Below are 139,486 nucleotides of genomic sequence, written 5' to 3'. Positions count from 1 at the left end.
GTGAAAATGACCCTTCCGTGACCAGCCTCCTTGCTCAGGCCCTATTTTGAGGTTATCATTCTAACATCAAGATGTGTAGCCACAAAGACAGAGAATGTTTTATTTATAAAATCACCTTCACATAAAAAATTATATCTAGACATCTTATCATAAGAGAATATGCAAGAGCTACATGGCCACTCCGTTTAAAAGAAACACTTTTAAGAGCACCTGGGTAGCTCAGTCAGTTGAGTGTCTGACTCGATTTCTACTCAGGTCATGATCTTGGGATCATGGGATCTAGCCCTGCATTGGGCTCTGCGCTCAGCACAGAGTCTGCTTCAGATTCTCTCTTTCTCCTGCTGCTCCTCCTCACTCAAGTCCTCTCTCTCTCTCAAATGAATAAATAAAATCTTAAAAAAGAATCTACTCAAAATAAATTAAGCATCACGACTTAAATGTAAGACCTGAACAATAAAGCCATTAGTAGAAAACAGGGAAAAACTCCTTGACATGGGTCTGGGCAATGATCTTTCAGATAGGAAGGACCCCAAAAGCACAAAACAACAAAAGCAAAAATAGGCAAATGGGACTACACCAAACTAAAAAGTTTCTGTTCAGCAAAGGAAACCATCAACAACAGAGGGCAGAGAAAATTTATGGACTGGGAGAAAATATTTTCAAACCATACATCTGAATAAGGTTAATACCCAAACTTTATAAGGAACTCAAATAATTCAATTAGCAAGAAAACAAATAACTTGATTAAAAACAGGCAGAGGACGTGAATAGACATTTATCAGAAGACAAACAGATGGCCAACAGGCATATGAAAAGGCCTCAACACTTTTTAGCAGGGAAAGGCCTATCAAAACCACAATGAGATATCACCTCCAGCCGTTAGGTTGGCCACTATCAGAAGAAAAACAAAAGATAACAAGCGTTGGCAAGGACAAAAGGAAACGCTCGTGCTGGATTGGTAGGAATGTTAATTGGTGCAGCCACTGTGGAATGTATGTATGGAGGTTCCTCAAAAGAATTTTTAAAATATTTTATTTAAATTCAATTTGCCAACATATAGTCTAATACTCAGTGTTCATCCCATCAAGTACCCTCAAAAAATTAAAAACAAAACTACCATATGACCCAGCAACCCTGCTTCTGAGCATTTATCCAAAGAAAATGAAAACAGTATCTTGAAGAGATAGCCCCACTCCTGTTTATCGCAGAATTATTCACAATAGCCAAGAGTTAGAACCAACCAGGGTACCCATCAAGGGACGAATGGATAAGGAAGATGTGATACACACACACACACACACACGTATGTTATTCAATTATTAAAAAGAAGGAAATCTTGCATTCACTATATGGATGGACTTTGAGGACTTAGCATAATACTAAGTGAAACGGGGCAGACAGAGAAACACAAATCCTGTACAATCTCACGTGCACATGGATCCTAAAACAACAGTGAACTCATTAATATGGAGAACAGATTGGTGGTTGTCAGAAGCAGGAGTGAGGAGAATGAAATGGATGAAAGTGGTCAAAAGCCACAAAATTCCAGTTATAAAATAAATAAGCCGTGCGGATGTAGTGCACAGCATGGCGACCACAGTTAATGACACCGTATCGTGTGTTGGAAAGTTGCTAAGCATCGATCTTAAAAGTTCTAATCACAAGACAAAAAATCGTAATTCTTTTATGGTGATGGATATTAACTAGACTTCTGGTGAGCATTTCACAACATAGACCAATTTGAAATCATTAGGTTGTATGCTGGAAACTAATAGAATATTGTATGTCGATTATAGCTCAATAAAGAAATTAACAAAAAAATTCTGTCAAATTGTGAACTCAAAAGCCTACAACTATAAAACTCTTAGAAGAAAGCATAGTCACAAAACTTCTTGATCTTGGATTAGGTGATGGTTTCTTAGATAAGACACCAAAAGCACACACAACAAAAATAGGGAGAGAAAAAAAGATGGATTGCACTTTAAAATCTTAAAATTCTGTGCTTCAGAAAACACTGTCAGTAAAGTGAAAGACAACCCATATAATGGGAAAAAATATTTATCTGATAAGGGACTTGTATCCAAATAGGTCTAGAACTCTTATAAGTCAATAATAAGATGAATAATCCAATCAAAAATAGGTAACGATCTGAATGGTCATTTTCCAAAGAGATATGCAAATGGCCAATAGGTATACATGAAAAGATGCTCAATATCATAGTCATTAGGGAAATGCAAATTGAAACTCAATTATTTCATGTCCGTTATGATTCTTAATATCAAAAAGAAAGAAAATCACAGGTATTGGCAAGTTGTGGAGAAATTGGACTCCTACATTGTATATGAAATGAGACAGTCACTTTGGGAAACAGTCTGGCAATTCTTCAAAAACTTCAAATATGCAGTTACTATAGGACTCGGCAGTTTTACTTCTATGTATTTACCCAAGACAATTAGAAACACAGACTCTTGCACAGTTGTTCATAGTAGCACCGTTCATGAAAGTAAAAGCCAAAAATTGGAAATAACCCAAGTGTGGTTACAATACAATAAATTACATACAACAAAATATTATTCAGCCATAAAAAGGCACTAAATGTTGATACATTCTACAACATGGATAAGCTTTTCAAATATGCAAAGCGAAGGAAATCAGTCCACATATTACATGATTCCATTTTTATGCAATGTCCTGAATATGGAAATATATAGAAGAAGAAATTAGATTAATGGCTGCCACAGGGTGAGAAGAAGGGAAGACTATGAAGTGTGCCTTTTGGGGGGTGAGTAAAATACCCTGGAATTACATAATGGAGATGGCTGCACTTTTTTATTTTTTAAAGGGATCTTAACCCCAACCTAGGACTCAAATCCACAATCCTGAGATCAAGCATTGCATGCTCTATGGACTGAGCCAGCCAGGTGCCCCACAGCTTTCTGAATATACTATAACCACTATATTGTACACATAAAAATTTTTAAATAAATTAGTCTTTCCTATTCCATGACCACTAGTTAAACTAAATGCTACAGGCTTGCTTTTAGTTTTCAATACTAACTAAAGAAATCATAGGCTCTGCCCTATAAATGGAAAATCTTCATAATAAATAAAAATAAACCTGTGAAAGAAATGGAGCCACCAAGAGAGATCCTTTGTATCATAAAACTCATTCAAAAAAATCCGAGTGGACATGATATCAAACCAAAATACTCCTAAGAATATCAACACTGGGTTTTGTATATTATGGAAACTAGAGACTTTCCTATTTATTAACCCAGTTGTTCCATAAATACCCTTTTGGAAGGATAACTTCAAAGGGGTGTGAGGCCCTGAAAACTTTAAAAGTGGTTTTCGTGCCCTGGGAAAATGACTTTCAAAAGAAAATAGCTCTGATTGGTTGTTTCACTTGTTGGTTTATTGTCCCTCTGTCTGCATCTCCTGTTTAGTGGTATCAGCTTTGTAAAGTCAGGCTATTAATCCTTTAGGCTTTGTAATTTTCACCCCCTCTCTCCTTATACTCATAATAAAGTCATGCTTTGAAATTCAGGAAATGAAGATAAAGGTCGAAGAAATTACAAACATGCAAACCACCACACAGAAGTTGCATTAGTGAGATTCCTGGATGTGAAGTAGTATATTGAAGGAAATTAGAATTTTTTATATACAACCCAAGCACACCTACAAGCGGATAGCTGACTTACTCTGCATTTACTTTACCCATGCCTCCGTTTCTTTCGAGCTCCTGTTGTAAAACCACTGCCTGTTAAATGCAGAGTCCACGTTTTTTTTGTTTGTTTGTTTGTTTGTTTGTTTGTTTTTTACCTTCCACCAAAGGTCAGTGTTGAGTAGTCCCAAAGTTGCTCTCAGAACACCCGGGTTGGTTCTCTGGCTTTCCGGTTTCCTGGTCCTACCTCCACAGCCCCCTGGCCTTGGCTTCACTCTAGTTACCTAACCACACATAAAAAAAAGAAAGATACAAGAGGTTTTGCCACCAAGTTCTACAGAACATCCACAGATCAAAAAACTCCAATTTTACCCAAACTTCTCCAAAACATGACTAGGAGTATATTAGAAAGGGTGATTATAGATCAAACTCATTCAGGGACATCGATGTAAAACTCATAAACAAGGCCAGGCAAATCTCCCTCTGACCACCCGTGCCCTGCTCCTCCCCTCCTCTGAACTCCCCTGGTGCTCTCCATCTCCGCCCCACTGTATCGTCCCCGTCTCTCATCGCCTCCTTCTCCAGAGGAAGAGTGTGAATCCCAACTGGTCAATATCTAACTCTCCTCTGTTGGACGGCTGCATAACCTCGGGTCAACCGTTAGCCCTTTCAGCCTCAGTTAATCTGAAAACTGGGGACCGTGTCTTCTTTACAATGTTTCTAGATTTTAGGAGATATAAGGACAAAAGTAGACTTATGAGTACTTGAAGAGCCCCAATAATAAATATATCAACACATTCCCCCCAAAAAGGCCATGCCTTCTTCAAGGCAATTGATGGGTCTCATTGGTCTTTCTGTTCTAAAAGTACCAAACTCAAGGGTTATAAAAATGAAGAGGTTCTCCATCTTTGACCTTGACTGCACCTATCTTGTACTGGGTCACTGCAAGTTAGGATCTGGGGGTTAGTTAATGATTTCAAATGGTCAAGTTCTTAGTCCTTTCTGAATCCCTCAATCAGTGGCAAGGTAATAAAACTCATAACCCTTCTCAGTTACGTTGCTTATAGAACAGCCAATTCCCAGAGATACTTCAGCAGAATGTGAAAAGTGATCTTGACCAAGCAGATCTGGTTCCACCACAGCTTAGTAGTTAAAGGAAGCATATCCTACCAACACTGATCAAAAACCCAACAAGGAAAGATTCAGATAGAAATTTTTGTCCTACAGGACACTCAGAAATTTGAACATAACGTCTTATAAATAAATAAACAAACACACACCCACATGCACACACACCAGAATGTCCTTGAGAGATGCGATGAGATCATTCATATGAAGTCCTACAGTTGTGAGTGAAAAATTAACATCAGGCCAGGTTCCTGTAGGCCCACCTAGGGATACAGCATTCCCTTACAACTGCCGAGTAAAGCTAAATGTGGGGCGTGGTCTCTGCTTTGCTCCATGTGTGGGATGCCCCCCGGGTTGGGGAGCCTCGAGCTGGTGCACGCCCTTGGGTCTGCATGACCAGGCCAATGGAAATAATCAGCAGAACACAGAAGCTGCAGCTTCTCAGCAGCCTCTGGCCCTCCTCCACAGCAGCCAAACACACCTTTCGTGGGTGAAGGGACAAAGGAAACCACGTATTTGAGCAGCTGTTGGATCTGCCAAGGGCATGAAGGACGTACCGGCCATGTCTCCTGCCCTGTGTCCTCCCTCAAAGCAAAATGAAGAAGTCTTAGATTAAAGCCCGTATGTGTCCAGTGCGTCTGTCAACCCCATTCATTGTCCACATAGTGGCGTCCCATGGATGCTATTACCAGGATGAGATCCTAAAGAAGTGTTTAGACAGTCAAGTCATGCAAAGATTGGCCCTGCAGATAGAGCTACCCATCACTAGATTCTCATGAGGAAAACCTAGAAATAACAAAGCGCTGTTTACTTTCTATATTATATCCAGTGACTTTTTGGGTGAGGAAAAATATAAAGAGCTTGGGTGAGAATAAATTGATGCAAAATAAGCCACCAGTAGGACACATGGCCAAGGCAAATAAAACAACAGATGTTTAAAGATAACTTTATGACTTGGGAAAAATAAGAAGTGAGAAGAGAGAAAGTGAAGGGCTTTGTTTTTCAGAACCTGATGGAGAGCTAACACATGGTCACTTAGGGCGGGGTAAAGACAACTGGAGAGGGTGCCTGGGTTAGGAGGAGATCAGGAGACAAGGGTGGCACATGTCAGAGCAATCCTGATTTTCCCCTCACAGGGTGGATGGGGATGGGGTGAGTGCCACAATGGGAAGTACCTACACCTAGGCGGAGGGATAAAAACTAGCTCTTTCCCAAGCATAAGGATAAACTAGATAATCACTTGCTGTGGAGGGAGGAGGAAGGCAAGAGGGAGAAAGCAATATCATGACAGAAGTCAGAAAAATAAGATGGCAACTCACTTCTACTCAGAAATAGCAAACCATAAAAGGCCCAGCAACCTCTGAGAAACGACATCTCCAAACGACAAAGCATGAGGGCCACACCTGGACCCTGCTCAGAAACAGCTAAAATCATGCACAGAAGTAGAAATAATTGTAGCCTCACAAGTTCCTTCATGATGTCAGCCTCCAAGCAGTGACCAACACACAGGATACGAGAGGCACCTGGCCTCATGCTACAGGTCATCTTAGAGCCAGTATCAGCCAAGAGCACATAAAAATCACTGTGCTGGTTGATTTTATTTTTCAAGAATACATGTATTGTGTTCTCATGGACCCACACTGCTTAATATTTGGAGAATATGGAAAGCACAAAGGACAAAAATAAAAATTATTTATAAAAGCCACTATTTTAGGGTGCCCCAGGTGGCTCAGTCGGTTGGGTGTCCAACTCCTGATCTCAGCCTGGATCTTGATCTCAGGGTTGTGAGTTCAGGCTCCAAACTGGGCTCGATGCTGAGTATGGAAAAGAAGATGATGAAGAAGAAGAGGAAGAAAGAAGAAGAAGAAGAAGAAGAAAAGAAGAAGAAGAGTAGAAGAAGAAGAAGAAGAGGAGGAGGAAGAGGAGGAGAAGAGAAGGAGAAGGAGAAGGAGAAGAGAAGGAGAAGGAGAAGGAGAAGGAGAGCCACTATTTTTATATTCAAAGAAAAACTACTTTCTACCTAAACCTTGCATTCCCTCTCCAGTACTGAAATCAGGGGTGCAAATAAAGTACGATCACCAAATCTTCGGGAACTATGACTTCTCCAGGCCCTCTGAAATTCCTGGGAGGACAAAATGTTTACGGAGTGTCAATAGGTGTTTATAGAATTATTGGGGAATGGCATTTAGGGTGTTTTGCAAACTTTAGACGCACCAGACCTTTCAGAATCACCCACAGGGCTTGCTGAACTACAGATTGCTTAACTGTGCTCCAGAAGACTCTTCTTCAGATTCTTATGGGGCCTGAGAATTTGCATTTCCAAAAATTCTCAGGTGACGCTGATGCTCCTGGTCCCAGAACTTCACTTGGGGGACCACCAACTCAGTTAATATCACCTTAGGGAGCACCTCCTTTAACGGCTCCCAAATTTTATCAAACTTATCTGAAATGCTGTTTTAAAAAAAGTTATCTTTCCCCCACTGCACTCAGATGTTCACTGACAGATGAGTGTATAAAGAAGATGGGGTATATATGTCACATATTGTATCGTGTGTGATTCTATTGTATATGCACACACACAGTGGAATATTGCTCAGCCATCAAAAAAATGAAATCTTGCCATTTACGACGATGTGGGTGGAAGTAGAGGATATTGTGTTGAGTGAAATAAGTCAACCAGAGAAAGACGATTATCCTATGATCTCACTCATATATGGAATTTAAGAAACAAAACAGAGGATCATAGGGGAAGAGAGGGAAAAAAATAAAACAAGATGAAATCAGAGAGGGAGGCAAACCATGAGAAACTCTTAATCATAGGAAACGAGCTGGGGGGAGGGGGTCCTGGGTGAGGACATTAAGGAGGGCACTGACATAATGAGCACTGGCTGTTACATAAGACTGATGGTCACTGGCCTCTACCTCCGAAACCAATAATACGTTGCATGTTAATTAATTGAATTTAAGCAAAAATTTTTTTGAATTATCTGAAATGCTATTTACAAATACAGATGTCCTAACCCCCCTGCAGTCTCATGAGATCAGTCATAGCTGGAAGCTTCAGAACACATATGAGTTACTGCAGGTTTTTGCCAGAAAGGTAAATTCCCAAAATCTATCCCAACTTAACAAGTGCCGCCAGTGGATTCATAGAAACCCACACTTTGGAAAACCTTAAAACAGGTCCTCGGGACGCTGATGAGGAGGGAGTGAAGCAAGCGTCTAGTTTTCCTTCAGTTAGCTTCACCTCAACTGTTTTACCTTAGAGCCTTTCCTTTAAAATTACCAATATTATGAATCCTCTGTGCCCTTTGATCTCAAGTGTAAGTCATGATTCTAAATAAGAAATCCGATGTGCATAGGAGCCACCCATTAAATGTCATCCTTGACATTTCAATGTCCTTGACAAATCACTGAGGAATACAAAAATGAATCCAAATCCTGCTTCTCTTCGTATAATCTCCTGCTATTTCCAGCGTCTGTATAATATAAGCATCTGAAAACATTTATGTTCTTTGTGCTGGTAGCTTGGTCTTTTGAGGCTCAGGAATGACCTAAAAGAAAACGGAGAGAGCACTCCACCTAGCGTGGCATTGGGCCAGGTTCCAGGATCAGCAGGCCCAACAAAGCCTTTCCAAACGAGTGGGGAGAAAACCTTCACCCGACGTAGCGTTTCACCCTTCTCTGTCAGCTTTAGCTCCTTCTAGACGTCATAGTACAACAGGAGAAAAGAGACGAGATAAATTTGTTCGCCACCATGGCATTTTGAGTCCTCCCAGATCTGCCAAGAGAGACTTCTCTTCAGGGAACAGCCTCATTCCAGGTTTCTCCATTGTTGCCTCTCACTGGGGGCATAAGATGTGTGGGACCAAGGGGACAAGCCCCCAAGAACCCAAGCCCCCAGAATTATCTGCCCAAATGGCACCGAGCTCCCATCCAAGCCCTTCCGGAGTCTACACTCCCACGTGTATTTACCACTGGGCCCCGTGCGTGGTGGCCCGGTTGGGTACTGGGAATACGGATAGAGCTTGGACATGTCATCCGTAGCACCCACATGCATGCACTCCATGAGTGGGGGGTCCCTGATGATGCAGGTCAGAGTGGGGCTGGAAAAAGAGGAGAAACAGGCCACGGGCCTCAGGAAGGAGCATGGAGGAGTGTTGGCTGGCGGCCCATACCCTCGCTGGAGCTCTGAGGGCTGAGGGTGCTAATCAAATCCATCCTTCTATCTCGAATGAAAGCCGGCTTATCAAAAGAGGAGGGCAGGGCCTATCCTAATTAAGCTTCTTCAGTTGATTTATAACTTCTGCAGATATGGCCGATATGCCTCCACCTGTCCTCTTGCTCCAGTTCCAAACACACGAGGGAGAATCAGACCCGCAGCCCTTGGGGCTCAGCTCAGAGGGGCTCGTGCTGCACATCCTCTGATCCCCCTGGGAGCTCTCAGGACCTTGTCTTGTTCTGCAGCTAAGCCTTGAAGGAACTGGGTCTTACGAGCCATCGTGGTTCTTGGCTCACCCCTCAAGGTTCACCTTCACTAAGTCAAGCAAATAGCCAGACTTGTATAACTGTTGCTTGTCAGCTCAGAGAGCAGTGGAACAAAAGAAGTCGAGATCATCTCCAGGGGGTCTGCCTGGATAGAGCAAGAAAGGCTAAACAGACAACTCTAGCACAGTTCACCTCTGCGTGACCTTGACTCCAATCCCAGATGCTTAAATCCCAAATTCACTCTCAATCCTGATGGAAGCCACACCAACCGTTTACTTTTATTTTCCAGTTTTCTCCTGTGTAAACGTCTAATATTTATTCGGAGATTATCTATTAACACGTGTTACTAATTTATCATTTGCCTTAAGGATCTTGGGTGGCTCCTTTCAGCAAATATTTGACGACCTCGGGATACAGCAGGAAATACAACAGTGAACAAGAAAGGCTTATCTTTACCTTTGAGAAACTCACAGGCTGGCAGGGACAAGCACATCGAACAGGCACACGTAAGGAATTCCGCAAGTCATTGATTGCAATTCTCACAGGTGTTTCAGAAGAAAGTATGGGAGCCCAAAGGGGCGCTAAGAGGGGACAGATCGAGCGTCCCTGAGGCCATGGGACTTAAGCCGAGGGACATGAAGCAGCACCAGCCAAAGGCAAGCCTTCGAGAGGAAAACCCTGGGCCTCGAGGAGGGAAGGAACCCGGCACAGTGGAGGAACAGCAATGATCACAAGATAAGGAGGCAGCGGGGCACACACAGGCCGGGCCAGGAGGCGCAGGCTCCTCAGAGCGCAATGGAAGTCTTCACGGGTTTTGACCAGGAAGCAAATAATCAGAAGCATCTTTCCGAAGCTCACTGTAGGCATGAAACTGAGTACTCAGAGCCCAAAGGGTCACAGACACGCCTTCGATTCTATGAAGATTTCAATAATTTTCTAAAAACATTACGAGTGGGACAGCTGGGTGGCTCAGTGGTTGGGCATCTGTCTGCCTGCGGCTCAGGGCTCATCCCCGGGCCCTGGGATTAAGTTCTGCATCGGGTCCCCCGTAGGGAGCCTGCTTCTCCCTCGGCCTGGGTCCCTGCCTCTCTCTCTCTCTCTGGGTCTCTCATGAATATAAATAAATAAATAAATAAATAAATAAATAAATAAATAAATAAATAAATAAAATCTTTAAAAAATAAAAAACATTACCAGGATCACAGCAAAATATCTCTTCTGCAAGGAAAATACAAATACATTTTCATTGATTAAAAGTCCTAGGCCCGTCTTAGGGTAGTCAAACTCCGTTTCTTGAGAATTCCTTTCCTTTGAATACTGATTAGGTATTCATCAAGTTTGAGAAATGCTGCTGTAGGAGTTGCATGGAGAATGGCTTGGAGGACGTCCAAGCAGCTAAGAAAAAAATTTGGAAGTTATGGTGGGGGTGGGGGTGCAGAGCTCTTGGGAACCTAGACCAGTAGTAGCAGTGGGGGCTGGGGAGGGGACAGACTGATTCCAGAAGGTAGAAGGCTTGACCCCGGTCATTGATTAGATCAATGATGGAGGGAGACGGAGGTGCCACACTTGACCAGCGGACTCCAGGAGGATATAACTGGATTGATGATTGTTAGTGAGGTAATAAGAGTTAACAATTACGTCCTACCTACTATGGACTACGTACTGTTCTAAGCAATCTCATGGTGGCTCCTCAAACTCTCATGACTCCGGATAACGATTATTAACATCTACATTTTACTGATAAACTGAGATTTGGAGAAGTTAAGCGACTAACTTAAGGTCACACAGCTATTAAATAGCAAAGAATCACCAACGAAAAAGCACGTTAGGAATAGAAGAAAAAATTTTGAATTCCGGATATGCTAGTTTTGAGATTCCAATGAGACTTCCAAGTAGAAACATAGAGAAAGCCTTTTGCCATAATTTGGGACTTAGAAGGGAATCCAAGATAGAAATGAAAACATGGGAAATGTTAGTATAGTTGTAGGCTCCAGACTGGATGTGAAAGTGCCTGGAGTGTGTGGCATGAAAACAACAATTGATTGATTGATTGATTTTAACAATGATTTAATACAGAGTCCTGAAGACATAGAACATTCAAAGTTTTATTAAAAAAACAATATTGGTAGTTAGTGCAAAGGAGCAGTCAAAAAAGCTGGGGACACAAGCAGGAGGTGGAGTTTGATGCTACTTTCACAGAAGGAAAAATGCGTCTCAAATTAGACCTGCTGTCGGTGCTCTTAAGAGTTCAGAGAGAAAAGACAACCCACAGAATAGAGGAGATATTCGCAAATCACATATCTGCTAAGTAAGGGATTTGTCCCCAGAATATAAAAGAACTCTTACAACTCAATAATAAAAGAGAAATGGCCCAGTTTAAAAACAGGCAAAAGAACTTTCTGGAGTGATGAAAATGTGCCGAAACTGATGATGGTTGCACGTGTCTGCGAATGCTCTGACCTGCGGACACGCAGAAGCCACTGAAACAAAGACCACGGAAACCGCCTTATGTGGCTGACTATATGGGATGTGAATTGTATCTCACAAAAGCTGTTTCTTCAAAAGTGAAGGTGAAAACTGGAAGCGCTCCATGGACCCAGCTGAAGGCTGAGCTCAGCACAACGGTGCAGGCAAAGAGCCAGAGGAGTTTGGAAGAGTCTTCCAGCCGTTTGACTCTTCCCTGCGCTTCCTCTGCTTGGCTCTGAAGCTGCTGCCCCAGACTCCTCTGCTAACTGGCTTCTTTTATGAGTAATTGAAGGGAGGTTGGGTGGTGGGGTTTTTTGTTTTGGTTTTTTTTTAAGATTTTATTTATTTATTTATTTATTTATTTATTTATTTATGAGAGACACATAGAGAGAGAAGCAGAGACACAGGCGGAGGGAGAAGCAGGCTCCCCGTGGGGATCCCGACGTGGGACTCGATCCCGGGACCCCAGGGTCATGCCCTGAGCCAAAGGCAGACGCTCAACCACTGAGCCACTCAGGTGCCCCTGGATAGTAGGGTTTTATAGCTGATTCCATGGCCTGTCATCTACCTTCCAGGAATGCCCAGGGATTTGACCCTCGGTTAACTCTCCTAACATCAACTCAGGGAATGGTTATGAACTTAACTAGGGCAGATGTGAAATGAACGACAACTTAGATGACTCTGTATTGTTTTGTCGCTGCCGTCCCAGGGGATGGAAGCTAGTCACGTGTACTTGAGGGGGGCTGCGTAACCAGGTAGGTATAAAAGGTGAAGCGACCCCAGCACTGGTGGTTTCCTTAAGCTAAGGTTGTCCCTATGCGCCCAGCCCCAACCCTCTTGGCCATGCCCATCTCAAGTGCGGGATGACTAGAGAAGCTGTGCCTGGGAGTCACAACATCTCCTCTGTGTTGATTCTGTGCGTGCTGAGGAGTTTCGTGCCATGGAGTCTTCTGTATGGCTAAGTAAACCCGATCCTGGGTGAAGCCTGTTGTGCTTCATGACTTTGATTGTCAACGTGCGTGCAACCTCACTGCCGCTGGAAGAGCAGAGGGGACATGGCAGAGGCATTGCCAGGAGACTGGAGGACAGGAAAAGAGAAAGAGGAGGGTCTAGGCTGTTTCTTCCCCTGAATCTCTTCTGAGACACCTCCAGTGGGCCTACATCCTGCCACACAGCCCTATTTTCCGTCACCTCCATCGGCCTCTCCAGGGCTGGGATGGTGTCCCTCTGCAATTGCTAAACTCTGATAGGAGTAAACTCCTATCTTCTATTTCTTCTCTCAGTTCCCACAAACCTCAGAAACTGAACCCTCATATTATTAAATCACTCGATCGAACTGCCTGGCTTGTTTTCCACTTTCCTAACTGGACCCTGACCAACGCAGTTCAAAGCAGGAGTGGTCTTACAAAATAGAGCCTTACGTTAGGATGTTGGCTTATTTACGCTGGTAGGAATGCAGTATCGTGTCACTGTCAGTAGAAAATGACTTATTAATTACATGTGGTTAGAAAAAAATAACACGGACACCTGGGTGGCTCAGTGGTTTAGAGCCGCCTTCAGCCCGGGGTGTGATCCTGAAGTCTCAGGATCGAGTCCCGCATCGGGCTCCCTGCATGGAGCCTGCTTCTCCCTCTGCCTGTGTCTCTGTCTCTGTCTCCGTCTCTCACTCTCTCTCTCTGTCTCTCATGAATAAATAATAAAATCTTAAAAAAAAACATGTGGTGTTACATGTGTAACATATTAATATATATTAATCACATCATTAACATATTAATAGCATATGGTAGCATTGCACTGGCTTCTCTGTCATCTATTATTTCTTAGCATGTTGGGCCAGTTGAGGGCAAGATTTTTGGAGATCAGTCGGCTTCTGTGGTTGGCTGTGATTGCAGGAATAATTAAGGGGACCATGTGGTGAGATGCTGCTTCTGACATCACAGGTCAGCTTACAGGAATAAAATTGCAAATTCAAGATCTTAATCTGTTCAACTTACAGTCAGAAAGACAGACAGCTTCTACTCAAGCCTGACCAGATGCAATTATTTCTTACACCCACAGGCCAGGGGACTTGGAGAATTGAAGCTACAATCTGACTGTGCAGCTTTACAGAATGGAAGTTTATTTTTTTTATTTTTTATTTTTTTTGAAGACAGAATGGAAGTTTAGTGTGTAGCCCACCAAAGCCTCCACAGCAAAGATTTGGTCATTGACTAGGAAGGACTCTGAGACCTAAGGTGAGTGCTTTGAAAATACTTTGAAGAATCTGGGATTCTTGAATCACCCAATCACTTTGAAACTTCCTTTTGCTTTTCCTATCCTGACTGAAAAGATTGGCTTTCCTTTGCTTGGAGACCCTATGATGATCTCATTTGATGCAGTTTTCTTGCAAGGACAGGCCTGTTCTCCTTAAAGCCTGTGCCTATGATCACGCGTTGTCTCGGGAACATCACTGTTACCCAAGAAGACAGCGGCAAACTTAGACCCAAGAGAAGATAGTTTAAACACAAAACTAAAATAAATAAATAAATAAATAAATAAATAAATAAATAAATAAATATTTAAAAAATTAAAAAAAAAAAAAAGAACACAAAACTAATTACGAAATCTCCCTAATTAACATTTGCAGAAACCTAAGAAGCATGTCTGGATTTGGATTCTTGGTGTGTTAGACCAGAGAAGACACAGTATAATGTTGGATGATGCCAAACTTATCAATATAGATGCAACCACCAGAGACTATGAAATGTGTGACCTTGAGCAACAGCAAGTGGCTCCACCATTTTTCTTGGTTGATAGTATAGAAGCTGGACTCAGTCGTGACCTACATGAGTAAGAATGTGATGCTCAAAATACACCATCAGAGGCTTAAGGACCTGGCAATACTGAAGAGGACTTTATGAAGGGGCAACCCATCCACCTTGACTCTTTCCTCCCCAGGGGAGAGTCCAGAGAATATTCTCTTCATGATGGCATTAAGGAATGAATTAACAAGAGGAAATGGTTGGGAATAATCGTGAGAGAGCTGGCCAAAGATCCCAACTGGTATAATGTCATCCTAAATTAGCCAGATTAGATGACAGCACTTCATCATCCAAGACAAGGTTGGAGCAATTGCCCTATTAGGCAACGCAACCAGAATAACAATAGGAATACTTTAACCTGCGGAGATCTCTGACATCAATTAATGAATCATGGAGTACCTAGGAATGAAATAGGGGATTAGCTTGCTAAAGTATTGCTTAAACTATATAACTGGAAAAAAAAAAATTCTAAATATCGCATGTCAGTTATCTACTGCTGCAAAACTCCCCACTCTGAAACCTGGTGGCTTAACACAGGCTTTTCTTTTTGTTTTTTTTTTTCTTTCTTTTTTTTTTTCTCACAAATCGATGGGTCAACAATTTGGGCCAGGTCTAGCTAGGTACTCTATTAATCTTGGCCAGGGTTATTCGTGTTATTTTATTCATCTGGTGGTTCAACCAATGCTAGACAATCTAAAATCTCCTCACACAGCCTCAGGCAGTGGCAGGCTGACAACTGGAATGCGGGAGTTCTCTGTGTGGAATTTCCAGCAGGCCAGCTCCTGCGCAGACACATGCACGAGGGTCTCAGGATCCAAACCACAGAATTTGATGCAAAAGCAATTTTCAAACTTCCTCTTACATCGTATTTGCTAACTTCCTATTGACCCAAGTAAATCACATGAGCAAGGGCAAGATCAGGTCGAAAATTAAAGATATGCCCTGTATGGCGATTTAATTTTAAGAGCATTAGCATGTAGGTTTCATTTAAAGCTTTGAGATTTGATGAGATTACTGAAGGAGAAAGAAGGGTTTTAGACATTGAACCTTAGAATATTACAACTTTTAGAAAATGTAAGTGCCTTAGGAGGAACCAGCAAGAGAACAGCAAAAACAGGCAGTCAGGACTGATCATAAGGATCAGAAAAGGATCAGTAGAAAGAGAAAACACTCCATAAAGGATAGAGTTCTAGCCAAGAAAAGTAAGTACGGAGAAAAGAGTAATCAGTCTCAGATGAGATAAATGAGAACTTTAAATCTTCATTGAAAGCAGCAGTGTGGACACGACTTGTGATCCTGAGATCAGTTTTAGTGGAGTGCTCCAATTTCAGGCTTACAACTCCTACTTCCATTTTTATGTATTTTAAGCCTCTGCCCCATCAAGCCTAATCTCTCAGGAGACATAAATAAAACATGACTATGATGCTGTACATTAGATCCCCAGAATTTGTTCACCCTACAGCTGAGAGCTCATACCCTTTGACCAACATCTCCCCAGATCCCCCAGCCCGTGGCCCCAATTCCTCCACCATCCTACCATCTCCTTCTATGAGTTTGACTTTTTCAAGATGCCATATATAAGTGATATAATACGCTCTTTCTTTGTCTGATTTATTTCATTTAGCATAATATCCTCGGGTTCCATCCATGTTGTTGCAAATAACAGGATTTCTTTCTTTCTCATGGGCGACTAATATTGCACTGAATATACATACCACATTTTCTTTATCTGTTCCTCATCGGACACTTAGATTGATTCCATATCTTGGCTCTCGTGAATAATGCTGCAAAGAACGTAAGAGCGTAACTATCCCTGTGGATATATGTGTAGGATTCCTGGATCATATGGTAGTTCCAGTTTTAATTTTTGAGGAACCTCCATACTGTTTTCCATAATAACTATATCAATTTACATTCCCACCAACAACATTGCACAAGGGTTTCTCCACACCCAAGCCAACACTTGTTATCGCTTTAATACCAGCCATTCCAACAGGTGGGAGGTGATATCTCACTGCGGTTTTGATACGCATTTGCCTGATGATTAGTGGTGTTGAGCACCTTTCCATGTACCCATTGGCCTTGGTGTGTCTTCTATGGAAAAATGTCTATTCAGGTCCTTTGCCCATTTTCCAATGGGATTATGGAGGGGATTGCTATCGAGTTGTAGAAGTTCCTTATATATTTTTGATATGAAAACCTTATTAGATACATGGGACCTAATATTTTTTTCTGTTCTATAGGTCTCCTCTTTATTCTGTTTATTGTTTCTTTGTTCTGCAAAAGCTTTCCAGTTTGAAGTAGTCCCACTTGCTAATTTTTGGTTTGTTGTTTGTGCTTTCATGTCAAATCAAAAAAAAAAAAAATTGCCAAGACCAATGTCAAGGAGTTTCTTTGCCTTGTTTTTTCCTATATGTCTGTTAAGTGTATTTATTAGTTTTCTTTAGTGGCGTCATGTTTGTCTGCTTTGTGCTCTGTCTGGACTTAACACTTGTGTCTATGTGTTTGGAGGAGCAAACACCTCTCCATCCTTACAGCCGGTTTTCAGCAGGTGAAGACCTTCTCCTGTCAGACTCCTGGGCTGCTGGGATTGCCTCTGGGATCACAGTCACTCAAGGTTGGAACTGGGTCACCTGGCTGCTGCTGGATCCTCAGCTGGGTCTGTAAACCGCAAGCCTATTATCAGGTGCATGATGGTCCTGGCTCCTGCTGGATCACTGGACAGGTCTTTGTATGAGCAGGACTGTCCCTGAACCATCTCTGAGTGGGGACAGAGGCAAGTCACAGGGTCACTTCAGGATCCATAGTTGGACCAAGCTCAGCCAGCCCGCCTCCTAGACACCGATGGGTGTGTCTGTCTCCCGCTAGGTCCCTGGATGGGCAAGACTGCTTCCAGACCACGGCTGACGTTGGAGCCAGGCCACGTCTGCTTCAGAGTCCATAGCTCTAACCAAGATCAGCAGGCCTATCATCCAAGGCTCAGGTGTGCATGATTCCTTCTGGGTCCCTTGGCTGATGGTGCTATTCTTAGGACCAGTGCCAAACAGGAATATAGCCAAGTCCACAAGGAGATGAAGCTGTTTTCTGGTCTGTATCCAGGACCATGGTCAGGAAGCCTGGCTCTTCAGGATGCAACAGGGAAAAAGGCAAGGAAGAAAACGTAGAGTTGGCAAATTCTGTGCTTTAGCTTTTGTGAATACAAGTCTTTTTCTTTGGTGTGCCTTTTCCATACAGCTCTCGGCTGAGGTTTTACAACCTCCTACCTGGAACACAAAGCCCCTACATAGAAACTGTTGTCAATGGATGGCTGCTAAGATGATTGGTGCTGGTGGGAGGGGATATGAGCAGGGGACCTCCTACTCTACCATCTTGCCAACCCATAGTGAACATCTCAAGGCCAGACTGTTAGTATTCTCTACAACACTTCTCACATAGAGCTTGTGACATCTTTCCTGGTGCAGCAAAAACCTGCATCCAGTGTACATGTCTGTGATTTTCCTCCTGGGTAATGAAACTCTCAGGGCACCTATCTTAGAAAAAAAAATCATGTAGAGCATCAAAAAACCACTATGCCCAAGACCCTCATGTGCCAGTCTCCTTCATCTTGCCTGGTTCAATTTCAGTCTCACAACTTCTACTTCCATGTTTATATGTTTTAAGCCTTTGCCCCATCAAATTTAATGTTTCAAGAGGCATAAATAAAAATACAGCCAAAGTGGAATAGAAAAGAGGGAAATATAATTTATTCTCATTGTGCTGAAGACAAGTAATGAATGTGAATCCTAAAGTTTGGGATACGAAACAAAGAAAATTATTTCCTCATCCTACTTGACCATATCTTTCAAGTCTTCTTCTTGGTTTATCACAATTCTTGGATAAATACATTTGACCACACCCCCTGACATTGCTCAATATTTGTTTAAGTGAAATAAGGTGAAGCAAGCTAAAGGAGGAGCTCTCATTACCTTCCGTCATCACCCAATAAATAGTCAGAACACTCAAATTCCCTCACCACTCCAGAACACTCTTGGAGAGATGATACCATCCCACCAGCTGCCCCTAGTGGGGCTCCTATTGTTTTCTCTTATTCCAAGGCAACAATGCGAGATCTGTGGTAAGTATGCTTTGAGCTAAAATCGCTCCTAGTGTGATAGTCTTCTAAAGTCTACTGGCAGGGGATTTGTGTAGAGGGGCCTGAGAAAAGATCCTATTCCAGTTATATATGTGGTTGGACTCCATGAGTCATGTAAAATGTGGTAGGGCATGGTGAGGAGAGCCCCAAAAATATGTGAAGAGGGGTCATAGATTCAATGCTAACTTGCCTAATGGTTCTTTCTATATTCAGATTTTCTCCACCGTAGCAACCCTACCAAGCAACTGTCTATTCTTCTTCATTTTCAATGATAGAATATTCATGATCCCAGAAGTTCTTCAAAATCATAGAAAGTTATTTTTTGAATTTGGGATGCAATCTTTCCTTCCAAATAATGAAGCCTTCTTTCCTGTCATCATTGAGTTTAGATGTTCCAAGCTATACATCTCCTTCCTTCCAAGTTTTCCCCACAGGACATGGGTACAAGCCCATCATCTCTCCTCTGGGCATAGGATCCCAAGATTCTGTGATTCTATTAAAAATTAAGAGAAAGAAAAACTGGTTCAGGTGTAGTATGACTCCTTACTAGCTGAATGATTCAATGTTTATGAATTTTTTTGGCTTCATCCATACATTGAGCATAATTGGGGAAAGGTGTTGAAGCAGGTGATCTCATGAAGTCTGGTATAGCTCTCAGGTGCATGATTCCTCTTTTGTATGTCTTCACCCTGGAACTGAGCTTAAACCCAGTCCAAGGATGACTACATGCTGCCATCTGTGGCCATCTTCCTGGTGCTCTGTAGCCTACAAGAAGAGGCGAACGGCCCAGCAGAAAGACCTGTGTTCACACAAGCTAAAGCACAAACTCTTCTGACTCTAATTTTCCTTCCTGGTCTGTCATTTCCTCTGTTGTATCTTAAGAACAGGGGGTCTCTGTGGAGTTTTCGAACTTGAATTCATTGTACAAAATAATTAACTTTTGTCTTTAGTGGTCAAGGAAACTGACGAGTTGCAGCCCAGGAACCAAAAAGTCTATTTCAGTGCCAGAAAATCTGCTGAACTGGATGCTTCCACAAAATCTCTGACATGACCCAACAATTGTCCGATTGTTCTGGTACCAAACCAGGACTTTCTACCACCACTGGTTCAGATCTCCCTGATTCTCTTTTAAAGAGAAGAAAGGTAGACTGGTGCCTGGCTGGTAGAGCATGTGACTCCTGATCTCAGAGTCATGATTCTGAACCCCATGCTGTGTGGAGAGAACACACACTTCCTTGATTCCCTAAGTAGAGTGATAGAGACTCCAGTTGAGCTAAAACTGATAATATGTGTTTATTTTACAGTATATTAAGTGACTTCTTGTCTAATATACATATAATTTTATTATGTATAGTATATATGTATACACATATACATATATACATATATACTATATACATATATATTATATAATAGATGTTAATACACACAATTTTAAACTAAGGGAAGGTCAGGAAAATGACATAAATCACTCAGAGTCCTAAGTATGAAGAATTCCACCAAGGTCCAGCTGACATAGGGCTTATGCTCTTCTCAGTATCCCACTAACCCAAGAGATAATCTGGAGATGGGTAGGATTTTTCTCGGAAGTGTGAACAAAGTACATTTTTAAACTTTTATTTATTTATTTATTTGAGAGAGAGAGAGAGAGTGAGAGTGAGAGTGTGACCATGAGCAGGGGAAGGGGCAGACTCCACACTGACCGTAGAGCCCAACGTTGGGTTTGATCCCACAACCCTGAAGTCATAACCTGAGCTGAAATCAAGAGTCAACCATTTAACCAACTGAACCAACCAGGTGCTCCTGAACAAAGTATATTTAAGAATGTTTTAACTGGTAATGAACTCTCCTAATTTGCCTCCAGTTCTTGGGGTCTCTGGACCCTCTTTTCACTTCCACAGTAGAATGTGACTCTCCTCATCCTTTCCCTTGAGATGTGGGCTACGATTAGAGGGTTTTCTGAAAGGTCCATGCTGCTAAATAACGATCTTGATGCCAGGCCGGTTGGGCAAGCAGACAATTCAGCTCTGGGGTCAGTCACCACCGTAACTTAAAGCTGCTGCCTTCTTTCTGTCGATATTAACCTGATGGAGTCAGAAGATGGAGAAGGGAAAGAACTGAATCTGGCAAGTAGAAAGGACTACAGACTGGGAGTCAGAAGACGTGTAGCCTAGTCTCCGTTAAGCCTTCAGTTACGGAGGTCTTAAGGACACCCACCAGGCCTCACCCTCCAAGTCAGGGAAGGATACTAAATCTCCCGGGAGGACTGGTACTCTGCCCGTACACAAAGGTCAGGCTGGAACAGCTGTTAGAACATGGAGACGCTTCCACGCTAGTTAGGGAAGGAGTAATAACCGTGACATAGCAGAGATCCAGACCCACCTGTGGATTGTTCCAGCAACATAGCCCGTGGCCGCGGGATCGCTCCGTGGGCACCGTATCTGTTACTAAATGTATTAACGCCACCTCTGTTCCTAGCGTTCCTGTTCCTTAATGTGTTCTCAGTGTGCATTTCTTATTTCCTCCTCTCCTGCCGCAGAGATAAGCAGAGAAAACTACACCGCTCTAAATCCTCTGATAAACACAATGATCAATTCAAAATATAGCAAAGGAATCCAGGCCGCCAATGTCCTACTGTCCCTCAGACTTGGTGGGATCCTGAACCAAACCCAAGAGCAAAAGCTGATGAGACAAATCGTTCGCTCCGTGGAAAATAAAGGTGAGTGCCTACGTTCCCTCGAAGGTGTGGGGCAAGACTGACCTATGACCTCCCGCCAGCTGTATTAGGCAGAACCGCAGAAGCCCTGCTGCACCTACCCTAGCTGTAGGACCTGAGGGGACAGCGGTGCCCCAAGCACCAATCCCCTGCCCAGTACTCCGTAGCTGGGCCCTACTTCTTTGGGTCCTGTAAAGCATTTTCCTTCAAAAGGTCACAAGGAAAAGCAAAAGAAACCATAGACTCTTACCCACGGAGAGTGTTATGCGAGCTGAGTTCACAACCAGACAGGGTAGGGCTCGTCAGGAAGCTGGCGGTAGCAAGAGAAGTGCGGAAAGACAGAGGAGGACTGGGTTGTCTCTGTTCCTGTTTGTGCTTAGGGAGGAGGGAGACGGAGACAGAGCCCCCTGCGCTTGGGACAGAGACCCCCACGGCTCCGCCCCACCACCCTGGGATCATGACCGGAGCCAAAATCAAGAGTCGGACACTTAACCAACTGAGCCAGGGGTTGAGGGCGGCTCCACCCTGAGTCCTTTGTGCCAATCCTGAGCCTTAGCTTCCTCACTGGGATAAGGGGGAGATGAAGCCCCCCTACCTACCTCACAGGATTATTGTCAGAGTTACAAGAGGTCTGAGAATGTTGATACCCTGTAAGGAAGAACATCCAAGTATTACTATCTTGGCAAGACAGCACCTATAAGAGAGTAAATCCCAAGGCATCATTATCTACTTTTTTTCTTTTAAAATTTTTATAAGGATCCCATGATTCCAAAAACCTCCTATGATTTCATGGGGAAGACTGTGAACTAGCTTGCATTTATACCACACTGCTAGAAGTCTCCGCTTTGGGAATAAGGAAGAGAACAATAAAATATTGGTAGAGAGTAGAAAAAAAGAAAGAACTGACAGGTAATGTTAGTCACAAGACAGACAGGAGGCCGAGAAAAATCACAAGCAGGTACCTCGTTAAACTTGAACATTTTTTTTTTCAGAGTCCTCTTTAACCTCGGGACAGCTTGCCTTGTCTATCCTGGCTTTGGGAGCATGTAAAAGGCCTGATGAAATGTTTAAAAATTACTCAGACCTGGTCAAACAACTAGAAAATAAATTCCAAGAAGAAATAAAAAATATGGGTGAGAATCAAATGTTCAGAGACCCTGGATGACCTAGTGTTTTCCTCCACTGGTTCAGAACTGAACAAAGTTTCCCCTCGGCCTTTCCTTCTCCTCTTCCTTCTATGCACCCCACGCATCTTTGCGGATCACTTGCCCTTCTTCCCTCTTTCAACGTGCATCTTGAGTTTTCAAACACATTCAAACGAGCACCGACTCTACATCCACCTTGCTTATGACGATGCACACGCACACACACAAGCTTATAGGAGACCGTTGTCTCGTTCTGCAGAAGCGTGGCTTTTAGACAAATAGTGAAATGCACCAGAAATAGCTGAGAACACAGACACTATGTCGTCAGTATGAAAGCACTCGATCCACACTCACAGGAGAGCTACCGAGGCCAGGAGCACTTCCCCGCCAGGAAAAACACGCTGACTGTGGTGGCTGCTCGCGACGTGCGTTGTTTTAATCCGAACGCCCACCCAGTATTTACCCTATTGATCATTAAGCCTCTACGAGCTCATCTCCTTTTGAGATGGCCTCTACTTCTGCTTCTACTTCTAGGTTGGACACGTTACCCTCGAAAGTGCAAGACGCTTAGCGGCAGGAAATCTGGGTTCTAGTCCTAGCTCTGTAACCACCTGAGTCTCAGGATGGTATTTTAATCTCTTTAGAGCCCAGTTTCCTCAGTTATAAAGTAAAAAGAGTTAAGTTGAATTTGAAGATCCTTAGCAGCCTTTACATTTCTCAGGTTTGCTGATTCTACAAATGACCTTCCTCCCTCTCTCACTCACCTCTCCTTAATTTCCAAAGAAATTCTAATACAGAACATAAAGACTCCTAATTCTGGGAAACGAACTAGGGGTGGTGGAAGGGGAGGAGGGCGGGGGTGGGGGTGAATGGGTTACGGGCACTGAGGGGGGCACTTGACGGGATGAGCACTGGGTGTTATTCTGTATGTTGGTAAATTGAACACGAATAAAAAATAAATTTATTATAAAAAAAAGAAAAAAAAAAGAAATTCTAATAAAGCAAGTAGGAATAGACTGAAATTTTATTATTCAAATATTGTTTCCATGAGTAAGGTATGTCTTTCCTCCCTGACAGAAGAACATGATGATAATCCACTGACTAACTACTACCAGCTCAGCCTGGACGTTTTGGCCTTGTGTCTGTTCAGTGGGAATTACTCAATCTCTATAGTTGCTACAAAATTCAATCCTGAAAATAAAAACTACTATTTTCATGGACAGTTCTCAGTAGGTGAGTCATTACACCCAATTCCCTCAGTGGAGAGGACATGGTCACCGGTAAGTCTTTTCCTTCAAGTTTTTCTACCAGTAAATACTTGGACGCTTTTTTACCCTCTTAACGCTAGTGATCAGGGAGGAGAATTCTCTTCTTGAAAGGAATGGATGTGGGGGGTGGGGGGAGGAGGCTTTAAGCATCTTTCTAGATGTGTAATACAGTAGAAAGATCCAGTTCCTAAGCTACCTCTTCTTTGAATTATATAACCAAGAGATGTTAACTTTTTTAAAAGATATATTTTTTACTTATTTATTTTTGAGAGAGAGAGAGTGTGTGTGCATGAGTTGGGGAAGGGGCAAAGGGAAAGGGAGAAGCAGACTCCCCACTGATGACAGAGCCAGACATGGGGCTCAGTCCCAGGACCCTGAGATCATGACCTGAGCCAACCATCAAACATTATCTGCCTGAGCCCCCCAGGTGCCCTATGGATGTTAACTCTTGGCCTTAATTTTCCCATCTGTAAAATAAGGATAGATGGTGAGAATCTTCGTATAAGACATTTTAGCAAGTGTAAGTATTAGAAAAAGGAAAACAGCGGAATTCACTAATCTTAACTTTGCCTCTTTCTCTAATTTACTGGGACCATTTATATGTGTGGGCTTACTTGGACAACACAACCTCTTCAGGGACAAGGCCCAATATATTGATCAATAACGTCTGTATCCCCAATAGAGAAGGACTGGAAATTTTCTCCTGGGTCAGCTCACACATCCAAAAAGAGGCTCCCTCTAGAGAGCTAGTTCTGTTGCTCAGCCCCTCTGGACCCAGATACACAAGCTCATCTTTCTCCAAGAAGCCCAAAGAAAATGGCCACTCGACGTCTCTGGATAATAGGGAGAATGTGAGATTTCTTTCTATGGGAGAGGGAAGGTACCACAGCTAAAGAATGCAGGGGGAACTAAGTAACAAACCAGAAAAAAGGCCTTATCCTCCCTTCTTCCAATCTCTTGCCTCATCCTCCCTCTTAAGAAGCTTTATTGGAAAACAGTTCTCTTAAGTGCTGTTGATCAGCCTAAGGGAAACATTGGAACGTTGCAAAGACATATTTTGATTTATCCTCCTGAGTTCTCTCGACTCTTTTGCCAATATGGCTGAGAGATGAAAACAATCGGAAGCCAAGATGTTGAAGGGAAAGACTATTCACGTGTATGCCCCTGCAAATCCATATGTGTCTCTATGACCAGCAGGTGAGTTATTGAGTACGAGGCCCAGGGTTACACAACATAAGGAAGGGATCTTGAAATATTTGAGTGGTTAATGCTGGAAGAACTGCTCTACTTCAAGTCCTTTTCTCCCATTATCAACTAGCATGGCCAGTCTTCTCAGTTTGCCCAGATCTGCCTCTTTTTCGGCAATGATAATCCTACACACCAGGAGATCCCTTGGTCCAAGGCAAACCGGAATGGTTGGTCACTCACCTTATCACTGATGTTTTATTTCCTGGCAGATACTGGTGCGATGGCTGTCCTGGCTCTGACCTGTGTGATGAGGGATAAAACAAATAGTCAGAACATAATGTATAAACAGGATTTAGAGATCATTGGTGGTCATATAGGGTCACTGATAAGGAAGATTCTGTCTCAGAAAAAGGAAGATGGCCTCATTGGAAACATATATAGTACAGGAGAAGCCATGCAGGTAAGTCAGAGACAGAGAAGGGAGTCACGAAGGAAAGAAATACTGAATCCTCTCTTCTTGTCCCCCTAAGACATTACTCATTCTGCTTCCTATACTAACTGATTTCATGTGATTCCTCTCCCCTGATGGAAATGTATTCTCCTCACCCCTGAACCTTATCTTTCCATGTCCAGTGCTTCTGTGAAGCTCTTCTAGACTACAGCTTTTTAAAGAAATTCTAGAGTCTGCTACAACCTACTATATTGTTTCATTAAATGCACTTAACACTTTGCTGTCCACCAGTGTTGGGTGCTTGCCTCCTACTTCCTAAATTAGATTATTGTTGTCCCAGTGACGAGAGGCAGTGCCAGCAATAGCATCTAGTATTTATTGCCGTGCCCACTGATGCACACAACCCAATGAGGAAAAAATTACTGCCTCCATTTCCCAGAATAAGAGCATGAGTCATGGAGTGTCGGTAACTTGCCTGACGTTACGAAGCCAAAAAGTGATTCAGACCTAAGCGGCTGGTTTCAGTACTCATACTCAGCACCTCCTCTGTCCTGCGTATGCCCCTTGAAGTGTGGGGCTTTATTCCTGCGTTCACTCACCGGTTTGCTCAACTCTAAGGGATAGGTACAAGAGGGGAAGGGAGATTTACAGAAAAAATATTTTGCTGAGTAGAAGTAGGGGCCCGGAGGTCAGGTCACCCCAGGAGGAGAGGGCTTCCCAAGGGAGAGAGGACAGCAGGAAAAAGGCCAGAGGCACAAAAGAACATCATGTATTTTAGGGAGATCAAGGTGTTCAATGTGGCCATTGCGGGGTTCCTGGGAAAAATTACAAGAAGGAGCTGGGGTGTCACAGGGGTCCAATCACAAAGGTGGTTTTCATTGTTGGTGCTGTTGAGGCTGCTGTCTGCCTTGCTGAGTTTGAACTTCACAAAACAGGGCTTGCCCGTTCTGACTGTACATTTGAATCCACTGGAGAAGGTTTTGGAAAACACTAATGTTCCAGCACCACACCAGCCAGCAAACATAGAAACTTAGAGGTAGAGCAAGAGCCTTGCTCTGGTTTTAAGACCCTACAAGAGATGTTAATTCACAGCCAGCTTGAGAGCTGCTTGCCTACAAAACAGTTTTTAAGATTTTGTTTATTTGTTTATTCATGAGAGACACACAGAGAGAGGCAGAGACACAGGCAGAGGGAGGAGAAGCAGGCTCTTTAATCCGGGATCAGGCCCTGAGACAAAGGCAGCTGCTCAACTGCTGAGCCACCCAGGCTGCCCTACAAAATAGTTAAGAGGAAATGAAATAGGATCCTTTTCTTTAAATATCCCACAAATGCTTGTTTGACTTCTTGGTTAACCTAAAGGGTCTTCAGGAGAAAATGAAAAGGGGAATTGTCCTTCCCTGAGAAACTACAGAGCGATGTCTACGGGTCCAGCCCATTTTAGGCCTTGTGTTACTCACTCTGACACCCTCCTAACTTTTCCTGCCCCATCATGCTGCCCCCCTCAATCCAGTTTACAACCGCTGCTTGGACAGTTTCTATTCAAGAGCCCATTGGACTCCCCATTGTTAAGCAAATAACGTCGCACACTTCACCCTGCAGCTGTAGGGTGCACCAACGCAGCCCCAACCTCGTCCTCCAGCCTGTTCTTCCACAGTCGCCCCAAGGCTCCCTGTACACCAGTCTTCCCAGGCCAGGAGGACTCCCTTAGGGATTTTGCTGAAACGGAGAGAATGTCATCATCACAGGCAGGCCATGCCCTGGCCTCACCTCCTATAGCACCCTTGACCCTGCCGTTCCCTCTGGGTACACACAGCAGTGCTCTCCTGTCCCCTACTGAAAGGCTGTCCTACCTCACATGCCGCCTTCTCCACCGAGCCTTCTTCAATGTCACGAAGTGTTATGGGCTCGTCTTATGGCCCTAGATGCGTCTCTTAAGCCATCCACCTTTAGGATTGTCTTTAGGATTGGACTTGAAAAGCATTTATCAGGCGTCTCCTATGCAACAGGTGTTGTTCCAGTGTCAAGGCTACAAGAGTGAACATGGTAGAGAAAGTCTGTTCTCCTTTTGCCATTATCAGTTGTGTTGTTGAGCAACTCCCCATCCCCTCCCCCAAAACTAGTTTATAAATTTCTTGGTGGCAGGAAAGGTATCCTAGCTATATCCAAGGTGCTGCCCCGTGGTCAACGGCCAGTAAATACTGACCGAACTAGTTAGATGTAGGCTCTCCCCTTGTTTGGTGTTTCTCTCACGCCTTCCCATTCTCTCTCTCTCACATTAGGCTCTCTTTGTCTCATCACACTATTACAAGAAAAGTCAATGGGATTGTCAAAAAACACGGAATAAAGTGCTTGAGGAAATCCCTAAAGGAGTATTCCGTATGCCAACTGCTGCAGCTCAGATCTTACCTGCCCTGCTGGGAAAGACCTACTTGGATGTTAACAAAGACTCTCCTTGTGTCTACAAATCAGGTTGAGCCCTAAAGAGCACGATCCCCGAAGCACGTGAGACTAAGGTGTCCTTAGGGACCACAAGTGACCAGATAAACCGCTAAAGCATAACCGTTCCCAGATAGAACTCAGTCCTCCATGTCTCAGCAGCGATCGTAACCACCTGAGGATTTGTTCTGAAGAGGGGAGTAGGTGTTTTTCTCGGGTCAGACCTTACTAAATGAGGCAGACTTAATTCGGTGATGTCTGTCTCCAAAGGGATGCTTTGTGATGGCCGGTTAGAGAGATGTTTGAGCATCATTCCCATTCTGAACAAAGTGAGGTGTCTCTGACTCTCCATTAAGCACAGTGAGTGAGCCCTCAGGGAGCTCAGAGGAAGATGGGAGGAATATGGCAGCAGGAGAAGAAAATGAGAGCGCGAGTCATTTATTCAAACAACTGATTTTTCAACAAACGATGAAAGAAGACTTGACTTTCATCTCTGTTCATTCTGGTTCGGCTATTTATAGGCTTAGGGACCTCACACAAAATGTTTCATCATATAAACGATATAAAAAAATGCAAGTGATAATAGTATCCAACGTGGGTTTTTGTAAGGACGGCGTAAGATAAGCCATGTAAAATCATTAGGGCAGCCCCTGGCACTTAATAGCTTTTCAATAAATGTTAAGAAATAGAAAGGCAACCAAAAAAACAGGATGGCATGATCGTATGCTGCACCAAAGCAAAAACAAAACAACAACAAAACCCCCCAAACTCAGGAGCCTCTGTGAGAAACAGGACACAGGGCAACTGCACTGCTTGAACGGCTGGACGTGGAGCCAAACGCGTGCATTCATGAGCTGGTGCGTTTCTGGTTCAGTCGCACAAGAGCTCGGCCCCTTGGTTGATGATTCTTGCTCCTTGTAGCAAATCCTCCTCCTCTGCGTGAAGGAAAGGGGGCCGGGGGAGGGGTTGGATGGGCTGTAAACTCAAGCATCAGTTTTTCTTATTCTGAATAGTAATTCTTCTCTGCCTCTCTGCCTCTGCCAGGTGCCTTCAACCTCTCCACCCAGGAGCCTACCTCAGGGCCACCTGCTGTGTCACACCCACAGATCCAAGTCAATTACTCCGTGGTAATCAATACAACATACAACATCGTGGTCTCTGTGGCAAACGGCTCTGTCTTCCTAGATGTGATGGAGAAAGCTCAGAAAGAAAATGCAACTCTATTTAGGTATGTCGGCAGGTAACCTACGCTGAAGGTGCTTGGCGATTCTGAAAGACTCGGTAAGAATACGGAAGCACCTGAATGCAAAGTGCATTTGAAACACTCCTTTATGGCAGGGATTTCAAAAAAAAAAAAAAAAAAGAGAGAGAGAGAGAGAGAGAGAGAGAGAGAGAGAGACTTTTCATCTTCTAGCACACAGTAGGTATTAAATTAATGTTCACTTAATGGGTGAATAAGTCCCAGGGATCTCTCTTCCGTTGGTTAAATTCTTTCGACAAATAGAAACTCTTAGGTCAGTTATTTGGTGTTTAGAACACGGGGTCATTGGTTTTGAATCATTGACCTCTTTGAAAATCAGATGCCCGTGCGTTGGATGCTGAGCCCAGACAGGTGAACGCTCACACGAAACTTGTCCTTTCGGTCAGAGGTTTCACAAATGCCCTGAAGTCTCCCTGCGCCTCCCCTTTTAGATTCATGGAACCCTAGATTAAGGTTGCCCGGCCCAAAGAGGTCAAATATCAAAATTTAGGTATTGACTTTGCCTCTGAAAGGTATGGTTCATTTGAAGCCATTACTTCGTCTAGTAACGTATGATACCACAGAGAAAATTATATATGTGGTATGTGATGTAGATATTATAAAGATTGCTTTCAAGGGCTTCCAGGAAGGCAGAGAAATGTGACCGAGGAATGTGAAACAGACATTGGCCATGTCACTTTTTAATCAAGACAACATGAAATTTTAAAATTTAAAATTTTTTAATTTTTAAAATTTTAAATTTTAATTTTTTTAATTTTTAATTTAATTTTTAAATTTAATTTTTTTAATTTTTTAAAGTTTTATATTTTTAATTTTTAATTTTTTTTAATTTTAAATTTTTTTAATTTTTATTTTTTAAAAGGTTTATTTATTTATTTATTTATTTATTTATTTATTTATTTATTATTTATTCAGAGAGAGCGAAAGAGAGGCAGAGACACAGGCAGAGAGAGAAGCAGGCTCCATGCAGGGAGCCCGACATGGGACTCGATCCCGGGTCTCCAGGATCAAACCCTGGGCTGCAGGCGGCACTAAACCTCTGCGCCACCGGGGCTGCCCAATTTTTTTAATTTTTAATTTTAAATTATTCTTTCCTGTTGTTCTTTCCTAAGAGAAAACATACTAAGTTATGATGCCTCTAGGACACGAGGCTAACATTTTCTTCTGCTGCTGTAGTATCTTCAACAGGTACTATCTTGGGGTAGAAGATTAGTAGTTACTGACTACAGAGTGTTTCCTATGAAGGGAAGTGGGTGCAGAAGTAGGCATCATTCCTCTAATTTAGAATAGATTGTGGAGTGTCTACATCAGAATCATGCAGATTCCTAGTCCCTGCTCAGACCCACAGAATCAAAGTACCTGAGGATTGGGCTGAGAAATCTGTTTTTTTTTTTTTTTTTAAATGACTTCAAATGATTCTTAGGTACACTGAAGCTTGAGAAGTGCCCACATAAGGTTGTCTTTGAAAATAATAAGTTCCTAAAAAAAATCATATATATATACACATATACATGAGTTCCGATAACCTATTTATTTCCCCCCAGTTTTACTGCAGAGGAAAGCTCTTGGGGCCCCTACATCACCACTGTTCAGGGCATAAAGGCCAACAGTAATGAAAGAACCTACTGGGCGCTCCTGAGCAATGGCAAACCACTGAGCCAAGGTAAGGGGGTGCCAAAAAGCCCCACAGACTAACAATGCCCCAAACATGCAGAGGTGAAGGTGTGAGCTTTGGTGGGGAACGTGCCAAGGCGTTGAGAAAGTGAGACCCATTATTTGGTGATTTCGTGGCTAAATAATTTGACCCATTGGGCGCCTGGGTGGCTCCGTTGGTTAAGCGTCAGACTCTTGGTTTCAGCTCAGGTCATGATCTCAGGGTTGTGTGATCAAGCCCCGTGTAAGACTCCAGGCTCAGCAGGGAATGTGCCTGAGAGTCTCTCCCTCTCCATCTGCCCCTCACCCTGTTCATGCTCTGTTTCTCTCTAAAATAAATCTTAAAATAAAAAAAAAAAATCATTCGACCCACTTCTCATTCTTCCTTTTCAGGAGCCGGTAGTTACGTTGTCCATGCGGGCGAGAATTTGGAGGTTCGCTGGAGCAAGTATTAAAATTCAAATCTCCCTCAGCTGCATGGAATCCTTTTGCAGTGGACTTGCAGGTGGAGACTGGCTCCATGACTTCCTTTTCACTCATCTCAATTTCAAGAGTGGGGTCACTAGCCTCCCCTTCTCTCCGAGTGTGTTCAATAAAAGATCAACGGCAATACAAAAAGAGCATGTTCTAATCGCTTCATTTTAAAGGGGATCAATGATGGAGGGAAGACCCCTGTGGGAAGAGGGAAGGGGAAAGGGATCAGACCACGTGTCTAAGCTGGGTTCTACTCAAGGTCCCACTGCTGACTGTGTGGGCGACCTCGGGCGGCGGGTGGGGATGCAGATAAGGTTCTAGATCTAGGGTTGAGGCAGCAGCCAATGAGATCAAGCAGGAAACCTGTAGGGAGACAGCTGTCCGAGGCCCAGGTGTGAGGGACGAACTGAGTGGGCATACAGACCCCAGAGAGGCAGTGGGCAGAGAGGAAAATGCTGCTCTGGAGACACAGGAACAGGGAGGCTTCGACATTAAAGGCCGGTCCATAAAGTCTCAGGAATAATATCGTCCCCTCCTCCAGCTATCTCCCTTGGAGCCCATTTGTTCTCCTCCCGCATGTATTTTCCTTTTACTTCCCCATAAAAATCACTCATATTCATATCATCATGTGCATAAAATGCACATGCAGAAAAAAAAATCAGCTTCAATGTTCGTTTCAGTAGAACTCATGTTTAAAAAAATATATTAAATCAGGGGCACCTGGGGGTGCCTCGGTGGCTCAGCCAGTTACCAGCTGACTCTTGGTTTTGGCTCAGGTCATTGATCTTCGGGTCCTGGGATCAATAGGGTTGGGCTCCTTGCTCAGAGGAGAGTCTGAAGATTCTCTCCATCACTCCCCGTCCCTCCCCCAGCTCACACTCTCTTTCCCTTTCTCTCTCAAATAAACACATAAATCTAAAAATGAAAAGTAAAAGTAAATTAGATGTGCCTGGGTGGCTCAGTTAAATGTTAAATATGAGATTGAGCCTCATGGAGGGCTCCCCACCGAGCACCGGGTCTGGATCTTTCCCCTTCTCCCTCTCCAGTCCCCTCCTTGCTCCTTACAACCTTTGCACACTCTCCCTCTCTAAAATCAATCAATCAATCAATCAATCAATCAATCAAATCCTTAAATAAAGCAACCTCTAAAAGGAAGATGCCTTCAGGCAGAATTAGTTAAATTATTTTATCAATGTCTGCCTCGTTGCTCCCGTGTTTCCTTGGTGGTCGTCTTAGCTTCCTCCCCTCCACGGACAACCCTGGTCCTGATCCTCAACCCTCAGGGTCGACTCCTCCCTATTCTTTATGAATCGGGTGTGACAGATGCCCTCACAGCTGGACAGCAATGGATCCTATCCCCTCGGGTGCGTCGTCTCTCATCCTGAAAGCTAAGTTAGAGGTGGGGGGATCTCTGGGGTGCGGTGCACATTGCGCAGCAGCCGGCAGACCTGGACAGACTCTACAAGTTACTCAAGGTCCCACTTGGGGGGAAACTGGGGGACAACGGCTTACGGTAATAAACATGCAAAATGTCATAACCGCCACTCCTGACTCTCACACAGTGCGACCCTAGAGCTCATCATCCAACAACCACCGCGCTGTGAAGAGTGAAAGCGAACTGTTGAAAATTACACTCAAAAAGATCAAATACTGGCAATATCCTGGAAAACAAACAAACAAACAAACAAACAAAAAAACAGTGCATATGGTTGGTTTTGTCCATCAGGAAAAATAGGGAAGCTCAAGCAAAAAAATGACAGAAAGGATTGAGCCCATTTTTGCAATGGACCAATGAGGTTGAATCTCAGAATAACCAAGTTGGAATAGTTCCCTTTGAGATTCCTGACTCCCTCGATGATTCCAGCTATTATTCTCTCAATAATAAGCAGTCGGCACCAGTCAAGTGCACAATTTGCGCTCGACCTGTTCTCCCAGACGTGGCGTAAGGCTGTTCTAACGGGCACACCGCCGTGGAACCAAAGGACGCGCAATCACAGCGTTGAGGAAGTCCTTTCCTCTGCCGTTCTCGTTCAGTCCCTCTCATTGGATCAGACGTAACAACTCCCCTTACGCCGTGTTTCTAACACGTCCCCGTAGCCCCTGGAGCCTCCGTCCTTAATAGACAGAGCCACGTTTCTCCCAACAGTGGCCCCACGGTAGAAAACAGTGACACTGCTCCCTGGTAGGGATGCATTTAATCTCAGAGACAGACCCGAGGGAAATGGAGCGACATTCCCTTAGGGTGCCACCGACACTGCCCAGGGGACCCTCGCTCCGGCCACCCCTGCCTTACGGGTCCTAAGGCCTAGCACTATGACAGAGCCAGGACTGAGTCCGGGGGAGAACGTCCCTCTGCTGCCATAGCAGAGCACAGTCAACACTGATAAACCTCTGAGAGGTTTATGCACTGAGAGTCTGGGTGCTTGGACATCGGAAAACCAGGCACGTGATAAAACAGGCAAATAAATTAATAAGTTTCAGGCAAGGGGCACCTCGGTGGCTCACTCGGTTCAACATCAGACTCTTGATTTTGGTCCAGATTGTGATCTCAGGGTCGTGAGATCAAGCCCGGCGTCCAGCTCTGCACTGAGCTTGGGGCCTGCTTAAGATTCTCGCTCTCTCCCACCCTCTCCCTTCCACTGCCCCCCACCACCACCCTCTTCTTTTGAAAAAAGGACAAGAAGAGGGCAGCCCGGGTGGCTCAGCGGTTTAGCGCCGCCTTCAGCCCGGGGCGTGACCCTGGAGTCCCAGGATCGAGTCCCACGTCGAGCTCCCTGCATGGAGCCTGCTTCTCCCTCTGCCTGTGTCTCTGCCTCTCTCTCTCTCTGTGTGTGTCTCTCATGAATGAATAAATATTAAAAAAAAAAAAAAAGGAGAAGAAGAAGTTCAGTCGATAGTTAGCCAAGGACTGTCAAAATATAGGAGTTAAGAAATGTGTGTCCTGTTCGGGAAGTTATTTGCTAAGCGGGACAATTGTATTATCTTGAGTCTTGCACCAACCATGGCTGTGAGCGGCATCTGCACGGAGGCGTGCGCTTGAAGAGCATCTTAGGCTGGTCACAGGCAGCTCCGGAACCCAAGGCCAGGACCACGCTGGGATCCTAATCCTGCGTTAGAGCCTCACGGCTGCTGTAACCGGTCACCACCGATTTCCTGGCTTTAGGCAAACGTATCCTTGTACAGCCCTGGAGGCTGGAGGCCGGAGACGGATCTCACGGGGATAAAATCAAGGGGTCCTTCAACACACCTTGATTTTGTCCCCGTGAGACCCTAGAAGGCGGAGTTCCTTCCGGGGGCTCTAGAGGGGAATCTGCTTCCTCGCCTTCTCCAGCTTCTAGGGGAGGGCGACGTGCCTCTACCTTCAGAGCCAGCGCTTGTGCCACCCCCACCTCCACTGCCATCCCCACATCTCCTCCTCGGACTTACTCTCCTTTCTCCCTCTTCCGCTTAAAGGGACCTCTGACTACGGTGGGTCCACCCCAATAATCCCCCAAATTGTCTATGTCAAAGTCAGCTCATTAGCGACCTTATTTCCGCCACGTGGGTTCCAGGGATTAGGGAGTGGACGTGGGGTGGGGAGGGAGTTATTGTGCCCTCGCTCCCTCATGGGGCGGCCGGAGCCCTCAACCATCTTTCTGGCCTCATCTCCTGCCAAACTCCACATGTAGTCAACAATGCAAGTCACCCCAAAACGTAAGGACTTAGAGCAGCAAGACACATGGTGTCTCAGCTTCTGTGGATCAAGGTCTCCCAGTGAGGCCACAATGGGGACGTCAGCTGAGGCTTCAGGCCAAAGCTCCCCGTGGGGCCATCCACGGGGGACATCCATGCCCAGGTCGTTGGCAGGCCCCTCGCTGCTGGGCTGTCGCCTGGAGCTGCTCCCAGGCCTTCGCCTCGTCAGCTGCCCGTGGGCACCTCACCTCGGAGCAAGGACATTAGCCAGCGGCAACAAGAGCCAACAAGACGGAGGGTGGCCGTCTCCTACCCTATCTCGTGACTTTTGCCGTATTATATTCACGAGAGGAGAGGCCAGCCACAGCCCGGAGCAGGGGACTCCAGGAGGCGACGACCGGACTGGGGGCCAGGGAGTACCCGCACAGTCACCCCACAGGGCCACCAACGCTCCCCCACGGAAGAAAGAAAAATGCTTTATAACCCAGGTCTTACACATGCTCGTTAATTTGTTCATCCAAAAAAGTATTTATTCTGTTCCTGCTGTGAACCAGGTGGTGGCCCAGGAGCTGGAGGTTAAACAGCGAAGGGGAGACAAAGGCCCTTCCCCCTGCGAGTGGGGGCGGAGCAGCTGGGGACACGGCCTGTCTCCCACGACAGAGATGGCCTGAGATGACCTCTCTGGAAGTGGCCTTCGAGCGGACACGAAGGAAGGGGGGGCCTCCCCGGGGGTCTGGGGGAGCAGCGGGGCGGCAAATGCAAGGGCAGGCGATGGGATCAGGGAGCAAGAGGCCAGGGCAGCTGGAAGAAGCAGGGGGAGCAAGGGAGCAAGGGAGGAAGCCCTCAGAGGCAGGTCTGGGGCCCAACCAGGAGCCACATCCTACGGGGCTTTGTCATTAAAAAGAAGCTGTGGTCTCTGTATACAGTGGGATATTCCTCAGCCATTGGAAATGACAAACACCCACCATTTGCTTTGAGGTGGAGGGACCTGGAGGGGATGATACTGAGTGAAGTAAGTCAGTTGGAGAAGGACAAACATTATATGTTCTCATTCATTTGGGGAATATAAAAAATAGTGACAGGGAATAAAGGGGAAAGGAGAGAAAATGAGTGGGAAATATCAGAAAGGGAGACAGAACATGAAGACTCCTGACTCTGGGAAAGGAACTAGGGGTGGTGGAAGGGGAGGAGAGCGGGGGGTGGGGGTGACTGGGTGACAGGCACTGAGGGGGGCCCTTGACGGGATGAGCACTGGGGGTTATTCTGTATGTTGGCAAATTGAACACCAATAAAAAATAAATTTAAATTTAAAAAAAAGGACTTGGAATTCTATTAAGGTGGGAGCCACTGAAAAACATCCCCCTAAAAGAATCCAGTGGTTTACAAAAAATATTACCCCGTCCCTTCATCACCTCATGACATTATTTCCAGCTGCACGTCATAAGGAGGCACACTTTGCTGCAATAGAGCTGCATTTCTGAAATCTATAAACACTTAAAAATAAAAATAATTTTTATTATTAAAAAAAATAATAATAATAATAATTTTTATTTTATTTTTTATTTTTTCAACACTTAATATTTAATAGAGTTCATTGATCCCACATTTTCTAATTATTTACTTTAAAAGATAATGCCTGAGAGCCCTGGGTGTTTGAAACGGCTTTGTCCCCAGATAAGGAGAGAGAAATCAAATAAAATAATCTCTGGGCGGGGTGGCTCCGGTCGGTTTAGCGTCGGACTCGATGGCGGCTCGGGTCTTGCTCTCAGGGTGGGGAGTTCCAGCCCTGCACTGGGCTCCCTGCTGGGCTTGGAGCCTAGTTTAAAAAAAAATTTACAATTTCTGGGAACCTCGGGTCCATTGCTTGCCTGAAGTCAAACCACCTTAAAGACCCGGGTCACAGTAAGTGAATTCATTGCCTAGAGGCCAACTTCACCTGGCGGATCCTCACCGGAGAGCGTGAGGTAGAGCGTAAGCTTCGGTGAAGTGGCTGCTCATAGAGACCAGGAGGTTATCTGTCACCGCGGCCCTCCCCGCATGCTCACCCCAAGTGAGACACCGCAGAGACTGTGCCACTAGAAGTCACCTTCACACACCTTGGAGGATCTATAGGAGGGAATCCAGATAAGCACATGGAAATTAGAGACGGAAAGAGAGGTCGGCGTAAGGGGCTGGGAGTGGCTGGAAGGGAAAGAAGGCAGACTGTTCTGCAAAAAGCGTATATAAGAGAGGAGAGGAAACACCCCACTTTCAAGCACAGGGATCAGCGCACGGGACCCTTGGACAGGACGAGAGAGGCAGATGGCCTGGTTCAGCCTCCACCTGCTGCACCTCCTGTGGGCGGCGGCGGGGACCAGCACCTGGGCCCGAAGCTCCTGCTGTGAGTACGGCGTTGCCTCCAGAGAGGTCACAGGAGCAGCTCCCGGGGGTCTGTTGTGGGAAAAGTGATGGGGAACAGCCATCCCTGTAGGGGTTCCAACGGCGTGAGTCGGGGTGAGTGTGTGCTTCATCCTTCCTGGCCAAACGGCAGGAGATTTTGGAGGCGGGTCTGCGTGTTTTCCCTTAAGAGGGATCGAAATACTGGTGCAGGATGATGGCTGGTGGCACCGAGACGCTCAGAGCTGCCCCGACCACGGGCCGCTGCGAGGGGGGATGGTGGTATCCACCGAGGACAGGTCAGACCCCGTTTTCTGTGTTTTTCAGGTAAGACGGAGGGGGGTGCCTGGCTGGCTCAGTTGGAAGAACATGCAACTCTTGATCTCAGGATTACGAGTTCCAGCCCCATGTAGGGTGTAGAGATTAATTAAAAATAAAATCTTTAAAAAAGAAAAAAAGGTGTGGGAAGGCACCTGGGGGGCTCAGTCCGCTGAGTGTCTGACTCTTGATTTTGGCTCAGGTCACGATCTCACGGTCGTGGGATCAAGCCCCATGTCGGGCTCTGTGTTCAGCAGGGACTCTGCTTGTCCCTCTCCTGCTCGTGCATGCACATGCATGCTCTCTCTCATAAATAAATAAATAAATAAATAAATAAATAAATAAATAAATAAATAAAATCCTAAAAAAGCAAAAAAAGAAATAACTTTATATGTTTTAAGATTAATTTATCTTCTAAGATATGGGGGCGGGGGACGGGGGACAGAGGGAGAGAGAAAACCCCAAGTCGACTCCGTGCTGAGCACAGAGCTGGACTCAGGGCTCCATCCCAGGGCCCCGAGATCAAGACCTGAGCCGAAACCAAGAGTCAGAGGCTTCACGGGTGACAGCAACCAGGCGCCCCAAAAAGAAATAACTTAAAAAAAAAAGAGTGAGAAAAAAATGCAAAGAAATCAGTGATTTCTAGGAATGTGCTAGGAGGAATATGTCCGTGAGCCACAGGGCTTGAACTTACTAAGTGAGAAATCATCCGTTGAAGATGAGGGTCATTTGCGAAGATGTGGAGTCTAATTGGCCTCAAAAGACCATCCCCACGTTTCCTGCACGTGTCCCTGATAGTCTCCCCGGCAGAGGGTGCCCCTGGGAACACCGTCCTCCGGCAGAGAGAAGCCCGAGAAGCGCGCTTCTGCGATGAGGGAGAGGACCCCGGTTTAGCTCGCGGCTTTTCTCTTCCCAGCCGTTCCCCAGGCGGCGCAGCACCTGGTGGATGGCTTGCAGGTGCTCCTGGAGGACTCCGTGAGCAGCGCGGCGCCCCCGAACCCCAGCGTCCTGATCGCCATGAACCTGGCCGGGGCCCTCAGCGCGGAGGCCCGCGAGCTGCTGGCCGACAGGCTCGGGGCCGGCGACTCGGCGGGTGAGAAGCCAGGGCCCCCCAGCACGCCCCCCCAGGCCCCCGCGAGCGGAGCCGAAGCACCCAAACCCCCTCCCTGTGCACCTGAAGGGAAGCGCGGGAGCCAGAGCACCTGCAGAGCCGGGCCGCGCAGGAGGCCGTGGGCCAGGTGCCCGGTGAACAGGTGCGCGGCCCCCTCGCTTCCTCCCCTAACCGGGTGACTCTAACAAGGACACAGCCGTAATAATAACAAAGATAATAATAATAAAACCTCTATTCTGCGTGCCTCCCAGGATCCAGTTAGGTAGTAAAGTGAAAATTACTTTCAGGAATGAACCTGCACAGGCGTCCCTGCTGCTCTTCCAAGTAGACACCAGGGATCCCTGGAGAAGCTGTCGGGTCACACGGTGCTCAGCAGCGGTCGAGCGTTTTCCCATACTCCTTTCCTTAAGAAAAACAAAATAATGATAATAAAAAAACCATCTAGGGGCATCTGGCCGGCTCAGTGGGGCACCATGGGGTTCTTGATCTCCGGGTTGTGAGTTCAAGTCCCATGTTGGGTGGAGCAATGACTTACAAATATTTTTTTAAAAAAATTATCTAATCACATTATTAAAAAAATCAGAATGATCTGGACAAGAAGCAGAGAGCTCTGCCCTGGCGCCCGGCGCAGCGTCCTCGTGACCGTTTCATCTCCCCTCCGCAGGGCTGAGCGTCGGCCAGCTGGCCCTCACCATCATGGCCCTCAACTCCTCCTGCCGAGACCCTGGGAATAAAGTGTCGGTTCTATATGGACAGATGGAAGCCTGGCCACCCTCGAGTAAGACCTCATCGGAGGAGAGGGGAGACTGAGGCAGAGGCCTTCCTGAGCACGTTAAGCCTAGAAAGAAACAGCAGGGCGACCGGAGAGTCACCTGCACGCGGGACCCTCAGATAATCCCACGTGGGGTTACTCACTTTGATTCCAAATGAACCAGAGAAAACCACACCCCAGGGACATAGATTTACAGCCTCCACCCGAGGACCCCCACCACGGCCTCCCCTGGCGCCGCCGGGGGACATTCTTATTCTGGGGAACTTGACGTTACTTTTGCCAACGTGGAGCCTTTCTTTTTTTTTTTTTTTTTTTTTTTTGATGGGTTTTTCTAGAAATTTCTTTAAAGGTTTGACCTTTACCTTTCTCATGAAGGTCCTCACGATGGTGAATGTTCACCTTACAGAGACCCTCTGTCCCCTTCCCAGGCCCCAGTGCTCCAGCTTGGACCTTCTACGGGCCCAGCCTGGCGGTGCTCGCCCTGTGCCAGGAGCACCCGGGGAGGGCCCTGCCCGTGGCAGCCCGCCTGGCCAAGATCCTGGCAGCCGGCCTCTCCCCCTTCAACACGGGTGAGTTGGCGGCCACCTGCAGGCGGCCCTGAGCTGGGAACCCAAGGGCCGGAGGGGGCTGCGGGGGGAGCGGGGAGGCTCCCGTGGAGGAGGAGCCAAGGGCCTGGAAACGTCTGCGGGTGGGAGGCCTTCGGCAAATACTGTCGGAGACGTGATTAGGGAATAAGTGAAAGGGACACAGAGGAACCGATGGAATGACAGGTCTGACGACGACGGAGCCTCCACTGGGGGCGCTGAGGCTCCCAAGTCAGCAGTTACTCCCGGGCAAATTCGTAAAGAATTGAATCCATGTCTAGGCTCAGCCCCTCCCTGAGTGCTCTTTCTTCTCTCTTTATTTTTATTTATTTTTAAAGATTTTATTTATTTATTCATGAGAGACACAGGGAGAGAGAGAGGCAGAGACACAGGCCGAGGCAGAAGCAGGCTCCATGCAGGGAGCCCTACGTGGGACTCGATCCCGGGTCCCCAGGATCAGCCCTGGGCTGAAGGCGGCGCTAAGCCCCTGAGCCACCTGGGCTGCCCTCTCTTCTCTTTTTAAAGATTTGTTTATTTATTCAAGAGAGACAGAGAGACAGAGGCAGAGACACAGAGACAGAGAGACAGGCAGAGAGACAGAGGCAGAGAGAGGCAGAGAGACAGAGACAGAGACACAGAGACAGAGGCAGAGAGACAGAGACACAGAGAAAGAGAGACAGAGACACAGAGACAGAGACACAGAGGCAGAGACACAGAGGCAGAGACACAGAGACACAGAGACAGAGGCAGAGAGACAGAGGCAGAGAGAGCACGCGTGCGCAGGGAGAGGGAATCTCGGCTGACTTCACGCTGGGTGTGCAGCCCACTCAGGGCTCCGTCTCAGCCCCGAGGTCATGACCCGGGTCGAAGCCAAGAGTCAGCCGCCCAACCGCCTGAGCCACCCGGCGCCCCGAACCTTCCCCTTTATCACTACTACCGCTCTTATTCTCTATTCTTCTCGGTTTCTCCTTAGAAAGCCCGACAGTCTCTCTAGTAAACAGACCCTCCGGGCCCCAACGGCGCGATGCTCCCCCCTCCAAGGAGACGCCAGACCATGGTGTTTCCTCATCCTACGGTGCTGGGCTGCTGTGAGCGGAGCCCCTCCGGGGCCCACGGCGCGCTCTGCGCACCCGGTGCAGACAAGGCTGCCTGCTCTGAAGGACGCCCTCTCGGAGGACGCTATCCCGGGCCCCCCTCCTGGCCGCCTTTTCCCCTCTCTCGCTCTCTGTATCTCGGGTCATCCCCCCGCTACCACGCAGCCTCAGCAACCGCTGTCATCTCAGGAAACTGTCCTTCCAGGCTTTCTCAGACCAGGAGGCAAGGACTCCTGCAGGCTCCCTCGGGGTCAGGAGCTCACGGGCCTTGGTTTCCGTCGGGGACCTCACGCATTCCTAGGCTGTCAGTTCAGGAGACCTGGCTCCTTGGCCGGCGACGGTCGCAACACCACTGTCATCCTTGATGGGGTTGCACAAACTTCGGGAGGAGGTTACCGTAAGGAGGGGAAGCTCAGCGAAAGGAGCCATCTGGCAAGTCTTCCATTTCTTCTGTCTTGTCCAGAGCTTGCTTGTTCAGTCCACATACACTTTCCCGTGCAAATAATGAAAACGGCCCCGTGCTGGGTGCTGGGGGAGGGGGGTGCAAAGTTCCCCCCACCCAGGAGCTCACGGAGCACAGTAACAACAAAACAGAGCAGCAAGTGCTGAGATTGCAAAACAGGTCCAAGCAACACCTGCTAAAGTTGAGAAACGAGGGGCTCCTGGGTGGCTCAGTCCGTTAAGCGTCCGACTCTTGATCTCAGCTTGGGTCTTGGTCTCGGGGTCATGAGTTCAAGCCCAGCATGTAGCCGAGTTAAAAAAATTAAAAAGTTGAAAAAAAGAGACTGCACCGTGGCGCTGGGCAGACCAGCGAAGGCGTCACCACTGAGAGGTAGTGACGGCTGGGCTTTCAAGAACCGGCGACACTTTGAAAAGACAAACACTGGGACGAAAGCAATGAGATCGAATACAGTGCCGGTCGACATTAATTAAAAGGATGGGCCGTGGAGCCATCTAGACCTGGGTTCAGGCCCTGGCACGGCTACTTACCAGCTGGCTGGCCGTGGGCCATCACTTGGCTTCCCTGAGCCTCCATTTCCTCATCCCTTCAGCGGAGGTAATAGTAGGTCCCACTTAAGGTTCTCCTGAAGAGTAAAGGAGGTAGCGTAGCCGGAAGGCTGTGAGCACACGGTAAATGTTAGTGGTTCATGTCGTGCGGTTGCCCCTGTCTTACCCACCCACCCCGCCCCTGCTTCACAGACACAGGAGCCATGGTGACTTTGGCTCTGACTTGTATGTACAACAAGATCCCGGAAGGTTCAGAGGAAGGTTACAGAACTCTGTTCAGTCAGGTACTAAAGGATGTCGTGGAGAACATCAGCATGAGGATCAAAGACAACGGCATCATCGGAGACGTCTACAGCACCGGCCTCGCCATGCAGGTAAACGCGTCGCCCCTGCTCTTGGTTGGGTCCCCACCCGCGCCGTGAGACTGGATCGTAGGCTCAGGAGCCCACGCTTCTCCTAATGTCTCCAGGAAAGACCAGCTAGTGTGACTTGAGATAGATTCCTTGTATTTGTCTCGGTTTCTCGACTGGTAAAAAGCAGGTGTTCATTCCTCCCTACTCCTAGGTAAAGTATGAAAATAAAACTACATGAATTCTTTTCTCTTTCTCGGAAAAAAATAAATAAATCCTAGAAACATATTGTTTTTTATTTTTGGTCATGATAATGATCAAAATTTTTTTGATAATGATCAGTTTGTTCATAATAATTATAAATTGATGAAAATTTGATGTATAAAAAATAAGGATATTAAAATATATCTTTTACTAGAGATTTTAAAAAAGGGATATTGAAATTTTGATCATGATAATGATCGAAATTTTTTTGATAATGATCAGTTTGTTCATAATAATTATAAATTGATGAAAATTTGATGTATAAATAATAAGGAAATTAAAAGATATTAATCTGATGTATAAAAAATAAGGATACTAAAACTGATAATGATCAGTTTGTTCATAATAATTATAAATTGATGAAAATTTGATGTATCAAAAATAAGGATATTAAAAACTATCTTTTAATAAAGACATTAAAAAGGATATTAAAATTTTGATCATGATAATGATCGAAATTTTTTTGATAATGATCAGTTTGTTCATAATTATAAATTGATGAAAATTTGATGTATAAAAAATAAGGAAATTAAAAGATATTAATCTGATGTATAAAAAATAAGGATATTAAAACTGATAATGATCAGTTTGTTCATAATAATTATAAATTGATAAAAATTTGATGTATCAAAAATAAGGATATTAAAAATAAGGATATTAAAATTTGATGTATAAAAAAGGATATTATATTTATTCCTCAAAAAATGGAATTTTCTGGTTCCATCTTGCCAGCCCTTTATCTTGATCAAGAAAATGTGGGCTTGTATTCAGGCTGATTAGTGAAAATAACCTAAAGCTGACTTGTCAAGCTCATGTACAATCTCTATCTCATTTCAACCTCACGCAGTGCTCTAAATGGCAGAGCCAGGTGTGTCTGTACCCACATCCTATACTCAATGTGTTCCTTGTACAGATTCTCAGACTCGGATTCCGTAAGAGGCTGCTTGTTATATCTCCCAATCCCCACCCCATTGATTGGGGTTGATTAGGGCAGCACCTTTCAATAAAGATAGGCTAATGATAGTGGGGAGAGACGACCAGCTAGAATCAGGAATTAAAGGGTCATCTGTGGCCAAATCCTCTAGTCCAAACTGAGAAGTTTATGCTCCAAAGTCTCAAAATGCCTAATGCAATTAATAGAAAAGCTACATCATGACCCTCTTAACTCAGAAAGCCCAGGAAACAGAGAACCATGGAATTATGATGCCAGCTCTAAATCCAGTATAACTCTGGGCAAGTGGTAGAAAGAAATCTTGTTGGGGGAAGGAGCAGACATTGGCCCTGATGCTCCACACGGTAGAAATTAGCAAAGGACAAAAACAGACTAGAAATCAATTTATGTTAAACATAAAAGTAAATTAAAAAAAAAAATTCCAAAGTAGGAAGCAGCTAATGAGAACAAAGCTGCCTCTGTGTCACGTCATGGTGAATGGAGTCTTGCCGTGGGGCAATGGACTGTCACCGTCGCTGATTCACCCAAGAGCAACCCCGGGGCCCAGGTCTAGGGAGCCCTGTGGAGTATCAGAGGCAGTCAGGAAGGGATAGGAGATGGGCTTTTTTTTTTTTTTTTTTTTTTTTTGGAGATGGGCTTTATCTCTGACTCGCTTAAACCTGCTTCCCCTTAGTGCCAGACAGAGAAATGTTTGCTTTTGTTTGGTTTGTGAAATCCGTTTGGGATTTTATCAGCCACCGGGTACATTCTGATAAGCTGTACCTAAGAACGCTTCACGAATTTGCGTGTCATCCTTGCGCAGGGGCCATGCTAATCTTCTCTGTATCGTTCCAATTTTAGTATATGTGCTGCCGAAGCGAGCACAAGCTGTACCTAAGAAATAAAGCTTTACTTATGAAAAGGCAAGATCTCATCCTTATGCAGATATCACAGGTCACGTGGCTCACTAATCAGTTAGGACACGTAACCTCTCCCCACCGGAGTCACGGCACACGGCTAGAGTAGACCCACGCAGCCTGACGTCTGAAATCACCAGATACCTAACGTGTAACTTGTTTCTAATTTTTTTTTAATTTTTATAAATTTTTTATTGGTGTTCAATTTGCCAACATATATAACAATACCCAGTGCTCATCCCCTCAACTTGTTTCTAATTTAAAACATCCTGCTGTCGAGAAGTAAAGGGCTCTGGAGACGTCACCACTTGAGTTTGAATCCCAGATCTGCCACCCTGTGGGCAAATATTGAATTTCTCTGAATTTCACTTTCCCCCATAAAAGCATGGTTGCAAAGTTTTTTTTGTTTTTGTTTTTGTTTTGTTTCTGTTTTTGTTTTTATCACAAGCACAAATGTGATGCTCAGTAGCTCTCATGGTCTCTCCCAGCTGAAGAGTGGTGATATGAAGCTTGCTCTTCAGCCTTCATTCACTCATCCTCCTCCAAGACGTCGGTGCCCTTCAAGTGCTCTGGCCGCGCACTCATGAGGCACTTCCCCTGTCCCAGAATTTCTTCTCTTCCTTCCGTCAATATTCCAGAGCTTTCGATGTTCCTAGGAAAGGAATCTGATAAACAGCTTCATGCAAAGTTATTAGTGCAATGTGTTATTCTTCTCTAGAGTGTTGGCCTTGGTGATGCTTCATTACCAAGGGGATACATCTTGTTGGGGATCCAAGAGGTGACTATGGCAAGTGAACAAGATCTGGCTCCGGAGGAGTACCTACCTGAAGTCCCTTAAATCAAACTGCCCTATAAAGTGACCTCTGGCAAGGGCCAGGGTCCACGGTTGCCAAAGCCAACAGTCATAGGCTTGCTTGTCAAGACTGCCTGGTTGTTGGTCACCTGCCTCTGGCTCACGGAGCCATTTCTGACTCTACTCTCACTTCTCTCGTTTCCTATTCCAAGCTTCAGGCGAGTCAGTCACCAGCCACCTCAAACCATTGACATACACTGAGGGTCGTGGTCAGCACAACCCCAAAGGGAGGGAGGTGGTGACGAGATTGCATGTACCACACGTTACAAGATGCTCTTGCTTATCGTCCCACATCTGGACCTCAGATGAACCCCCAAAGGCAAGCGGGAATGCTGAATTCTATCTTACCCTTGCGACACAAAACTCAGCAAAGTAGAACGAATTACTTGGTGCATTAATCAAGAATCATTTTGCAAATCACAGAAACCCAGATAATCTTTGCTTGAGATTAAAAAAAAAATGGGGACTTACTATTTCACATCAACTAGAGGGTCCAGGGCTAGATTAAGTTTCAGGATGAACCTGATAAAGGACTCGAATTATGTGTTTCAAGCACTACTCTTTTTTCGTTGCCCAGCCCTGGTTTTCCTCACTGTCTCCTACTGCAGGGCTCCTTCAGAGTGACCGAGGAAGATGGCCATTATGGCCCAGTGCTTACTTACATGGTCCCCAGCAGGAGAGAAAGAAATCCTTCCCTCCCTGAATGGCCGTATATCAGGGAAGGGCGCTGGCTAGTCGTGTGCCCACCAAAAGGATGGCACTCTATGATTAGCCCAGCCCCGGCCATGAGTCCACCCTGTGGCCAGACTGACGCTCCTGACGTGATCACAAAGTATGGAAGGAGTCCACCCAAGGGTGTACCGGACAACCCGAAGCAGGAGAGCTCTCCTAGGCTCAGATGGCCAGGCCGTCCCAGACCCACACAGGCCCCGGAGCGTGTGAGCCGTGCTGGCTCTTACCTTCGCTCTACCTGCACGTGCCATAAATACAGCAGCCCTGATAGCGATCCAACAGGTATCTGTGCGGCAATCAGACTTGGGGAACACCATCGCGGATAGTTGTGTGACTGCTGTGTGACAGGCCCTGAGCTAGGAGGAGGGGATGCAGCAGTGAGCACGACAGACATCCCAAACCCTGGGCAGCTCAGGTTTGGACCCTGGGTGGTCCCCGAGACCGGTGATCAAGTACGTCTCTTGGAAAGCTTCTAAAGGCCAACTCTTAGCGGTGCCTAATCTCTCTGTCTCTCCGGTCCCAGGCTCTCTCTGTGACACCTGAGCCACCTAACAAGGAGTGGGACTGCAAGAAGACCATGGACACGATACTTAAGGAGATTGAGCAGGGGAAGTTCCACAATCCCATGTCCATTGCCCAAATCCTTCCTTCCCTGAAAGGCAAGACATACCTGGATGTGCCCTATGTGTCCTGCAGCCCTGGTAAGGACTCTTCATCTCTGCCTTTCCTTACGTCCTAAGTGGCAACTTATGCCAGTGATAATATATGCATCGACTTTAAGTGGTATGTGGGCTCGTTACGTAGGCAGAGCCACAGCCGATATCCAATCCCCGGGCGGCGCGTGCTCACACACCCACCCTCAGAATTCAGCCGCACTCAGCACGTCACTCAGTACGTATTAAGTGAGCACCTACGATAGGTAGAGCATCATGTGAGGTGCTGGTGAAGAGGGAGTGTCCGTGGTCCTAACAATCAGATGATACATAACTTTATTCATTTACCTGGCCGATGCACCAAACATTATTCTGTGCTTATATCTGCTCTTTACAAGGTCGAGAGACAAATAGGTAGCAAACAAAACAAAACAAAACAAAACAAAACCAACAACATTTGGAAGAATGGAATAAGTATTAAATATAAATGGAAGCCACACAAAGCAAAGAAAGCCGGGTCTGAGAGACCAGAGAAGAACAGGGCTGGCATTTAAGCCTAGACTTGGCGATCTGGATATAAAGCCTCGGTGCTCCTGGCACACCGAAGGAATGGGGTGGAAACCTGGCACAGTAGCTTTTTATTTTAAATATCTCTATTTTATCCAATTAAAAGTAGAATACAGGGACACGTAACTTTGCAGAAACGCGTACAAAGAAAGTGGGAGTCCTGCATACGCATATCCTTGCTCCAGAGGTCACGAGTCTTTGGTAAAGACACCTCACACCCTTCTTCCTAGTATAAAGTACGGTTCACCTTAGGGTCCGTGGTCTTCTCGAGGCGAGCAGAGGGCTGGGCTCCTCGTCTATCTCAGCCCACGATCTACAGAGGCCGCGATCAAGCACCCCGATCCCAACCACATCAGACACGGCCACGTCCACCTGCCTCCTCGGGCTGCCGCCCGGTGATTTCCCAACCTTGACGAGGTGGCCCTGGAGTCTCTCCTAGGATCCTACACCATAGAGGCCCCCAGTGTTCTGCTAAATGGTCTAAAATCTACTACCTTTTGCTTCCAGGTTCACAGTGTTGCTGAAAAAGCCCCCAACTCATCAGAACTCAATCATGCAAAATACACAACGTGTGGTTAACAGTCCTCCCTTCTGGTTATAAATTCTTTTGACGGAAACTAATGTTCACTATAAGACTAGCTGTCGGCTCTTCAGCTACGAACGGTTCTGTAGAACGGAAGTGGGAGCTTCAGAGACCACACCAGTGCCTCAGAACAACCCAGAAAGGACACAAAATCATTGCCATTTCTTGAATTTTTAAAAAAAATTTTTTTAGGATGAGTTGCCAATAACAGAGGTTTTGCACCCATAATTCAAGCCCCATGATCTTTAATCTGGCCTCTCGGCTGTCCACAGGTCATCAAGTGCAACCCACTCTCCCCAGTCAACCCAGCCCCGTTCCCACCTCGGCATCCAACATCACCGTCGCGTACACCATAAATAACCAGCTGAAGGGGGTGGAGCTGGTCTTCAATGAAACCATCGATGTTAGCGTGAAGGATGGATCCGTGCTCCTCGTTGTCCTAGAGGAAGCACAACGCAGAAATCCCATGTTCAAGTGAGTGCTGCAAGCCGCGTTCACCATTCCCCCGGGACCCCACGTGAATTCTCATCCTCTTCCCCCTTCCTTCATTTTCTTACTTCTTTTCCCCACTTCTGGTGACTTAGATCTTCATGTCATGGTCCCTTGAGAGGCCTGCAGTCTAGTAACTGGCAAGGCCGTCAGGAAAAATACAATCACACAAGTCAACCTAGGATGGAGTCTTACAAACAGGGATTCCAAGGGGGGGCCACTGTGGATTAGGGCAGTCCAGGAAGGCTCGCAGCCCTGGAAAGCTCTCGAAGAAGAAGTCCCGCGGGACGATAGTGGAAGATGACGCTCTAGGAAGAGGGATTGGCTGGAATGAAGCATTCGGGACAGGAATAAGCAAGGACTCCGGGGTCCGTGAGTGGCCCGTGTGACGAGGGAAGAGACTACGGACTGCATCAAGCGGGGCACGTCTGGAAGGACAGGCTGGGTGCTATCGGAAAAGCCTGAAAAACCAGGCCAAAGAATCTGCCCTTCCCACTATAGAAACGTGTTACAAGTTTTTAAGCAAGAAAAGTCGTGTTGTAAAACGCTCATTGGTTCAAGGGTGGGAGACAAGGAGGAGAGCTGGGGCTTCCCTGTGGTGACAAATCTGTGGGGTGATGGAGACTCCATCTGTGGTAAATGGACTCACGCCCAGGAAGACGCCACAGGCTCTAGGAGCACTGGATTTGGGGCCCACTTTACAGATAGCACCACATAGGCCCCCGAGGCTAAGGGGCGTTCCTAAGACCACAAGGCTTGAAACTGGTAAGAGCTGAGATCTGAACCCAGACTTGACCGCGAAGCTCATGTTCCTTCCACTGCCCTGTCGGAAAAGGGTAGAAAACAGAAATAACTCCCAGGAGATAAAAATCAACCCTTGGGATGTGTTTCTAGTTTGCAAAAAAGGAGGAAGCAGTAGAGAAATATGGAGACGACGGAGGTCACAGGAGGAGCGGAAGGCAGCTGCCAGGTCCTGGAAGGAGGAGGAGGGCCTTCGCCTTGCAAAGGAAAGACGGCAGGAGCCAAACCTGCAGGGAGATGCCAGGAGAGAGACCGGCCCAGCCCAAGGACGGGGCTACTGGGGGCGCGTGGAATCCATCCCACAGGCCTAGGTTCAGGACGTCGTGTCCACCGTCCACGGCCCCTATAACGCAGGTCAGGGTAAGAGTTGCATTTCAAGAATCCTTTTTTTTTTTTTTTGAATTTCAAGAATCCTTTTTTTTTTTTGCATTTCAAGAATCCTTTTTTTTTTTTGCATTTCAAGAATACTTTTTTTTTTGCATTTCAAGAATCCTTTTTTTTTTTGCATTTCAAGAATCCTTTTTTTTCATTTCAATAATACTTTTTTTTGCATTTCAAGAATCCTTTTTTTTGCATTTCAAGAATACTTAGTTTTCAAATACCCTCTGGCCATTACCTTACTTCTCTGAGCTGAGCTCTAATTGTGCCTCGTTTTTCTTTTCCTGACTGTGAATGTCATAAATTCATACAGCAGACGCTGGAGGGGTGATGCATAAAGAACAAAACAAAGCACCTCTGAAACTCATAATACGCTACATGTTAATTAATTGAATTTAAATGAGTTTTTTTTTAAAAAAAAGAACAAAACAAAGCATCTACAGCACATCCACAATGTAATCACTGCTGACATCTCTTTATAGTTTCGTAGGTGTCTTTTCTGTGCATATTATAGATGTGATCCCTCACACGGACGGGATGGTTGCTTCGCGTAAAATTTGTGTCCCACATTTTCACGTAACAATTATTGCACATGTATTTTTAATGTCACTTAAAATTAATGAAAAGTACAATTTTGTAACTTGCAAAAAAAAAACTTCAATCTCGGATATTCATTCCGTCGTCACTCATGTAAGTATTCACTCATTGTTGGGCATTTATGTTTTAAAAAATTTGCATATTGATAGGTTTTTTTTAAACTCCATTTTAATTTCATTTAATTTCAAGTGAAGTAATTTGATATTCATTAATCATTTGCAATTTCTCCTTTGAGCATGGTGTTATTCGTTCTCTAAAACATTTAGAATATCGCCGTCCCTTCACCTTAACCCCTATTGCCTGACCTAATTGAGATTAATCACACATGATTTTATTCTTGCAAATCTTGCAGATTTGTAACCACGATGACATCCTGGGGCCTTGTCGTGTCCTCTATCAACAATATTGCTGAAAGTGTCCATGACAGGACATACTGGCAATTCCTGAGTGGCAAAACACCTTTGAATGAAGGTGAGTAAAGGAAAGGGATCTGGGACTTTCTTCCAAAGTCTGAAGGCTACTTTCCTTCATTTCCATATTTAATTAATTCATTCATTTAATCAGCAAATAATTGTGCGGTTGTAGGTATATATATATGATACGTGTGTATACAGTGACAACACGTGTGTACGCTCGCATATATATCATCATGATATATACAGAGATTCGGTTGAACGATAGATCTTGGGCAGATAGATAGATAAGAGATAGGACAGGTGGCTGGCTCTCTAAAAAAGCTTTTTCAAAAATCAGGAATCCTAAAAAAAAAAAATCAGGAATCCTGACTCCACTCTGAGCCGATGGGGACACATGCAGCGACCAAGAAGCGTGGATTGACCTACTTAGAGCAATAAGAGCTGAAAAAGGAAAAAGCAGATAATGTCAGAGACAAAAAATAAAAAGGTAGAAAAAGCAGTATGTGATCCAAGAAGATGGGCCCGTTGGGATCCAACCAAAGCGCAGGGCCGTCGTGCCAGTGGCCCCGAGCGCCAGGGGCGGGAGCAGGGCTCCTGTGGGGTGGTGCGGTCCTACTTCACACGTCAGCTCCGTAGGTGTTGGTGACTCTGTCTTTACGGGGAAAGAAACCAAGTCTTGGAGTGTCAGGGGGGCTCGTGCAAGCGCTGCATCTAGCGTGGGACGGAGCGAGCCGCGATCGCACGCCGTCGGCCCAACTGCAGCACGCGTGGGCTTCGCTCGGCCTTCACTCTTCTTCCTGCTCTGCCGTGGCTGTAAAATCTCCCAAGAGGAGGAAGTCGATGCGTGTCCGGGTGTGGAAAGGGGCAGGGATAGAATTCAGACCTCGGCAAGACCTGAACATACTTTGACATTTTGCACAAACACGAAAATCTCCGGGTTAAAGAGGCCTGCATGTGGCTTTGTCCAAGGATGGTGTCACCTAGCCTAGGGCGTAGCTGTCCCCGTGCAGGGAGACGTAAAGCCAGGGGAGGTGGCAGCAGAACTGAGGCTGTGGCTCCGCAGAGGCGCGTCGTTACCCGAGACGACCACGGAGACGTGTCTTCTCATCCGTCAGGCATTTCGGAGCCCATTTCGGACACCGGGCCGGGCGGGGCTCGTGGAGCGGCAGCGCGGCCTAAAATAAGTCTTGAGGGACAGAGGCTTGGTTAGAAGCCCCGGCTCTCGCTTGCTGGCTGCTTCCGGCGAGGGCTGAGTCTTCTCGGAACCGGTTTCTAGAACTGTAAATGGAGACAGGAGTGGCCATTCCTTGGGTTGGTAAGAAAAATTTAGAAATAACATGTTTAAAATGAGTAAGTGCAGTGTCTTCAAAACCTGCTGAATGTTAGTAGGTTCTCAGGAGCTGCCTTGGGACCCGAGATCGGGATTGTTCTCCCGTCGGCCAACTGTCGCTCTTCTCCAGGAGAGGATGGTCAACAGAAAGGCCTCGGAGATCCCAGGAGATCGGGCCTGGGGTCATGCCTTCCAATGCCTGGCGACCCGAGAGCGAGTGGCCGGGGCTGCCGCCAGCTGGCTTTCCTGCCCTGGAACACGAGGTTCTCCACCCACTGCCCTTCCTCGATTCAGGCAATGCTTTTGCGCCCGAGCTCCAACCTCAGCGTCCTAAGGTTGGCTCAGGTCAGTGGCCGGGGCGCACACTCACCTGCGGCCAGGTGCGTGCTGGGCATCCGCCAGTCATCACCCCTAAGCCTGAAAGGTTTCTTCCAAGGAGATGGTCCTGGGGAACTTCGGGGGAGACGCCTCGCCGCCCAAGGGCTCGTGCAAGGCCGCGCTCCCCGTGGCAGCTCCCAGGCTGCAAACCCGGCCCAGCCGCGGACTTGACGCCTCCAGCAAGGGGCTAAGCCCGGGCCTGGGAGCCACCCTGCTCACCCCTGCTCCTCTCTGCTTGTTTCCAGGAGTTGCCGACTACACCCCCCGCGACCATGAGCACATCACGGCCAACTTCACGCAGTACTGAGGCCGAGGTGGGTCCCGTGCTCTCAGACGTCCCCAAAGGATGGTGGAGCCTTGGTTCACTTTATGCCAAATCTATGCCAAAAAGTGGGTTATCTACGATGCGACCATATTCCTAATAAAAACATGGAAATCACTGTGTAGAATAAACGATTCAAACTGCCTGCCCTGGAGCCTCTACATCCGTAACCCGTGAAAAAGTCCGGCTTCTCAAGGCAATGACTGCCGGTCATCACTGAAGCCTGGAGAGGGCCCAGCTGGTATTTTTGGGGTTCATTCTGATCTTCTTGATTAATTAACAAACACATTCCTTTACTTCTACAAATGAAAGATTTTAAAGACTCCAATTTTCTTTCCTGAACAAAGTACTGCTTCTCAGATCGGTAAAATGGCCAACATTATTGCAAATGAGACTCCCAGATGGTTTAGAACTAGGTGAACGGTGTTATGACTCTCCCCTTCCATTTCTAATATTTATTCTGGGTAGAATTAAGTTTTTGAGATGCATATTTTATATAATTTATATATATATTTATAACTTGGTAATATAGAATTTAATATATACATTATATATTAAATATAAATACATATCTAAAATCCCACTCCACGTATATTTTTTTACATATTAAATGGAAATTTGTATCTATAACCACACTATGTATGTATATTTGAAAGAAAAGTTAAGCTTCCAAAGATAATCATTACTCTCATCTCTGCTGCTAGGAATCAACACTGGTACCAACATTTTAGCGAAGAATATGGAAATTGTATCAAAAGACCTAAAATATACTAACGTCAACCGCCAAATCCCAATTCTGTAAGTTAGACAAAGAGACAAAGGAGAGAATCATAATAGGGCACAGATATACAAGAATTAAAATGTGCGCCGAGGCGGTTGGAGAGCAAACCTTAGAGATGCAGCCTCAGTACCTTCCTAATACTGACCCCAAGGCAGACGGTCACCTGCCCCGTCACAGGTCTCCCCTCCCAGCCACTGGGGTAAGAGCCTGCCCTCTGGCAACAGGGGCTCCGGGGAGAAGGAGGCATGAACCACCAGCCCCAGCCCCCATCCCAAACATACCTACTAGGTACATCATCACCCCAGAAAAAGGCCAGCACTGGTACCGCGGTGGAAGGCACCTTCCAGAAGGGGAAGTGATTTCTCCTACATGCCATAATATTCATAATATGGAAAACACGGAACAGTCTACTTGTCCAACCATAGGGCAATGGGCAGGTAAACAGTGGTGGATCCACGTGAGGGGACACTGAAAAGTCACTGAAGTTCTTAAATTCCACATATGAGTGAGATCATACTCTTTAAATTCCACGTAAGAGTAAAATCATCAAAGAGCTCATTCTGTTACGGCTGAGCAATGCTCCACTGCACGTCTCCACCACGTCGTCATCTTTATCCACTCGTCCATGGACGGACGCCCGGGCTGCTTCCATAATGTGGCCATTGTGAGTGATGCCACACACGTAGGGGTGCACGTATCTCTTTGAATTAATGGTCTTTTTTTCTTTGGGTAAATAACCAATAAAGGAATCACTGGCTCATATGTGGAACAAAACAGGGCATCCCGGGGGCTCAGTGGTTTAGTGCCACCTTTGGCCCATGGTGTGACCCCGGGGTCTCGGGATCGAGTCCCACGTCGTGGTCCCTGCATGGAGCCTGCTTCTCCCTCTGCCTGTGTCTCTGCCTCTCTCTCTATGTCTCTCATCAATAAATATATAAAATCTTAAAAAAAAATGTCAGCAAGATCCGTGTTGAAGATAAACACCTGCTGACACGAAGTCACCCATGGTGCGCTGTGTGCCCTCCACGCCCGAGCATCAGGGTGGGTCACCGGGTGGTGGGGTTGCTGGTGACTGATTTCGTCTGCTTGCTTCTCTGTTGTCTACCTTTTCTCCATTTGAGACATAAGTGGGCAACCGGAAGATGGGGGGAAAATACTTTTAACAAAGCTGGTCTTTTTTATGTAACAATAAATTGGGCAACAAAAAAAGGAAGGGGTGTCGGTGTGAGAGAGAGAATACTGCCCCCCAATTTTTGCCATTAGTTATGTGGGTTCCTTTGCATGCGTCGGGGAGGGGGGGGCCGGCAGGCCAACAGGCCAACAAGGGACCTGTGACCTGTGGCAATTGCAGTGCAGGATGCAGCCTGGGTGCTCCTCCCCATGAGGCCGGAGCCCAGGCGCCTCCATTAGGGTTTCTGCGACCTCCGCGGCCTCAGCTCCCTGCAGGGAAGCGGTCAGGTGGTGTAGCTGTCTGCAGGGGGAGGAGGGAAGCCGGCTTCCCATCCCGCTGTGCTTGCCTTTATCTGGATACACGAATGACCTCTAGCAAGTTCAGGACCGGAGATCACTCCCTGAGACGTGGAACTAGGGGGGCCTCCTCCAGGCTCTTCCCGCCCCCGCCCCCGACCCCGAGATCCCGTCATTCTTCAAAATGACAAAGAATCCTGCTGGGAAGCGCCAATGGCTCTGAGATTTCTAAGAACGACGACAAGAAGGAAGGAGGAGGAGGAGGGGAATAATTCTGGCCAAGAAAATAAAATCTGAAAGGGAGAGAGAATAGAGCAAAGCAGTTCCAGCTTTCATCCTGAGGACCAAACCCGCAAAACAGCCATGATGTTTTTACAGAAAGTACAGTGAATTTGACCAAACATAAAAATATGTAATAGAGTGACAATAATTAAAAGGGTGTAGCACTGGTTTCGGATCAAGGAGACCATAGGAATGGGATAAAATGTCAAAAAATATTATGGGGAAATTAGTATATTATAAAATCACATTCTTTTAAAAGATTTTGTTTATTGAGAGAGACAGAGAAAGTAACTGGCTGATTTACTGCATGAAAATTAGGGATGGTCCTACCTCAAAAAAATTAAAGGACATAATGAAAACAATAAAAAAAATCCATATATAAACGAAGTCAATGTACTTAATATTATAACGAGTATTTTGAATTGACAAACACACGGTACAATAGGAACACAAAGCACACAGGCAAGCAAATGACACACACAGGAAAACCGACAGAAATATAAGAGCAAAGAGAGGAGAAAAAGCTCAACAGCACTAAGTCATTGAAAACTTGCCAGCTGCCTTACTGTGGAGCGGGCCTCAGCGCACCCCGGCGGAAACCCACCCAAGAGCCGCCTCGCCTTGACCGCAGGGTTGGGAGTTCCAGCCCCACGTTGGGGGTAGAGCTTATTTAAAAAGAAAATCTTAAGGAAAAACAACAACAACAACAACAACTTGAATTTACCCTGCTCCTGCTTACCCAGACTCCAAAACCAACTTTGTCATTTTCTCATTTCTCTGATTTAAAAAGAAAAAAATAAAAATTCTAAAAAAAAATAAATAAATAAAAAATATAAATTCTGATTTCAGTACCTGAAGCGCCCGATACTGTGTTAAGAGTCGCCACCGTGGATCCACCTGCAGGTGAAGGTGCTGGTCTCCGGGCTCCGGCCTGCTGGGGCCGCGGTGCCTCAGTGGAAGCCAAGGGCGAAGGGCGGCAGAGGGGCTGCACGGCCCCACTTGGTGCTTCCAGCAGCTCCTGGCCCTTCCCTGGCCTCCCCGGCCCCTGCCTCTGACCCCTGCCAGGGCTGACCCGCATGGCACCTGGTAGGGGCTGAAGTATGTCCTCCTCTGCCCCAACCAAAAATACGTCCTGGGGCCCCAAGTCTTCCCTCAGGCCCTGGACACCCCCATCTCTGCGGCTCCTCCAGCTCCTGGCTCCCGCTTCTCGGTGGGGCCCTGGTGAGCAGGATGTAAGAGGACCCTAAATCCACACCCTGCATGGGGTCCTCAGCCAGTTCCTACCGCCTCCTTTATGAATCCTGCCCGGGGGGCACCTGAGTGGCCCAGTCAGTTAAGCTCCGACTCTTGGTTTCGGCTCAGGGTCCTGAGATCGAGTCCACGCTCACCTCGCAGAGCCTGCTTGAGGCTCTTCCCCCCTGCTTCGCCCCCTGCTCGTGCTCTCTCTCTAAAATAAATAAAATCAAAAATCAATCAATCAATCATCAATCCATCCTGCCCAGAAGGCCCAACGGCTCACTCGGGAATGTGGGGGTCACCACAAAGCTGAGTCAGGTACAATCTTGTTTTAACAGCCTGTTATGCACATGACATTGGGTGTCCTTTGTCCGTGTTCACGCCGGCAGAGCTCTGAGAGAAAGGTGTGACGACTACGGGGTATTTGCCCCCAGGATGCACGTGTGGGATTGATGCGAAGGGGCACCTGCGCCCCGGTGTCCACAGCAGCCACACGGTGGGAGGCGCCTCGGTGCCCCCGACAGACGATGGATGAAGAGGAGGTGTCTATGGATACAGCGGGCATCACTCAGCCGCCAGGAAGGACGGCACCCGCCGTGGGCTTCCCCGAGGACGGCCCTGGAGGGCGTGATGCTGAGGGGAGGAAGCCCGCCAGACAAAGACCATTATCATACGGTCTCACTCACGTGTGCAATTTAAGAACAAAACAGAGGAGCACAGGCGAAGGGAGGGGAAAATAAAACAGGATGAAATCAGAGATGGAGACAAACCAGCTGAGGGTCGCTGCATGGGAGGGCCGCCGGGTCACTGGGTGATGGGCATGAAGGAGGCGGCCCTGGGTGTTCTATGCGACTGACGACTCCCTAAACTCTACCTCTGAAACCAAGAATATGCCATATGTTCATTAATCGAATTTAAGTAAAATAAATAAATAAATAAATTTCAAAAAATAAAAAAGGTGTGCAAGAGAGCTCAGCACGTATGTGCATCAACAGGCACTCTGATGTTGCTGGTGGGTCAATCCCTTTGGAAACGTCCTTTATCTCTACACCCCCCCCCCCCCCATACATGTGAGCAGTCATCCTCCAAGGCTATGGCCCACTGACCCGGAGGGTCTCACGACGGAGGCTTTATTAGACGGTAGGAAGTGACACCTCAAGGTCCTGAAAACCTCAGACTTCCGCTACCCCCACCCCCTCCAAGAATATACTCAGTCACTCCTCACAACCTCAGCGCAGCTTTCTGCCCACGGGTCCTGTCTCTGAGCTTTAATAAAAACCACTTTTTTGCACCAGAAACGTCTCTGGAAATCTCTCCCGCCCATTCACTCCAGGACCCCAAAACACAGCAGTGCAGCTGCTCTCTCAGGAAGGCCCTACACCATATGGAAGCGAGGTGACGAAGAAGACGTACCACTAGCCCTTTGACGAGGTTCCATGGACTTCCTGAGATGAGGAGCTTCCACGGTGATTTATCACATCACGATATTGTGATTAGACTCTGATAAGCCCAAGCCCAACCTTTTTGTTAGAATGAGACCGTGCGCACGCCTGCGCATACACACAGACAACATGCGTGCGGGTGCCGTGTATGTCAACCACTGGCCCTGGAGTTAGGCTTCAGGCTTCCGTTATCTCTTGATTTTAGAATAAGGAAGATTAAACATGGAGATTGTGATTTTTATACAGATGGGAAAATCACAAATCCCAGCGAATAGAGACCCGGATGATCCAAAAATAATGCCTTGTAGCTATACATTGTAGCATCTTAAAATTTCACAGCGCTCACCGAGGACTGGTAATCCCCTTGCTTAGGCTTTAGGATCACCCACAGGGCTTAGTTCACAAGAGGAATTCCTGGACCCCACCTGCACTGTCTGGCTCAGTAAGGAGGGACCAGATATTCACATTTACACCAAGGTCTCAGAAACATCTGATGCAGGTGGTCTGAAGCCAATTTTGGGGAGGTTTTAGCAAACCCATGCCAGTAAAAGTAGGAACATCAAGGTTTTTTACCTCTACTTTGCATCATACTTGCCGGGTAGCAAATCATTTCATCCCAGAACATCCGTTTCCTACAGATACATACCATGGAACCACCAGAGAGAAGCATAAAGAAAGGGCTGTGAGACCTGGAAGGAGGGAAAATCGTGTTTAGGGACGAGGGGAGCCCTTACGTGCCTCCTACCGTTTTCACGATACTCTACTCTTACTTCTCTTCTGGTGTTTCGGCAGTAGCTGGCCTGTGCTCATCACGTCGTGTCTACGTAAACATGAATTCCTACAGAAAGGCGTCGCTGGCTTTTCCTCTCTGTACCCTATTGTACCGGGCACAACTGTTGCAAAGAAAAATAAGCGTCATTTGTCATGGTAACTGTTTAAATGTAAAACTTTGAGTTTACTTTTTAGTTCTTTTAAAATAAACAAAAGGGGGCACCTGGGTGGCTCGGTGGTTGAGTGCCTGCCTTTGGCTCAGGGCGTGACCCCGGGGTCCCGGGTTCGAGTCCTGCATCAGGGTCCCTGCGTGGAGCCTGCTTCTCCCTCTGCCTGGGTCTCTGCCTCTCTCTCTCTCTCTCTCTCTGTCTCTCTCGTGAATAAATAAATGCAATCTTTTTAAAAAATAAGTTAAATAAGTAAAAATAAAAAAAGTAGAAATTGAGGGGAGGGCATCAAAAGACTTCGAGACCTGTCAAAGACAGGTTGTACTGACACTTTATTTTTCCACCCAAAACAAAATTACACAATATTCACCCTGAGATGTTCTAATGCCTGAGCACGTTGTCATCTACCACCTTGGGAGGGAGGGAGCAGGGAAGGGCTGCCTAGAATCCGGCTCTGGCTCGGGATTGGGGGCGTTGACCCTCAGAGGCCTGCTCTAGAAGCTCAGAGGCCTGGCTGCCGTCAAGCCCATTCACTCTGGAGACAGCTTCGGGGTGCAGGGGTGTGCAGGTGGCCTGGGGCCGGAGAAAGCTCTCCAGGAGCCCGGCAAGCCTCACGGGCTTTATTTCTCGCCATTTATGAAATTAATCCTTGACCACACGGAGATTTAGTCTAATTTAAATACAACACACAGCTGTCTCAATGCGTCAATCCGATTTGTGTCCTATAGGCTTGGGGAAAGATTCTCTGTCCTTCCAAATATTAAAAAGCCTGTCATATTAAGACATGATTGGCCCAGCCTCCGCCAGAATACTCATTATTTTACGTTAATCATCAAGTTTTGGTAACTGTCCAGGCCCTGGGGTCCCTGGAGCAGCAAGGCCTCCAGGCGGGATGGTGCTGTTCCCTCCAGGTGACAGACCTCCACCTCTGGGGGGGGCTGGGGGGGACACAACACCTAACAGGTCAGCAGCACCAGCTCCCAGCTCAGGCCAGGGTGCAACCCGGGGAGCGCCCAAGGTCAGGGCCCCGGGCTGGGGAAGCTGCAGCAGAGGCCGCAGCCCCGCCCCCCGGCAAGGCCCCGCCCCCCGGGAGCACAGCAGAGGCCGCAGCCCCGCCCCCCGGGAGCACAGCAGAGGCCGCAGCCCCGCCCCCCGGCACAGGCCCCGCCCCCGGGAGCACAGCAGAGGCCGCAGCCCCGCCCCCCGGGAGCACAGCAGAGGCCCCAGCCCCGTCCCCCGGCACAGGCCCCGCCCCCGAGAGCACAGCAGAGGCCGCAGCCCCGCCCCCCCGGCACAGGCCCTGCCCCCGGCAGCGCAGCAGAGGCCCCAACCCCATCCCCCGGGAGCACAGCAGAGGCCCCAGCCCCGCCCCCCGGCACAGGCCCCGCCCCCCGGGAGCACAGCAGAGGCCGCAGCCCCGCCCCCCGGGAGCACAGCAGAGGCCCCAGCCCCGTCCCCCGGCACAGGCCCCGCCCCCGAGAGCACAGCAGAGGCCGCAGCCCCGCCCCCCTGGCACAGGCCCCGCCCCCGGCAGCGCAGCAGAGGCCCCAACCCCATCCCCCGGGAGCACAGCAGAGGCCCCAGCCCCGCCCCCCGGCACAGGCCCCGCCCCCGAGAGCACAGCAGAGGCCGCAGCCCCGCCCCCCGGCACAGGCCCCGCCCCCCGGCACAGGCCCTGCCCCCCGGGAAGCACAGCAGAGGCCCCAGCCCCGCCCCCCGGCACAGGCCCCGCCCCCCGGGAAGCACAGCAGTGGCCGCAGCCCCGCCCCCCCGGCACAGGCCCCGCCCCCCGGGAGCACAGCAGAGGCCGCAGCCCCCCCCTCGCACAGGCCCCGCCCCCCGGAAAGCAGAGCAGAGGCTCCAGCCCCGCCCCCCCGGCACAGGCTCCGCGACCCTCGCGTCCCGGGGTCCCGAGGTCCCGACTGCGCAGACGCCGACAGCGGCGGGGGCGGGGCTAGCACTGACATCGCCGGAACCCCAGCGCCGCGGCCCGGGTTCCCCCACTTCCGCCGGGACTCTCCGGGAGCGGACCCGCGCCAACGTCACTTCCGGCCCGGTGGGTGCACCGCGGCGCCGAGGTCGCGGTGGAGCCTGGGCGGCCGGTCGCGCGCGGCCATGTGGCGGCTGCTGGCTCGGGCCGGGGCGCCGCTCCTGCGGGCGCGGACGTCAGGTCAGGAGCCCGCGGCGCCAGCAGCCCTCCCGTCCTCCCCGCCCGCCCCGCGGAGGCTCCGCTGGCGCTTGGCCTCCCCGCTCCCGCCACCGCGGGGACTGGTGCCGGAGGGGCGCTGCCGGGCGGTGGGGGAGGGGCGGGGGTCGGTGGGGAGGGGCGCGGGGGGTCGTTGGGGGAGGGGCGCGGGGGTCGGTGGAAGGGGTGCGGGGCGCAGGGGTCGTGGGGGGAGGGGTCGGGCGTCCACGGGGATGTGCCCCCCTCCCCTCCCCCGTCTGCCCCCGTCTGCCCCGGTCTGCCCCGGCCTGCCCCGGCTGCGCTGCGGTCTCTCGTGCCCCGCCCGTGGCCGCCGAGTCTCACTGCCTTTCCCTCTAGGTCCCCGGGCCGCCCCGCCCGCCCGCGCTGGGCTGAAGACGCTGCTCCCGGTGCCGACCTTCGAGGGTGAGAGCTGGGGCCCGGGTGTGTCCCCGTGTCTGGGCGGGACCCGCAGGCGGGCGCCCTGGCGCGGTGCCCCCGGCAGCCCAGGGCAGAGCCGCCCAGCCCAGGCAGGCCGTGCGGGCCGCGGTGAGCCAGGAGGCGCTGTCGGGCCGGGAAGCGCGAGGAGCCGGCGCCGAGGAGCCGGAGCCCCACGACCCCGCGCCTGCACGGAGCCGAGGCCCCTTGCGGGCTGCAGCCCTGATGTCCTCCCCCCAGGCCGGCGAGCCCCGCAGGCGCCCTGGAACCAGAAGCGGAGGCGCTGACCCGCGGGAGGGATGGCGACGTTCAGATAAGCCACACTTGGACGTGTCTTTGATGGATTGGAAATCTTAAAGAAAGAAACCAACCCCGGCAGTGTGGGCCTCTGAGGGGTTTTATCTTAGACACCAGGTGAAGGTGCGGGTCCTGCAAGTGCCAGTGGGCGGGGGTGGAGAAGCGTCACTGCAGGCCTCGGGCTGCCTGGGGAAGCCGCAGGGGCGCAGGGGGCAGTTGCTGTGCCCCCGAGCGCGGTCCCAATGGGGTGTTGGACTCGGTGGTGCAGCCCTGCCTGCCTTACCTGAGACACACCTTAGGTGACCTAGGAGGTAACAGGTGTTTTCCCCAAGCGGTCAGAGGCCTGTGTGGCCTGCGCTTCAGCCCCACCCCCCACCCCGCCCGCCCTCAGGTGTCGCGCACGGCGAAGTGCACAGGTGTGGGCATGAAGGGCCCCGTGCAGACCCAGCAGGCGTCCTCCCGAGAACGCGGGGAGCAGAGAACTTAGGGATTCAGGTCCCCTGCAGGGTGCTCCACGCGCCGCTGACGTCCACAGGGCCTGCGTGGCTGTGCCGTTGTCCCTGGGCGGCCTGGACCACCTGAGCAAAGGTCTCTAGGCCTCAGGTTCCTCTTTTATAAAACGGAGATTTCAAGTAGAACCTGCCTGACGGCGGCGACAGGGGTATGTTTGTGCGTTCACTTTGCGGTAACTGAGCTGCACGGTTATCCGGCCGTGTGGTCACGGGTGTTACACTCTAAGAAGTTCAGCATTCTAGACCAGGGAAGCGCTAAAAAATGACCAGGGCTGTGAAGTTATCTTAAAGATAAAACAAGATGCTGCACATAAAGCGTTCAGCCCAACGTCTAGCACTTGCTAAACATAAAAATAATTTAGCAGGTGTTCTCTGGGACAGTCTCAGTCTCTGCCTTCCAGACGGTCTCGTCTAGCGTTAGAGGGAGGTTCCTTTGAGGGCCAAGACTCTGCACGGGGGTCACTGTGGGTCTCACCTGTTGTTCGCTGTATCCCATTAACACTTGTTATAACCAGATTCCACTGTCCATAAAAAAACATCCACGGGAAAAACCTTTTAAGCATTTGAGTTTTTTGTTTTTTTCCAGTGGGAACTTCAAGACTTTGATTTGACTGATGAGAGTCTTGTAGGAAGAAAATGGGTCCTTTGAGATGTGTGGTTGTCCTGACTCTTGGTTGTCTGTGCTCCTTTTAGATGTTTCCATTCCGGAGAAGCCCAAGCTTAGATTTGTGGAAAGGGTACCACTCGTGCCAAAAGTGAGGAGAGAACCTAAGAACTTGAGCGACATCCGGGGACCTTCTACGGAAGCCACTGAGTTCACGGAGGGCAACTTTGCAATCTTGGTAAGTGACGTCAGAGTCCTGCTGCTCCGGGAGGGAGGCCGGCGGGTTGCCAAGTGTCCTGCTCGTGAGTTAATTCCCTCCCTCCACGGGTTGCACCGTTTGCTTTTCAAGCTGGTGTGCACTTCCCAGTCAGCGTCTGAGTCCTAGGTCTCGCTTTTACATGTTGCGTGAAAATAACGTAAAGACGGAAGCTACCTCGCTGGTGGTCCCTATGAGATCCTCTCAGACTTCTGGTAAAAATAAAACTACCCATGGCTCAGGAGGCGGCCAGCGGTCTTCCTTCCTCGGAGTAGCTTCCTGAGGACTTGATGTCAGTCGCTGCACAGGTGGGTGTGGACCCAGCGGCTTTCCCATCAGGCAGCCCGAGGGACAATGTACAGTCCTTCCACAGCCTGATCAGCCCGACAGGTCCACACCCAGCCCCCCCACCCAGCTGCTCCAGCCTCTCCGGCTTCTCCCAGGCTCAGGTCCCCCCCCCCCCCCCGCCGACTCCAGCCTCTCCGGCTTCTGCTCAGACTCCCCAAGCCATTCCTCTGTAACTGTTGTCCGTTTCCCTTGGCTAATTCCTACCATTCTGGTCTGTTTTAAATATCACCTGCTCCATTGAAATGGGTCCACCTTGTTTTCATTTACTAGCACACCCTAGGTTTTTACTCCAGGGTACTTATTAGGACTTTTATTTTTATGTATGTAATTAAAGCCACAGTTACTATAAAAGAGCCCATAAAAGATAACTAAGTTCCCGTATGTTTCTAATTCTTTCATCCACTTTTAGGCGCTGGGTGGTGGTTACCTCCATTGGGGCCATTTTGAAATGATGCGCCTGACAATCAACCGCTCCATGGACCCCAAGAACATGTTTGCTTTATGGAGAGTACCGGCCCCTTTCAAGCCCATTACCCGCAAGGGTGTGGGACAGCGCATGGGGGGTGGCAAAGGTGCCATTGATCACTACGTGACCCCCGTGAAGGCTGGCCGTCTCATAGTAGAGTTGGGCGGGCGTTGTGAATTCAAGGAGGTACAAGGTTTCCTCGACCAGGTTGCCCACAAGTTGCCGTTCACAGCGAAGGCCGTGAGCCGAGAGACTCTAGAGAAGATGCGGAGAGATCAGGAGGAGCGAGAACAGAACAACCAAAACCCCTGGACCTTTGAGCGCATAGTCACCGCCAACATGCTGGGGATTCGGAAATACCTGAGCCCGTACGACTTGACCCAGAAGGGGCGGTACTGGGGCAAGTTCTACATGCCTGAGCGAGTGTAGGGAGGATGGGAGACGGAGGTGGACAAAGGCCACGGAGAGAAAGGACCTACCCTTTCAGTCTCGGGGGCTCCGACAGCTAACTGAGGAGCAGTGGATGAGTAAGTGGCTTCTGGAAAATGGTACCACATCTCTTGTTTTAAGGGCATCTTATTTACATTAAATAAAGGTTGAATGTCCCCTCAGAGTATAACTTCTCGTTGGTCCCTCCTGGCCCTTACATGGTCACAAAGCTGGCTTCACCGACCGTCAGGGGTCCAGTTCTCCCCAGCTGTCAGGTCAAGGTCTTCAGGGTCTCCCGCCTTGGGGTAAGATGGATTTAGTATCTGCACGGGGTTTCCTGCTGTCAGTCGGCCTCACATGGCTTCACTTGTACCAGACCTCTACGTTAGTACCTGTTCTCCAGCTGAAGGAAACTGAAGGTTCCCGCTTTACTGTGTCTCATTTCAGCCTGGGAACACTACTTTTGGACAGGGGGGGAATTCTGTGCTGCCTTTTATATGTACACTTCAGGAGCTATTTGGTGTATTTACTAGTTAACAGGTTTTTGGAAAAGCAAAAAAAAAAGAAAAAAAAAAACTGGTACATACGTGGATTGATTGAACAGATATTTATTTATGCCCAGCTAGCCATCTCTCACCCTTGGAAGGCGGGGGGGGGGGGGGGTTGTTGAACAGTATGATAAGGAATACACTCTTGCTTTTTAATACAGGAACTGGTAAGCAAACGTTGACGTTGCCTGGCCTTTCCTAGGTCTGAAGTTCTCTGAGGAGGGCGAGTGTTTGGCCCTCCCTCTGTCCCTGCACGTTGCAGTACAGTGCGGTGTGCCACACGACGCCCAGCCACCTGCTGGATGGATGAGGGCCCCGGCCCCGTGGCCCCACCCTCCTGTCTGCCTTCAACAGTTTCTCTCTTCCAGAGCTCCCCAGCAGTTTTCTAGCCCCTATTCAAACTAAAAGAAATACAAATGGATAGAAGTAGTGAACCATTTGCTTTTGAAAGTGGGTAGAAAACAGCACAGACTGGAAAGGTCAGCTTTTTTTAATCCCATTTTCTTAAAAAGATGACTAGCAAAGAATTCACTTTCCAAAGTACACGTATAACAGTTACGCGGTCCTCAAAAGTTGTACATGGTGGTTTTTAATATATTTTTAGTGAACCCCTAGTAACATAATTACTAGATTGCATTAGAAGACATCTGAACCTTCCCCTGGGGCCAGTGTTGGGGACAGTTTTACACACACGTCGCCGGCCAGCAACATCCGTTCCCGCTGACCGCGTGACTCAGAAGAGACCATGCGAGCGGCAGCCTCCTGCCATCTTTGTGACCTGACCTCGCTGTTACGGTTCACGGAGCGTGGTGCTGATGATCTCTGGGGGTTCAGCCGTGGGGTCAACCTGGTTCAAGCCGTTTGGAGTCCACGTTGTTACTGAGCCACAGTCCCGAGCCAGCCAGTCTGCAGAGTGAGACCCTATCAGCTCCACTACCCATAAAAAAGGACCTCGTGTGTCACGGTAACAGGAGGCCTGTGGTGTCTTTGCTGGTCAGTGAGCCCTCTCCCAGGTATTTGCACACAGCCTCTGAGACCAGCAACCCATTTACCACTGATGCCTTATGGGGTTTAAACCCATGGACTCTTCCATGAGCAGAAATAGGAGCTGAATTACAGGTAATTAAGTCAACATAACATGAACACCTGTAAGTGGCAGGCGCTGTGCTAAGCACTGGGGACGTTGCCGTGAGCAAGACCTGCATGGTGCCTATGGTTAGAGCAGCTTCACTTTGGACTATTAGGCCCTGAACAAGGAAGTGGATGGAAGGCTGGCGGGAGGTGAGTGAGTCCTAAGGAACCTGAAGAGCAGATGTAACAAGTGCCTGGTGTTGACCAAGGAGGAAACGAGCTGCTGCTGAGGAGCTGGCTGTGCTCCAGGACCGGCCTGGCTGCTGTTTGCCCAACAGGCGCCTATCCTCTACCCGCAGCCCCTCCCTGACCCCGCCTTCCGAAGCAGCCACAGTGGCTCCCTGTGCCCACCCCCACCCTGTCCTGTCCTGTCTGCCTTTGCATGACTTTTCCTAGGTGGTTGATGGACGCCCTGTGTCGTGGATTTCTTAATGGGAAGAGGAGTAGCTGTTGAGGAATCTGCAGTGGAGAAGTGACGGCACCACGGAAGTGCAAGGAGGATTAAAGATGCCGGCCGAGGCTCCATCGCTGAGGACTACAGGAGACAGCGGAGAAGGAGAAAACCACAGATTACATAACCGGATGTTGGAAGCCAGGATCGCGTCCTTCCTCTGCAGGGGCGAGGGGACCGCGGTGAGCCTGCACTCCTTGTCCTAGCTCCTAGCCCTCCCAGGGGGAAGCTCATTCACTCCGGGTTTACTGGCTGGCGCTCTCCTACGGGTTCATCGTGCTTCTAATGCCAGAACTAATTCTCTCTTGGCCTTTCCCAGACGCCACAGCCCAAATTTTGCTGCAGGAAATCAGCGACAAATCGATGTCCTTCTACGAAGCATTCTAAATAGCCTTGTGCTCCCAGCACTGCCACCTCCTGCCTCCCGTCCACTGCCAACTCATTATTCGCCCATTTCCATGAAACCCTGTAGTTTTCTCCAGCCTTTATTCTTGCACCTAATACCACCCAAATCCGGGGCACCCAGCGACAAACAGCGAGTGCCCTACGGACATCAGAGTTTCAAGTAGGTGAAAGGGGATCTGAGCCTCCCCACAGCCGGCTCACCTTTTTTTAGGCAAATATGCCCCCAATGGTAGAAGCTAAGATGATCGCAAGGATAATGCAGCAGATCATGATCATGATCTTCTTCTGCTCGTCCAGACAAGGAAAGAAAAAGCACGTGAGAAGCAGTATCACTGTGCAGAGTTGCAAGGGAAGGAAGACAAAAGGGGGATCTAGACACGGAGGAGGATGTGAAGGGAACGGGACATGGATCTGGCTTCTAGAACCCAGGATGTTCAGGCAAGAGGTTCAAAATTCGATCAACAGCAATCTCGGAGGATGTGTAGTCTGCTCCGCCTTCTAGATCCCATCACATGGGCTTTCCCCTCTCCTGGAATCCATGCTCCCAACAAGTGAACCAAATTCTTGGGAGGAACACCGTAAGTCTGAAACTCAAATACACGCTATTCTTTGAGAATTGAACCGTTTTCAAAAATTAGAACTTTGGTCCATCGGGTCTGGCACATGGTTAAAAAGGATTTTAACCCTTTTCCAAAACCTAAACAAAAACCACCACATGGTGGCACCCAACCACTGTTTTGCAGAGAAACGGAGCCAGAACTGTTTTGCGATCAATATAAAGTCATTTATTTTTTAAATTATCAATAAAATAATCAAGTTTACATTTAAAAAAATACAAATGACCAAAAAGCCTTCACTTGTATTCCAGACTAAGCCCCAGGCCTCCACAAAGGCCTGTGACTAGAGCTTGGCTGCCCTTGTTGCTGGAGCCAGTCCACTGTCTGACTTCATAGCCATGGGCAAGAGGACATCCCCTTGGCTCTGTCTGAGTGCTGAGCAACGGTGGAGTGTGTGGCCTTTGCAAAGGAAGCCAAGCGGTAGGATTAGGTGCTCACCCCATCCCAGGGAGTCGGGCAGGGAGTCTGAGGGGCTCGCCCTGGGTCAGCAGAGCCACTCACCTGAACTCGTTTCCTGGCTGTTGCTTCCTCCGTGACAAGAACGGGGGAGACCAAACCTGTGAGGCTCATTAACCGGGTAACAGGATGAGCTACTCGGTAGTCGCCTGTCTCCCCAACTGACTCCGCCCGGGAGACAGGACCATCCTGAAGGCACAGGATCAACCTCAAGTCGCTGTGGTTGTTCTCAGGACAAGCCTCACCTACGCAGCAGCGGGGAGAGGTGCCAAGCCTATCGCACCTGTCTGCTACGCAGAAAAACTTAACGGGATCAACGTAGTCCTCCCCCCAAAGATCTAGGACTGTTCCAGTCCCCATCTAGAAAACGAGGCTTCTCGATGACACGGGAAGATCCATTTCTACTAGGATCCATTTGCAGGTAAGCAAATGTCTCCTAACTAGTTTTTAGCCCTGCTCAAGGTTTTTTTTTTTTTTTTTTTGAGGTTCTAACAGTCTTCATTTCTAGTTCCTACTTCCTGAGAGACACGGGCAAACATGAACATACATCTGACACACATGATTATAACAATACATCTGGAATATACGAAATGAGTGACTGAACACTCGCACCAATCTGAGCGTTTCCAGAGCCTGAGGCTCCAGCACCTCGTCCCTGGCCCAATTTTAAGCGCCTGGGTTCTTCCGGCCTCAAGGCAGTGGCTTCACAAAGCATCACTCTGATGAGAAGAGCCAGTTTCCAAGAGTCCGAGGGAAACAAGGCCTCTACCCTCAGCTTTTACAGATGGAAACCCCAGGCCGCCACGTCCCCTGGAGCCTCCCTGAGTAGACATGAGCGACCACAGCGTAAAGGCTGAAGTTGGCCGCCAAGCCGAACATCTTCAAAGGGTAATTTAAGACCGAATTTCCCAAAAGTCAGCTTCTAAGACCAACGTGACATCTGCAGTCCCTCGTATTTGCAAGACCCAGGGACAACAAGCTGGGGGCCGAGACCTGCCAAGTAGAAGGCTCGCGTCCAGCCTTACTGTTGCCCCGCTCGGGAGAACCCCTTTGTGTTGTTTCGCACACCCCTGAAGAGATTCATTGCAGTGTCTGAGAGAACAGTCCGTGAGGTAGAAAACAGCCCCTCGGGAAGGTTGTGAGCGAGCTCTCCCGGTGCAAGGGGTAACGTGACACGTTCAGAGGGAAGACGGGGAGCCGGGCGGTTCGCACTGTCCGGGAGAGAAGGTGCTCGAGAGCTGGCGGGGCAGGAGGAGGTGTGAGGAGAACTCGGGGTTGCATCAGGGAGGTTAGCTTCCTCCGGGGCCAGAGTGTTTGCTGGGTCAGGTCCAAGGACGGTTACAAGGAAGCAAAGGAACAGGTCCCACTCAGGAAGGCCCCTCGGACTCCGTTCCCATCTGAAGACGAGGGTGGCCACAGCAGGCTGGAGTGCATCAGGCTCTAAGGGAGGCGGGGGAGGGAGGAGCTCATCAGTGCGCAGGATGGCGGCGGAGGGCAACGTTAGCAGGCCTAGGAGGTGGACAGGGAACGTCACGTCACTGCAGGGAAAGGAGGGCAACGGAGAGGTCCACCCTACACCTGACAGCCCGCAGACGCGACCGGAGCTACACATCCTACTGCGAAAGAAACAAAAAGCCATGTTACGAGGGGGTAAATCCCGGGGCCTCTGCTGGCCCTTCGCGGGCGCGGTGACATTTCCTGGGAGGACACGCCGGGGAGGCACAGTCACCGCATGAGAACGCTTGTTCTCTCTACGGGGCCCTCGGCAGCACCTTGCACATCGAGCTCCAGAGCTCGGGTCTTCTCCATCCCTCCCCTCCTCCCCGCTTCTCTAACACAGCGAAAAGAATAAGGAAAAGTTCAGGGGTCACCACGGCTGCTCGTCTTAGGAGCTGGGCCAGCTTGGGCAGGTTTCTTAGCCTCACTGAGCTCCAGAGTTTCCCATCCGAAAATGGGGACAGCATTACCGCCCTAGAACAGCACCTGGCACACCACTGGGGAGTCCAGGGTGGGCTGTCTCCTCCCTCTCGCCCTCAGGCCATGTGGAGGGAGGGTCCAGACCGTCCCCTACAGAGCCCAACGTCCCCTACAGAGCCCAACGCTGCTCAGCAACGCAGCCTCCTGAGGAGCACATAAGTCCGCAAAGACATTAATTAGTCTCCTTATTTAAAGAAGGGATTCATCTACATTCTCCAGAAGAAGGTGATGTTTAGCGCTATAACTGTCTGACTTGGAGACTCTGGTCACATGGGAGGAGGTGGGAGGAAGAGACACACAGGAGCAAAACTAGAGAAGGCTCGGGTCTGGGCACCGCCGTGGCGGGAGGAATGTGTCCAGCACCTATTCCCTCAGCCACCTGCCCTCTCTGAATTCCTAATATAAAGACAACACTGAAATGAGAAAAATACAGATTAGTCATCCCGTTAAGTATAGGAACACAGTAATCCCCAAACTCCAACCGTGGGGAAGTATTAAATAATCGAGAGTATATTCACAATCTTGTGCTGAAAATCAGATTCACAAGGAGGCTGCGGTGCATAGGATTTCTGAACGGAGCCTCAAACCACCGAGGATCTATCTGAACTCTGAAACAGGTCTGAGTGTGTGAACATGCCACGACGTTATCAGCAGTAACATCAAAAATTCTGTTCACCTTTTCTGTGTTTGATAGGTTTTTGTTAATTATACATCCTACATCTTAGGAAAGCAATACCTGAGACGTCACGGAGGTGCGGACCGTGCCAGTAGTTAGATCATCCTGTCCTGCTGCTCCTCTGCACATGAAGCCCCGACTCAGAGCTCAGCTCTATTCTTTTCACCAGATTTTAAAGAAATTAATAGCCTAAATTTTAGACTCCCTCTCCTTCAAGGTCCTCGGGACTGCGCAGACGATAAATGGCTACGTGGTTTTACAGAGAGAGGCTACGACGCGGAGAACTCTCCTAGGCCTACCATTGCTGTGTGTTCACACCTGGCCCTGTGACTTGTCCATAAGATATGGGTCACAGCAGTACGTCCTCCTTCAGGGCACTGTCCTGCGACTCAAGGACGTGTGTATGAGCGTTCAGGGCAGGCCGTGGCACGACGCACACTCCAGTGTTGGCTGCTCTAGCATTCAGGCCCCAACCCGTCAGCCACAAGCAAGACCCTACTGCCCCCCAAGCCCCACTCCAAAGCTTTGTCTATACTGGAAAGGATATGGAAAGCGAGGCCCGAAATCTGCGAGAGTCAGCAAGAATCCAGAAGACAGACCCCAGTCCAGGTCTAGACTGTACCCACGAGGAACCTGAGTGCCCAGCAGAGGGAGTGAAGACGCGGCGCTCGGATGTGCCTGGCCGGGCAGCAGCGCGGTGTAAGACAAAGAGCCGGGGTCGAGTCCCCAGGAGAGGAGCCAACGGGAGCCGAGCCAGAAGAGGGTTTGAAGGACCAGAGACCGAGTCCGAGCAACGGAAAGTGAGAGCGCTCAGCGCGTCCAAGGATGACCCCGAGCGGGGACAGAAGGGCCGGGGGGGATCTCAGGCCAAGTTCTCAAGGAGTTGCCAATCCAGAGTCCCCACGAACCTCCCGTTTACTTACATTTCAGTGCAGCAGCCGCTCGGGCCACCATTACTTCAGCCCAACGGAAAGTCCAATAATCAACGCTAAAATGCCCAGCAACACCACTACTACCACAATGATAATTATCAATTTCTGGGGAGGATAAGAGAAAACAAACCATTGTTACAAACAACCAAAAAGCAGTTCGTCCAAGACCCGACCGCTCTCACCTCTATGCCGAAAGCCTCTTAGCGACCCAAATAGGACTATAGCTCTATATAAAGACGTTCTATTATGATGTTTTATATTTCTTAAGGACTTCCTGGCTAGCAAGGGCAGCAGACGGAAATAAGGAGCTTCTGCTGGCTCTTGCGTCACGTTAAGTGTTGCACACGTGGACAGATAAGAAAGCAACGGTCTCGGGGTCTCCCAAGTAGCAACAGGCCAAGGTGTCAAGTGCCCGATTTTTCCTTTTTCAGGAAGTGGTCTATGTTTTCGAATAGTCCTAATTTCAGACTTCTGTCGTCTCTCCCGTGAAGCACATGCCCGCCCGTCAGACCCAGTCCGCTGACTGGGGATCAGAAAGCATGACTGTGGTCCTGTCGTGAGTCGTGAGCCAGCCTAGGTTCGCCAGGTAACAACTCCCCCGCTCCCCGGCTCCCTGCACAAGCAATAGGTAAAGTGGGAAGAAAGGAACTGAAGAACCAAAGTATCGGAACCCAGGAGAAGTGCTCAGAGAAGAACAAAGCACAAGCCACCAGAGCCAGCTTCCATGCGGGCAGAGAAACGCAGAGGTGCTCAAGCAACAGGGTCGCTGCAGGGGGGTGTCCGGAGTGGGGGAAGGAGCCCGATGCGAATCCCACCGCCTCGCTTACTGGGGGGCCCGGAGCCCACTAGCCTCCGCGCCCCACGGCCTGCCGCAGGTGGGAAGGAGGGTGGGGTCCGCAGGGGAAGAGGAGGAATGGGCCTCTGAAGAACGGCAGTGGGGACCGGGAGGGGCCACCGGGACGGGGCCTGAGCTCTGTCCGCACGGCCCGCTGCACAGGGGGCTGCGAGGTGGGTTGAGCCAGATCCATGCGGGCTGCGGGGAGCCGGGGAGGCGGGCTCGGGCTCTGGCGCGGGCGCGGGCGCGGGCGGGAGGGACCAGGCGGGAGCGCAGCCCCGGCTCCAGGGCGCGGAGGCCTCACCCTCCGGGCTTCGCTCTGGTACTTGACGGCCTTCTTGGTGTCCGCCACGGCGCGCTCCACGAAGCCCACCGACTGGTCCATGTTGCTCTCGATGCGGTCGATCATGGCCCCCTTCCCCCCGCGCCGGCGACAGGCGGAGAGAGCAGAGGCGGTGAGCGCGGCGGGGCGGGGCGGGGCGGGCTCACCTTGCGGGCCTGGCCGCGGTACTTGACCGCCCGCTTGGTCTCCTCGCGCGCCTTCTCCACGTGCTCCGCCGTGTGCAGCACGTTCAGCTCTATGTTGTCCAGCATCTCCCCCTGCGGCGGGCGGGCGGGCGGCGGGGTGGGCCGGGGCCGGGCCGGGGCGCTGTGCCCGGCGGAGCCCCCCCCGCCCCCGCCCCCGCCCCCCACCCCGGGCCCTTGGCCTGGCGGACCCCGCGGCGCCCCGGCCCTCCCCTCCCGGCGGCCTCCGCGCACCGGCACTTACCGCCTCTCGACCCGACCCGCAAGCCCATTCCTCGGCGCGGCCGCGAGGGCAGGAGAGAGAAGAGGGGGAGGGGCGGCCGCTTAAGGGGCCCGGGGCGGGCAGGGGGAGCCCGGGGCGGGAGGGGGGGGAGCCCGGGGCGGGGGCCGCTCGGGGGCAGGCCGGGGCAGGGCAGGGGCGGGGCAGGGCAGGGCAGGGACCCACGCGGGCGCAGCCCTTCCGCAGGGAAGCGGTTCCGCTGGGCGGGGGCGGGCCAGGGCACCCGGCCGTGTGCAGCCGCCACCCCGCAGCCCGGGGACAAGCTCGGCGGGGCCGGGGCCTCCTACGGGCGCTGGGCCGTTCCTCCAGGGCCGGCCAAGGCCCAGAACGGGCGGGCTGCGGCCGCAGGGAGCACGGGGGACCCCAACCTCCGGGAGAGCTGTCGGCCGCGCGGCCCGAGCTCGGCGTGCAGGGTCAGCGTGGGGCGCCCCGGCAGCCCTGCGCCCGCCCGGTCAAGAGCCCCGCGTCGGGGGGGGGGGGGGGGGGCGGGGATGGGGGCAGCGGGTCCCGGCCCAGGGCGCCCCTCGAGGCCCCGCCCGGCCCCCGCCCGGCCCCCCGCCTACCTGGTTTTCCACCAGCATGGCGATGTCCACGAACATGTCGTGCAGCTCCTTGATGCTGCTCTCCAGCCGCACGATGTCCTTGTGCCGCCCCTCGATCTCGCTCAGCGCTTGCTTGGAGATCTGGGAGTCGATGATCTAGGCCGGGCGCGGGGCGCGGGGCGGGCGCCGTCAGCGCGGCCCGCGGAGTCCCCGCGGCCCCGCCCCTCCCCCCTCCCCCCCGCGGCCTCCCCGCCCCCCGCGGCGCCCCCGCCCCGCACGCTCACCCCGGAGGTGAAGATGGCGGGGTTCCCGCTCTCCAGCATCTCCTCCAGCTCCTCGTCCGTGGTCTTCTTGCCGGCTTTGCGGAAAGAGGTAGCGCTTCGGACACGCGGCCGAGGCGCAGCGACCAGGGGCTCCCTGCGCGCCCCGAAGGTCGAGGGCCGAGCGCTTGGCCGCGCCCCCCCCGCAGGCAGGTCACGGGGGCCTCGGCCGCCCAGGACCCGGAGGTCGCGAGGCCCCGCCCCGGGCAGCAACCGCGTGGAGGCGGCGCGTCCTGGAGCCCCGGGCCTGTCCGGTCACGCGCCGCTGCCCTGCGGGGTCCGCGAGGGGCGCACGGCCCGGGGGCGGGGCGCGGCACGTACTGATCTCGAGCTGCCGCTGGATCCTCCCCTTGCTGCGCTCGCGGAAGTCCACCTGGGCCTCGTTGTACCGGGTCATCACCTCCACGAACTTCCGGGACAGGACCGAGTGCTGCGGGGACGAGCGGGGTGTGCGGGGGCGCTGGGCGCGCTGCACCGGGACCCGGGCCCCCCCGGACCCCCCGCGGGCCCCGAGCAACCCCGCGTCCCCAGGGCCGCTCGGCCGCAGCGCGCTCCGCCGGGACCACCGCGCCCAGGGCCGGCTCGCCCCGCCCCGTCCCCCGCCCCGTCCCTCCCGCACAGCCGGGACCTCGGGGGCGGGCGGCCGGGGACCCCTCACCTGCGACTTCCGGATGCGGAGGTCCGCGGACGACCGCACCTCGTCCTCCTCGATGTGCCTCTCCATACCTGCGGGCACAGCGGCTCACCTGCGCGGCCCCGGCGCGGCACACGGCGCCTGCGGGGGCGACCTCCCCCCCACCAGCCCCAGCCCCCGCCCCCGGGGCCTGCGCGGTCCCCCCCCCCCCCCGTGACCCCGCCGGGTGCCCCCCCACCCCCGCCCCCCACCTCCCCAGGGCGGCAGGAGCGACCCGCGGCGCACACCCGGCCCGGGAGGGGCGCACTGGCCCCGCGTCCCCGCGCCCAGGACCCGGGAGGGCTGCTCCAGGGCGGCTCAGAGGGAAGCCCAGGGCCAGGCTCCAGCCGAGTCGTCCCCGCAGGGGCAGGGGCAGGGGCAGGGCAGGGCAGGGCAGGGCAGGCCCGGATCCCACCCTCTCCCCACGGACCCCGGGGGCGGATCACGGGGTCTGGGGGCCACCGGGCCTCTGCCCCCTTACTCTTCAGCTTGTTCCGGACGTTGTTGGCTCTCTTCTTGATCTCGGCCGTGAGCTGCTCCAGGTCGTCCTTGGTTTCTGCCGCGACGGAGGCAGCGGGTCAGCGGGAGGCTCCGGGTCCCCAGTCCACGGAGGCCACAGGGCCCGCAGGCCGCCCGCCCACAGCCGGGTCCACCCCCTGGCGCCCCACACAGCCTGGGAGTCACAGGCGTCGGCGGCACTGACCAGGCTCCAGGGCCCAGGCCTCGGCCTACAGGACCTGCGGGCCCCGCACATCCGTCTCCATCAGGCTCGCCTGGGAGGCAGCAAGGTCCCCGGGGCCACCCTGTGGGCGCAGCCTGGACGTCTCTCAGCAGAGGAGGGGGTAAGGGGTCTACTCCGCGGGACAGGCCCCACCATCAGCACATCTACACCGTGGGACGGGGCCCACCATCAGCACATCTACACTACAGGACAGGACCCACCATCAGCAGGGTCTACACCACGGGATGGGGCCCACCATCAGCACGTCTACACCGTGGGATAGGGCCCCACCATCAGCACGTCTACACCGTGGGACAGGGCCCACCATCAGCACATCTACACTGCAGGACAGGACCCACCATCAGCAGGGTCTACACCATGGAATGGGGCCCACCATCAGCACGTCCACACCATGGGATGGGGCCCCACCATCAGCACATCTACACCATGGGATGGGGCCCCCCATCAGCATGTCTACACCACAGGACAGGCCCCACCATCAGCACATCTACACCACAGGAAGAGCCCCACCATCAGTAGGGTCTACACCACGGGACAGCGCCCCACCATCAGTACATCTATACACTGCAGGATGGGCCCTGCCATCAGTAGGGTCTACACCATGGGACAGGCCCCACCATCAGCATGTCTATACCACGGGATGGAGACTGCCATCATCAGGGTCTACACCGCAGGATGGGCCCCACCATCAGCACCTCTACGCCGCAGGACGGGCCCCACCATCAGCATGTCTACACCGTGGGACTGGCCCTGCCATCAGCAGGACGGGATCCTGTCACTTGCAACAAGGGGTGGAACCGCAGGACGCAGTGCAGGGGGAGCCAAGTCCGTCAGAGAAAGCCCAGAGCCTCTGACCTCACCCCTGCGTGGACTCCAGGAAACTGAGGCTCGGAGGGAGGATGGGAACACACAGGGAGATAAAGCAGAGCGGGCGCCGGGCCGGGAGAGACTGAATCACGGGACACGAGCCGAGGGGCCTGCAGGGGAGGAGGTGGGGGCGGGGGCCGGGGGAGCGGCGTTAGGGGGCGCGTGAGGGCGCAGGGCCGCGGGCGAGGTGCGCCCCGACACTCACTGGGCTCGGGGATGGGGGCGGACAGGATGACGCTGTACAGCTTCTTGGCCTCGTCCACGTGCTCCGAGATCTTGTCGATGTTCAGCCGCGTGTCCTCGATCTGCAGGCACAGGGATGGGGCCCGGGGTCACGGGAGACACGGCCCAGCCCACGGGCCGCCCCCGTCCTGGAGAGTGGGTGCTCCTAGGAGTCCTGGGTGCAGGGGGGCCTCCGCGGGCACACACACCCCAGCCCTGGCCCACACCCACCCCAGCCCGGCCCAGCCAGGAGCCGACACCTGCCCCTGGGACGGCAGACGGGGCCAGGGAGGACCCCAGGGAAGAGGGAGATCAGGAGGAGAGGACGGGGCAGAGGAGAGAGGGAGGACAGCGTGTGTGTGCCTGCGGCTCAGGTCATGGTCTGGGTCCTGGGGTCAGCGCCCCCTCCCCGCCCGCTCCCAGGCCCCTGCTGCTCCCTCTCGCTCTGTCTCAAACCCTTAAAGTGCCGTCACGTGCCTCCGGGACACTCAGGTGGCAATCCCGACCCCCAGCAGCTCCCCGAGAGGACGCGAGAGGACGCCGGGGGCTCGTTGGTGTGGCCGCACCGCCCAAGGCCCCGTGCTGCCCTTGGAGGAGCTCAGGGTCACAACCACTGTCACCCCCAGGGAGAAGGCCCTGCAGGCCCCGGGCAGGTCACCCACCTCGGCGAAGAACTCATCCATGAAGGCCGTGTTGTCCACAGCGATCTCCACCTCCTCCGCATCGTCGTCCTGCGTCAGCTGCTCCTGTGAGACACAGAGAGGTGAGGCTCAGCCAGGATACTCACGGGGAGGGGAGGGGGGAGGAGGGAGGGGGAGGGGAGGGAGGGGGAAGGGGGCCCATGCATCTGCTGGGGGCGGGCGCTCACGGGGAGTGGGGGGCATCACCACGGGCACCTGCACGTCGTCACCCCCAGTGCAGCTCCGTGGTGCGTGGCCCCCCCCATGCTGGGCACCATCCCCCCATGCTGGGCCCCCCCACACTATGCACCCCACCCCTGCACGGCCTCCTGACGGGGGCGCCGACCCCCGGGGCCTGGCCCGTACCTGAGCGCCCCAGGGAGCCCGCAGGCTGCACGCAGTGAGAGCCCGGGGTCCCTAGCGCGGGGTTAGGGCCCAGGCCCCACCAAGGGCGCGGGGACCTCCACGAGCCCCCAGCAGCCCCGCCCGCCCGCCCGCAGCAGCCTCCGGGGCCGAGCACCACCTGCGCCCAGACAAAGGGCCTGAGGCCGCTGCTCCTGGACGAGGAGGGAGGCGCGGCCCGCCCGGCCCACCCGGGCTCCTATGGCACCGCCTGCCCTGCCAAGCCACAGGAGGGCTCTGGGGGAGGCGTGTCCTGCCCCGCCCGCGCCCGGCCCCCTCGCCCGGGGCTGGGTCACGGCTGGGTCTCGGGGTGCAGGCCCAGCGGCCAGTGCCCACCCTGCCTCCCGCGCCTTCGGGGGCCTCTGGGCCGGGGCTGGCACCTCAGGCTCGGATGCCAGCAGGGCCTGTGCCCCCCCCACCTTCCCAGATGACGCCCTTCCTGGGAATTCCCTCGGAAAGCTGACGCTCTGCGGGCTCCTGGGGAGTCCGCTCCGATTGCCCCCCCCCAGGATCTGGTTCCCTGGCCTGTCTGGAACCTTCCGCAGTCCAGGCTAACAGCTGCATTCAGAACGGGTTTTTTTTTTTTTTTTTTTGGTCATTTTAGCTGTTTTTAAATTTAAATTCAATTTGCCAACATAGAGCGTAACACCCAGAGCTCATCCCATCACGTGCCCCCCAGTGCCGCCCCCATCGCCCCGTCCCACCCGCCGCCCTCCAGCGACCCTCAGTGAGGCCAAGGCTGCAGCCCCCGAAACCACCTGCCTCTGTTCACCTCCTCGGGTTCAACGTCCCAAAGCCTGAGGGCGCTCGGAGGCCACGGGGGTCCAACTAAGATCACTCGTCGCCCGGGCCCGCGGCTGCGGAGCACTGACCACCTGCTGCACAGGTAGGAGGAAGGCGAGAGCCAGCAGGACGGAAACCCCGATTCCCCAGCAGCCCCCGAAGCTCCAGCGAGGTGCTCCCTCCATAACCGTCGTCCACACCTGGCCCAGTGGCAGCCTCCGGGGCCCCACCTTCCAGGAAGGACCTACCTCTCCCGCCTCGCTGGAAAACGAGGCCCAGCCTCCCCGGGGGAGGCGGCTCAGCGAGTACTTGTGGACTGTCCTGGGCAGAGGCCTCCTAGAGACGCGCCCCTACGAGACGGCCCGTGGTCAAGCGAGCTGTTAGTGGGATGGGGCTGCCCTCCTGGATGGGCTGAGGAAGTTTCTGGAAGCTGGGCACACTTGTGCCCTGGGGCAGGGGGCCAGGCACTAGGTCTCCGTCACGACATAAATATCGGAGGCCCGTGGACTCTGCGTAAGGATCGTGCACGCCCGCGAGGTCGCCCCCGCATGGGGCAGTATCCAGCGGGGCAGCCCCGCCCCACGTCCAGGGAGAGATCGTGGGAACCGGAGGAGAGAAGTCTCTGGAAACTCCCCACCTAGGCCTGCAGCCGGTCGTCGCCGCGGGCTGGGACACCTCAACAGGGGTCTCCGCTCTGAGGCTCTAACGTGTAAGTGGTGGCGACCTACGCGCCGGCCGATCGCACGCCAGGCCCCCGTCACCTCGCGGCAAAGGCGAGGGGTCCCCGGGGGTGAGCTCCCCTCGCCCGAGGAAGGCCTCACGCGGAGCCAGGACCGTGAGGCTCCATCAGCAGGCCCACCCGCCGGGCCACCGGGCCGCGTCTCTGAGCCCCGACTTCCCTGCCTGCCCAGTGGGAACGAGGGCGCCCCTGGGCTTGGGGCGCACCAGTCGGATCTCTAAGGCCCCGAGCACTACCCAGGAGGCGCGGCCACTTCTCTATGAGGGTTGGGTGTGCCCAGGGTCTCCCACCTGGAGAGGCGCACGGCCAAGGGCTGGAGCCAAGCGACAGACGGACGCGGCGTGGATTGTGACTCCGGGGCCCCATCCCGCCTCCCCCGCGGCGTCGATCCCACGGCTGCGGCGCTTCCGAAAAAGTAAAGTAACATCAACGACGGGCAGCGCGCGCTCCGGTCCCATCAGTCCCAGGGCGGGACCCGAGGGAGGCCGTCATCACGGGTCACGGCCGGGCGGCGGGACTCCCACCGGCTTCTCCCGCGGGGGGACTAACTGGTCCCAGGGAGACCCCGGTCCCTCCTGACACAGCCAGACTGTCCTGGCCGGGCTGTGGGGACGACCCGGCGGGAGCCCAGACAAGGCCTTCAGCACCGTTATCGGCGCATCAAGGCGTGCGGCCATCGGACGGTGGCTGAGCTGCGACGCAGGCCGTGGCAGGGCCGGCGGGAACCACGAGCCGCACCACTTCCTTCCCCCTCCCAGGCTCCTGCTGCCTCCCCAGCCTCGGGGCCCCCGAGGGAGCCAGAGCCCCAGCGTTGCCCACTCTCCTGCTGAAGCTGCCCCGCAGGCCCGTGGGGGCAGCGGGGTGACGTCCCGTATGGTGGGGACGCGCAGGCCCGAGCTGTGCCTGCACCGCCTGCGCCGCCAACGTCGGGTCCCCTCCGCTGGCTTCCTCGATGAAACCGCCCCCCAGGGAAGTGGCCCCACACGCCGCTGCTTGGCCGGGTGTCTCCTGGGGCCGGGCCAGCCGAGGCTGTGTCCCCGGGCACCACCCCCCAGCGGCCTGCCTGGGCGGCAGGACAGGGGCGCCTTCCTGAGCCTAGGGGATGGGGGGGTCCCCGAAGTGGGGCGAGGCCTTCCCCAGGACCCTGGGCTGTGCCTCGGGAGCCCCCAAGCCCTGGGACCAAGGTGGGTGCAAGGGGCCCCTTCAGTCCCACGGCTTCCCTGTTCTCCGCTGGACGCCCGGCGCTGGATGTGACGGTTCCTCTGAGGGAAGGTCCCCTTGTCAAAAGAGCAGCGAAGGAAGGAGGAAGTGAGCAGCCGGCCAGCGGCGCCGGGGAACCGCCGGCTCCGCTCGTTCCCCTTGAGGCTGTGGCTCCCTGCGGCCGCACCCCGCCTGCACCTAGATTGTGCCCAGGGAGGCAGGTGTGCCCGGGGACGCAGGTGTGCATCGGGGACATGGGCTGCACAGGGAAGGCAGGTGTGCCCGGGGAACACGGGCCGCACAGGATCCCTACACGACGCTGCACCCTCGCTGTGCTTCGCTGACAAACTGCAGAGGAAACAAAAGGCGGCGGCGGGTCAGCGCCAGGATGGGGCTGCCGCAAGGGCCGCCCACGTCGCAGCAGCGACACTCGGGAGCGACACTCGGGAGCCGAGGCACGTGGAGTCACCAGTTCCGTCCCGGCCACGCGTGCCAGGCCTCGGAGGGCAGGGGCGCGGGCCGCGGGCGCTGGGGACGCGTCGGGGCGAGGGACACTCTCAGCGGACGGGTGGGCGGCTCCTTGACTGGCCGCGACCCCTTAACACCCGCGCTCGGGGCACAGGCAGGGCCCACGGCTGGTGCGCTGCGTCCTCTCCGGCGGCGCTGCCCGTGGGAGTGAGTGCACAGGCCTCCTCGCACCGGGGTGGCTCCGGGGAACTCACTCGGGACGGCACGGGGCGCTCCCGTGTCCCCGGCACAAGCACCGCCGCTGCTCTCGAGGGCCGCGCACGCCGACACACGCACACCCGGGCCCACACGCGCACCCGCGAGGCCAAGCCAGCCTGCTGGGAGACGGACGACTCCCTCCTCACGACAACCCGGGGGCAGCGGTTTCCCCGATACACAGGCCGCCCCTCTGTAGGGCTGGGACGGGGCCACGGCGCAGTCCTCGTGGGGGCGGCAGGTGCCCCACAGTACACCCCAACGGAGCGCATTAATGTGAATGAAGTCATTTCTCCGGAACGTGTACTCGAGTAAGGCTGCCTCTGCAGGTGGCTTCCGCGGCCGTCGGCAAATTCGGATATTTACTATGATTATCCTTCTAAATATTCTGCCATCCCTTTTTCGGGTTTCCTCTTAACCTGACAATTATTTAGAAAGAGGTTTCAAATTTCCAAAGTCGGAGGGAGGGCACGGGGGCGCCCAGAGATTTAGCGCTGCCTTCAGTCCAGAGCGTGACCCCGGGGTCCTGAGATCGAGTCCTGCATTGGGCTCCCTGCATGGAGCCTGCTGCTCCCTCTGCCTGGGTCTCTGCCTCTCTCTGGGTCTCTCATGTATAAATAACATCAATGAATGAATGAATGAATGAATGAGAAAAAAAAGAAGAAAAAAAAAGAAAGAAAAGAAAAGAAATAAAAGGAAAGAAAAGAAGAAAAAATAAAATAATAAAATAAATGAAATGAAATAAAATAAAATAAAATAAAATAAATAAAATAAAATAAGATAAGATAAAATAAAATAAATTTCCAAAGCAGGCGAGCCCAAGAAAGAAAGAAAGAAAAAATTCCCGAAGTGGGTGAGCCCAGGGTGGAAATCACCCAATTCTGGTCTTGGTAGGTTTTTTGTTTTGTTTTGCTTTGTTTTTTTTTCTGGTCTTGGTAGTTTTATGATGTCATCAGCAGGGCCCATGACCACGGGACTTCGCCTTCTGCGCAGTCCGACGTTGTCCTCACGTCTTTGGCCCCGGCCAGTGTCTCCTGACCTTCTGCCATGTCTGAAAAGATCCCGCATCCCATTTGGCCACAAGAACCGCAGTTTGGTCCCGGGCCTGCTCCTCGGGACCAGCCGGGGCTGCAGGAAGGCTCAGGGAGAAGGGACGCGTCGGCCTAGAGGGAGCCTGGGGGTCGTGCTCCGGCACATGCTGCGCCTCACCCCCGGGGCTGCGGGACGAGGCCGGGGGCGCGCGAGGGCTTGGCCGGGACCATGCACGGGATGCCCACGGGATGCCCACGGGGCGGCCACAGGGAGGGTGTCCTCTGCCCCGCGCCAAGGGGCGGTGGCCGCACCCACAGCACGTGGGCCCTGCAGGCCTGGGGCACCTAAGGCGGCTGCGAAGCTGCTGCCCAGCCCGTGGGCCTCCTCACGCAGCCGACGCGACGGCCACGACCAGGAAGACGGTCTAGCTGGGTGGTGGTGGCGGTTTTTTTTTTTTTTTTTTTTTAAGATTCTACTTTTAAGTCATCTCCACACCCAGCGTGAGGCTCGAACTCACGGCCCTGAGATGGAGAGTCGTGGGCTCCAGACAGCGGCCAGCCGGCCGGCGCCCCGAGCATCGCCCAAAGACCACAGGATCGGGGGACAGGGTCCCAGTCACGGGGTGACGGAAACCCCAGCGGCCCCACAGGGAGGGGCGCACGTGGACAGCAGCTCCGGAGGCGGCGGGCGCCGGGCGTGGAGGACAGGCGGGAGGACAGACGGCAGCATGACCCCGGCAGGCGTCCCCCCCACATACAGGAACAAAAATAACCCTAATCCCCTCTCTGGTCGCAGCGCTCTCCCTCCTGGTGTCTGCCGATGAGCCCGTAATCCCTGCTCGCTGCTCCCCGTGGCCTCCCCGTGGCCTCTGGCTGCTGCAGGGCCCCCCCCCCCCTGCACACTCTCAAAGGAGAAGTTCTCAGGCTGCATCTCCTCTCGGCCAAGAGCTTCTCAAACCAGGATGTGGACGTGCGGTCGTGACCCAAGCACCTGCCACGCCGTGCGGCCCCGTGGCGGCGACCAGCGAGCCAAGCTTCAAAGGGGAAGCACAGGGGCGCTGGGGCCCGGGGTGGAGCGGCCCAGGGGGTGGCCCGGGGTCCTGGATCCAGTCCCACGTCGGGGTCCCCGCGGGGAGCCTGCTCCTCCCTCGGCCCGGGTCTCTGTCTCTCTCTCTGGGTCTCTCAGGAATAAATAAAATCTTTAAAAAAAATAAGCAATTACTAAGAACACGGGGAAGTACAGCGCCGTGTTTTCAGGGGTTCCCTGCAGCCCTCATCAGCGGGCCCCGCTCCCACAGACACACAGCAGGACACCGAGGAGCCCTCCGGGATGCACACGTGAGATGGGAGACGACAACGAGCCGGTCTGCCTCGGAGACCCCGGGGTCCGCACCACCTGTCGCTACGGCCGGGCCGGGAGGCGGGTGTCCCCGAGGGGCCTGCGGTCCCCCCCACGCCAGCTGCAGGCCCCGAGTCCTCGCCCCGACTCCCTCCGCTGCCAGCCTCTCTGCTGCCGCCGCCCGCCTCCGGCCGGGGCCTTCTGCAGCCGCGACCCCTTGCTCCACGCGGGGACCCTGTGCCCTAACTGCGGCCCATGCACGTCCAGCGGGCGGAGGCCAGCGAGGCTGAGGAGGAGCCCTCCCGGCTCCTGGTGGCCCCCACGGGCAGGGGAGCGCGGCACCCGGCAGGGGGCTAGGTCATGCGGGTCTCCCACGGGTGTCCCGGCGCAGCCTCCACCGCAAGATGCTAGGCTCCCGCTCTGCATCCTGCGCGTCTCCCAGTCCGACTGTAACCCAAAAACCCTGGACGCCCCCCGCCCGGCCGGTGCCCCCCACAGGGCTCAGGAAGGGCAAGTGGCCCCCGACAGGAAGCGCATGAACTGGCATGAACTGGGGAGCCATCCGCACGAGCCCCCGCGGCCTGGGCTGGCGTGGGCCGTGTCCCCGTCCCTGGGCTCCGGCTGCGGCTGAGCCCCAGGATCACAGGGCAAGAGAGGAGGCAGGGCTGGTGCCCGGCGGCTCACGCGGGGGACTCACGTGTCCAGGCCGAGTGATTATCTCGGGTCACCTCACTGAGCTCGCACCGTGGCCCACGGGGACGGACGTGACCCACTTTACGGGTGCAACCGTGAGACGTGGGTCCCGGCCCCAGAGCCTCGCGGCGCCCGGCACGGGCTCACAGGTCCTGGGGTGAGCAGGGCCTCAAGTCCTGCCACGTGCCCCCCGCCCTCAAACGGCGCCCAGCGCCCCCCCAGGCTGGAGGGCCCACAGCCCCCGCGGCCGCGCGGCCCGGGCAGCTCTGACAACCGAGGACGCCTCTGCAGAGTCCCCGTGTCTGCCCGTGGACCTGGGGTCCTCGCACGTTCGGGGCAAAGCTCATCTCTCAGCACACACGGCCCTCGGGTCACCCGGAGGCGGTCACCACCGCACGCGGGGAGCCGGGTGTCGCGTGAACCAGCGGCCTCCGCTGCTGGAAGGGATGAGACGGGCCTGCGTGAAGGCCTCCCTGGGGCGCAGGCTGGGCCGCGGGGTGGGCCACAGACCCAGGCCCACGCCAAGCTGAGCCGCGGGCTTCGTGGGCAGGGGCCAGAGGGGCTGCTGGGGTGACGGAGCCTTCTTGTCTTACAAAAGAGGAACAGAGAGGCGGAGAGGCCGAGGACGCCAGGGAACTCAGCTCTCCCACGGCCGGGGACAGCCAGGACCCCCGCGGCCCGGCACTCCCTCCTCCCCCACACACACACCGGGGCACTGTCAGGTGTGCGCCTCCCCGGAGGTGCCGCTCCATTACCCGGAAAGTAACAACAAGGTGCGGGGACGCACAGGGACTTGTGTGGCCTGGGCCAGGACCTCCGGACTCAACCCTCTTGGCCGCTTGTCGCCAGTGGGCCTGAGAAGGGCTGTGGGCTGACGCTCTGGATACAGACCAGGGAGCGTGTCCCCGAGCCTCCACCCGGTGCAGCTGCTCCACGGAGGGAGGGAGAGGGGGAGGGAGGAAGAGCTTCGCCCTCTGCCTGCCTGGGCCCCTGGGAGCATGGTCATGGTCGGGGTGGGCCGCGTGGAGCCCGCCCTGCGAGCTGCTGCAGCCCTCCTGCCCGCTGGGCTCCCTCTGGGCTCCCGCTGCCCCTTGCACTGGGTGGGGGCAGTGACACCCGCCTGCCGGTGACCAGGACGTGAGAGGCTCTGGCAGGGAAGAGCAAGCGGGCGCAGGGAGGCCCCCCACTCCCTGCAGCTGGGCCGCGGCCTCTGCCTTGCCTCTGCCTCTACCCCCCTCCTCTGAGGACCCAGGCCCGGGCCCACAGCATGGGAGGGGCCGACGGCCTCACCCCACACCCTCCCAGTTGACCCTTGTCCCTCACACACGTGAGGCCTGCGTTTTTCCGGAGCTGCACAGCCCTGAATGTGCTGCCCTCAATCCCGCCCGTGCCCTGTGCCCCACAGAGACCCGGAGGCGCCGTGGCTTCCAGGGCTCAGAGCCACACACCTCACAGGGGCCGGGACTTGGGCTCAGGGGTGCAGGGGTGGCTCCTGGGTGCAGCCCTGGGGAGGTCGGGCAGGGCTGGGCCTGCGCTCCCACGAGGTCCCAAGGGGAGGGCGGCTTTGTACCCGGGAAAGGCACCGGTCCCCGGGGCTCAGGCTGGGCCTGCCCCCACGGTGCTCTCCTAATTACTGGCTGCGCAAGTCAGGCCTCAGAACCCTCGGTTTAACGATTCTCCGGCCACGTCCCATTATGTCACTCGGTCTCACAACAGATCTCTAGGGCACGATCGTCCCCACGAGATAAGGAAACGGACACGGACGTCCCAGAGGCTGAGCCGCCAGAGCCTTCAGGGCCGCGCCCTCCGACGGGGCGGTCCCCCTGCTGGTCCCCGAGGGTCCTCCTGCGCATTCCCCAGGATCCCCCTGCGCATCCCCCCAGGATCCCCCTGCGCATCCCCCCAGGATCCCCCAGCGCATCCCCCAGGATCCCCCTGCGCATCCCCCCAGGATCCCCCAGCGCATCCCCCAGGATCCCCCTGCGCATCCTCCTGCGGGTCCCCCTGGGCATCCCCCTGCAGGTCCCCCTGCGGACCCCCCTGCGCATCCCCCCTGCGGGTCCCCCGCCTCCCGGGACAGGGAGACATTCCTGAGGACAGACCCGGCGGCGGGGCCGGGCCCATCCCGGCGCGTGACCGGCTCGGGGCTCGGAGGTCACCGGAGCTCGGCGGCTCCTGGGGGAGGGGCAGCCCGGGGGAGGGGGAGGGGAGGCGCTCGCGGGCAGGCGGGCAGGTGGGCGCGACCCCCCGGCCCCGCGGGGGGAGGGGGAGGGAAGTAGGCGCTCCGGGGCCGCGGCGGGCAGGCGGGCAGGTGAGCAGGTGACCAGGTGGGCAGGCGGGCAGGTGGGCGTGACCCCTGACGCCGCGGGGAGCCCGGCCCCGAGCGGCCGGCGGGGGGGAGGGTAGCCCGGGGGAGGGGGGCGCTCCCGGGCCGCGGCGGGCAGGCGGGCAGGTGAGCAGGCGGGCAGGTGACCAGGTGGGCAGGCGGGCGCGACCCCGGCCCCGCGGGGAGCCCGACCCAGCGGCCGGGGGAGGGGAGGGGAGGGGCGGGGCGGGGCGGGCCTCCGGGCAGTCGCGGCCCGGGCTGAGTCACCGGCACCTGACCCGGGGCAGGGGGGAGGCGGGGGGGCGGGGGGCAGCGCGGGCTCCGGGCCCCGCGCGGGGCACTCACGGCCTTCAGCTGCTCCAGCCGGTCCTTCATGCTGCCCCGGGCGCCCGGAGGCAGGTGCGCGGCCCAGGTGCGCGGCCCAGGTGCGCGGCCGGAAGCGGCGGCGGCGGGAGGCGCGGGCGGAGGCCGAGCGGGAGCAGGAGCGTCCGAGGCCCAGGAGGCTCCGCCGCGCCGCCCCGCCCGCCCCCTCCCGCCCCGCCGGCGCCGCGCGCGCAAATCCGGCTCCGGGACGCGGCACAGCGGGTCCGCCCCCTCCCGCCCCGCACCTGGGCCGCGCCCCGCCCGCCTTAAAGGGCCCGAGCCCGCCCCGCCCGGGGGGGGGGGGGGGGGGGGAGGGAAGGAGGGAGGGGGGAGGGGAGGAGGGGGAGGGCCGCGGGTTGGAGGGGAGAGGGGAGGGGGAAGGGGAGGAGGGGGAGGGCCGCGGGAGGGAAGGGGAGGACGGGGAGGGCCGCGGGAGGGGAGGGGGGAGGGGAGGGGGAAGGGGAGGGGGGAGGGGGAAGGGGAGGGCCGCGGGAGGGGAGGGGGAAGTGGAGGAGGGGGAGGGCCGCGGGAGGGAAGGGGGAAGGGGAGGAGGGGGAGGGCCGCGGGAGTGGAGGGGAGAGGGGAGGGGGGAGGGGGAAGGGGAGGAGGGGGAGGGCCGCGGGAGGGAAGGGGAGGACGGGGAGGGCCGCGGGAGGGAAGGGGAGGACGGGGAGGGCCGCGGGAGGGGAGGGGGGGGGAGGGGAGGGGGGAAGGGGAGGGGGGAGGGGGAAGGGGAGGGCCGCGGGAGGGGAGGGGGAAGTGGAGGAGGGGGAGGGCCGCGGGAGGGAAGGGGGAAGGGGAGGAGGGGGAGGGCCGCGGGAGTGGAGGGGAGAGGGGAGGGGGAGGGGGAAGGGGAGGAGGGGGAGGGCCGCGGGAGGGAAGGGGAGGACGGGGAGGGCCGCGGGAGGGAAGGGGAGGACGGGGAGGGCCGCGGGAGGGGAGGGGGGAGGGGAGGGGGAAGGGGAGGGGGGAGGGGGAAGGGGAGGGCCGCGGGAGGGGAGGGGGAAGTGGAGGAGGGGGAGGGCCGCGGGAGGGAAGGGGGAAGGGGAGGAGGGGGAGGGCCGCGGGAGTGGAGGGGAGAGGGGAGGGGGGAGGGGGAAGGGGAGGAGGGGGAGGGCCGCGGGAGGGGAGGGGAGAGGGGCGGGGGAAGGGGAGGACGGGGAGGGCCGCGGGAGGGGAGGGGGAGGGGAGGGGAGAGGGGAGGGGGGAGGGGGAAGGGGAGGGCCGCGGGAGGGGAGGGGGAAGTGGAGGAGGGGGAGGGCCGCGAGAGGGGAGGGGGAAGGGGAGGAGGGGGAGGGCCGCGGGAGGGGAGGGGAGAGGGGAGGGGGAAGGGGAGGACGAGGAGGGCCGCGGGAGGGAAGGGGAGGACGAGGAGGGCCGCGGGAGGGGAGGGGGGAGGAGAGGGGAGGGGGGAGGGGGAAGGGGAGGGCCTCGGGAGGGGAGGGGGAAGGGGAGGAGCGGGAGGGAAGGGGAGGAGGGGGAGGGCCGCGGACCCAGGTCCGGGAGCCTCAAGGGTGGGGAGCGGAGGCATCACTGTGCCGCCCCCGCCCGGGCCTTCCCCACCTGCTCGCCCTCCTCTTCCTCGGACCCCATGCTCGGGTCGCGGGGGCCGCACCGCCTTCCCCAGTCAGGAGCAGAGTGCGTGTGTGTCCAGGTGACAAGGCCGTAGGTCTGTCCCAGTCCCACCCGGACTCTGCCTCCCTCCGTCTTGGTTCTTGGTGCCTGCGGCCTGCAGACTTCACGCCTCCGCCTCCGGCCTCCGCCTCCGGGGAATATACGTGGGATGGGGGGGCTGCGGCCTCCAGGCTCTCTGTGGCCTCGGGTCCCTGGTCCCTGGCGGAGGGAGCCGGAGACTGTGCACCCGCTGGGGGCAGGGGGTGTGGGGGACACGCACCTGCTGGCCCTGCCCGTGCGCTCCGCTCGGCGGGACCCAGGGCTCCACGGCCCGGGCACCAGGCCCCAGGGCGCTGTACTATGCATTGTTTCATTTGTCAGAAATTAAGAAAACGCATAATTATAGTGGCAGAAAGCAGGACCCGGGCTGGGGATTGAGATTGACTATAAGAAAAAGCACGCGGGGGATCCCTGGGTGGCACAGCGGTTTGGCGCCTGCCTTTGGCCCAGGGCGCGATCCTGGAGACCTGGGATCGAATCCCACGTCGGGCTCCCAGTGCATGGAGCCTGCTTCTCCCTCTGCCTGTGTCTCTGCCTCTCTCTCTCTCTCTCTCTCTCTCTCTCTGTGTGACTATCATAAATGAATAAAAAATTTAAAAAAAAAGCGCACAGGGACATTTGTCACAAAGCGACCTGCGTCCATCCGTGAGGGCTTTCCAGGACTTTCTATTAAATGTACCCTAAACTAGGGGTGTGGCAGGCAGGAAGGTAGAGGAGGGTCTTCCCTCCTGAAGCTTACATTCCCTAAGCATGGCCTCAAACGAATAGGGAACTTTAATAATTTATGCTGCTTATTGGCCCAAACTGCTTACGAGGGGCAGCACCCAGGCCGCAAGCCCGGTCAAGCCGCCCGAGTTCCATGAAAGCGCCGCTGGCTGTCCCACTGCTAGCTGGCCGGCGCCGCCACAGCGGAAGCCAGAGACTCAGAGACTCAGCAGTAGAAATGCATCTCCTCATAGTTCTGGAGGCTGAAAGTCCAAATTTAAGGTATTGTCAGGTTTGGCTTCTTCTGTGGATTTTTCCTGTGGCTGTAGATTGCCACCGTCTCTGTTGTCGCGTGGCCTGTCCTTTGTGTTCACGACCCCACGGTGCCTCTTTATGTCTAAACTTTAGCTTTTAAGGACGCCAGTGAGAGTGAAGAAGTCCCATCTGTATGATCTCCTAATCTGATCACCTTTTAAGGATCCCGTCCCCAAATGCAGCCGCATTCTTGGGGGTTATTAGGGCTTCGACGCGTAAATTCTGGAGGGCCACCATTCCGCCTCTTGGCCCAGTGTCACGCTTCTCCAGGCCCCTTCACCTTGCATCTGCTGAGCAGCCACGGCGCTACTTCCTCACTTCCTGAGAAATAAATCACAAAAATACGTATTGAAGAAATCTCATATGGTTTAAATTACTTGGAACACTGCAAGGACAATAAACAGGGATTGCAAAAAAGCACCAGTCTCTGTTCTCAAACCCAACTTGAAGAGTTCCTGTGAGTAGGTCTCGTGGGCTCTCTGCAGAGGGACTCCACAGGGCATTTTCCTTTGTGCTTTCTCGAAGCAAGAGATACACACGGTGGGGAACCTCTGAGGGCTCACTTGATTTTCACGTTATTCTCTTCCTATAGGTAACATTTAGTATCTTAAAAGCAAGGGTTTGGCGTAGCACTGAAAGGATCGTGCGGCCCCTTGCGTCTTGGGTGTCTAGCCCGGTATCCAACCAGTTGTAATTCCTAGAGGAATCTTCTCTCTGAATTGGCCGTGAGCGTCTTGAGGGCAGTGGTACCTTTTGTGGTACCAAGCTGGGTACTAGGACTATAGCAGAGACTAAATAACTATTGAATAAATATTTTACAAAGCTAAGAGACTCTCAAAAGCATAAACGTCCCTCAACATCCCCCATACCACGTAGTCCCCAGTGAGAGTCTGGGGAGGTAGAGGACAAGGAGAAGCTCCAGAGGCCATTGAAAGCAGATATGTGGGCAGCCCCGAAGTTCAGGCTGCTTCTAGGCGAGCTGGGTCATCATCACACTGGTACCGTAGGCCGAGCCGCTCAGCGGAGGATTTCCTGAGGATCCCCAATTCCTGTGAATCCAGATTCACAGTAGCTTCAAAGTGAACCTGTTAGATGCACTCATTGGCTGGGAGACAACTGGATGAGTTTGTGTGAGGAGCCTCCCATGGGTTCATCGGATCGGGACAGATTTTGCTTCATCTTCTGAAAACTACTCACTAGTGCATCAGTCTGAGATAGATGGTGACGACTCTTCTGACTTTTGCACCCAACTTTTCCTGCTTTGCTAATGCTCTAATTCCCATGCCAAGGACATATTGTATCTGGAATCCAAAGAGAGGCTTCAGCTGTCCTCTCTGGAAAGTGGTTTGTACATGAGGTTACACAACTGAGCAGAATTGGAGACTGCTCCAGTCAGCGAAGGGTAGAGTAAGAGGAAACTCAGAGTTCTACTAAATTTCCTATTTTGCAAATGAGGAAATAAGGCTTGAGTAATTTAGGGATTTATAAGAGAGGACTAGAATTGCAATAAGAATTTGACTTCATGGGGATCCCTGGGTGGCTCAGCGGTTTGGAGCCTGCCTTCGGCCCAAGACATGACCCCGAGGTCCCGGGATCGAGTCCCGCATCGGGCTCCCTGCATGGAGCCTGCTTCTCTCTCTGCCTCTCTCTCAATCTCTCTTTCTCTCTCATGAGTAAATAAAATATTCAAAAAAAAAAAAAAGAATCTGACTTCATCCAGCCATAGCAATCAGATAAGAGAAAGAAATAAAAGGTGTTCAAATGAGTAAGGAAGGAATTAAACTCCCTATTTGCAGATGATGTGATACTATACACTTAAAATCCTAAAGACTCTAACTAAATACTATTAGAAGTAATAAATGAACTCTGTAAAGTTGCAGGATGCAAAATTAATACACAGAATTGGTACTGTTTATATATACTAAAACCAAACTAACAGAATAAGAAGTTGAGAAAAGAATCTATTTACAAGTATGCCAAAAATCACGCAGATTCAGCGCATACCCTATCAAAATACCAACAGCATTTTCCAAATAACTTAGAACAAATAATCCTAAAATTTGTATAGAACTACAAAAGACCCTGAGTAGCCAAAGCAAACTTGAGAAAGAAGCACAAAGCTGGAGGTTTCACAATTCCAGATTTCAAGATATACTAAATATCTGCAGTAATCAAAACAGTGTGGTGCTAGCACAGAAGTAGACCTATAGCCCAATAGAACAGAACAGAAAGCCCAGAAATAAACCCGCAATTATATGGTCAGTTAGGACAAAGGAGGCAAGAATACGCAGTGGGAAAAGTCTCTTCGACACCTGGCGCTGGGAAAACTGGACGGCTACATGTAAAAGAATGAAACTGGACCATGTTCTTACACCACGTACAGAAATAAACTCAGAGTGGATTAAAGACCTAAACGTGAGACCCGAAAGCATGAAACTACTAGAAGAAAGCATAGGCAGCAATTTCTTTGATATTGGCCATAGCAACATTTTTCTGGATGTGTCTCCTAAGGCAAGGGAAACAAAGGCAGAAATAAACTACTGAGACGACACCTAAATGAAAGGGTTTTGCACAGTGGAGGAAACCCTCAACGAGGTGAAAATGCAGCTGACTGGACCGGAGAAGAAATTTGCAAATAAGATATCCAGTAAGGGGCTAGTATCGAAATATATATAAAAAAAAATTTACACAACTCAATACACACAAAAAGATAAAAATGTGATTAAAAATGGGAGGACCAGGGGCAGCCCAGGGGGCTCAGTGGTTTAGCGCCACCTTCAGCCCAGGGTGTGACCCCAGGTCCTGGGATCGAGTCCTACATCGGGCTCCCCGCAGGGAGCCTGCTTCTCCCTCTGCCTGTGTCTCTGCCTCTCTCTGTGTGTCTTTCATGAATAAATAAATAAAATCTTAAAAAAAAAAAAACCAACAAGTATTGATGAAGATGTAGAGGAAAAGGAATTCTCGGACGCTCTCGGTGGGAATGTAAACTGATGCAGCTGCCGTGGAAAACAGCATGGAGGTTCCTCAAAAAAAAATCAAAAATAGAAATACCATATGATCCGGCAGTTCCCCTCCCGGGCACTTTCCCCGGGAGAACAGCCGGAAAGCTGTCGCCGGGAAGAGTGAGCCTGGCCTGGCATCTGCGCAGGCCCCTGGGTTCCTGGGAGCCTGTGTCCCGCTCGCGGGGAGCCAAGGCCCGTGCACCGGCCCGAGGGGGGGTGCGTTGCAGGAGCTGCTGGGGCTCCGCGCTCACGGCCGCTCCTCCCGCACCGTCGCAGGCCACCGCGGGGCACCCACACCCGGGCAGCACCTGCGCCAGCCGCCTCCGGGCTCCCCGTGGCTCGCGTGGCCTGGGGGTCCTGGCCAGTAGGTGCCCACGGGCGCGGGGCCGCGCTCCTTCCCGGCGGCTGCACCTGCTCCCCTCGCAGGGCCCCTGCCCTGCCAACCGCTGTCGCCTCCGTGTCACAGACGCCTTGGTGATAATAGAGCCAGACAGCGTGCGGCCTTTGGAGACTGGCTTCTCTTATTGAGCCGGATTTCCTGCAGCTTCCCCCAAATTGCCAACGTCCGTGGTGCGTTCCTGGGGGCCAGGCAGTAGCCCCGCGGGGCCGCCCGGCCGGCCGAGCAGCGGTGGCCTGCAGAGGGGCCTGCGGCCTGTTTCTGGTTCGGGCTGACGCGGGTGGAGGTGCCGTGGACAGGTTTTGTGTGAGAATCAGTTTTTCATTTCTCCGGGATAAACGCCCGAGAGTGAGGCCGCCGCGAGAGATCGCAGCCCTGGCCCAGGGGCGCAGGAAGCCGCGAGCTGTCTGCCACTGGGGCTGCCGCGCTCTGCAGGTGCCAGGCTTCGGCCCACGGGACACGGGACACGCAGCCCGGCTCCTCATGATAGCAAAGACCCTTGCAAGTGTTGACTTGCCACCTCGGGGCCTGCGCTGCGGAGGTCCGGCCTGGCTCGTGCCCGATGCCCTTGCCTCTCACCGGTGCGTCCTGAGAGTCCTTTGCAGGTTCTAGATCCGAGCTCTCTACCAGATGTGCAAGTCGCCGATGTCCCCCCTCGACCTACAGTTCATCTCGTCATTCTCACAACAGGGTGTTTCGTAGAACAGAATTTTTTATTTCGAGGACATCTAGTTCGTCTCTTCGCTTCCCTTCTTCTGTGGATTAAGCCCCTGGTGCCCTCTGGGGAACCCTGCCTGTCTTGAGGACCCAACCGTCCCGCGCGTGGTCTTTGAGGCCAGACCGTGGGCACTTACAGGGGCACGGCCGGCGGGCCTCGGGGCTCCCTCCCGGCTCCTTCCCGCTAGGGCCCTCAGAGGACCTGCCCCCCCCAGCAGGTGCACCCCCACCTGTCCGCCGCCTGGCCCCCATCTGCAGCTCCAGGCGTCTTTGTGCAGGATCTTGGTGCTGACACTTCCCAGTCGCCTCCGCTGACACCTTATTGAGGTCCTCGGCTGAATTCCTTTTGTCCACTTTGTCTCCACTTGTAGCCTCTTGCCCCATCCTCCCCGCAGCTGAGGCCTCCCCTTTGTTCAGGGCTCCTGACGGGGGACAGTTCCCTTGTCTGCGCAGGGCACACTGCTCCCACCTCGTGACCCGGGCGTCTCCGGGGGGACGGGGACACCAGGGTGACCGCAGCCCTGCTTACACTGTCACACTAGGGAAAGACAAGAGGGACCGTCACTTTCAGTGCGTTTCGTTGTCCTAACTGACCACCTGAAGGCCGGATTGCTTGACTATTTTTTTGACATTCATACTCTCAGTATTCATATTTAATCCCATGATTCACTTTTTAAAAAAGATTTTATTTATTTATTCATGAGAGACACAGAGAGGGGCAGAGACACAGGCAGAGGGAGACGCAGCTCCCTGCGGGGAGCCCGATGCGGGACTCGATCCCAGGACCCCGGGGGTCATGGCCTGAGCTGAAGGCAGACGCTCAACCCCTGAGCCACCCAGGTGCTCCCATGATTCACTTTTAATTAAGTTTCAAAAATGGATTTGTAAATGTTCTCCCTTCTTCTATTTTCTTGAATAGATTGTGCAAAATTTATGTTAATCCTTTAAATGTTTCCTAGAACTCTCCAGTAAAATCATTTGGGCCTGGAGACTTGTTTTCTCGGGAGCTTTTAAATTACAAGTTCAATTTTTTGGATGGTTCTGGAACCATTCATGATAACATATTCCATCTTGGTTGAGTTTTGATAGTTCATGGCTTGGGTTTCTATCAACTGAAAACAAAAACAAAACAAAACAAAAAAACAACGAAATCCCTGACAAATGTGATAGGGTTACTTACAATAAAATTGAGAGTGAAAAAAATCATAAAGTATCTTAAAGCTTATCCTTTCAAATTTCGATCAGAGTCTGTGATAGTTTAATATTCAACAAATAATTCTTGAGGGCCTACCATATGTCAAGCCCTGAAGTTTTAGGCTCTGAAGACAGAATTCAAACAAGAAATAGTTCTATCCTCAAGGAGTCTAGAGGACCTAGCATCAGAAACAGACGTTAAATTCTCTACTGAAAGCACCCTGACTTTAGTCTTCACCTCCACCAGGCTGTTTGCTTTATAAGCTATTAATGGAGTTGGGTAGAAATCCCATAAACGGTCCTGATTCAGGTCCATGTATCCTTTTTGAGTCTAGCCAGTCTAGCCAGGGCGCAGCTGCTGGCACATTTCATGGGCTGTATCTTGACTGGAAGAGATAGATCTGTGTGTCTGGAAGGTCGATGAGAGCTGTCGACAGCTATATTGGTTTTCTATTGCTGCCATAACAAATAATCACAAACTTGGAGGCTTAAGATAACGCAAATTTATTATTTTACAGTCATGTAGATTACAAGCCAAACACAGGTCTCACTGGGCTAACCTCAAGGTGCAAGCTGGGCTGTGTGCCGTTCTTGAAGCTTTAGAGGATAATCTATTTCTTGGCCTTTTCCAACTTCTTGAGGCCACCCACATTGCTTAGTTCATGGCCTCTTTCTTCTATCTCCAAAGCCAGCGATGGCAGGTCAAGTTCTCACATTGCATCATTCTTATCTTCTGTGGTCACGTTTCGTCATGACGCTCTTCTTCTGGCTCCCTGTTACATTTTTGAGAATCCTTGTCGTGACATTGAGGTCACGGGTAATCTAGGATAATCACCCCACCTCAGAGTTCTTAATCACAACCATAAAGTCCCTTTTTGCTGGGTAAGGTAATATATTCACAGATTCCGTTGTTTAAGGCATGAACGTTTTGCCTACCACAGCAGGTTTTATCAACTTAAAGGGTTCTGATATGGCCTATGATTCACTGAAAGAAATTCAGAACCACGTAATCTTCATATTTAGCCATTCCAGTAGTCGAGGCTGCTAGTCTTCAAAACATGAGGCGAAATAATGTTAAATTGGCTGGTGATATAATCATTTTTGTTTTGGACTGAATGTTTGTGAACCCCCCCCCCCCACTGCACAAATTCATATGTTGAAGTCCCAACCCTCAATGTGACTGTTTTTGGAAATGGATGATTAAGTTAGGGCACAGGATGAGGCCGTGATCAATAGAATTAGTCGCCTTATAAGAAGAGATGTGAGAGCTCACATTCTTTCTCTCTTTTTTTTCTCTCTCTCTCTCCCTACCATGTGAGTATACAGCAAGAACATGAGTCCTTGTTAGGAACTGAATTGGCTACTACTTTGATCTGGGACTTCTAGCTTTCAGAACTGGGAGGAAATAAACTTCGTTGGTCGAGCTACCCACCCTGTGGTTTTGTGCTATGGCAGCCTGAGTGACTAAGGCAGAATTTGGAACCGAGAAGTGAGGTTCTGCTTCAATAAATAACAAAATGTGGAAATGACTTTGGAACTAGGTGACATATAGAGGCTGAAGGGGTTTTGAGGTACATGCTAGAAAAAGCCAAGTTGCCATGCAGTGACTTTTGGTAAAATTATAGATGCTAAAGGTGATTCTGGTGAGAGCTCAGAAGGAAAAGAGTACTGGAGAGAGAGCTTCCATTTCATCAGAGAATATGTAAATAATCAAGAACGGAGTGTTAGTAGAAAATATGGACATAAGGGTCATTCTGGTAAAGACTCAGATGGAATGAGGAACAGTTTGCTGGAAACTGAAGGAAAGGCGATCCTTGTTATAATATGGCAAAGACCTTGGCTGAGTTGTGTTGTAGTGTTTTGTGAAAGGAGGAGCTTGCAAACGATGTAACTGGATGTTTAGCAGGAGAGATTTATAAGCAAAGTATTGAAGGTGACGTGTGGGTTCTCCTTACTGCTTATGGTAAAATGCTGGAGGAGAGAGAGGAACTGAAGAAAGAACTAAGAAGGAAAAAGGAACTGGAAAATTCTCAGCCTATTCATATTGCCAAAAATGAGAAAGCTTATTCTTAAGAGAACACTGAGAGTGTGGCTGCACAAGCATTTGGCAACGAGGTCGTGGATACAACTCATGGGTTTTATCAGCCGTCTTCACAGAAACCAGGAATAGAGATGGGATTATATCGTCAAAGACACTGCCAGGTTGAAGTAAACTGGCAGTGAAAGTGGATGGAATGGTTGAAGACTGTCAGACTTCTTGGATTCTGCAGGACCAAGGCACAGAACTGTTTGGGTGTGAACACGGCTATTCTTCAAGGAAGAGGAAGAATGACTCAGAAGGTGACTCAGAGATCACCAGGGCTGTCACTTTCCCCGTGAACCTAGAGGGCCAGGCTGTTTTCTCCTCCTTGGTTTCAGAGGACAGAGCCTCTGCAGAGAGCCACATGAGCAAGTCTCAGATGGAAATGAGAGATGTGGAGACCCCATGACCACCATCAGCAGCGACTGGAGAAGGCCTACGGGTGTACTGTGCACCAGGCTCTGCTGCCCAGGCAGCCATTCTGCAGTTCTGGGCTGGAAAGCACAAATACAAGTTAGACTTCAAAGTCTTTTTCGGAAAAACGTGGTCTATGGCACAGTCAGAAAGTTTGCTGGAGACCCCAATACGTGTCTCCACAGAGGGGAAGGTGAAGCAAGCCTGTAGCATCAAGTTTCAAGGCCCAAAGAGCATCCCAGACCATTGGGACCCCTCAGCCCTGCCAGAGCCTGGCTTTAAGATTACTCACAGAATTCACTCTACGGAAGTTTATCAGTCACAAAGACAATAAAAGAAGAAAGAAGGCCACCAAAAAAGCCTCAATAAATTTAAGAAGATTGAAATCGTACCATGCATCTTTTCTGTTGACAGCATTATGAAAATAGAAATAAATGACAAGAAAAAAACTGGAAGAAAACACAAACACATGGAGGCTAAACAACATGTTACTAAGCAACCAATGGGTCAATGAAGCAATCACGGAAGAAAAATAATACATGGAGACAAGTGCAAACAAAAACCCAGTGTCCAGGGGTGCCCGGTGGATCAGTTGGTTAAGTGTCTGCCTTCAGCTCAGGTCATGATCCTGGGGTCCTGGGATCAAGACCTTCATCGGGCTACCCACTGAGTGGGGAGCCTACTTCTCTCCCTTTGCTCTTCTCCCCCTACCTATGCGCTCTCTCTCCCTGTCAAATAAATTAAAAAAAATAAAATAAATAAATAAATAAATAAATAAATAAATAAATAAATAAATAAATAATACTTTAAAACACACACAAACACACACACACACACAATGGTCCAAAATCTTTGAGATTCAGCAAAAGCAACTGTAAGAGAAATGCATAGCAATACAGGCCTATCTCAAGGAAAAGCTCAAATAAGCAATCTAACCTTATACCTAAAGGAGTTAGAAAAAGAGAAAGCCTAAGTTGAGTAGAATGAAGGAAATAAGATCAGAGCATAAATAAATGACATAGAGCCCACATAGATATTGATATCTGTATCTATATCAATTAAACCAAGAGATGGTTGTTTGAAAAGATAAAGTTGATAAACTTTTCGTCAGACTCATCAAAAAAAAAAAAGGGAAAGGACGTAAATAAAATCAGAAATAAGGGAGAAGCAACAAATGACACCATGGAAATGCAAAGGATTATAAGAATTTATATATTCTTATATATATTCCAGGAGAAATGGCTAAATGCCTACAAACATACAATCTTCCAAAACTGAATCAAGAAGAAATAGAAGATTGGACAGACTGATTAGAACCAACATAAATTAAGTTGGTCATCAAAAAACTACCAAAAAATAAAAGTTTAGGACCAGATAGATTCACAGGTGAATTCTGCTAAACATTTAGATTTAATACCGGGGCAGCCCGGATGGCTCAGTGGTTTAGCGCCACCTTCAGTCCAGGACGTGATCCTGGAGACCCAGGATTGAGTCCCACGTCGGGCTCCCTGCATGGAGCCTGCTTCTCCCTCTGCCTGCGTCTCTGCCTCTCCCTCTCTCTCTCTGTCTGTCCTGAATAAGTAAATAAATCTTTAAAAAGAAAAAAAAAGATTTAATACCTATTTTCTTCAAACTGTTCCAAAAAATAGAAAAGAGAAGAAAGCTTCCAGACACATTCTATGAGGCCTGAAACCATAGCCAAAGTCACCACAAAAAAATCTACAGGCCAGGGGATCCCTGGGTGGCTCAGCGGTTTGGCACCTGCCTTTGGCCCAGGGCGCGGTTCTGGAGTCGAATCCCGCATCAGGCTCCCAGTGCATGGAGCCTGCTTCTCCCTCTGCCTGTGTTTCTGCCTCTCTCTCTCTATGTCTATCATGAATAAATAAAAAAATAAAATTAAAAAAAAGATTAAAAAAATCTACAGGCCAATATCCTTGATGAACATAGGTGCAGAAATCCCCAACAAAATAATAGCAAATAACACACAATACATAAAAAAGAGCATTCACCACATTCAAGTAGGATTTATTCTCAGGACACAAGGATGGCTCAATATTTGCAGATCAATCGATGCAATACACAACATCAACAATATGAAGGATGAAAATCGTATAATCACCTCAATAGATGCAGAAAAAGCATTTGACAAAGTACAACATCCAATCATGATAAAAGCCCTCAACAAAGTGGGTTTAGAGGGAACACACCTCAACATAACAAAGGCAATATATGAAGAGCCCACAGCTAACGTCATACTCAGTAGTAAAAAAAAAAAAAAACCTGAAAACTTTTCCTCTAAGATCAGACACAGGACAAGGGTGTCCACACTGACCCCTTCTATTCAACATCGTACTGGAAGTCCTAGCCACGGGGTCAGACAGGAAAAAGAAATAAGAGGCAACAATACTGGTAACAAAGAATTAAACTTTGACTATTTGCAGATGACATAGTATACATAGAACATCTTAAAGACTCCAACAGAAAGCTAGAAATAATAAATGAATTCGGTAAAGTTGCAGGTTACAAAACTAATACACAGAAATCAGGAGCATTTCTAAACACTAATAATGAAGCATCAGAAAGAAAAATCGAGGAAACAATTCCACTTACAATTGCATCAAAATGAATAAAATACCTAGGAATAAACTTAACCAAAGAGGTGAAAGACTTGCACTCTGAAAGCTACGAAACCTTAGAGAGAGAAGTTGGAGATGATGTAAACAAATGAAGGATATTCCGTCCTCGTGGGTTAGAAGAATTAAGGTCGGTAAAGTGGGTGCATTACTCAAAGCGACCTACAGAGTCATCGCAATCCCTGTCAGAACTCCAACGGCATTTTTTCACAGAACGAGAACAAATAATACTAAAACTTACGTGGAACCGGAGAAAACTCTGGACAGTCAAAGCAATCTTGAGAAGGGAAAACAAAGCTGTAATTCCAGATTTCAAGCTCTGTTACAAAGCTGTCGTAATCAAAACAGTATGTAGACACGCAGGTCAACAGAGCGGAACAGAGAGCCCGGGATATGGGCCTACACTTACCTGAAAGTACAACGGGGGAAAGACGTCTCTTCGATGAATGGTTCTGGGAAAATGGACAGCTGCATGTGAATGGGAATGAAACCCGACCACCCTCTAACCCCGCACACAGAAGGGCACTCAAAGTGGATTATAGACCTAAATGGGAGACCCGAAAGCATAAAAACCCTAGAAGAGAGCACAGGCAGTAATGTCTCTGACTTTGGCCATAGAAACATTTCCTAGACATTTGCCTCCTCAGACAAGGGAAACAAAAGCAAAGATAAGCTATTGGGACGACGACAAAAGGAAAACCTTCTGTGCAGCAAAGGAAACTGTCAACGAAACAAAAAGGTAACGTCCTGAATGGGAGAAGATATTTGCAAATGACATAGCCAAAAAGGTCTGATATCCGAAATATATAAAGAACTTCCACAACTCAACAGCAAAAAAAAAAAAAAAAAAAAAAAAGCAGACAATTCAACTTAAAAAATGGGAGAGGACGTAAATAGACATTTTCCAAAGAAGACCTGTGGATGGCCTGCAGACCCTCTCGACATCACTCGTCATCAGGGAAATGGCGAATCAAGACCACGGGGAGATACCGCCGTACACCTGCCAGAATGACTACAATCGGGAAGACAAGAAGGAAGTGTTGGTGCGGATGTGGAGGAAAAGGCACCCGCTGGTGGGAATGTAAGCTGGTGTGGGAAACAGGATGGAGGACCCTCAAAATATTAAACCTGGAAATGCCCGGTGGTCCAGTAGGTCCACTACTGGGCATTTACCCAAAAACAATGAAACCACTAATTCGAAAAGACCTATGCACCGCTGTGTGTACTGTGGCTGTATTTACAGCAGCCAGGGGCCGGAAGCACCCGTCCGTCCATCAGCGGACAAGTGGGTCAGGAATCGGTGGTGGACACACACCAGAGCACAGTGCAGCCGTAGAAAGGACGAGATCTCGTTATTTGAGACAACATGGATGGACCCAGAAGGCACTGTGCGAAATGAAATAGGTCAGACTGAAGCTGGCGATTTCACTCATCTGTAAAATCTAAAAAATGAAACATGAATAAATGAAACGTGAACCAGACCTGTAACTAGGAGAATGAACGGATGATTGCAGAGGGGAGGGGTGAGGGAATGGGCCAAATGGGGAGACGGTGGGAGGTACAGGCGTCCGGTTAGGAGATGAGTAAGTCCCAGCAGGGAACACAGTCCGTGACATTGCTGTGGGGACACGTGGTGGCAGACGGAGCTGCCCTGAGGGGAGCGCAGCACCGCGTGGAGGCTCCTTAGGGGTCCCCGGTTGTCCGCCCAGAGCTAAGGGGGTCCTGTGTCAACCAGACTGTTTGAGGAGAATACTTACAAAACAAACATCTAGAAGAAGCTACAAAACTGCTGTCCCCCTATCGCCCGTCTTCCCCTGCCCTCCTCCTCTGTCCCTTCCCCTTTCTTCCCTTTGCCTTCACACGGTGAGGTCTCAGTGGGGAGGTGGCCTCCAGGTGGCCTCCAGCCTCCAGCGTCCAGAAGCCCTGGCCCCAGCCCACCCAGTCCAGGCTGTTCCCAGGGTGCCCTGGGCCAGGGCTGGGGAGCAGGGACCTTGGTGACCCCGGGAAGAGCCCACCCAGTCCGGGCTGTTCCCGGGGGTGCCCTGGGCCAGGGCTGGGGAGCGGGGACCTTGGTGACCCTGGGAAGAGCCCACCCAGTCCGAGCTGTTCCTGGGGGTGCCCTGGGTCAGGGCTGGGGAGCGGGGACCTTGGTGACCCTGGGAAGAGCCCACCCAGTCCAGGCTGTTCCCAGGGTGCCCTGGGCCAGGGCTGGGGAGTGGGGACCTTGGTGACCCTGGGAAGAGCCCACCCAGTCCGGGCTGTTCCTGGGGGTGCCCTGGGTCAGGGCTGGGGAGCGGGGACCTTGGTGACCCTGGGAAGAGCCCACCCAGTCCGGGCTGTTCCTGGGGGTGCCCTGGGTCAGGGCTGGGGAGCGGGGACCTTGGTGACCCTGGGAAGAGCCCACCCAGTCCGAGCTGTTCCTGGGGGTGCCCTGGGTCAGGGCTGGGGAGTGGGGACCTTGGTGACCCTGGGAAGAGCCCACCCAGTCCGGGCTGTTCCCGGGGGTGCCCTGGGCCAGGGCTGGGGAGCGGGGACCTTGGTGACCCTGGGAAGAGCCCACCCAGTCCGAGCTGTTCCTGGGGGTGCCCTGGGTCAGGGCTGGGGAGCGGGGACCTCGGCGGCCCTGGAAACTGCTCGTTTCCCTCTCCCTGTTTCCTCCCATTGGCCCGGGGGCCCCTGGCAGTGCTGCCCACGTGTCTTTGTCACGGCTTTTATTCAGGAAAATGAAGACGAACATACCAGCGTTCAGGGCTGGACGGGAATTGTAGGGGGAGGGATCATGCACTGACGTCACATTTGTTATCACTTAAACTGGCTGATAAGTCAGCGCTAGTGACGTCTGCCATGGTCAAACCTCTAGTGGGAGGAAAGGCCTAGTAGTCGGGTTACAGCACGAAATAATCCCTCAGTCCTCAGAGCTAGTCTCCAGGTGTAACAGCCCCTTGGGAATGAGGGAACAGGGACATAGGAGGTTGGCCCTTTACACAGGTCAGCTAAATATTAAGATCCATCCTGAAAACACAGAGGAATCCCATTCGTTATCGGGCGTGATTGCAGTTGTGGTTTGGACACATCACTCTTGCAGCCCCGGGAGGACTTGCTCCAGTGCTGGGAGAGACCCTGTGGCCTTCAGCTAAGATGGTGGCCCCGGGGGTGGCCTTTCCTCGGCAAGCACTTGGGGAGCCCACAAATCTCCTTAGTTGCTACTTGAGAGAGGATCGTGCTCCCGTTGGGCACGGGGGCGCCTCAAGCGGAAGCCGTTGCTTCTTCCCAGCATTTCGACCTTGACCTTCTGAGCTAGGTTGGAGAAGTCTCGCCCGTCACGATGGTGGTTCTCCCCTTGGGCTCCCCAAGCACCTCACGCCCGTTCCCGTTTTTCCTCTTCGGAGCCGCCCTGTGGCATAGTTACCATTTTCACTCTCCACTTTAAAAATGAGGAAACGGATGCCCGGAATAGTTAGATATCTTACCTAATATAGTTAGGAAAAGCCTAAGCTACGTTGTTTTACGGAAGGCCACTTACTGTCTTGACACCGGCCTGTCTCTCAAGGTGTGACCGCTCGGACCTACCGGGGACCGGCTGTGCGCCAGGCGCGGGGTCTTCGGCACGTCCGATCCCACTTAATCACCCTGACAACCCTCTGAGGTGAATGATATTACTCTCCTCCTTTGACAGCTGCGGAAACCGAAATGCAGAGAATTTAAGTGACTTGGTTGAGATGCTACCTCTGGACGAGGCGATGAAGACGCGTTAACCCTGAGGCCAGCGCCCTGTAGTGTCTCCGACGGGAAGGCAGCTATTCCGATTTCCAGAAGCCCGAGAAGAAGGAAAACGCTGCGTTGTAATCCAGAGCCCTTATTAAACCCCAGTCAGTGCGGCCCCAATCGCGGGGTGTCGAGATGCCGCGGAGGCTGTAACTACAGCCGCAATCGGCACCAGACCCGGGGGCCCAGCCTGGCTACCGATACGTGCAACCTGGCTCCGGTCTTGGCCCAGGGGGCTTCTCAGCGCGACGGAGCAGCGCGGCAGATTGGGTCAAGGGCCAGGCCCGCGTCCTCACCCTGCGGCGCCCGAACGCTCTGAGTTCTCGGTGCGTCCGGGAACCATCTCGGACTTCAATGTCTCCATTTCAAAGGCTCAGGAAAGGAATTAGAGAATCTCCCGGGTCCCCTCCCGCTCTGCGGTTCTCTCTTTGCCTTCCCCCCCCCCCACATTCCCTCAGAAACGGGCTTTGAAAAATGACAGGACGTTTAAATAAAGAAACACTTCTAGAAATGCAACGAATTAATTTTAATATTTCCAAAGGTGAGGACAAGTAAATATTCTAGAAGAGCTGGGCGTTATTGTTTAACATGATTTCTACTAATATTATAAACATGACTGATATTTTAGTCATTTGCTTACGCATGGAAAAACTCTAGATGTGTGACTCTGTGGCTACTAGCATCTTTATTTAAAAAATAAGGTTTAAATAAATTAAACAACGTAAGTGTGAAACAAGCACATACCTAAGAGAGGTAACACCTCGAAAAGAAATCATGAAATACTTTTAATATTCACCCTTTTAAAAGAAACAGATTTGGGAGGACACGGATAGACCAAAGAAGAGACTGATACGCAGGACTCGGGCAAACACGCAGGATTTTAGGTTTTTGGGTTTTTTTTTTTCCCTCCTGGCTAATTCTTTCTAAAGAAGCTATTTCTTTGCACAAATATATTTGTCGATAAGATAAATATATGTACTAAAGTGACAACATTGCTTTCAAATCTACGTTCAAACCCACCTCCCCCCGAAGGGGGGGGTCCTGGCCCCGGCGGCAGGGTGATAAGGTTCTCTTCCCCGACGTCCCAACAGAGTCTTCAGGAGTCGGACAGGGTTGGTTCAATTTGTGTAAATGATGAAATAGTTGTGGGCCTGGGAAAATCAGCCCATGTTAACATTTCTTGCTTTTGCCCTTAACTAAAGGGCCGGGTGGCGAGAGCTTAGGGAGCCTGAGCTCGGTGACCACCTGGTTGGCGGGAATCCAGCAAGAGGCAGGCGTGCGGACGCTGCAGGTGCACAGGAGGGGAGGTGGCGCTCCTGCACCTGCCGCCTTGCACGGGGTGGCCTCGCCCGTCCCTTCCGGCCTCTCCCCCGCCTCTCCCTGAGGGCGCTCCCGTCAAGGAAGCCGTGGCGGGCGAGTCTCAGGCTGGGCCGGGCTGCAGTCCTGGGGGCTCCGCTCTCGAGGCCTGCGGGGTCTAGAGGAGTGCTGCCTTCTGCACGGGGACCCGCTGGCTGCCCCGGGCCTGGGGACCCCAGTTCCAAGAAGGAGCAGTGGCCCGGGAGGACTTCTAAGAGGGGGGGCCGGGCAAGCAGCCCCGTGTCTGGGGACCGGCTCGGACCAGGGGGTGCGGGGGACAGTGCAGCCCGAGGGCAGGGCCCCGGCGCCTCAGCCTGGGGACAAGGCTGCGGCCGGGTGCCCGCGCCTCTTCACTGCTGCGGCTCTCCGAAGGAGCAGTAGCCGGGCCCCAGGCCGCGCACCGTGCAGTCGGTGCTGTCGCTGTCACACCTGCCGCAGTGACACTCGGTGGCGACTGGATACGTGTGCAGGGAGTCCGCGTGGCGGGCGCAGCCGGGCACTCTCACCGTCTCGTACGCCAGCTCCCTGAAGGTGCATGTCTTCTGGATGCTGGGCCTGGCCGCGTCCTTGTACACGAGATCCTGGGGAGCGTGAGGGGGACGGAGTCAGGCTAAAGCATTCGGGAAGGGGCCCCGCACGGGGGACATTGCCTGCCTGCCGCGGGCTCCAGCTTTTACCCCCTAAAGCTCAGCCCAGGGTTCCTAACCGAGGGCACACGGTCCCATAGGCGCCCCACGCAGGGGCCCCCTAGGTCCTCCCTTTAAATGCCTGTATTGTGCAGGGCTCTCAGTTTCGAGGTATCCACAGTTTGCACTTTGTGCTTTTTTGCACAAAGTCCGAGCACTTTCAATCCAAGCAGAACAGATTCTTTCCCCAGCGATTTCTAGCAACATTATTTGCGCCGAGGGAAGAAACGGGCACGGCTGTTAATTCGGGTTAAGGTCATGCCGTCGGGTCTGTGGATCACGCTCATTTACCTCCCCGTAAAAGGCCTTTCATTAAAAGGTTGCTATTCTCGATTTTGGTTCATAGACAAGCAGCTGTTCTAGGAGAAGACAGTCAGGAAGCACAGTGGAAACTCCTGGCTTGGACTAAGGCACAGAGGCTGCGGGACCACGAGCTAGCGGCGCTGCACCCCGGGCCTCGGTTTCCCCAGCAGCAGCAGGGGGAAGCCGAGGCTCGTGGAGTCACGCGGGCTCTAATTCTGCGGTGCCAAGTGGCTCCGGGCTGCTTGTTGCCCATGATTAGGGGCCCCGTGTCTGTGCTTTGGTGTGGCCTGAAATGTGTTTTGACACTATTTGGGGCAAGGACCTGGCCTCCGTTACAGCACCGGCTTTGGGGACCAGGGAAGATGCCCCATCGTCGGGCATCTGTGCTCTGTTTCCCTGCCTCTGTCGGACCCAGCCCAGCAGCACTTCGCTGCAAGCGCACGTCGCAGGCGGGGGGTGGGGTGGGGGGTGGTCCGGTGCAAGGCTCTGCTGGACTGACCTGCTCGAGGCCAAGCCCGACCCAAGTGGCGCTAAGGGCCCGGGCTCCTGGCGGGCACGGCGGGGGTTGGGGGGCTGCACAGCGGGGCTGGGGAAGCCCGCACCCTGACTCCCAGCCAAGCCAGCTCCTACCCGCGTGTAGCAGTAGCCGGCACACCAGGTGGCGTTGACGCTTATGCAGAAGCGACACTCCTCCTTCTCCACCGCGATGGTGACGTTGGTCAGCTCACAGCCCGCGCCGCAGGCCGCCCTCCAGCAGCAGAGGAGGAAGCAAAACCGGACCGACCTCATCCCGGGCTGGGAAGCAGACAAGGCTCAGAAGAAGCCAAACAATTACGAGCGTGGGAGGTCACCAGACCCCAAACCATTGATCTTCCCGTCCTCCCAGCCGCGGCACTTAGCTCCAGCAACTTTTTCCCTCCTTCCCTTTCCTCTCCCGCTCTTGAACACACGTCTCTTCTTATACCCCTTCTCCTTCTTCTTTTTTGTTTTGTTTTTTTTTTTTTTTTTTGGTCCAAGTAGACCCCATTACAGGTCAACACTCCAATATAATGATTTTTTTTGCACAGCAGTATTTAAAGATTGGAGTCTTCTAGTGATTGTTCTGTGGGTGGTAATTGTGATCATCCTCTTCGTCCCTTCATTACCGTTTTAAGGACTATTTTTGTTTATTTTTAAAAAGATTTTAAGACTATTTTTGTTTATTTTAAAAAAATTTTAAGACTATTTTTGTTTATTTAAAAAAAATTTTTAAGACTATTTTTGTTTATTTTTTTAAGATTTTTTAAGCCTATTTTTGTTTAAAAGGAAAAAGGAAACGGGCTCGCCAGTTTTTGCATCTCGTGAATGTTGTCCGCTGCTTTTTCTTATTACTTTTGTTTAAAGTAAGGCTGCTTGAGAGGCCAGGCGACTTGGGCCACATGCAGTGGCCACCTCACATTAGGGATACTCAAGTAGCCACATCGACAAGAACAAACCGTCTACGCAACGGCAGTTGGAAAGGTCTCGATGTGTTCTCCGGGTCCTACAGAGCCTGTCCTTTCAAAAGCAGCTGCCACCACTTGGTAAGAACCGACCCCAAGACTCACCTTTGGTCAGCAGCCGCGTCCGGAGAAAGCTGTGGACCGAGTCACGTCTCAGCTCACCTTTTATACAAAATCCCGGGCGACTAACACCTTGTGGACTTGCTGGGTATTAGCTAGAGCAGCGTTAGCCTGACGCCCGCTGTAAGTGAGTCAGTGTTTGGGTGGACGGGGAGATCAAGCCTTGCGGACGTAGTCTAAACGCGGCTCATCGGGAAAAACAACACTACCAGGGATGGAGATTCTGTACAAAGCGAATTTGATACCGCAGCACGCCCACTCCTTCACCTTGTCAAGTTAAATGTGACTCTAGGTTTCTCTGTTGCGCCTTCAACTCCGGGAATTCAGGATCCTTTCCAAGTATCGCATGAGCCTTGTTGAGGCGACGTGTCCACCAGAGGACGCGGTGGGCGAGTTGCTCCGGGAGCGGCTGGAAGCAGACAGACGGAGTCTCTCCTGGCCCAGCCCCCCGTGAAGTGCCAGCTCTGGTTCTCTGTACCCCCACGTCCACGTCCTCTGACCTCAAGTGTCATTCCTTGGCCCCCGTGCTTGTCATTCTCTAAACGTCCTGCTGACTCATTTCTCCAGAGCTTCGCATTCGCGGGGCTTGCCCTGCCTCAAGGGTTTTTGGTTCTCACCCGTGCTCCCCAACGCCTCCCCGTCCCCGGCGAATTGCTCTACCTTCACGCTCACCTGCCTACTGGAATCCAGGCTGGGGCTAGCGGAGAGCTCTAATCTCCGCGGTCTGTTTGCAACCCTTGCTATGCCTCTGTTTCTTCCAGTTGAGTACGAGCCCCTTGGAAACGGGAGCTCCGTTTCGATTTAACAAATATTTATCATTCAAACAGTGGCCGGAGCCAAGGAACAGTGGTAGAAATATCGGGATCTGATGTCAAAGACATAACAGGAGCCCGATCACGTAGGACCTTGGTTTTTGCTGTGAGAGGGGACCAGTGCCGAGGTGCGACGTGACCTGATTTAGGTCTAAAGGGGGTCCCTGCAGCCGCTGCTAATGTAGGGGAAGGGGAGACCACGGAGACTCGTAGACGCCGTTGCGGCAACCCAGATGAGAAACGGTATTTGTGCAGACCAGCGTGTTAGCAGCGGAGGTGGCGGGACGTATTTTGACCCTGGGCATGTGTTGAAAGGACAGCCAAGAGAATTTTCCGGTGGATAAATGTTGAGCATAAGAGAAAGAAGAGGGTCAAGGACGACTGATGATTCTGGGCTGAGCAACTTGAAAGATAACGGACATGGGAGCTGTCAACGAAGGAAGCTTTGAGTAAAGATGAGGAATCCCGTGTAGACTTGTTGAGCTCACATGTCTTCAGGACTCTAGGGGGAAGGCTCAATCTAAACTCTGGGACAGACATATGGGCTGCAGGTATAAGTCTGGGATTCATCGACACGAGCCGGGAAAGAGATTAGCAAGGGAGCCCGTATGAATAGAGAAGGTGGAAGGACCAGGTGGAGCCTGGTGTGCTCCGGCGTTCAGGGGGCGAGAATAAGATGAAGGGGGTTTTGCTTCCCGACGGAGAAAGGCCACTGAGCCAGGAGAGGAATGGAGAGAATGTGTTGTCCCAGAAGCCGAGAGAGCACGTCAAAGAGTGAAAGCTCTGCTCGACGTAGCTGACGGGCCAACACGAGGACCGTGAACCCTACGATGTGGGTGCAACGTGAAGGGCACTTGCGTCCTTGGCTAGAGAAGTTTCCTTGGAGTGAGGGGAGCATAACCCTGATTGGGATGTGTTTATTGGTAAGAGAGAAAAAAAAAATGAATATAGGCAACTTTTTCCAGGATTTTGATATAAAAATGACCAAATAAATGGGTAATTTGATAAAGTGGAAGTAGGATAAAGATAATTTTATTTTGATTTTTATGTTTTATTTTATTCCATTTTAAAGATTTTATTTATTTATTCATGAGAGACACACAGAGAGAGAGAGAGAGGCAGAGACCCAGGCATAATAATATTCTTACTTGCCTGGGTTGTAAGGGTCTGCATGACGTTTAGGGTAAAAAAGTCAACATGAGACCGCTTGGCATGGGTGTGCATTTGCCTTTTGCCCAATTTAGCAGCAGGGACTCAGGTTTATGGGTGACAAATAATTGAATTTATCCAAGCTCATGACTTTGTCAAACATATGGGACAACGATGAAACATAAGGTCCCGGATATTGTGAGTAATAATCCGACATTTACGTGAGTGATATCTGGAATATAGAAATATTTTGAAATCCATTAGTTGTGGGCAAGTAAGAATATTATCAAAGTTATAGGATGCGTAATTAAATATCAGGGAATATGCATTAAATGAAATATAGTCATTCCCGGAAGATTATAGATCGTTTTAATTTTTAATGATTTTAAGTAAATATATGTGAACTTAATGTGTCTTAATGATTAATGCATATATAGTCGTATTTGTTCCTTACACATTCACTTGAAGATGTGAAGAGCTTCTTTCATTGAGCCCTTACTACGTCCAGGCACTTACCTAAACACTGAATACCTGATCACGTATAATCCTCACTAACGTCCCCGAGGGAGTCCCTGTGGTGCTCCCTGTAGTGCTCCCTGGAAGACTGGGGCACGGGGCTGAACACCTTGGTCGGGGCCCCGGGGCCTTTGCACAGGTGGGGTGGCTGCAGAGCTCCGGGCTGCTGGTTGGCCGCAGTGCCCTGTGACCCCACCGACCCCGTAGTTGGAGGGGCCAGACTGGAGCCCCAGCCAACCTCTCCCTCTCCCTGTGCAGAGGCCCCAGGCTCTTCTCCCCACTCCGGGCTCTTACGGCCTCACTATCTGGTTCGGGTGCCTCCTGGTTCGTGACGTTGCTCACACAGAGGTCGTTGAAACGCTTTATTGAAAGAAACATACAGGTCTTTCCTGTTACTTTGCGTCCCGATGCCGTAGGGTCTCTAACATACAGCGGAGCTGGGACACTCCTGCTGGACAAGCCCTCGTGGTGCCCCTCAAGCTGCGCGGCTGCACGGCCGCCTCCTGTCCCGCTGTCTGTCTGGGGGCAGACGTCTGCAGGCCGCCCTCCCCGCTGCGGAGGCGGCAGGCTGGGCCTCTGGGAAGGCCGGAGTCAGGCCAGCCCTGTCCCTGCGCCTCCTCTCTCGGCGGTGGCCGCCTTGCCGCCCCGGTCTAGGCCCAGGACGCGGCCCGGCTTCGGGGAGGAGCCGCCCTGGTGACTTGGGCTTCTGCCGCGTGGAGCCACCCGCTGGCTCCGGGAAGGCCCTCAGCTCCTGCGATGTGCAGGGCAGTGCTTCCTCCTGCTGCTGCTGATCCGGGCTGGCCTCACTGTCCCTGCGTGTCCCCCTCCTTAGCAAGTCTGACCCTTGGTAATCAACTCTCCGGACTTAATTTCTCTGTGTTACGGACTGCAGGTGGTTTCTCTTTTCCAGGCTGGAAACCGGTAATACCCTCCTTTACTTTCAGCTCTCTGTCGGGCTTTATGAACCCCGCGTTTAGTGAAGTATTCAACGTTATTCGGGGAGACCCTGGGTCCAGTTCTCACTTTGTTGAAGCCCCTCCCCACTTCCCCAAATCCTATGTCTACTTCTCCGCTTCCTTGAGGGACAAAAGGTGCTGCTCCTCAGGCCTGGGATGCGTGGCTCCTCTCCTTTTCTTCGAAGCTCCTCCACAAGCACTGCCCCAGGATTTCACTTAGAGGGACGGAGCCTCTTCCAGGAGGCGTTGGCTCCACCTGACCCCGTAGCCATGACTCACGGTCCGGCCAGTGCTCTCGATCCCTGTTTCCTTAGTTCCCTGTACTCAGCTCAAGGTGAACATGTGAACATGCGTCACGTTGTATTGTAAATGTACAGCACACTTCTCTCGTGCGTTCCGGTGAACCCTTGACTTCAACTGTGCGAGGATCCCCAGAATTTCCACCTGTACCTAAACTCAATGACTCGTATTCTTCTTTCATTTATAAAGAATTTTATTTTATTTATTTATTGATTTTTATTGATTTTTATTTTTTTTTTAGATTCTATTTATTTATTCTTGATAGACATAGAAAGAGAGAGAGGCAGAGACACAGGCAGAGGGAGAAGCAGGCTCCCTGCAGGGAGCCCGACGTGGGACTCGATCCTGGGGCTCCAGGATCACTCCCTGGGCTGAAGGCAGCGCTAAACCACTGAGCCACCCAGGGATCCCCTTGTAAAGAATTTTAATGTCATTTTTAATTGTTTGGGTTAAATAAATAAATAAATAAATACATAAATATTTGGGTTTAAAAATAGGAAAGTAAGTATTTATGCTCATATCTTGATAGATCATTTACTCCTTATAGGATCTGGTCTCTTTTCCCTCCTTTACTTTGCCTGTGTGATGTATGTTTCATAAAGTAAATTTTTAAAAAATGCTTGAGATATTTTAAATAATTTCTAATTAAATGCACCAATTTTAGTTATTCAAATTTACCTTAGTTATTTAAATTTATTTCCTGGGGCAGCCCAGGTGACTCAGCGGTTTCGCACCTGCCTTCAGTCCAGGGCCTGATCCTGGAGACCCAGGATCGAGTCCCACGTCGGGCTCCCTGCATGGAGCCTGCTTCTCCCTCTGCCTGTGTCTCTGCCTCTCTCTCTCGCTCTGTGTCTCTCATGAATAAATAAATAAAATCTTAAAAAAAAAGACTTAAAAAAGAATTAAATTTATTTCCTTTATTTAAATTACAGAGTAATAGATGATATACATGATGGAATATTTTCATGTAAAGCACTAATTTTTTTATTGAGTCTTTACCCTGCCCAATTACCCAACAATCATATAGAGCTGTACTGTCCGATATGGTAGCCCCTACCCACGCGTGGCTGTTAAACACCTGAAATGCAGCTGGCGCAAACTAGGATGTCCTGTGAGTATAAAATACCCATCAACTCAAAGACAAAATAAGAGAGCAAGTACACCATCGCAATGGCTTTTGTATGGTCACACTGAAATGACGTTATTCGGGATGTATCAGGCCACATGAAATCAGTTATTAAGTCAGTCTTACCTATTCCCTTTACTCTACAATTACCTTAAAATGTGGTTCCTAGAAAATTTCAAATCACCCACGTGGCTCATGTTCTATTTCTGTAGGACGCACTCGTATGGAACTTGTTGGCTGATAAGTAGATTTTCAGAGGTCCTGAGACCTGGTTGCTGGTCTGATGTCTGGCCCTCGTGTGTCACGTATTGCGAGGCCAGATCAGTTGATATAACTGTGAGAAAAAAATAAAGTGAGAAGCCCACTGGTTGCCAGTATTTATGAATATGAAGACACAGTGATGCACTTTATATTTCTCAGTGGTGGGGTCAGAAGGGTCATTTGTTATCAGCCAACTGATGACGCAATTATGTTTACGTAGGGTAAGCAGTCAGTAAGCACTTAAGGATTTTATTTTTGGTAACCTGACGCATGAGGGGAAGATCCCGCTTGTTTTTACATCTTCTGTTTTAGGACGGAGCGTCTTGCATACCTGCACACGTGCACAGACACACATGCACTCGGGTACATGGAGACACACGGAGCAAAACGCTGACGCGACAGCTTGTGGGGCTGCTTCCTTAAGCTCATGCGTGTCCTTTGAAAAAAGTATTATAGTCCTCATTTTACAGAAAACAGACATTGTTGAAGTGCCTGCTCTACACCAGTCACCGTGCTAAATACGCGCACGGCAGCCTTGAGCACTCTCGGCAGCTTACCCAGTACGTAACTGCTGCCGTCTGTATACTGTAGGTAAAGAAATGAGGGTCGGAGCGGTGCCTCGGGATGCCCAGTGTCACAGCAAGTACGTGCCAGAGCCTCAATTCCGGACCATGCGAGGAGACTCCGGAGTGCTTGGTGCTCTTCCTTTGGGCATAAAACTGTTTGCAGACAGACTGGACCCTATAAAGCAGAAGCAGGATATGAGGAAGAAGAGAGAGGGGAAAGGTAAGGACACCCTACAATGAATCATTACGCAGAGGGGGCTTATCCAAAAGCTAGATTCTGAAGCCAGGCCGAGGGCATAAACAGCCAGGACATGAAAGGATAAACGGACTCTTGCTGAGCACGTAGGTGCTCGTTACCCTCGTGCTGAGTATTCCGTGTGCGCCGTTTCGATTGCATCGATGAGCACGGGAGCCGCGGCTCAGGTACTATGATCCTCCCCACTTCAGAGACGAGGCAGCTGCGACCCAGAGGCCTCAAATGTCTTCACCAAGTCCACGTAGCTGGTACAGGGGGGAGCTCACCATCCGGGTCTCCTGCTGTAGGGTCTGTGCTTTCCCTGCTACGCTATCCTATCAGGCTCCCGCCGTCGGACCCCCGTGCGGCCTGTGTTAGAGGAGATACACGTGTGGCTGGTCCCCTGGGCCAGGGCGCTTCCCCGGCAAAGCACAGTTGCTGGAACCTTGGGCCCCGTGTGGCCCGAAGCACAGTGGTTTCTGTGACGAGGCTCTAGCCCCCCTCGTGGTGATGATCAAATATAGGAAGAAGCTGGGGCGCCGACCGGTTGATCGCGTGAGTCTTCATAAGGGTCGGCAGGCCAGTGACCCCGAGTCACCGAACCTCAGGCCACTTCCCTCGATTCCGCTCGCCTGCCGTCTGGGCCCCAACGCCCTACCTTTTACCGAGAGGCCCAGAAGGAGAATGGAGAGCATTCGAATGAGACACATGCACGCTTAAAGGGGACAGAAGACGGCTTCTTGCTCTGGTTCTAATTCGCCCCAAGAGTTATTTATGTCACGTTTCAGAAATTACGTTCACCGTTATCATCTGCTTTTTCCCGATTTTTAGAACTTTCTTTTAAGGCAAGGCAGGGAGTTAAACCACTGATTGGCTTGCTGGCATTACATCGAATGCTAGGATTTTGACGTTTACTTCAAATTTTTTACAAGAATGTGGAATTCAAGGCGTCCTATTTTAGGTGACTCCAGAGTTTATTATTAGGCGGCGGAAAGGTCACGGCTGTAGCGCCGAGGCTGCTGCTTAGCCCGACCTCGTTCCGTGGCCTCCTCGCACAGCAGGAGGGAGGTCGGCGGGCACGCGCCCTGCACGACGGTGAGACACCCCCAGCGCCCTGGGCTGGAGTGGCCGTGTTTTGAACAAAAAGACATGATTAAAATGTTGGGTGACGGATTCCAGGAGCTTCGGGAGACAGGAGGCAAGTAACTTCGGCCCTTTCTTCTTCTTCTTGGTTCCCCCCCATCCTGCTCCCGGAAGGAGGCTGCGGAGCTTGAGGCGGGCTTTGGGGCCGCTGCTGCCAGGACCTGAACCCACCTGCCGCGCACACACCTTCCGGAGCAGAGCTGCCCGTCCGGACTCAGTCTGCATAATCTGAGAGTCTCCCACGAAAGGGAGAACAATTTTCCCCTCGTGTAGGCCACGACTATTTTGGGTTCATCGCTTGAAGCTGAATGAATTTCACGGATACGTATGGTCAAAGCCGTCATCAGAGTAGAGCTCCAATTCTTAGGCCAAATGCCTAGCAGAACTAGATTTTGGGTTTTTTTGTTTTTGTTTGTGTTTTTTGTTTTTTTTTGTTTTTTTTTTGTTTTTGTTTTTTTTTTAAGGATGACTAGCTTTTATAGAGTCTGTGGAGGGCAGGGAAAGCCTACGGTATCTTGAGACGCCCGGAGAATGAGTCTTGGCAGTAGGATCCTGGAAACATCAAAATGGGGAAAACTGCCATTTAAAAACTGCTTGTTTTTGTCACGTAAAGGATGGGGATTTTAAGCATCCTTGGTGAAGGAACTTTTTTAGTTAGATAAAAATGCAGGTGATGGGAAGGCTTTCTTTGTTTCCTTTATTCTGTTTTTCCTTTTCTGCACCGGTAGTAAGGGAATCTTTTGTCCCAGGGCTTTATTTTTTTTATCTTTTTATTTTTTTATTTTTTTGACCCAGGGCATTGATGTGATGTCACTAGAGATAAGCAAGGAAGGTTTGACGATAGATGCTTAGCTGTGGAGGATTTGAAAAGTCGGCTACGACTATGGAGGAGTGAGAAAGCAAGGTGGGTATGGCCTTGATCTGGGGAAAGCAGCAGGCCAGGAGCAGGAAGGTGGACACGAGAAGCAACAGGGAGATTAGGGGACAGAAGATGCCCGGGTGTCCCGCGGAGGCCGACTCAGGGTAGACGGAAGCGGTCAGGAAAAGTGGGGATGCTTAGGTGACTCTGGGTCTTCCGGAGACGCTAATAAGGTGTTTTCTAGTGATCTTTCCCCTTTATGCCTACCCGGTGCCGTGGGGGACAGGAGAAGGGGTTGCCTAGGGCTAAACGTGTCTTATCAACTGGACATGTTTGTGGAGGTGGGTCTGGGACACCAATCGAAGGAAAACACCACGTTTCTTGAATGTGAACTTGGGAAAATATACCTTCAAGTGACGAGATACAGACCAACCTAAGGAGGAAGAGCTGCCACGTGTTGTCAGAGAAGGAGGTGTCGGTTCTCGTTTGGGGCTTTGCTTTAGGAAGATGAAAGAAATGTCTTCTCTGGGGCCCAAGTGACAAAGTGGGGCATGGCATTGAATAAGAAGATTTTCCTACCTCAACAGGGAAGCCAGCGTCCCTCTTTCCATGCTAGTGGTTTCAGCGATATCCGTGGTGTGAACGCTGGCCCTCAGATGACGGGCGTTATGTACAGGGGAGACTGCTCTCCCATCCTACCCAGGGAGAGCCAGAGCGAGAGGGAACATGGCAGACGCTGGGTAAAGAACGAGGCTGCATAACTGGTCTATGGGCACGTGAAGCATCTCTCTGCAAACCTCCTAAAGAATTGGGGGCACTCGGGGCATGATTAGGATTCTCCTGGAAGAAGGTTGGAAAGGAGGGGGGCTAAGGGTCACCGAAATCTGGGCGTCGGGTGAATCATTAGTTGAATGAGGATTCATCAAAAGAGAGGACCTAATATTTTTAAAAGGGAAGAGTCTGTGCAAACCCCAGAGAAAAATGAGAGCACAGTGCATCCTAAGGGCTTTGGTGTGCGTAGCTCCACCTGGGCCATGTGGGAACTTGACACACTTGACAACTGTGCAGCGGAGACTGTGACTTTATGTAGAGATCACGGTATGCGCCGGCTACCAACGTAATGGATTAGCTCTGAGCTTCATTTAGTCGTCAGAATTCTGGGGGAAACTCTGAAAGGGTTATTATTTTTAAAAACAAAAGGAAACCAGCTACAGTCAATAGAGAATCTTCTTATTTAGATTTTAAAATATGAGGTGGGATTTTTATACTCCCCAAAAAAAAGGAAGGAGAAGGAGAAGGAGGAGGAGGAGGAGGAGGAGGAAGAGGAGGAGAAGGAGGAGAAGAAGAAGGAGAAGAAGAAGAAGAAGAAGAAGAAGGAGGAGGAGGAGGAGGAGGAGGAGGAGGAGGAGGAGGAGGAAGAGGAGAAGAAGAAGAAGAAGAAGAAGAAGAAGAAGAAGAAGAAGAAGAAGAAGAAGAAGAAGAAGAAGAAGAAGAAGAAGGAGGAGGAGAAGAAGAAAAGGAAGAGAAGGGGGAGGAGGTGATCTTGGGGCCGGTGTGGTCCCCACGCCCTGAGCCCCCCGCCTATGTGACCTCCGTGGCTGAGGAACTCCCAGGCTGTGATGAAGGGTCTTGAACCAGGAGGACTCACCCGGACTATCTGGTCCAGGTGGTCATCTAGGTCCGGGCAAGAGGGAGAGGCGTGAGGGTCATAGTGGGGACACGGTGACAACAGGAGGACAGGAGGTGCGGTGGTGAAGGCAGGGCTGCAGGGGTGCCACAGCTGAGGGGGCCGCGCAGGCTGGGAGGGGCGGGGAAGGGCCTCGCCCACGGCCTCCGCAGGAGCACGGCTCTGCCCACACTGATTTAACCCAGTGACACTGTTGTGGACCACGATCCCTTGGACCGCGGGAGGGTAGATCTGTGGTGCTCGAAGTCATTGAACTTTTCTTTTATTTATTTATTTTTTTTGTAATAAGGCTGCATTTGTTTTTATTGGTGGCAGGTGCCAGGGGCCCTCCTCCTGCTCGAGTGGTGTTGGCCTCACGACCAGTGTGGCCACGAGCTAAGGTCCCCACCGCTGCCTGGCTGGGTATGTGGACGGCTAGGGAGAGGAGGCGGCTGGACGCCACCCAGGCCAGGGCTGATGGGGACGAGGGTGGCACGGCCCCCAGCAGGGACGCTGGGCTCAGCCCACAGCCCGGCCACCGGGCTGCCCTGGAGGCTGGACGGGCTTCCACGGCCGAGGGCGCCTGGGCCCCGGGGCAGCCAGGACGGTGCCCTCAGGTCGGCCCTGACCGGGTGCCAGAGCTGCTGGCAGCCACTCGTTGGAGTGGCCACAGCACAGCCACCGCCACCCCTGGCTCTTGCCTCTGCCCCCTCCTGTCCCTGCGCGGCCACCTGCACAGGGCCGGGCGGCCGCACCTGCACGCACAGCCGATCCTTCGCTCCACCTTCCGACAGTTACTGGGATTCTGCGCCCCATTATGCAGATTTTCAGGTGACAAGATTTTTGATTGAATCAAATCCATGTGTGGATGAGCCTCCTCGAAGGCCGGTTAGCCCGGGGCATTGATTATGCTCCAGGTCAGACTCACCTGAGGCCCCAATCCGTGGGCACTGACGGTGCGACAGGTAACGGCGATGGAATGTGAGGAAGGGAGGGACCCGCGTTGGTGTTTCTAGCTGCCGCTCCCCGGGCTTGGGCTCGGGCTCACTTCACCTGGCACGACGTCCTCCGGGCTCGTCACGGCCTAGTGGATGACGGGATTGCCTTTTCTTTTCTTCTTCTTCTTCTTCTTTTTTTTTTTTTTAAGATTTTATTTATTTATTCATAGAGACACACAGAGAGAGACACAGAGAGAGGCGGAGACCCAGGCAGAGGGAGAAGCAGGCTCCATGCAGGGAGCCCGACGTGGGACTCGATCCCTAGACCCCAGGATCAGGCCCTGGGCTGAAGGCAGCGCTAAACCTCTGAGCCACCCGGGCTGCCCTCTTTTCTTTCCTTTTCTTTCTCTTTTCTCTTCTTTTTCTTTTCTTTTCTCTTTTCTCTTTTTTCTTTTCCTTTCCTTTCCTTTCCTTTCCTTTCCTTTTTTCTTTTCCTTTTCTTTTCTCTTTTTCTTTTCTTTTTTCTTTTCATTTTCTTCTTCCTCTAGGATTCCTGTAATGTAAATGCTACTACATTTGATGGAGTCACCGAGTTCCCTAAGTCTATTCCATTTTGCATAATTCTTTTATCCTCTCTTTTGTTCTTCTTGATGACTTTCCATTACTCTGTCTTCTAGGTTATTAATTCATTTCTCGGTTTCATTGCAACAAGCATGCTTCTAATCTCATTTATTGCACTCTTCATCTGTGATTGGTTCTTCTTTATGACCATGTTTAGGGTCTCACTAATGTCTTCCATTCTGTTCTCAAGTCCAGTGAGTAATTTTTTTTAAAGATTCCATCCATTTATTCATGAGAGATACAGAGAGAGAGAGAGAGAGAGAGAGAGGCAGAGACACAGGCAGAGGGAGAAGCAGGCTCCATGCAGGGATCCTGACATGGGACTCGATTCCAAGTCTCCAGGATCACACCCTGGGTTAAAGCAGCGTTAAACCACTGAGCCACCCGGGCTGCCCCCAGTGAGTATTTTAAATACTCCATCAGGCATATAACATCTGTTTTGCTTAGATCTCTGGCTGTGGCCCTGTCCAGTTCCTTCATTTGGGACAAATTTCTCTGTCTTCTCACTTTGTCTAAGCGAAGCTACCTTTCCTGTCCTTGAGGGTAATGGGTTTGTGAAGAAGAGGTCCTGTAGTGCCCTGCAGTGAGTGCCCCTTGCTCAGGCCCGGTGCTTCTGAGAGTATCTCAGTGTGTGCTGAGTGTGCTCTGCTGTTCTGTCCTGACTGGTGTATCCTTCAGGCCAGTTGTTTACGGGGGCTTTCTTTGCCTATTGTGGGCACTGTTTGGTCTCTGGCGTATGTTTGAGTAGGTGTACCAAATAGTCTGCTGTAGAAATGAGACCTGTCACCATTGCCACTGGAACTGAGGCTCCGCAAAACTCTGAGTAGGAGACAAGGTGTTGACAGGGGTTTGGGCCAGTCTTCCGAGGGATGCACTGGGACCGAGGCAAGTGTGCCTGGAATGGGCTATTCCACTGGAGCACAGGGGAGTGGGGGTGGTATAAGGAAGTTAGGTGGAGTTTGGTCCTGTGCTGGTTTCTGCAGGTGGCCTGTGCTTATGTGAGAGGTAGGGAAAGGAAGCCGTGTCTTCCAGTCCCTCTGTGCCTGGAGGAGTCTCTCCATAAATGCTGTCTCTCAGGGACTCAAGTAAACTCCCCTCTGTGAGCCCCAGGTGCTCTTCAGATTGCCATTTGCCCCTGTTCTCTCCAAGAGCAGCCCCAATGCTATCGGGAGGGCTCTCCCGAGACAAGGCGAGGGGAGCCTGCTGATCCCTGGAACTCCAGGAACTCATGAAATTTGACCCGTCTTGCCCTTCAAGCCAATTACTATGGAGACTTGCTCTCCCTGTGCACTCCCTGGTGTTAGTCTATTCCTTGTCCTTCTCCGTGACCACAGCTCCCTCCCCGCCGCAGAGGCCACCGTTTGTTTCTCTCCCAAACTGCATCTCAGCACTTCGGACCTTTAACGTGGGCTCTTCTCTGCCTTTAGTAATGGGGTTTGTTCTGCTCCTCTTCAGGCTGATTTCTGGAGTATTTAGGATGATTTGACAGTTATCTAGGTGTATTGGTGGGACGAGGCACCGTCCCTCTCTGCCACCATCATCCCCCCCCACTCAAGAAAAAATACTTTTGTGAGAATAAGTTTGACCTCCTAAATTGCCGAATTAATATGCTAATTACCTCTTAGACTTTATCTTACATGACTTTCCTATACCATTTTTGCTAACTATTCTCCTCTTCTTTTAAAAATAATTTTTGTGGGACGCCTGGGCGGCTTAAGTGGTTGAGCACCTGCCTTTGGCTCAGGGTGTGACCCCGGGGGTCCCGGGATCGAGTCCCCTGTCGGGCTCCCTGCATGGAGCCTGCTTCTCCCTCTGCCTATGTCTCTGCCTCTCTCTCTGTCTCTGTGTCTCTCATGGATAAATAAATAACATTTGTTTAAAAATAGATAAATAAATAAAAGTAATTTTTGTATTTTCCTATATTTTTCCACTTAACACTTTATCATGAGCTTTCATTCATTTTATTAAATATTCTTTTAAAATCTGTTTTCAATTGTTGTATGAACTTTGGTTAATCTAACAAACACTTCCCTATGATTAGACAAGCCGTTTTCATCTCTCTACACCCCAAAACACCTGCACTAATACAAGGAATACTGCAAGTATGTTAGGTATCATTCTTTATCTATATTTCTAGTTTTTTCCTTAGATCAGATTCTTAGATGTAGGATTATGGGGATATATATATATATATACACACACACACACACACACACACACATATATATACATACATATATAAATACATATATAATTTATTAAAATAAAGATATCCTTTTCTTCATTTAAAAATGAGTAAATTAGATGAAACCAACAATTCATCAAAGAAATGCAAATAAATAAATGAAAAAATGAAATGAAAATCCATATATATGGTGAGAGCTGGAACTAGATACCGCCGTCAGCTGTTCTTGTTTCCTGCAGTCCACATATATATATATATATGGATTTTCATTTCATTTTTTCATTTGTTTTTATATATATATTGTTTATATCTATCTATCATCTATCTATCTATCTATCTATCTATCTATCTATCTATCTATCTATTGCTTCCTATGGACTAGCTCAGATCAACTTCAGATTTTAAATTTCATTGCTGTAAGCACATGGCTTGAAGAGGCAGTTCTGTTCCTTCCTGCATATGGCCCTTAGGCAGTGAAGCCTTGGTTCTTCCGCCAAACACAGGCCTGGGTGAGGATGAACTGGGGGGAACCCAGCCCCGTGTTATCAGTGCACAGTGGGGAAGTGGCTGAAGTCATCTCTGTGGTACTGCCCGTTACATCCATGCACAATGATTGGAATTCCTTGGAGCATGGTTAAATACACACATCTTGTCATGAAAACTCTTGGACCTCATCTCTGTATCCAACTTCTTCCTGGCCTGAGGGTGGTGATAGTGACATGGGAACAATTTATTTAGTTGCAGAGTGCTCATTTGTATCTTGAGTGAAGCAGCAAAGCCTGGGAGTGTGGTAGTGTGGAAGGGTAGGAGCCAATCTGAGTGCCTGTAGCCTCTACTATGACTTCACTGTTGAGACCTTATAACAAAAATATTTAAAGAAACTGATTTTATTTTATTTTTTTAATATTTATTTATTTATTTATTTATTTATTTATTTATTTATTTATTTATGATAGACACAGAGAGAGAGAGAGAAAGAGAGAGAGGCAGAGACACAGGCAGAGGGAGAAGCAGGCTCCAGGCCGGGAGCCCGATGCAGAACTCTATCCCGGGACTCCAGGATCGCGCCCTGGGCCAAAGGCAGGCGCCAAACCACTGAGCCACCCAGGGATCCCCAAGAAACTGATTTTAAATGCAAATTAAAGGGCCAGTATTTATTTGCACACACGGGCAAAAGTACAGACAAACACACAAAGCTGTGGTAACAAGGATACTTCTTATACTGCTGGCAATTTACATTGAAAATCTTTTTTTTTTTTTTTTTAAGATTTTATTTTATTTATTCATGAGAGACACAGAGAGGCAGAGGAAGAAGCAGGCTCCATGCAGGGAGCCCGATGGGGGGCTCGATTCTGGGACCCTGGGGTCATGCCCTGGGCTGAAGGCAGATGCTCAACCGCTGAGCCACCCAGGGTCCCTACATCGAAAATCTTAGAAGAAGGGAAGTGTGTGTGTGTGTGTGTGATATTTGGCAGTTGTAACTGGATTTTCTTAACTACTAGTAGGATTGAACATTTTTTCATTTGCTTATTTGCATTTCTTTGGTGAATTGTTGGTTTCATCTCATTTACTCGTTTTTAAATATGAGTAAAAAGATATCCTTATTTTAATAAACCTCTAAATTTTAATATAGCCAAACAAACATTATTTTCCTTTATAATTTCCTTCTAATGCTTCAATGAAAATCAACACCGTTCAGCCAGCTTACTATGTGCTGGGTTAAGATGGGTAATTCTTGGTCCCCTGCCTTTAAGGATCTTATAATCTATTGAGGTAGGAAAATGTATGGATAACCAGAAATAACACAATATGATGAAGACTCCTAACTCTGGGAAACGAACTAGGGGTGGTGGAAGGGGAGGAGGGCGGGGGGTGGGGGTGACTGGGTGACGGGCACGGAGGGGGGCACTTGACGGGATGAGCACTGGGTGTTATTCTGTATGTTGGCAAATTGAACACCAATAAAAAATAAATTTATTATTAAAAAAATAGACTACAGTATGTTCCAGTAAGATCACTGAAAAGGGAACCCCTAATCCTTGCTGGAGTCAGAGCATCCTCCTCAGATGTTCATAGATATTTTCCGACATGGGACTGTTAGCAGAGAGTTGAAGTGGGATAATTAGGAACATCATAGAGCAAGAAGGTTGTAAAAAAAATGAGTTTGGAAAGCCCTAAAAGCCCAATTTCCTGAGATCAAAATTTGCCCGAAAGTAACCTCGTGTCTCTTTAGAAGGTTAGAGCTGTGACTGCAATTTTCATTTCTCCTGGTACTTGACTATTCCGAAAACTCTGTCAAATAAATGAAAGGAGACAGACCCCCCCACCCCCCCCACCACCACCAGTTCAGCCTGTGGAGCTCAGGTGGCCTCGAACCAGCTGCTGAGGATGAGTCACAGAGTATTCCCTGGTGCTTTGTTGCCTGGAAATGGGAAAGGTGCCCCTGACTATGGCTGTGACATTTTGAAGGAATCCCATTAGCAGTCTAATTGAAACTATCCCAAGGTTCACCTCTTGGATCCTTACATTCTTGACCTTAAGAGTGAGTTGCAGTCTAAACGTCCAGGGGGAGATGTGGGGTGGGAAGCTCAAACCAGGGATTTTGATGGGTGTCCCCGTTGAGCTCAGCTGTGTTTACAGGCTGTTGGGAAGAAGGTCAGGGGCAGGTGTCTTAACGGGCTCAGGAAGCAGCGAGAAGTTGATGATGTTTAGGGGAGTGAGGATGGTGGGTAAGTGGGAGAAGAATGAAGACGGGATGGTTTGGAGTCACAGTGAAGATACAGGGATCAACACATGGTAGATGACGGGTGTTAGTCTTAAACTTGATAAATCTGCTTCGTGGGCCTCAAGGACGGAGGATAGCTTTACCTTGTTTCCTGCAGTCCACAAGCATTCATGGAACTGAGAAAGCAGCTCCCTTCTAGGCACTGTCCCTGACCACCAGGAATGTTTCACAAGCACAAACCTTTAAAAATGGAAGCACATTTGAAATTTGAAATTCAGATATCAACATTAGGGTTGTTTTAGTTCCCTTGTGTACTTGGAGTTTGGAGGTTTAAGACTTTAAAATTGCAGTTAAGACGTTTAGTTTCTTCCTAGATTTACCTCCCTGCAGGTGGCTGCCACCAGGTGAGAGCTGGAACTAGATACCGCTGTCAGCTGTTCGGCCTTCCTGCTCTCGGGCAGGTGCAGCTGAACACACACCATCACAGCCCGGATCCTCACTGCGCTCACCTATAAATGAAATACGATGGACAGCGGAAATGAGCCCTCTTACTAAATCACAGATTCCCCCCTACCGAAAGCACAGCTGCAAAACAACAAGAAAATACGTAAGTGCTAACTGATCCATTACCTGTTTGAGAAGATGACTCTGATTTTGTTCCCTGGTAGCATTTCTTCTTACCCAAAGTCTCTTTTCTGAGAAACTTCCCCAGCAGTTACACTCTGTCCGTATGTCGTCAGTTTCTTAGGCCAACACATCACTAATTTAGATAAAAGTCTTTTATTAGATGAAGTAGCCTAGTTATAGTGTTTTTGAAGATTCTTTAAACCTATTTTGCAATAAAGTAGGGTGTAAATAATGAGCGGTGCCCTAACTCAAGCTGTCATTCTTCCAGACCTTACCTGACAATCTGAATGCAGCTGAGAAACTCTGGGCCTCGGATGAAGTTCTGGGAAGGACTCATAGAGCCAAAGCTGGGGGTGGAGACTTGAGCAATGATGTAGGGTCTATAAATGTGGACGGTTCACAGCTTACCCCTCTCTTAGGAGAGCATGGTATGTACTGCACTATCTAGGGAGCAGCAGCATTCTGGGGTTAGTGTCCACCTGTAGGTCTTGGGGTCTCAGAGAAGCTACGGCAGAAAGAATAAATAAAAAACTGAATTTGTCCAAAGTAGAGGAGCCTTTGCAACAATCTATTTGAGTAGAGCAAATTCCTGGCGGGTTGAGACTCTCTCTGCTCAAGAGCCATGGCTGACGTCTTAACCACTCATGATGTCCCCACATGCCTGTGCCCATCGAGTTCCAGGACTTCCTCGTGATCCTTCTGAGCCAGAACGCCAGACAGTGGCTGCGTGACCCAGTCTCCCTTGAGGAAAGAATTGCTGCGCAGCTGCCCGAAGTCTGGTCAGTTACTGGCCTAAGGATCCTTCAGGGTCTGTTTCATCTTTTGACCCGAGGTCATGCTCCTCTGGGGAGCCCCTTTTCAGTCCCTGAGCAGGGCTGTGGCATAAGAGCCCGGACATTCCTGCCCAATCTGGGACTCCCAGAGGAGGCACTCTGTGCTCCGGAGCTGCTAGATGGGCTGGCAGAGCTGCCTCCCTCTGATCAATCCTACTTCTCCGCTTCCTTTCACAGATGTTAGTCCTTAATGACCCTTTTGCTTTCCTGTGTCACATCCGCCAACACAACTACTAGTCAGCTTTGCAAGAAAAGACGTACCGGCACTTACTGAGCACCTATCCTATGTCAGGAATTGTTCTAGATTATCAGTCTGTACTCTCTTTTTGAATCTTCACATGACCTTATGTGCTAGGAACTATTATTATCTTCATTTTTTTTTAAGATGCAGAAACTGGAACAGATGGCATAAATTACTTGCCCAAAGTCAAACAACCAGGCTGACTCAAGATTTGAATGTTGACAGGCTGAAGCTAGTGCTTCTAACAGTTCTCCCCGTTCTCCGTATTTGCCAATCCTGGGCCAGTTCAAGCACGGTAGCCACCTTTCAGTACCAGCATGTAAGCACGCGGATTTGCTAAATTTATATTTCCAGCCCCTAGTACGTTGCCCGGCACATAAAAGGAGCCCAATGAAGTTTTGATGCTGAAGTGAACAAAGGGGAACTGCACATCCCAGAATCCCAATTAGGTAAAGGAACGTAGCACAAAAGACAGTGAATACTGTGGGGAGGAGATAATGACTGTGTATGGAGTAGACGTGACACGGAAGGAGACAACCTACAGATTGTGAAACTGTGCACGAGCTTTTATAATTTTGAGCTCCTTCCCATTTTAGCCTCCGCTAGTCTGGGGGGCAGGCCGATGTGGGAGAGAATATGGAGCAGTTAACTCTAATATGTTGGACCTTGTTGTATGGATCTGTACTTTCCCTTAACCAAACACAACAGCGTCCTTTAAACTGTAATTGAGATATTGAAAGTTAAGTCTTTCCTTCCCTTCCCTTCCCTTCCCTTCCCTTCCCTTCCCTTCCCTTCCCTTCCCTTCCCTTCCCTTCCCTTCCCTTTCCTTTCCTTTCCTTTCCTATTATTATTCTTATTCTTTTTTGGAAGGATAGCAAGTATTTCTGAAGGGAAGTTGATTTTGTGCTTCAAAGTATTGTTTGGAGTCAACTACCGTCTTTCTCCTCCTTTTTCTCATCCTCACGTTGAAATCCATACTAGGCTGGGAACTCTGGGGGTACAGGTTAAGATTCAGGAACATCCCTAGACATCTACGCCGGTTGTTTGCTTTAGGGATTGGATCACTGGGGCCCTGCTAGTGACATTAAGCCATGATATGCTCATAGGTGGCGTGCTTATCAATTGATGAGGTGTCATAGGTGCATCTTTGAAATGCATCCCGTTTTGAGAATCTCTGCGCCATTTTAGGTTGATAAGGAATAATATTCTTTTGTTGTAAGGTTGTAGAAGGAGTAATTGATAGGATATACATATCCATGTGCTTCATAATAGGGATTTAAAATCCATCTCTTTTTTGTTTTTTTGGGTTTTTATTTATTTATTTATTTTTAAATATCCATCTCTTTAATCTTTGATAGAAATGCTATCTTAAAGCTTTACTTTAATTGTATTCTTAATAGCCAAAGAAGTGGTTTTTCGCTTCTGTCTTGGGCTGTTGTGTTTTCATTTCCACCAGTTTTGCCAGTTTCCATCACTGACATTTAAGCTTTTGTGCTCCCTTCAATGCAAATAACAGGAAATGCTGCAACCAAATCCAAAGGGGGTTAACTAAGAAGCAGACTTTCTAATTTGAGATTTGACACCCATCTCACCCTAGCATAAGGTCTGGTAAATATTCAAATGGATTATATTTCTTGACGGGACTTCTATTGAATTTTAGAAAGAAGGATCAAAGCGTTGAGATTTAAGTTCTGATTCTGCATATTTCCTTCTTAAACTATATCGAAATCCTCTGAATATTTTTCCCACAAGAAAGTTTTAATAAATCCTCAGTAAGTCATTTCCACTAGAGATTTTGTCTTTATTACAGTGAAGAGACTAGATATTTTAATTCATGGTTGGGTTCCTGTTCCAGGGCATCTAAATGCTCTATTTTTTAGAACATGAATGATCAATTGGCTAACTATATTTCGTGATTTAGTATAACTCCCTATAATTCATATAGGGAAGACATTTAATTAGTTTCTTCTCCATATCCTTGGAACATAGTCTAAAAGTACAAATATACCCTGGAATGTAATAAGGATGATAATAGTAGCAAAGCAACATTAATTGTGGCATCTAATGTTTATTGAGTGCTTAATATGTCCTAGGTACTTTGCCAAGAACTTTACACGTATATGCACGTATATGCACGTGTATATATATGTGTCCGTCCATGCGTGTGTTTTCATCTAAGCTTCGTAACAACTCCAGAAAGTAGTTACTATTATTACCCAGAAACTGGAGATGAGAAAATGGAAATTCAGAAAAAAATATATATATAACTTGCTTAAAGCAATGTTATAGTGACCTATCTGGAATACTGTGACTCTGATTCATTTCAGATCACAGGTTCTTAACCATTAAGTACTACGGCTAATAAAAAGAAAAAATAGAGGTTGCTATAGAAGGTCTATTGTAAGGAATATATTTATCTGGGGACTCCTAGATCTCAGCATTGGAAGAGACCTTAAAGGTCATTTAATCCAGTCACTGATTATTTTGGAATGAGATTTATTTAGTTAAGATCTTTGCAAGTGCATGGCATGGAGGAGAGGAGACCGGTTTCTGTCATAGATCGGACAACTTGTTATAGGTCTTCTTAAAAAATCTCTTTGTGTCTGAACTTTTTAATGCATAAAATGGTCATAATGACATTAGCCAAACCATCCCAGAGCTGATACATGAGTTGATAGGTATGGAAATGCTTTGAAAAGCGTCATATATTACACTACTGTATTACAGAGATGCCTTTACGTCCTTACCCCATAAAGAAATTCCAATTTGACTTTGATGAAGGTCTTGAAGGAATCAGTACCTTCCCTTATCTGTACATTTAATTACAATAAAACATCGTAGAAAGATGTTTGTGTCCTGTACAAACCTCTAATGTAATATGTATAGCATCTAGGTTATATTCAGAGATTAATCGTATGTTAAGATTAAAACATTAAGTAATAATTATCACACGTTAGTACATCTGGAGAATATTTATAGCATTAAATTTTTTGAAAAATCATTCCTAAAGCTTCAAAAGCCAGTCTGTGCTTGGTCTAACCCTCCTGCTAAGTGATTAGATTGGACACAAATAGAGAGGATGGTTACGTGTCTATTGACCCTGAAGTAAATATCAAAGGACACAACAATATTAAATTCCAGACATAATAATCCAAGTGTATGAAAATACCTGAATCCCGAGTAACTGTCTCTCCTTGTAAAAAGTGACCGCATTAAAGAAGGACAAGACATGTCTGACAGATGGGAACGTCACTGTCTTTAAAACTCATCCCTTCCCCCAAGCAGGAAAGACAGGAGCATGGACTTTTTCAAACGTCAGCTGCTAAATTCTTATTTTATAAAAAAAATAATAATAAAAATAAAATGAATAAATAAATAAATAAATAAATTCTTATTTTATTCTGCTTGGTACAAAACAGCATTAGTTCATTCATTCAAAAAGCCATTTTTTGAGTACCTGCTATATACTAGGCAGCACGGTAGGCTCCAAAGGGTGCCGGACATAAATCGTAGAGATTTTCCCTGAAGAGTCCACAGCCCAGGGCAATAGGTGGACACAGAAATCAACTTCGTAGAGAGAAATTGCTAAGGCGGACATTGTCCTTGAAACAATGTCCCGTGTGGGAGGAAACGTGCCCGAAGGGACGGAGGCCACAGAACTCTGGAGCACGCAGAACAGTTCTGTGCTGCTGATTCTGAAGCATTTGAAGGTCACTGAAGGAGATAAACCTTAGAGGGAGTTAGAGTCGTGATGGTGGCCTGGAGCCGAGGGGGAGGTACAAGGTGAGAGAGGCTGTGGGAGCACGGCCCGTGCCATGCATTCTCCGACGTGCGCTTCGCGTTGTGGGCCACTCGCCTTCAAACTTGCCAGTCCCCATTCTCTTATTATTGCCCTAGTTTTTGAGTCCTGCCTCTCCCTCTGTCCCCCCTCCCCCGCCCCGTCATTGACTCCTCGTCTACTTGCTCTCCTAGGGTGAGCTCATTTATGGTTGCGCGTGAACGACCCCCGAGTGTTTGCCTCCAGGCCAGTGGGCCCTGCTCAGCCGCCGAGCATTCTCTGAAAATCTTACCGAGGATGGACGTTATAATGGGCCGAATTATGTCACTCTCCCGGGATCCCCCCAAATTCATATGTGGGAGTCATAATCTCCAGTACCTCTGAATGTGACTATATTTGGAGATAATCTTTAAAGAGATTGTTTCGTTGTTGAAGTTAAAATGGACTTACTAAGGTGGCCCTAATCCAATACGTGTGGTGTTTTTGGAAGAAGAGATTAGGGTAGAGCATGGACACACAGAGGGGACACCTCATGGAGGCACAAAGGGGAGACAGTAATTCACAAGCCATGAAGACAGGCCTCAGAAGGCTCTAGCGCTCCCGACATCTTGAGTTTGGACGTCTAGCCTCCAAAGTTGTAAGAATATTGACCTTTGTTGCATAAGCCCCTCCGTCCGTGGTGCTGTCCCAACTAGCATAGACGTCTCCCGCCTGACACACCTAAAGTGAAACTGCACCATTGCTTCCCTCCCGGGCATTGAAAATCAGACATTTATAGGGGTTAAAGCCCAGAGGTAGCCTGAGAGGGAGTAGACCTCCCCCTACAACGTGCACCAGGGCAGCCAAATATGGGAAGGACACTTATGAGTCCCTGGAGATCAGTACCAGGTTGGAAGTCAGGATTGATGTCAGGGCCATGAAAGAGAAGTAAGAATATAGAGATAAGCAACTAGAAAAGGTAGTCACCACGTGAAATCCCACATCCATATACACGTTTCCCGACTTTCTGTCACGTGACTAATATGCATTTTTGGGGCAATCACAAAACATGTTACTATCATATTATATTATTATTATTTAATATGCTTTTTATCACCTGTCAACGTGCTATGACTAGATTTATTTTTCAGTAGATATAGACAGATAGACAGAAAGACAGATAGATAGATAGAAAGACAGACAGATAGGCAGACAGACAGACAGAGAGATTAGATAGATAATTAGTTATATAGGATTTATCCCCAAGCTAATAGCATCTCTTGCTTGAATTATTTCTGTGGGCTATTACCAAATCTCTCTATTTTTTTCCCCGCTTTCTGGCACCGTTGACCATTTAGCCGCCAGAGCACTATTTTTAAATGACGCTTACAGGGTAATAAAGGACTAGATCGTCTCGTTCCCCTCCCTAAACTCTGCCTCCGCCTCCCATCTGCTGGCTGCTCACTGCACTTCAGACACGATCTGTGCTTCTCGCCAGGACTGCAGTGTCCCCGGGGCTGCTTTCTGACCACATCCCACCCTGAACCACTCTTGGTTTTCAGCCTGTTGTAAGGCTTTGGGGCCTTTGGGTTTTCTTTTCTTTTCTTTTCTTTTTTTTTCCCTTTTTCCTTTAGAGCGCGGGGCTTTGCATTTTCCGGTTCCCTCTGCAGAGCCCTCTTCTCCCTATTCTTTGAATGACTTGCTGTAGTTCAGTTCTGGGAAGGCGTGCGACCTCATCACTGGTGTTGCCCTTCCTGTGAAACCGAATGAGAAACGTCGTGGGGTCACTGTTTGTCACAGTCCCCTGTGTTGCTCCTTAGTCCCCTTAACACCCGGTGAAGCGGCCCCTGTGCGATTCTGGTCTGTGCGGGCGGCTTTCCTCCTCCAGGGCGGGGGCTCTGCGGGCCTTGCCTGTGGCGCCGTGAGCACCCGGCACGCGGTGGGGCTTTCTGTACCGAGACTGTCCCTGGCATCTGGTTCTTACTTCGGGGCCACGTCTCCCTTAACTCCAATCCTACTAATTCTCTCAAATGGGACATCTCGATGGACGAATGACTAATCAGCCCGTGATCACACATAACTGTGGTGTCACGCATTTGGTGTCTTTTTATTTTTGGGGGGGGAACTTGCTATCACTCAGCTATGACCACAACGGCCATTAGCTCAGTCATACGTGTAGCCAAGGAACAAAGGAATCAGACCCAGTCTCCACTGTGGAGTGGAAGTTGTCTCTTAAATCCACTGTATTTTTCAGTTGGGGGATAGTTCATGCACCCACGGAAGACAAGGGGATGCTCTAATCAATGCCTCCATACCCATCAGCTAGCTTTATTGCTTCTAATATCGTGGATTTTGTGGGTTTTTTGTTCAGATCTTTTCTATTTCTAAGAGGTCAAACATTATAGTTTTAGTTGACAGTCCCTGTAAACCCCTTTTAATCCCTTTCCCTTTCTTTTGAAATCTCTTGGTGGTACCAGGACGAGGGAGGGAAGGACTGTTTTTTAAATAACTGAGACCGTCCGTAGCCCTCATTTTCTGAAGAGTGTGACGTCATGTGAAATGTAATTTCTGGTGGCAGAAGAATTGTATTCTGGTTCAAGAGTTTCAGAGGTGAACAGGCAAAGATGCCTGCGCCCCCACGGTGGGTCCCTTCCCTGTTCCTCAGATCTGGCCTTGCTCAGTGACCTCACGTGGGAAGGGCTCGGCTATCCCCCTAGACCCACGGGAGGTTCCCAGCTGGCACCGGTCACGCTCTTGACTTCCCGTCGGGGAAAAGCAGAACGAGGGGCTGACTTGGCCTTGTGCGCCCCAGGTGGGTCCAGGCACCTCCCGTAGCCTCCGTCTGCCGAGGAGACACTAGGCTTGCGCCCGGGGGAGCGGCGGCCGCCACTCTACACCTGCAGGACCGTGTCCCATGGCCTCCTTCTGTAGGTTGTAGGCCGCTGAGTACGTTTGTCGGGTTGCAACACCTGATGGGGGTTCTTAGTGTTCATACAAGTGAGTGGTTGTCCCCACACCCCGTGCACGTCCCCGTGGGTCTCCACGCCCCAAGCCCCGGCCCGGCCGTTTCGGGGCACCAGACCCTGGGCCCCAGGCATCGGATGGTGGTGGGGCTGATGTAGTCTCGCCTCGCTGGGCTCTTGCTCCAGGCCCTACTCGGGGTTTCCACATCTCCCAGCAGCTCTGCAGAGGTGGGCTTGGGCCTGAAGGACACACAGTGAGGTCTTAGTCGCTGGTCCCAGCGATGCGATGGGGACACCTCGCAGGAGGGGTGTTACTGGGCCGGAAGCAGGAAACCGGCCTGGCCGCGGCCGCCGCACACCTGCTGCCTCCCGGGGCGTCGCAGGGTGCGACCAGGGCCTCTGAGCCCCGTTCCCGGCTCTGTCACTAGCCTCTCACTTTCCTCGTCTCATAAAGGAAAAAGAAATCGTCCTGGGCCAGTATTTTTTTTTTTAAATTTTGTAATAGCAAAGTGCTTTTATTTATTTATTATTTATTTATTTATTTATTTATTTATTTATTTATTTAATTATTTTTAGTGCTTTTAAATAAAATAGGAAAAGATGCATTTTCCTGGCCTCAGCGATACAGTGCGGCTCAGGCAACAAGGGCCAAGTCCCTCATCCTTCCCTAGATCCGTGCGCTCAGCCGTCGCGCTGGGTTGAACCGTGTCCCGTCCAAATGCGAGTGCACCCGGACGCTCCAGGGGCGACCTGATTTGGGAAATAGTGTCTGTGCAGACGCAGGTGGTCAAGACGAGGTCAGAGTGGATTGCAAGGGATCCCTAACCGAGGACTGGCGTCCCCACCGGGACGGGGACACGCTGGGAGCAGCCTGGATGAGGGAGAGGGAGAGGGGGCCGGGGTGGTCTGTCCACAGGCCCAGGGCCATGCAGGACTGTGGATCCCTCGTGAGCTAGAGAGGCTGGGCACTGTCCCCCGGAGGACTGAGGGCACGGGGGCTCAGGCCCAGGTGTGAGGCGTAGCCCCTGTGGCCGTGACCCTGAGGCAGCCTCGTCCTGCGCCATGGGACGGCCTCGCCCATCGGGGCGTTGGCAGCGGGAGGCCGGCAGAGGCCTGAACACGGTCCTGCGGGACGCTGCGCGGGCTTGGCTGAGGACTGCGCGGGGCCCACCTGTGGGCGCGGGGGATGTGGGGGCGTGGGGGGCGGCAGGTGCGGCCCCCGGGGCAGGCCTCTCCCTGCAAACCGGCCGGGGGGCCTGGCGGGGGCAGCAGGCTTCCTCGCAGAGCCCGTTGGCTGCAGACGCAGAGCGGACACGTGCTCACTGTGTGATCCTTGCTCGGCAAGCTCATGGTGGCAGGCAGCCGACAGGGAAGGGGCGCGGTGAGGGGGGCAGCGCGCAGGGGCCCGTGCGTGGAGCCCCATCCTGGGCTTGCACACCCCGCCCTGGGCTTGCACATCCCGTCCTGGGCTTGCACACCCTGCCCTGGGCTTGCACATCCCTTCCTGGGCTTGCACATCTAGCCCTGGGCTTGTACACCCTGCCCTGGCCTTGCACACCCTGCCCTGGGCTCGCACATCCCATCCTGGGCTTGCACAACCCGCCCTGGGCTTGCACACCCTGCCCTGGGCTTGCACACCCCGCCCTGGGCTTGCACACTGCATCTTGGGTGGGCTTGGCGTCCCCCTGGTTTTGGCCTTCGTCCCTACCAGTCGCGGTTGCGGCAGCACAGGTCCTGCGGCTCCTCTGAGGGTCATCCTTTCAGGCGCCCACATTTGGGCCCAGGCACTCACGGCGCACGACACTCTCTGAGCCGCGGGTCCCGCATCCCTACGGGGGCTGAAGCAAGCAGGCACGGGAGGACGCATCGCCCCAGAGCCCAGGGCACCCCCCGTCCCCCGCCTGCGCACCTGGGGGGCTCCTCCACGTCGGGGCACCTCGCAGACATGCTGTCAACTTGTTTGCCGACAGCGGGAGTGATGCTAAGTGTGCGTGTGTCGGAGGAATGCACACAACTCTGCGAGATTCTTATGGTGTCACCGGGGGTTCAACGTCTACACAGCCTCCGGCAGGGACGGTGAGTTCTGTGCACCCACCGTCTGTAGGCTGCGCGTCGGGTGGGACCGGGTCCAGGAGGCCTCGGGTCACCAAGGGGACTGCTCCCCCACCTCGGGTCGGGGGTCGGGGCACGGGAGCTGTTGGGCACCGCAGCCATCGGGCACCGAGGGGGCTCCTTAGTGCCCCCCGCGGGTGTCCTCCAGGGGCTGAGGGGACCCAGGGCCACACCGCAGCCACTTGGCACCGCTTGCTCAAGGCCACTCCTCAGTGTGAGCCCTTAAGACCCCAGTAGGGATCCTTTGCAATGGGCCAGTGTTTGATGAGTTAATTTGATGAGTTTATTGTTTTTTAAGATTTTATGTATGTATCCATGAGCGTCACAGAGAGAGGCAGAGGGAGCAGCAGGCTCCACGCAGGGAGCCCGATGCGGGACTCGATCCCGGGACCCCGGGGTCACGCCCTGGGCTGAAGGCGGCGCTAACCGCTGAGCCCCCTGGGCTGCCCGGGCAGCAGGAATCTGGAGGAGAGGAAGCGGTGACCACAGACCCGCCGGTCCCCCTGCCGTGTGCTTCCCCGAGAGGGCGCGGCGGTGGGCTCCAGGACGGCGGGGTTCCCGGCGCCCTGGTCATTCTCCTGCTGGACTTAGTGGCGGAAAAGAGCAGTCACGCCGCTCGCCGCATCCTGTGGATCCGGGATGTAAAGGGCGCGTGGAACTAGGTTGCTTCTGGCCCGAGATGTCTGGAGCCCCCCCCCGCCAAGGGCCCCAAGCCTCAAGGGAGCCCGACGGCTGGGGCTGTCTGCGTGGCCTCTGGCAGGTCCGGGGACCTGGGCCTCAGCGGGGCCCTCGGGTGCAGCGCTGGCCTGGTGGGTGCCCGGCCTCCTGGCCTCCCCCGAGCGCCCGGCCTCTGTCCCATCAGCACGGTCAGACGACATTAGAACCAGAAGGGAGGCCCGCAGTGCACGGCGGCGGCCTCATGTCTAAAAGACGCGGCGCAGCCCGGACCGGACCGAGGACCTCCACTCACAGCAAGTTGTCGCCTTGTTTGTAAGGAGCTTTCCGGTCTGTCGGGGGGCACGTTGGTAGGAACGTCAGTACAGATCCGGGGACCGTGCTGGGGCGTCGGGGCCGGCGGCTCTCAGAGGCCTGAGAAGCGTGACCTGAGCTTAGAAAGATGAGAGCGGCTCCGGGGGCAGGAGCGGGGAGGCCCTGCGGCTGGAGGCTGCGCCCCCCTCCCCGTGTACTGCGGGGCACTTTATTTCCTCAGTATTCTCTAAAATACGCCTACAGCGGAGCAGCTACGACACGATGATGTTGCTTAGGAAGCGCGGCGGCGACTCCAACCTCGTCGCGCTGGGACATCTTTGACGTGAAGAACCACGAACGATGTCGACAGACTCTCGTCGCCCTTTGCAAAAGAAAATGCAAACAAAACACCCAGATTTCCTGCTTTGAGGACTTATTTTGGTTCTAGGTTCTGGCGGCTTTGATTGCACCGGTTTGGTTTTTGAGCCAAATTGATCAAAAACTGTTGTTTCTGCTTTGTTAACCTAGATTGTGCTTCGCCTAAGGAATTTCCGTCCCGACTGATCGACGGGCTGTCGCGGGGCCGCTGCGGGGGAGGATCGGCCAGGTGGGAGCACACCCAGGAGACCCCAGCACGCCTCCGCCCCTGCCCCTGGAGGAGGTGGAGGGAAGGGAACTGGTCTCTGCCTTGGACATACGTGGCCTATTTACGACTCCTCGCCTCCGCGTCTGTGGCTAGTGTCGCAAGGGTCCCAGACGTGGCCCCAAATCCATCTTAAAACCCCCACCCGCCCCTGGTCATGGTAGTGCGCCCGGTGTTCATGCCACCAAGGCGACGTCTTCCGTAGGCCCCTAGCAAAGTACCTGGGAGAACATCCTAATGTCTGCTTCCACTCACACACGAGTGACAGCTGTTTTCAGCTTTGCTGGAGGTCACCGATGGGCCATCAGAGAGCGATTTGGAGCGAACTTGCCCGAACCTCGCGCCCGTTCCCGTGGATGCTTTCGCCAAACGCTTAGAGAGAGACGACGGCATCGAGCTAATGCATTTTCCGGGAAACGAGCTGGGATCGTACTTGGTCATAAGACCCCCGAGTCCCGGTAAGCGCGAGTGAAAGACTGAGCTACCCGGCTACGACACAGCTGATTGGGAAGGATGTCCAGCTCCGCCGGAAGTCCAACAACCCCATAATCCGAGCCCCGGACAGGTGAGGGCGAGGCTTGCCAGGTGTTTCGGAGCCAAGGTCCCGCGAGTGGCTCATTGCGCAAACGGATGCCTTTCCAGAGCCTGCTCTGTGGGAAGGAAGCCTCGCCCCAGCCTGTGTCACGTAGGGGCCGCCCGGGGACGAGGGTCCGCATCACGGAATTTTGGAGAATGTGTAGTTAAGTTCAAGTCAACTGGTTTCTGTGTTGCGAGACAGGGACAGGCCCCAAGGTGCGCTAACGCGCGTCCTAACTCTACAGAGCAGCGTTTCCCATTTCCCAAACCTCCTGAACCATAACCCCTCTCCCTGCCGGGTGCCACGCTCTCCCTACTGAAAGCCCACAGGATGGTAGAGGACACCCCCCCCCCGTTACACGCCTTAGGCTCGCTCGGTAGGGGGCCCTCAGGGGTGCTTGCTCAGAACCGGGCTCGGAACCCCCCTGGGCGGGGAGACCGGGTCGGGGAAGGCGAGCAGCTGGCCTGGGGCAGCGGGAGGGCCACCTCCAGGGTGAACACACGCTCCTGCCACGGCTGCCAAGGGGCTTCTGGTGCTTTCCATGCTGAGAGCTCCCTGAGCCACCCTTGGAAACCCCAGGGGAACTGGCTTCGCTCGCGCCAAGCTCACGTCGGTCCGCCTGGAGGGGGCTACGAAACTGCTGGGGCCGGCGGCTCCTGACACCTGCCACAGAGCGGCCGGACCCACCGGGCTCGGGGGACACGACCAATACTCCCGGGCGTGGAGAAGAGGGAGCAGCAGCTCTGGGAGGCGTTGATCGCCGCCCATAGGCTCCCGGGGAGCCCCGGCCCAGCTGGCCACGAGCCGCCCCCAGAGCCCGAGGGCCCCCCAAGGGCGCGGGTCACTGCGGGGAGCGGCAGGGCCACCTGGTGTCAGCCCGCGGGCTCCCCGAAGGCACTCCCTGTCCGAAACACTGAGGCCACCGCGGCCCGGGCGCTGGCAGGCAGCCCGAGAGTTCAGGACCCTTGGGAGGCGTCAAGATCCAGGAGGATTTAGCAGATCCTTGACTATAATGAAAAATGTTTGGAAAAAGGTCCGTGTCCACCATCCGGTTACAGGAATCACAGTAAAGAAATCAGCCCGGAAAACACTTTGCGGTCAACGAAAAAGACACAGAAGGAGGGGGTGTTCTCTTACAGAAGGGAAAGCCCTATTAAATCCCAGGGCGCGTGGCCACTGGACCCTTGAAACACGGCCACGGGACGGTGAAACGAGAGCTTTAGTCTAATGTGATCGTAAGTAATTTGAATTCACGGTAAACGCGAGTGGCTGCGAAGGGCAAGTGTCTGCGTGGACGGAGGGCGGAGGAGTGAGGCTCGCCTTCCCCTCGGCGCAGGTCCTGGTGGCTTCACCCTACACTGAAATCCTAAGGAGCAAGTGCTGGCTCCCTCGAGGTGGGAACGTGCAGTCCCACGGGGGCAGGAGGGAGAAACAGGGCTTGCAAGGTCAGGGGGGGTCAGGGGAGCGGCGCCCCAGGACCTGGGGACACCTGAGGCTGCCCCAGCAAATCGCCCACCGCGGCCGAGTTCTGAACCGGATGAGAAACCGGGACAAAGATGAAGTGATTAGCAGCAAAGCATCCCCGGCCTCAGCACCTTCCTCCCCGGTGAGCTGCCGCCGCCAGGTGTGCCGAGCATCCTGGGGACACGGGCCAGTCACGGCGGTGCCCCCGTCCTCGTTCTCGGGGCGGGTGACCTCGGGGTGGGGGAGGGTGACCATGGGCTCAGGGCAGGTGACCTCAGGGTCGGGGCAGGTGATCTCGGGGTCGGGGAGGGTGACCTCGGGGTCGGGGTGGGTGACCTCGGGGTCGGGGTGGGTGACCTCAGGGTGGGGGAGGTGACCTCGGGGTCAGGGAGGGTGACCTCAGGGTTGGGGTGGGTGACCATGGGGTCAGGGCGGGTGACCTCGGGGTCCAGGAGGGTGACCTCCGGGTCGGGGGATGACCTCAGGGTCGGGGTGGGTGACCTTGGGGTCGGAGTGGGTGACCTCAGGGTGGGCGAGGTGACCTCGGGGTCGGGGAGAGTGACCTCGCGGTCGGGGCAGGTGACCATGGGGTCGGGGTGGGTGACCTCGGGGTCAGGGAGGGTGACCGCAGGGTGGGGGCAGGTGACCTCAGGGTTGGGGCAGGTGATCTCGGGGTTGGGAAGGGTGACCTCGGGGTCAGGGAGGGTGACCACAGGGTGGGGGCAGGTGACCTCAGGGTTGGGGCAGGTGATCTCGGGGTTGGGAAGGGTGACCTCGGGGTCAAGGAGGGTGACCTCGGGGTCAGGGAGGGTGACCGCGGGGTTGGGGAGGGTGACCTCGGGGTGGGGGGATGACCTTGGGGTTGGGGTGGGTGACCTTGGGGTTGGGAAAGGTGACCTTGGGGTGGGGGCGGGTGACCTCAGGGTCAGGGAGGGTGACTGTGGGGTGGGGGTGGGTGACCTTGAGGTGGGGGAGGTGACCAAGGGGTGGGGGCGGGTGACCTCGGGCCTAGGGCGGGTGACTGCGTGCTCAGGGAGGGTGACTGCAGGGTTGGGGCCGGTGACCGTGGGTGACCTCCCACAGCAGGGAGGACATATGCTCTGCAGGTGGCCCCCGGGAAGGGTGAGGCTGGGGCAGCTCCACAATCGTGCAAACAGATGCCTGTGTCCTCCGGGGGGAGTAAGTCTAGTTCGTAGGTGGCTGCAGGCCCTCCAGGCCCAGCTCCCCCCAGGACACAGCAGGTGGCGGCCGTGACTGTCGTCGAGCCATCAGCTGATGACGCCTCGGGCCCCGCGGTCGCTGCTCTCTCTGGAGCCCTGGCAGCCGTCTCTCTGCTACGTCCTGCTCGTTCTTCTTACGGGTTGTGTTTATTTTTTGGTGAGTGACAGAGAGGACCGAGGGGAGCACCGAGGCGGGGGGAGGAGGGGGGGGAGGAGCAGGCTCCCCGCGGCCCATGCGGGGCTCGATCCGACCCGGG

The 139,486-nt window shown here is 51.6% G+C and overlaps 5 protein-coding genes, 3 long non-coding RNA genes and 1 other non-coding gene across 26 annotated transcripts; 3 read left to right on the top strand and 6 right to left on the bottom strand.

Moving 5' to 3' along the window:
* Window positions 1–18,506: 18,506 nt before the first annotated feature.
* TCN1 (transcobalamin 1) lies at window positions 18,507–31,415 on the top strand. 2 transcript variants are annotated; one of them, XM_035703902.2, is made up of 9 exons: window positions 18,507–18,661; window positions 21,219–21,398; window positions 22,388–22,528; window positions 23,621–23,773; window positions 25,266–25,456; window positions 27,727–27,916; window positions 28,928–29,111; window positions 30,689–30,807; window positions 31,191–31,415. In XM_035703902.2, the coding sequence occupies exons 1-9, from the start codon at window positions 18,583–18,585 to the stop codon at window positions 31,250–31,252; spliced, it is 1,299 nt and encodes a 432-aa protein (XP_035559795.2). In that variant the 5' UTR covers window positions 18,507–18,582; the 3' UTR covers window positions 31,253–31,415. The 2 variants fall into 2 exon arrangements, with proteins under 2 accessions (XP_035559795.2, XP_025315632.3); XM_025459847.3 differs by having other exon boundaries at window positions 23,618–23,773.
* On the bottom strand, window positions 20,129–25,568 carry LOC112667803 (uncharacterized). The gene is made up of 5 exons (XR_003141337.3): window positions 25,237–25,568; window positions 21,995–22,043; window positions 21,646–21,705; window positions 21,062–21,209; window positions 20,129–20,763 (listed from the first exon to the last, which is right to left on the bottom strand). It is a non-coding gene; the product is annotated as an uncharacterized LOC112667803 (long non-coding RNA).
* A 5,063-nt stretch (window positions 31,416–36,478) lies between the features above and the next one.
* On the bottom strand, window positions 36,479–59,948 carry LOC118351801 (uncharacterized). 2 transcript variants are annotated; one of them, XR_004807852.2, is made up of 4 exons: window positions 58,970–59,948; window positions 58,721–58,868; window positions 39,030–39,152; window positions 36,479–37,049 (listed from the first exon to the last, which is right to left on the bottom strand). It is a non-coding gene; the product is annotated as an uncharacterized LOC118351801 (long non-coding RNA). The 2 variants fall into 2 exon arrangements; XR_007404681.1 differs by having other exon boundaries at window positions 36,479–36,759; window positions 58,970–59,947.
* On the top strand, window positions 36,703–52,912 carry CBLIF (cobalamin binding intrinsic factor). Its single transcript, XM_025459846.3, has 9 exons — window positions 36,703–37,323; window positions 38,554–38,730; window positions 39,413–39,526; window positions 39,949–40,089; window positions 42,399–42,580; window positions 46,777–46,954; window positions 48,329–48,530; window positions 50,674–50,792; window positions 52,691–52,912. Exons 1-9 carry the CDS (start codon window positions 37,245–37,247, stop codon window positions 52,750–52,752), a joined length of 1,254 nt encoding a protein of 417 aa, XP_025315631.3. The 5' UTR covers window positions 36,703–37,244; the 3' UTR covers window positions 52,753–52,912.
* Window positions 44,530–44,636, bottom strand: LOC125753297 (U6 spliceosomal RNA). The gene has a single exon (XR_007404797.1). It is a non-coding gene; the product is annotated as a U6 spliceosomal RNA (small nuclear RNA).
* Window positions 59,949–60,961: 1,013 nt separating the features above from the next.
* MRPL16 (mitochondrial ribosomal protein L16) lies at window positions 60,962–64,635 on the top strand. Its single transcript, XM_025459845.3, has 4 exons — window positions 60,962–61,083; window positions 61,456–61,521; window positions 63,036–63,184; window positions 63,960–64,635. The coding sequence occupies exons 1-4, from the start codon at window positions 61,029–61,031 to the stop codon at window positions 64,443–64,445; spliced, it is 756 nt and encodes a 251-aa protein (XP_025315630.1). The 5' UTR covers window positions 60,962–61,028; the 3' UTR covers window positions 64,446–64,635.
* Window positions 64,636–65,090: 455 nt separating this feature from the next.
* STX3 (syntaxin 3) lies at window positions 65,091–88,631 on the bottom strand. Of its 15 annotated transcripts, none has more exons than XR_007404496.1 (12): window positions 88,487–88,631; window positions 77,307–77,390; window positions 76,628–76,727; window positions 75,295–75,369; window positions 74,799–74,866; window positions 74,462–74,570; window positions 74,105–74,178; window positions 73,842–73,976; window positions 73,243–73,272; window positions 72,963–73,073; window positions 71,630–72,251; window positions 67,743–69,562 (listed from the first exon to the last, which is right to left on the bottom strand). XR_007404496.1 is itself a non-coding variant. In XM_049098744.1 (12 exons), the coding sequence occupies exons 1-11, from the start codon at window positions 86,933–86,935 to the stop codon at window positions 71,660–71,662; spliced, it is 900 nt and encodes a 299-aa protein (XP_048954701.1). In that variant the 5' UTR covers window positions 86,936–87,068; the 3' UTR covers window positions 67,743–69,669; window positions 71,630–71,659. The 15 variants fall into 15 exon arrangements, 10 of the variants coding, with proteins under 10 accessions (XP_048954702.1, XP_025315629.3, XP_025315625.3 ...); XR_007404495.1 differs by lacking the exon at window positions 88,487–88,631 and adding an exon at window positions 86,906–87,068; XR_007404500.1 differs by lacking the exon at window positions 88,487–88,631 and adding an exon at window positions 78,489–79,915.
* Window positions 88,632–104,321: 15,690 nt separating this feature from the next.
* On the bottom strand, window positions 104,322–107,909 carry FSHB (follicle stimulating hormone subunit beta). Its single transcript, XM_025459825.3, has 3 exons — window positions 107,751–107,909; window positions 106,795–106,959; window positions 104,322–105,756 (listed from the first exon to the last, which is right to left on the bottom strand). Exons 2-3 carry the CDS (start codon window positions 106,951–106,953, stop codon window positions 105,526–105,528), a joined length of 390 nt encoding a protein of 129 aa, XP_025315610.1. The 5' UTR covers window positions 106,954–106,959; window positions 107,751–107,909; the 3' UTR covers window positions 104,322–105,525.
* Window positions 107,910–123,428: 15,519 nt separating this feature from the next.
* Window positions 123,429–129,214, bottom strand: LOC112667984 (uncharacterized). Of its 2 annotated transcripts, XR_003141367.3 has the most exons (4): window positions 128,982–129,214; window positions 124,454–124,583; window positions 124,204–124,332; window positions 123,429–124,063 (listed from the first exon to the last, which is right to left on the bottom strand). It is a non-coding gene; the product is annotated as an uncharacterized LOC112667984 (long non-coding RNA). The 2 variants fall into 2 exon arrangements; XR_003141366.3 differs by having other exon boundaries at window positions 123,429–124,332; window positions 128,982–129,211.
* Between the last annotated feature and the right edge of the window lie 10,272 nt (window positions 129,215–139,486).

The sequence above is a fragment of the Canis lupus genome, chromosome 21, assembly GCF_003254725.2.
Source record: "Canis lupus dingo isolate Sandy chromosome 21, ASM325472v2, whole genome shotgun sequence".
Taxonomy (NCBI): Eukaryota; Metazoa; Chordata; class Mammalia; order Carnivora; family Canidae; genus Canis; species Canis lupus.
The sequence above is the reverse complement of the archived record's forward strand: the minus strand, read 5'-3'. Positions and strand labels throughout refer to the sequence as shown.

Excerpts from the sequence above, each read along its gene's own strand:
- TCN1 (XM_025459847.3), top strand. The coding sequence starts at position 18,583 with ATGATACCATCCCACCAGCTGCCCCTAGTGGGGCTCCTATTGTTTTCT. Across the intron at positions 29,112-30,688 it reads GAAAATGCAACTCTATTTAG|TTTTACTGCAGAGGAAAGCT; the intron begins GTATGTCGGCAG and ends ATTTCCCCCCAG. Across the intron at positions 30,808-31,190 it reads TGGCAAACCACTGAGCCAAG|GAGCCGGTAGTTACGTTGTC; the intron begins GTAAGGGGGTGC and ends CTTCCTTTTCAG.
- CBLIF (XM_025459846.3), top strand. The coding sequence starts at position 37,245 with ATGGCCTGGTTCAGCCTCCACCTGCTGCACCTCCTGTGGGCGGCGGCG. Across the intron at positions 40,090-42,398 it reads CCTCTCCCCCTTCAACACGG|ACACAGGAGCCATGGTGACT; the intron begins GTGAGTTGGCGG and ends CCTGCTTCACAG. Across the intron at positions 48,531-50,673 it reads CGCAGAAATCCCATGTTCAA|ATTTGTAACCACGATGACAT; the intron begins GTGAGTGCTGCA and ends CAAATCTTGCAG.
- MRPL16 (XM_025459845.3), top strand. The coding sequence starts at position 61,029 with ATGTGGCGGCTGCTGGCTCGGGCCGGGGCGCCGCTCCTGCGGGCGCGG. Across the intron at positions 61,522-63,035 it reads CCCGGTGCCGACCTTCGAGG|ATGTTTCCATTCCGGAGAAG; the intron begins GTGAGAGCTGGG and ends TGCTCCTTTTAG. Across the intron at positions 63,185-63,959 it reads AGGGCAACTTTGCAATCTTG|GCGCTGGGTGGTGGTTACCT; the intron begins GTAAGTGACGTC and ends ATCCACTTTTAG.
- STX3 (XM_049098744.1), bottom strand. The coding sequence starts at position 86,935 with ATGAAGGACCGGCTGGAGCAGCTGAAGGCC. Across the intron at positions 76,728-77,306 it reads TGGATGAGTTCTTCGCCGAG|ATCGAGGACACGCGGCTGAA; the intron begins GTGGGTGACCTG and ends CTGTGCCTGCAG. Across the intron at positions 74,867-75,294 it reads CGTCCGGAACAAGCTGAAGA|GTATGGAGAGGCACATCGAG; the intron begins GTAAGGGGGCAG and ends CTGTGCCCGCAG.
- FSHB (XM_025459825.3), bottom strand. The coding sequence starts at position 106,953 with ATGAGGTCGGTCCGGTTTTGCTTCCTCCTCTGCTGCTGGAGGGCGGCC. Across the intron at positions 105,757-106,794 it reads CCGGCTACTGCTACACGCGG|GATCTCGTGTACAAGGACGC; the intron begins GTAGGAGCTGGC and ends CACGCTCCCCAG.